Source organism: Carassius auratus, unplaced genomic scaffold, assembly GCF_003368295.1.
Source record: "Carassius auratus strain Wakin unplaced genomic scaffold, ASM336829v1 scaf_tig00216880, whole genome shotgun sequence".
NCBI classification, from domain to species: domain Eukaryota; kingdom Metazoa; phylum Chordata; class Actinopteri; order Cypriniformes; family Cyprinidae; genus Carassius; species Carassius auratus.
In genome coordinates this window covers 266,497-410,675 of record NW_020528783.1, presented here as the reverse complement: position 1 = coordinate 410,675, position 144,179 = coordinate 266,497, and the positions used below count along the sequence as shown (strand labels likewise).

The window sequence follows — 144,179 nt, the reverse complement described above, 5'->3', positions numbered from 1 at the left end:
CGGGAACTGCATCGGGCTCCGCCTCGGGAACTGCATCGGGCTCCGCCTCGGGAACTGCATAGGGCACCGCCTCGGGAACAGCATCGGGCTCCGCCTCGGGAACAGCATCGGGCTCCGCCTCGGGAACTGCATCGGGCACCGCCTCGGGAACTGCATCGGGCTCCGCCTCGGGAACTGCATCGGGCTCCGCCTCGGGAACTGCATCGGGCACCGCCTCGGGAACTGCATCGGGCACCGCCTCGGGAACAGCATCGGGCACCGCCTCGGGAACTGCATCGGGCACCGCCTCGGGAACTGCATCGGGCACCGCCTCGGGAACTGCATCGGGCACCGCCTCGGGAACTGCATCGGGCACCGCCTCGGGAACTGCATCGGGCACCGCCTCGGGAACTGCATCGGGGCACCGCCTCGGGAACTGCATCGGGCACCGCCTCGGGAACTGCATCGGGCACCGCCTCGGAACAGCATCGGGCACCGCCTCGGGAACTGCATCGGGCACCGCCTCGGGAACTGCATCGGGCACCGCCTCGGGAACTGCATCGGGCACCGCCTCGGGAACTGCATCGGGCACCGCCTCGGAACTGCATCGGGCACCGCCTCGGAAACAGCATCGGGAACTGCATCGGGCTTCGCCTCGGGAACTGCATCGGGCTTCGCCTCGGGAACAGCATCGGGCACCGCCTCGGGAACTGCATCGGGCACCGCCTCGGGAACTGCATCGGGCACCGCCTCGGGAACTGCATCGGGCACCGCCTCGGGAACAGCATCGGGCACCGCCTCGGGAACTGCATCGGGCACCGCCTCGGGAACTGCATCGGGCACCGCCTCGGGAACTGCATCGGGCACCGCCTCGGGAACTGCATCGGGCACCGCCTCGGGAACTGCATCGGGCACCGCCTCGGGAACTGCATCGGGCACCGCCTCGGAACAGCATCGGGAACTGCATCGGGCTTCGCCTCGGGAACTGCATCGGGCTTCGCCTCGGGAACAGCATCGGGCTCCGCCTCGGGAACTGCATCGGGCACCGCCTCGGAAACAGCATCGGGCACCGCCTCGGGCACTGCATCGGGCACCGCCTCGGGAACTGCATAGGGCACCGCCTCGGAACTGCATAGGGCACCGCCTCGGAAACAGCATCGGGCACCGCCTCGGGAACTGCATCGGGCACCGCCTCGGGAACTGCATCGGGCTCCGCCTCGGGAACTGCATCGGGCTCCGCCTCGGGAACTGCATCGGGCTCCGCCTCGGGAACTGCATCGGGCACCGCCTCGGGAACTGCATCGGGCTCCGCCTCGGGAACTGCATCGGGCTCCGCCTCGGGAACTGCATCGGGCTCCGCCTCGGGAACTGCATCGGGCACCGCCTCGGGAACAGCATCGGGCACCGCCTCGGGAACGACCTCGGCCTCGGGAACAGCATCGGGCACCGCCTCGGGAACTGCATCGGCCTCGGGAACAGCATCGGGCACCGCCTCGGGAACTGCATCGGGCTCCGCCTCGGGAACAGCATCGGGCTCCGCCTCGGGAACAAGCATCGGGCTCCGCCTCGGGAACAGCATCGGGCTCCGCCTCGGGAACTGCATCGGGCTCCGCCTCGGGAACTGCATAGGGCACCGCCTCGGAAACAGCATCGGGCACCGCCTCGGGCACCGCCTCGGGAACTGCATCGGGCACCGCCTCGGAAACAGCATCGGGCACCGCCTCGGGCACTGCATCGGGCACCGCCTCGGGCACTGCATAGGGCACCGCCTCGGGCACTGCATAGGGCACCGCCTCGGGAACTGCATAGGGCACCGCCTCGGGAACCGCATCGGGAACTGCATCGGGCACCGCCTCGGGAACTGCATCGGGCACCGCCTCGGGAACTGCATCGGGCTCCGCCTCGGGAACTGCATCGGGCACCGCCTCGGAAACAGCATCGGGCACCGCCTCGGGAACTGCATCGGGCTCCGCCTCGGGAACTGCATCGGGCTCCGCCTCGGGAACTGCATCGGGCACCGCCTCGGGAACAGCATCGGGCACCGCCTCGGGAACAGCATCGGGCACCGCCTCGGGAACTGCATCGGGCTTCGCCTCGGGAACGACCTCGGCCTCGGGAACAGCATCGGGCACCGCCTCGGGAACTGCATCGGGCACCGCCTCGGGAACTGCATCGGGCACCGCCTCGGAAACTGCATCGGGCACCGCCTCGGGAACTGCATCGAGCACCGCCTCGGGAAACTGCATCGGGCACCGCCTCGGGAACTGCATCGGGCACCGCCTCGGGAACTGCATCGGGCACCGCCTCGGGAACTGCATCGGGCACCGCCTCGGGAACTGCAATCGGGCTTCGCCTCGGGAACTGCATAGGGCACCGCCTCGGAAACAGCATCGGGCACCGCCTCGGGCACCGCCTCGGGAACTGCATCGGGCACCGCCTCGGAAACAGCATCGGGCACCGCCTCGGAAACAGCATCGGGCACCGCCTCGGGCACTGCATCGGGCTCCGCCTCGGGAACAGCAGCTGCCTGTCTCCTCCTCCGCCCTCTACGATGGGGAGTCGGTGGCGTTGAGTCGGCCATCTTGTGCTGTGGTGCTGGGCTGGCGGCCATCTTGGGCTGTGACGCTAGGTTGGCGGCCATCTTGGGCTGTGGGGCTGGGCTGGTGGCCATCTTGGGCTGTGGGGCTGGGTTGGCGGCCATCCTGTGCTGTGGGGTTGGGCTGGCGCCCATCTTGTGCTGTGGGGCTGAGCTGGCAGCCTTGTCTGGACACTCTGGTGTGGTTGTTGCATCCCACTGGGCACGATGGTGCAGGTAATTGGTAAACCCCCAAAAGTCCAGTATCTCTAACCCCTTCATCTCCCATGAAGGTAAAGGATCATCCAGGCAATTATTAAATAAATCCTTTAGTGCTGCATCATTGTAACCTAGCCCGACTGCCATAGTCCAAAACAATTGCGCCAGGCCACCCACCTCACTTCCCTCTTGATGAAGGGTGATTAAGTTCTGGTATCTCCCCCTCCGTTCCTCCATGGTGGCTGGGGAACCGATTCGAAATCCCACACCGCTGGATCTAGGCATGACGGAGTCCTTCTGTCACGAAAGGTATTGGGGAAAAACACAAAGAGAGGGTAGATCCAAATGCAGGTAAGGGTTTTATTTAAACAGAGGGGTAAATACAAAATAAACAGTCATGAGAGACAAATCAAACAAAAAGGGAACCGGATGAAACGGGGAACTCGGAAGAACGGAAAGGTAGAGGAAGTCTGGTGGAACGAGAGAATGAGACACATAGGGTAAGACAAAGCAAGACTGATGGACCTGAAACACAATGACATCAGACAAGGACTCCGTGACATAGACTAAGACAGACTGGGTATTTATACACAGAAGGATAATTGGGAAACAGGAGACAGGTGGGGTGAACAATCAATCAGGTAACAAGGAGGAAGGTGACCATATAAGGGAACAGGAAGTGATCTGGGACAGGCACCGTGAGAAGGAGGACATCTAGTGGAACCCCGGGGAACAACAACCCAGACACTGTGACATTTTTGGCATAAAAGAAAAATTGATAATTCTTCTCCATACAATGTATTTTTGGCTATTGCTTCAAATATACCCCAGCGACTTAAGGCTGGTTTTGTGCTCAAGGTTTACAAATATGTGGTCTTTTAATGTTATTGTTAAGGGAAACGCTTTAAAGAAATAGTTCAACCATAAATTTGCTGAACATATACTTACCCTCAGGTTATCCAGATGTATATGAGTTTGTTTCTTCATCAGATCAGATTTGGAGAAATTTAGCATTATATCACAATGGATGCTCTGCAGTGAATGGGTGCCGTGAGAATGAGAGTGCAAACAGCTGACAAAAACACCACCATAATCCACATAACTCCAGTCCATCAATAAAACTGCAGGCTTGTAAATAAATTCAACACTAAGATGTTTTTAACGGTTGCTTATATGGCTAAAATAAAACTTTTCATTCATAGTAGTGCTTAATCCAATAATAAAAAAAAGTAATAACATCTGAATCAGGAGAGAAATTTGCACCGATCAAACACTGTTTACAAGTGAAAACAGTCCAAGTTTACAGTCTAGTTCTAAACAAACATGTCCGTGGATTTTGATGTGAGACATCAACGGGATACATTTTTACACTGGAGGAAGATTTATTATCGATCATGTATTTTTTGCCAGCAACAAAGTTAAAAAAGTTTTGATGTATTTGTTTATTTTGATGTTTTTATCAGCCATTTGGGCTCTCATTCTGACGGCACCCATTCACAAATTATATAATGCTACAATTCTCCAAATCTCTTCCAATGAAGAAACAAACTCATGTATAAGTTGGAAGGCCTGAGGGTGAGTACATTTTAAGCACATGTTTATTTTGGGGTCAACTCAACTATAATTACTCAATAATAATAATAATGTTATTTGAATAACACTGCTATTGGATTTTTCTGCTATTGCTGCTATTGTTTTATCATCCATTAAGTGAGAATCTATAAGTCCAGTCACTTGAAAAAATTGTAGCACAAACAAGTATCAGTAAGTATCATCCATATCTGTAGAACAAACAGTGCGGCACGAGTTACAGATGATATACAATACTTTGGGTTAGAGGTTTGTTCTAGCAGTAATCGTGAAGTCTGCATCAGTGAGAACTATTAATGAAGGAATGATTAAACAAATACTTACTGTAATTAAACGGTTCGTCCCATTTCTTGTCTGTTGAGGAAATTGCAAAATTTAGAGAGATGTTGACATCATAAACAAGACCTAAAAACAGTCCACATGCCTATAAAATGTAATAGACTCTATCATTTTCATAATATTCTAAATAAGCCAGCAGAATATGTGTGGGTGTGTGTGATCATGGTGATGGATTCATGAGCCTGCTGCATCTAATGAGAAGAAACAATCTTTCACTTATCCACATCACATGATCTCCAACACTAATTTTCTACGATTCAATCAGAGTTGTGTTAATAAAATGCAGTTTATGCAAATGACTTTAAGATTTGATGGGTTAAATTGAAAGAAAATCAGTGAAATGTAATGAAATATATATATACACACACACACACACACACACACACACACACATATACATGATGTATGGTTTATTAGGATCAGACAATATTTGGCTGATATACAACTATTTGAACATCTGGAATATGAGGGAGCAAATAAAATAAAATAAAATAAAACTGTAAATTATATTTACAGTAGGAAATTTACAAAATATCTTTACTTCATATCTTAATGATTTTTGCCATAAAAGAAAATCGATAATTTTGACCCATACAATGTTTTTTGGCTATTGCAAAAAATATACCCCAGTGACTTAAGAAATGTTTTGTGATCTAGGGTCACATTTATGTAAAAAAAAAAAAAAAAAGAAAAGAAAAAAAGAGGAAGATGAGAGAGTTTTACCCCACTTTACAGGTCTGGCGGCCTCAATTCTGGAGGTGGTGGTGTTAAGGGTCGCTTCAATGAGAAAATGAGAGGGAAGTGAGGTCAAGGAAAAAGACAGAGAGAAACCTAATCTACACTGTAAAAAATAAGTGTAATTTTAACTGTAAAATTTTGTAAAAACGCTACGGAAAAAAACTGATAATAGGTTAACAGTAAGTTCCCGTACTATATACAGGGAAAAACTGTAAAAGATCTAACAAAGCATTTAATGTAAATTTACAGTAAAATTCTGTTAATTATACAGCTTTTAGAAGTAAAAAAAGAACAAATCAATGTATAATTTACAGTCTAAAACTGTAAACTGATATTCCCAGAATTCCCTGCGTGACACTCCACGTTTGAAAGTATTTTGTTTAAATAATCATGTTTTTAAATAGTTCTTGTTATCAGTTATGTACATTTGAGCTTTATGTTACATCTTCTGTTGCTTAATGAAAGTTTTTTGCATTATTTAAGTATCACGTGTGTTACCATGATGGTGTTTTGTATTTCCATAAATGTGCACCTTCTATATGTTAATATATACTTCTGCTTGTGGTGAAGCTACTTGTGATGAGCTTTGATACTTCATGTGGCTTTCTCTTATCCAGTACCATCTTTATTATTATGGTGGTTGTCAGTATTTTCAAGGTACAAAACAGATTTAATTTTGTGTGTTGTTGAATTTACTGGTTTATATTCACATTTTCTTGTTTGTAAATTACAGCTTTATATTGTAAAATTAACAGTTTTTGACGTAAATGTGTTTACAGTTTTCTGTATTTTTACAAAATTATTCTGGCAACCACAGCTGCCAAAAAGTTTTTGTAAAAACAACAAGAATTTTTTTACAGTGTAGCATGTACATTCTTTTTCTCAAATTCACAGAGTTATGAATAGGAGTGATCTTTTGAATCCCGTTTTTGTCCATAATGTAGGTTGACAGCAAAGACTTTCCGAGTGAAAAGCAGATGCTGCTTCTTATCGCAATCCTATGGATTTGTCCGTAATAGCTTCTAATTAAATTCCAGCAGCACTCATTCTCTGTCCGGCCCTGTCTTTCAAATTCAATTTTTGCATATTTCAATGGCACTGCTCTCCCAGGATATATGGTTGGTTGATTCTTCATAAAGCATATCAGCTCGCCGCGACAGTGCTCCTCAATCCCACTGAAATGCTGCATTATCTTTAAGCCTCTCAGCATGGAAAGAGCCTTGAACATTTTCTAATTACCTGCTAATTATGTGTGCGCTTGATATAAATTGCATGAGTAAAGAGGAAGCCTCTCAGCTATTCATGCAATCCTGAGCTCTGTTACCCTCCCCCAATCCCACAATCCCACACTGGAAGTCCTTTCACCAAAACCAAAGTTGCATTTCGGTCAGAATCAGGGCTTACGGTGTGCGGCAGACGTCTTTTTGGAGGTCACCGAGGATGGCAAAGGGGATTCTGTAGAGTCTTCAGTGTTTGCTGCAGTTAGGGTGAGGTTAGAATCCTCTTCTTCTGGGCTCATTGTCACCTCTGTTGTTTTCAGGTTATCTGAAGGAACGAGGCAAACACTTTCGTGATTGAATTGTACTACAGATATAAACCAAAACAAATATTGCCAGTTTATTATGCCACAAAAATCAATTCCTTCTGTATTGGACCTGTAACTCAGCTGTATTGGAAACACTTCGATTCAAAACCGCAAACAAATTGGAAGTATAGAGTAAACATATACTGACTATAATATAAAACTTAACAGGCAATCCTGGGATGGTTATGTGGTTATGCTGGGAAATAAAAATGTAAAAAAGGAAATCAAATTCCTACCCTTACCCTCGTCTGTGTGTTCAGTGTTATTAAACGGAGGTGTGGGGCTCGTCATTGGTGCTGGGGTCTCTGTTTCTGTCACGTTCTCAGCTGCAAAACCTGTATAAGACAGAAACACAGAAACATTTCGGCTGTGGTTAGAAAACTTCTTCACGAAGATGGAGAGTTTGGGTGGAGAAATCTTCTGCTCTTCAGGTCTCTTTAGGTATTATGTGGGATCTTTTGGATGCTGATCACATCTCATATATTTTGGAGTTGCTGAAAAAGTATATTTTCTGGGATACAGTTCAAGATCTTGGGATATTGATTTCCCAGGGGTATTTTCAACAATGTGCCTAGGCTATTTTTCAAAAATCTTTGAAAGCTGATGGCTATCTTGTAAAATTATTTATAGCATATAAAAAAACCATTACCAGAAAACGGTATGAGCAAACACCTGCTTAAAATGGGCAATTGATAGAAATATTTTACGCAATTTAAGGCCCAAAAATTGATTGATTTCAAAGTTACAGCAAGAAATGCAGTTTGTATTAATATTAATATAGACACCACATCCACACACACACACAAACACACACATATAAACACTATATAGCGGAAGGAAAACAGCAGCAGCAACATGGCTTTAAGAAAAGTTTGGACACAAGAAATGGAGATATATTTTCCAGAACAGATCATCATGCAAACAGCTTGCAGCACAAGTTTTTTTTGAAAAACAACTTTTTAGCAGAGTTGTTGTCAGCTCGTGCAGTGTGTGACAACTAGTGTGAGGGGGCAGATGCAAAAACGGTAATAAAAACTTGCCTTTTGTTTTTGTTTCTTTTTTTTTGCATTTTCTGAGCTTCTAATCTAGACTAATGAATATATTTGTTTTGTAATTTGTTAATTTGTGTGTAAATGCCAACACATAAATTAGGCTATAAATGTTTTATTTATCATCTATATTTGAAGCGTGTTGGTGCCACATAATAATAATACAATTACTGGAAGTGGTAGGCCTGTTTTGAGAATAAAGTCAAAATACAAGAATAAAGTCATAGCAAGACAAGATTAATTGATGTAATATTTTGAAAATAAAGTAGTGAATTGCATGAATAAAGTTAAAAAGCAGATAGGAAATAATATTTAATGTTTTATTAATGCTTTTTGTGTTCAAAATGTGCACATTTTATCATGAATTGCAATCAATATATGTGCTTTTCCCTTTTTAATACAGTTGTATCATGAAATAAACATGAATGCACAGCAGAATGCATGAAAGATAAAGTACAATGTAATTAATGTTTAATCATGTAATAGGTCTAATTGATTCACATGCTTCTTGAGCTGAGTCAAATACAGCGATCTCTCACAACACATTAAAGAGCCTAAAAAACACATTTATTGTTTTTATTTCATGATAAAATGTACAGAAAGCTGAACATTTGCATTATATTAAAAGTAACAAAGCGCAAAGAGCTGTTTTTATGTTAAATACGTCTGAAGAATGAAAGGTTGGACGCTACAGAAGGGTTTTTTTTTTTTTTTTTTCTGTGTGTGTGTGGGGGGGTACATGAATTAGGCTAACTTGTGCAATTAAATTATTCATGCAATAATAACTGATAGTAATATTAGTAATTTTGCCTAACCAGGAATTGCTGCAAAAAAAAAAGCCATTGTCCCGAACATTTACAGAAATGTCATCATAAACTGTGTGTTATGGCTGAAACTGTGTGTTATGTCCCCTTTAAAGGCATTTAGACTATCTAATACCATTTTGTATTCATCCACAAATCACAAAGTGTCAAATAAAACTACAGAAGGAGAGAGAGAGAATATTAAATTGATACTTCCATTAAGGCTGCAGAGACACATATTTGAGATTGTTACTAGAGCATCTGAATTTTTTTTTTTTTTTATAGAGCATTACCAACAATCTCCTTCTGACACCATTATGACTTATGAGTGTTTGAAGAACACATTCAGTGATCCGGGCCGGCTTCAGAGTTCGAGTTTCCACACACACAAGCAGCAGATGAATGCAAATGTATTCTGAGGCAGACATAATAACAGTGTGGTGATGTAGAGTGCAGCGGTTTGTAATGAAGGCAGGCCTCTCATAGACCCTGCCACAGAACAAGGACTAATTGTGGTCTTACAGAGATGGGTCGCGGCATATTTGTGTGCATTTTCCGGCTATGTGCAGTTTGTCCAATGAATCCCTTCACAAGATGAATGGCCACATGAGACTGAGCAATTCTACTGGCAAACACTGTGATTATTGCAGAACGACTATAAATCAATCTTTTATTGGAAGTATTCATCTGAAAAAGATTAGACCCACTGGTCATTTGTGGTTTTGGGTAATGTAGGATTTTATAAAAAAAATGCATTATCAGATTATGCTGACAAATGGTTGTGATGTATACGTGTAATGTCATAAAAGATGGTGTGTGTGCATGTGTGAAAGAGAGAGGAGAAGAATCATGATAACTCACTTCTGAAGACGAGTAACAGAAAAAAGGCGGCCCCCCGTAATAAGATCTGAAAAAGAGAAAACACCCATAAACACAAGTACACAACCAGGTTAAAAACACTTCTCCTTGACTGTGGAAAAAGGTGACTGTAGAAAATTGCTTTGAGATTTTCCCACAAAGCATTGCTGTTATTTAAGTATTCTATGCTATTGCAACTTTAAAGTAATGTGAACCCATTGTACTTCCATAATGTGACGTTTGTAAAATTGGAGGATTTTTTCTTTATTTTTTCTATTCGGAAATGACTAATATATAGTGAAAAGTAAATAAAAATCAACACATTTTTCCCCCCCAATTTTGATAATAATGATAATAATAATAAATGTTTCTTGAGCAGCAAATAAGTATATTAGAATGATTTCTGAAGGCTTATGTGAACTGAAGACTGGAATAATGATGCTGAAAATTCAGATTTGCATCACAGGAATAAATTACATTTTACAATATATTAACATAGAAAACAGTTATTTCAAATTGAAATAATATTTCACAATTTTACTGTTTTTATTGTATTTTTGATCAAATAAATGTAGCATGGGTGAGCATAACAACCCTAAACTTCTGAATGGTAGAATATTGTAAGTAGTTTCATTTCAGAGTTCATGTTAAATATTTAGCAAGCATGCATGTGTCATGGTGCTTTACGGTTCTCTCTTGCTACTGTAAACAATCTGCCTGTGTAATGAAAGCATTTTGAGATGAAATGTTTTGACATTTCCCAACATTATCATTAGCCAATCAGTTGCGGTTGTTTTGGAAATGTACGCCAATAAAAGGCCAACAACAGAAGGCTGCCAGTGTTTCTGCGGGGAGGGGTTGACATGAGCAAGTACATAACACAAACACTGGATTATGACACATCAGATGACAGGCTGGCATTACAGGCACCAAGCTCTCCATTAGTATAATCAAACAACTGCAGGACCAAAAATAAAGCGGTTTTGAATGTGTGAAAGAATTGACTGCCGCAGACTTGGCCAAAGCTCATGGCTTTAAATATGAACCAATGAAAGCAGAGTCTTAGGGTGTCAGGGAGTGTGGGTATGATGCGTCACTGGGTAAACTGTGTCAACCCCTTGGCAAGCCACGGATTATAAAATAAAAGCATTTTATTTTATTTTACCTTTCCAAAAGTTTGGGGTCTGTAAGATTTGGAAGTCTTTTATGCTCACCAAAGCTCTCATTATTTGATCAGTTATACAATAAAAATCAGCAAAATTTTGAAATATTATTACAATTTAAAACAACTGTCTTGTATTTGAACATATTTTAAAATGTAATTTATTCCTATGATGCAATGCTGAATTTCTAACAGCCATTGCTTGAGTCTTCGGTGTCACGCAAAAATGCAAAAGTCTTTAATGTCACTTGTGATCAATTTTAGTGTTCTTGCTCAATAAAAGTTTTTTTTTTTTTTTCTTTAAAAATGTGGGCTAAACTATGTCCCGTGTGGGGTAAGTTGTGCCAATTTCAGAACTAATAGTGAAATGTTATATTTGTCTTGTTGATAAGTAGGGAGAAGTTTTTCTAATAATCAAAGACAGAAATGGTATCAATAACAATCAACACATTTTTTTTAAGTGATCTCTACATAAATGCTGTATGAATAGCTTCATGTGAGTTACAATTCATGTGAGTCTTGCTTCACATCACTTCCTGTAATTGTGAACTGCTGCCACGTGTTACTACTACACATTCAATTTGTTGAAAAATTTGATCAAGCCCCTCATTCCTGTCTTGTTTAACACATTTTAATGCAGAGACAACTGAGTCATAAAGCGGGGTATGAACATAATTTAATGTCTCAACGGATCTATGCAATTATATATTCATACTGGCTACAGCTTTTAAAGTAACATTTCAAACTTTATAGAACATGGCATTAACTATTAAAATAATAGTTTGAATGCAACCTTATAAGCTTTCATAAAATATATATATATAAATTGTGCCTGTGTTTTTCATGTCAAATCTAAAAAAAAATTAAATGCACTAATACATTTGCCTCATTGCAAAATAAATAATAATAATAAAAATAGGTTTAATACACCCAGCTGACCATTTGACGTGAATAAATAAAAATGTATTATTATTATTTACATTTATTTCTTCCTTTCTATTTTATTTTGTGGCCTCTATAAGAACTTTTTCATTAGAAGTAGCCACTTTGATTCATGCGAGGGCAAGCATGTATTGAACTGTGGCTGTGTACTTCATCTTCTTCTGCAGGTGAGTGACTGTGTTTACTTGTTTGTAAAGACAGATGGTCCTCTGGGTCTTCCATGATCGATGGATCAGATGAACGAATAGGCTGGTCCACAGTGATCTCACATGCTTGAAGCACGTGTGCCTCTTGCTAAGCATATCATGTTCCTCTCTATCTCTACATCTGCTTACCTTGTAGCATCTGTGTATCACTCAAGCTCAGAAACTCCAAAACTAAGCACATATATTCATTATTTGATTTCACTTACCTTGCTGTTCATTTTGATCTTGCGTACCACATCCAATCGGAGTCAAACAGAGCACAGCATCTGCCGGTCTGATATAACTGTTGGTTAGTGCACCACGCCCTAACGTTGAACTTCCTCTCACGCTCAGTCCTTCTCACTGGTGCTGAGGCCCCTCACTCGTGTCCACATCTGCCAGTCCTCTTTTATGCCCGTCACATCAGCTATTGTCTACAATTCAAACTATGTTAATGCCAGGCTCTCTCACATTCTGTGTATCAGCACTGTAACTCATTGTCTGAGCAGCTCTTTGTGTCGGGTCTGTATTTGTGTATGTGCAACACATAACCGAGAGAAGTGTTATTTGATTGCATTTTAATATCTTTTTATGTATTATGTATTAATTATTTTATATTTTATTATTTGTATAATACAATATATATATATATATATATATATATATATATATATATATATATATATATATATATATATTAATGTCAAAAATAAATAGTGCTAGGTCAAGTTGATTTTATTAGTCGGTTAAAAAAAAAAATACCACAGGCCTGTATGCAGGAGGGAAATGAGTCATATTTAGTCTTAGAGACTAACTAACACTTGAACCACCCAGAACACCTTAGCAACCAGATCAGATGCAAACTTGCCTCACAATTAACTAGGGAAATGTAAAAACGGACTTTTACCCCCCAGGTGTTTCTCATTTAATTCCTAATAATTATTACAATGCATTATCTTCTTGTTGATCCACCAGTTCACATTTATAACTCTGTGTGATGCTGCGTAAAAAAATATGGGTGGATTTTCTCATTGATCTGAACAAAAACAGAAGACGGGATGATTGAAAATGGAAATCCATTCTTTGACAGTAGGAGACGCTTTCAGAAGGGCAGAAATATATTAGTTTCCCTATGAGTACTAGCATTTTTTGTTTGTTTTTTAAGGGACTTTTGATGACAAACGTTCCTATCTTCATCATTTGAACGCTGTTTTGAAGAAGCAGACTTAAAGTCATTTGCCCATCATCCAATCACTTCGCTGCATTGGTGAGATATTTAAGACATCTTATCTTGTGAATTTTCTCTCATGCCGTGCATAGTTCTCCTTCAAATGGTTTAGATAAGTGACACACTGTAAACACTACTATGTAGACTTCTCTGAAAACAGAAGGAAGGAAACCATGTAACCCACAAATGTGGTAACGAAGCAGAACACCATGTTCCAGAGGTTGTCATGAAAGCAAGGCCTCCTAGTCCTAAAATTAGGTTAGACTACAATCACAAAAGTACTGAACCATTGTTTAGCCTTCTAAAAAGATCTGTAATGAACATCACAGGATCTCTGAAAACCCTCCTCCTCTTACATACTCCAACATTCCTTGAGAAATAAATTCAATTTCACAATTCTCGAATGATCAACATCCTTATCTGTCCCTCTGATTCAATAGTAGTTGTAAAGCACGGTCAACTTAACCTGTGGTATCAATAGACCACTGCTTTGTCCCCCACATTACCGTCTGTTCTGCAACAATGAACAACAGAAGATTGCCAGAATTCAACAAAGAGGAGGCAGACCGCCCCGTCCCCATGTCACGTTCTCAAAGCTGACCCCGCAAACCCAAGATTCCTTCCTCTCCTCTTTTTACAAAATGCTACAATTTGTCACAATATTTTCAGTTTCTTTAAAGATAATATAGCTATCTTTAAACATTATTGGTGTTAAAGAATGCTAGGCTACATACAGTATTGTTCAAAATAATAGCAGTACAATGTGACTAACCAGAATAATCAAGGTTTTTCGTATATTTTTTTATTGCTACGTGGCAAACAAGTTACCAGTAGGTTCAGTAGATTCTCAGAAAACAAATGAGACCCAGCATTCATGATATGCACGCTCTTAAGGCTGTGCAATTGGGCAATTAGTTGAATTAGTTGAAAGGGGTGTGTTCAAAAAAATAGCAGTGTGGCATTCAATCACTTAGGTCATCAATTTTGTGAAGAAACAGGTGTGAATCAGGTGGCCCCTATTTAAGGATGAAGCCAACACTTGTTGAACATGCATTTGAAAGCTGAGGAAAATGGGTCGTTCAAGACATTGTTCAGAAGAACAGCGTACTTTGATTAAAAAGTTGATTAGAGAGGGGAAAACCTATAAAGAGGTGCAAAAAATGATAGGCTGTTCAGCTAAAATGATCTCCAATGCCTTAAAATGGAGAGCAAAACCAGAGAGACGTGGAAGAAAACGGAAGACAACCATCAAAATGGATAGAAGAATAACCAGAATGGCAAAGGCTCAGCCAATGATCACCTCCAGGATGATCAAAGACAGTCTGGAGTTACCTGTAAGTACTGTGACAGTTAGAAGACGTCTGTGTGAAGCTAATCTATTTTCAAGAATCCCCCGCAAAGTCCCTCTGTTAAAAAAAAGGCATGTGCAGAAGAGGTTACAATTTGCCAAAGAACACATCAACTGGCCTAAAGAGAAATGGAGGAACATTTTGTGGACTGATGAGAGTAAAATTGTTCTTTTTGGGTCCAAGGGCCACAGGCAGTTTGTGAGACGACCCCCAAACTCTGAATTCAAGCCACAGTACACAGTGAAGACAGTGAAGCATGGAGGTGCAAGCATCATGATATGGGCATGTTTCTTCTACTATGGTGTTGGGCCTATTTATCGCATACCAGGGATCATGGATCAGTTTGCATATGTTAAAATACTTGAAGAGGTCATGTTGCCCTATGCTGAAGAGGACATGCCCTTGAAATGGTTGTTTCAACAAGACAATGACCCAAAACACACTAGTAAACGGGCAAAGTCTTGGTTCCAAACCAACAAAATTAATGTTATGGAGTGGCCAGCCCAATCTCCAGACCTTAATCCAATTGAGAACTTGTGGGGTGATATCAAAAATGCTGTTTCTGAAGCAAAACCAAGAAATGTGAATGAATTGTGGAATGTTGTTAAAGAATCATGGAGTGGAATAACAGCTGAGAGGTGCCACAAGTTGGTTGACTCCATGCCACACAGATGTCAAGCAGTTTTAAAAAACTGTGGTCATACAACTAAATATTAGTTTAGTGATTCACAGGATTGCTAAATCCCAGAAAAAAAAAAATGTTTGTACAAAATAGTTTTGAGTTTGTACAGTCAAAAGTAGACACTGCTATTTTTTTGAACACACCCCTTTCAACTAATTGCCCAATTGCACAGCCTTAAGAGCGTGCATATCATGAATGTTGGGTCTTGTTTGTTTTCTGACAATCTACTGAACCTACTGGTAACTTGTTTGCCACGTAGCAATAAAAAATATACTAAAAACCTTGATTATTCTGGTTAGTCACATTGTACTGCTATTATTTTGAACAATACTGTACAGTACATTCTTCAGAATATGTTTTTTTTGTGTGTGTGTGTGTTAAACAGCTGTAAGAAATGTATACAGGTTGGGAAAAACTTGATGCAAATTATGCAAATGATGCATTATGCCTTTATGGGCCTTTACTTTTTTAGCGTTAAGTCTATAGCATTTTTTCAACAGTTTTATCCTTCACCATGCAAAAATTTCTGAACAGCGTAGGATTAATTGATATTTTAATACTTTGAGATTTGGGAAACATTTGCAAGTTATTTAGTTCTTACATTAGTCTCCTTATGTCAGTCCACTAAAAGTAGTTCAGGAAGCCAGGAAACGTGATATTTTACCAAGATCCAGTTTTTTTTTTTTTTTTTACTTTAGCACTACCTAGCATAATTAAGAGTTTTAACAAGGCCATTATGGAGCACCACTTAGCCTCGAGCAGGGCTGTGTACAGATATTTTGAGGGGCAATGGCCCAAAACAAACAAAGGGGCACAAGGAGTGTGGGTTCTTGTTAATACGATAGAAATATACAGTTAAAAGAGAAGACAGCACACTCTGTAATAACTGACTTTATTGTAGATGTTTTGATTAGAGTAGGCTGCTTCTGTCGCATCTTCAATGGAAGTAGGGGAGAGTGGGGTAAGTTGAGCCAGTGCGTAAGTTTACCCACCCCTGCATCTTGGCAACTGTACACTTTTACTGTCATGTGACCATGTATTTTGGAACCACCCATCATTTCTGCCAGACTGTGATAAGGAGAAACGCATTGGGGGAATGGAAGGCACCATGGCCGTAGCCAGTGTTTGGAAATGAGTGTGTTCTGGGTGGGAATTGTGTTACAATAACCCCACTCATTACACTAAACAGAGACAGATATGTAGATGTTTGTGAAATATGTTTTCTCTGTTTTGGAGGAATGAGCATTGCGCCATTACTTTAGGTTAGGGGTATATAATTGTATCAGTTAAATATTATCTATTTTTTTTCCAGTACATAGGCCTATTGGTGTTATGTATATAGCATTAATTAATAATCATTGCTATATATATGATAACTTTGTCTAGTGTCCTTATGGATGTTGTTAGCATGACTTTTTGAACTACAATATGAAATAACATAGACATAACATACTTTTTACTAGTGTTATATGCAACTGTTTTGATAGTATTGATAAAATTTCTGACAGATAATATTGTGATGTGTGTGTTTTTTTTTTGGTGTTTGCCTTGCCATATGTGGTATCCTGTCAGAGATACCATCTCTGTGGGCTCTTTAGATTGCTATCAGTTTAAGTTCTGGCAGTGTTGCCAGATATTGCTATGAAAATAAATAATAAATAAATAAAAATATCTTTCCATCGGTAGTCATTAACAGCTAGCAAACTCTCTGTTTAGTCTGTTTTCAGGAAGGCTATAACTTTGGTGTTCAACATATTGTTTCAGAGATGCAAACAATTAAATGTTGAAATTTAAACTTCATTTGGTTGGTTTTGTTGTTAAAGTTTACTTTAACAAAAGACACTATGACTTTCTGTAAAAGGAAATTATTAAATAACTTTTTTAATTATTATTTATTTCACATAGGTTTGAATCAGATTCATCAGATGGTCATTTTACACCCAGATGGTGCATCTTACCCACTGACACAACTCGGGTCAACTTACTCTTAACCTGGTGCGAACATTTTTTTTTTTTTTTACAATAAAGCATATTTTTTAGTACCATTTGTCATAGAACACTGAGATCTTCTGATCTCGGTCTACTCACCGTGTCTAGATGTAGACCTAAAAAACGAGGCGATCATATTTTTGCGACTGCAGGTCAGAAACTCTGGAATAGTCAACCTCTTCATATCAGAGTAGCCCCCTCTATTTCTGCTTTTAAGTCTGTTCTAAAGACATATTTTTTCTCTCTAGCTTTCAATACCCTTTGATCGTTGGTTCAACTGTTGTTATAAGTCTTGTTTTCAAAATTTGATAGTCTTGTTTTATCCATCTGATTTGAGATTTTTATTCTATTCGCTGCAGCACTTTGGTCGACTTTGGTTGTTTTTAAATGTACTCTACAAATAAATATTGTATTGTATGTTGAACTGCCTTTAGCAGCCTCCTATCGCTCTTTCTCTCGCTGTCTTCTTTTTTTTGTGAAGGCTTTTTTTTTTTTTGTCTACAAAGTGTGCCAACAACTTTTGTTCAAGCTGTAAGCACTTTTAAAAGGCTGAGACATTACTGAAAAAAACAAAAACTAAAAACAAGGCTACAGACTATTTACTAATTCAGCGGATCAAGGAACGTAATGACTTGTGGAACGTAATGCATCAACCTGGTAATGCAACGAAACTTCGGGGACTGTGGTCTCCACCTTCCAAGGAACAGACCGCTTTGAGCTGGGGTGATAGGGGGCACCTCAGCCGATGAGGGCAAAGGGGTCATTGGCCTCTAGCCTCAGGGGCCAACCCCATGCGCATGGCCCTGCTCTTTCATTGCATGTCCTTGCAGTTGACAGAAAAAGTAGCAGTTAAAGACCAATGTAGCTATTTGTAGCTGGTCATCACAGTATCGGACAAACCCATCATTATGAAATTCTTAATTTTTTTAACTAGCCATAAAACAACAGAAAACACAAACAAAATTATTTGTGAAGCATGCGTCTTCACAAAATGATTTGTGAAGAGTGTGTCTGTCCAGTAAATATTCAAATGCATTAACATTTAAACTGATTCAGTTGCAGACTTTGTGAACTCATATTAAACTAAATTTGAGTGGAATGTCTTCTCTTTAAAGCAATAGTTCGCCAGAAATGAACATTCTGTAATTAAATGCTCAGGCATTTTTTCTCTTCTTTTTTTTGTAAAAGAATCATTAAGGTCAGGTTTGTGCACTGGATCAATTCATTTATTCAAAAGACTAACCTCAAAAGAATGTCTTAAATAAATAATGACTTAAATTTGTCTGGCTCTCCAGCCTTTTTTACACCACGGATCGGTTATGTTTTTGGAAATATTCTCACGAACCGGCTGGAGGGGCATGGGTTTATATATATATAAAAGGAGATGTGAAAGAGGAATCAACTTGATATTCGTGCGCCTGGTATTAATATGTGCATGCACGCTTTGGAAATCAGCATGAGTAACTAATCCAGTTCTCTTTTGCTGCTGCTTCTTGTGGTTTAAAATCGCCTGAATGTGTACGTACACTGACAAATATATCTGTGAATCACATGCATGCTAAATGTATCACGGATCAGCTGTGATCTGTTAATCTGTTTAAATATATATAAAATACATTTACTAATTAAACATTTAATTTATGAAATCGTCAAATTTTTACTCCAGCAATCGCATACATAAAAAAAAGAAAGTCATTAGATGATTAGATGATCATTAGAACAATCATTAATGTGCAATAAATAACAGAGTGCCAGATCTTTTCCTACAACATTTGTGCAGATTTTTCCCACAACAAATAATGTAAGCTGTATTATATGGATGCTTGTTTCTGCCACAGAAAAAAAAAAAAAAACGTAATAATAATAATTTTTATCTCACAATTCATACTGTTTCAAGGAATTCTGGGAATATGTTTAAATTGCGACATAAAAACTCATATATAAACTTTTTATATTTCCTACAATTTATATTTATGGATGAACTATTCTTTTGCAGCTGCTTTAAAGCTCTGACAGAATATCTGTGAAGCAATATAATCCATAACTGTTTTTTTTATATTAATATAATAAAAACATTGCAAATGGATACAATGCACGAATCACACTGCTTCTGATGAGAGAAACGCGAAAGAAAACTCCTCTCCAGATGAGTCTTTGATTACGCCGGTTTGGCTGAAACACATGCCTGAGTTATTATCGCATGTTTTAGAGGTAATTACCTGATTGAAATCTTCTGAGGTGTTCAGTGAGCAGAAACGTCTCTCTGGTTGTCAAGTGTCCTGAATTATTTTATTTTTTTCAAAAAAAAGATGGATTAGACATGGGAAATACAGCTGTTAGTCTGCCATAGTCTGTCAGTTTCAATCCCTTTTTTAATTGTACTTTTTATTGTAAACTAATTAGTGGTTCTTGCATTTTTTAAGCCATAAAAAACAAATGATACATTACATTGTCCTGCTTATTGAGGAGAGGTATACTATTACTATTCAAAGTGATTGGAAATATGATTTCAGCCTGGTACAACACCACAATATGTCACTCAAAGTTCCTTCAGAAAGCACTCAGATTGTGGTACAATGTCATGAACATAAAGGCTGAACATAAGAAAACACAAGGAAATAAAGATGAAATGGTGTGTTTGGAAATGTTACAGCTATTCAGATATTCTGCACTGTATTTTTTGCAAACCTGCACCTGGATAATGTCAGAGAATAACCATATTTGCATCTACATCACCAACTTTTTCATTGGTGATAATGGAATACATTGTTTTTTTTTTTCACCGTAATGGCCAACTCTACAATAATCGGATTGCTAATGCACTGCATTTTGAGTCTTTCTCAAGAGTAAATAAGAGTAATTTGAGACAGACAAATTCAATCTAAATTCTTGTTACCCTAGTTTGTGTTGCTTTATTTTTCATGCAGTCTGCCATGTAAAAAGGCAATTTTGATAGAAAAGTTAAGCATGCAAATTCCATTTTAAAATGTTGCTAGTTTGCATTGAAGTGTTTATGAGCTGACGGCATACAGTAAAGGGCTGTTTGCCAGCAACCTGCCACCAAACTGAGAGAGTTACGTGATGGATGAGTTACGACCAGCAAAACCGAGCTGGACTTGTAACTAAAATCCTACATTTGACACTCAAAACCAATCTTTAAGTATAATTAATAATAAAGCAACATACATTTTAGCCTAGACAGAACAGTTTATATCATCCAAAAATCACCAAAGAAACACCATAAATTTGCCAGATTTCCCTTTAAGATGAACGTCCAACTACAATACTGCAGAAATAAAACATTTATTTTTGTTCCTAACTTTTTTGAGAACATTATTAAACACCAGATAACTCCAAACGAAGAAGAAATAACTTTGCCAGAACAGTTTGAGAACATTCCCCGTTTGTGTTTGACCAATCAGAATCAATCATTCCAAAGGGATGCATACTAATTTTATAAAACTTATACATCTGATCACATGATTCATGGTTTATGTCCACAGCAGAAAATGGACAAACTATACACTGAGGTTTAGCACATCTAAGCTTGTTAAACATTACATTTCCCAATGTTAAGGCAACATATGTTAGGCTAGTACGAACTGTGGCTGCACTCTAAATCTAAAATTCATTAGACAGATAAACAATAGAGATCTGAGAGGATCTGCCCAACGGCAAAACCACATTTCACTGTACTGGCCAAATGATGATCCAAAAGAAAGGAAGAGGCGGTTCCACTGGCGTGAGAACACACACATTCATTGAGTCTGTTTGTGTTTGTGAGCATGTGTGTGTGGGTGAGTTTGAGTACAAGGAGTTGTTATCTTGTGACAGATTACAACATACAAACTCAAGAAGGGACGTTGGAGTGATGGCTCTGTTTAGTGCTTTTGTCTGTGTGTGTGTAGCATCTCATGTATTCAGCTCAAAAAGGGAATGTGAACATATTAGGGGAAGTACGATTGGTTCCTCTTTTATTTTTTGTACAGACTGATATCATCTCATCTACTGCAGCACCCGTCTCCGTTGCTGTGCTGTTGTTTACTTATAAAGAACCATATTCTACAAAGGGGCTTCAGTGGCAACCAACTGCTCCCCAGGCGCCACAGCATAAATGCCTGTCCACTACTCTCTGTGTGTGTTCACGGTGTGTGTGTGTTCACTGCTGTGTGTGTGCAGTTTGGATGGGATAAATGCAGTGCACACATTCTCAGTATGGGTCACGTCATCTCATAAATAAGAAATACTTTACAGAATTTGTACCTGATGAGCTAAGAGAAAAAACTAAATGTAATTGCTCACAGATTACGTTACAAGAATAACAGTGTATAATTTAAGCAACACAAGCCACAGATGCATATACATATAAACACACACACACACACACACAATGCATATAAAATGTTTAAAAATAAATATTATAGTATTTTGAAAGATATATTTATACATCATATTTTTGAACAAGCCTTTTTTCCTCTGCCATATAGGAAACAATCCAACAGAAGTCCACGCACATAGCGTTTCACAATTTGTGACACAATGTGAATAACAACTGTAGAGGGTTAGTTGATGTCAGTTTAACTATAAAATCACTTAATAAATTTAATCAAAATCCAAACTGAATATAGGACTATATGACCCTGTCCTGCACCAAAAAGCATGTTGGACCCCTGATATACTGGCTTCCACTGTACAGAACAGTTTTATTCATGGCACACAGTGTGATGAATACTAAGCAGAAAATTAGACAATAAAAATATTCAATGTAATAACATATCTTTTAAAACCCTGCAGTAATACCTGATGTAATTAACACCTCATCACTCATTTGCATAAGTTTGCTGAAGCAGTTGCATGTTTATCTGACTGAGTTTGATGCCTCTAAGAAATACTACACAAGAAATAGAAGAGAATGTGAAAAAATCAAAGGTGAGATTACGTCTTCCAAAAGCTAAACATAATCACTGATGGTTTCATTCCAATCAAAGACATAACCTTTCAGAAAAACAAGATGCCCAGATGTTCTTACATATCATGGAAATACTAAAAATGCAGGTATTAAGGAGGCAGACATCTTCAAATGTGTCCAAAAGGGTGTTGTATCTATGGCAACCGGAATAACCTATCATCTCCAGACGTCATGGCTGCTTTAGGAGTTTACTATGACTGCTGAACCGGTCAATAGGTCAAGTGGATTGTGGGTACACAGAAGAGAGGAGAGGAGATTGGCCTACTTCTAGCCAGGTGTCTGAACAGTTGTTTTCACATTGGACATCTGCTCCCTGTCACGGTGAGGTCACGGCCAGGGCTCCACGGACATGAAGGTGAAGCTCAGCATTAAGAAGCAGTGGAGGAAAAGAGAGGGAGATTGCAGTGTTAGTTTGCATGCCAAACGACAGCAATAAAATATCAGACATTTTTGCCGCAGAAGACAGTGGGTTATAGACTACCTTTGATTTACAATTAAACAAGTAGAATCACTGGCATCCGTCCCAACCTGTAACTTGCCATCCACTTCCAGCTTCATAGAAAGCATCCAGAAAAGGAGTCAGAAGAAGAATTTTAAAAGAACAGTTCAGCCAGTTGATAAAACCTTGATACCATTCTGAACTCATATAGCTTACTTTTTCAGTGGAACACAAAGGAGATGTTTCTTTTGAATAATCTAAAAACTGCTCTTTTCCATAAAACTAATGTCGATAGTGACCATGGGCTGTCGAGAATCAGAAACGATAAAAAAAAAAAAAAGCACAAAATAAAGATATTTTTAAGTATGATGTACTAAATTTTTCTGGTTTACTCTTGGTCTCCAAAATGACAACCCCCCCCCCCCCCCCACAGTTCCTTATACAGTCTGTTATCAAAGCATGCTGGCAAAATCTAATTTCCCTCTCTTTGAGCGTGATTGTTAATCATGTCCAACATAATCAATTTCTTAAGTTGCTGTTAAAAACAGAAAATATTGATATGAAATGAGTAATAATTGAAGATCTTGAAACTGATCAGTATAATTTCTCCATTTGCGAGCATTTGAATTGAAATTTAACTAGAACATTATCTAAAAAAAAGTATATCTTAAAGGGGGGGGGGGGTGAAATGCTATTTCATGCATACTGAGTTTTTTACACTGTTAAAGAGTTGGATTCCCATGCTAAACATGGACAAAGTTTCAAAAATTAAGTTGTACGTTTGAAGGAGTATTTTTGTTCCCAAAATACTCCTTCCGGTTTGTCACAAGTTTCGGAAAGTTTTTTTCGAGTATGGCTCTGTGTGACGTTAGATGGAGCGGAATTTCCTTATATGGGTCCTGAGGGCACTTCTGCCGGAAGAGCGCGCGCTCCCCTACAGCGAGGCTGAGCAGCACAGACATTTCACTGATCAGAGCGATTCACTGGTCAGAGCGAGAGCGTCGCGAAAAGTCACAAAAGAAGTGTGTTTTTGGTTGCCAGGGCAAGACAACCCTGCACAGATTACCAAAAAAAACAGCATTAAGGGACCAGTGGATGGAGTTTATTTTTACAGAGCATAAACGGAGTTGTGCAAGTGTTTTTGTTTGTTCCCTGCATTTCGAAGATGCTTGTTCACAAGGCCCAGTTTGACGACGGATTTGCGTATCGTTTATTTCTTAAGGATGATGCAATCCCAACGAAAAAGGGTTACGATCGTGTGTTGGAACCGCATGCGGTGAGTAAAACTGCTTCAAATATCTCTGCCTCCTTGTTAGTGCGTCCCCTCCCATGCCAGAGACCCGGGTTCGAGCCCCGCTCGGAGCGAGTCGTTGCTGCTGCTGCTTTCATTCAGTTTCAGCCTCTGGATCATAAATAAACGGCTGAATCTGACTGTAAGCCATGGTTTGTTTTGGATGATGGGTTTTCCCTCACGGTAATGTCACAGCTTCCAACGCAAAAGCCTATTCGCGCTCGTGATTCTTTAGCTCCGCCCCCACACGTCACGCCTCCAGCCGGTCGTGTTTTTCCGGGAAAAATCGGTACTGACTATCTTTCTCTTATGAATATAATAAAACTAAAGACTTTTTGGAGTTATGAAGGATGCAGTACTACTCTATATGTACTCAAGATTAACAGGATATTGAGTGAAAACGAGCATTTCACCCCCCATTTAAAAATAGAATTGGTTAGTTAAATAATAGGTGTTTTTTTGTTTTTGTTTTTTTGGTGAAAAAACTAAATAATAATAGAGAAACTAACTATTTTAGATAAAATTAACTACTGTTGGTACTTTTAGACATTTACTTTGATATTCAACTCAAATATTAAAGTATGATTAGTTATTTATTATTGTGATATTTACAAAGTAACTGAATTATATTTAGGGTGTATGCTATATTTTAAGTCTTTAGACCTCAACAGTCACTCTTTTCTGGGAAAAAGAAAGCATGGACATTCTCTAAAAGATACTAGATTATTGCAGAAAATAATAATAATAATAATAATAATAAAATAATAATATTATGCCTTTGGAATGACATGGAGGGTGAATTTTTTTTTTTGAGGGGTGAATATTTTTAAGCCATCCTTTATTTTTCCCAAGCCAGCAATTTTGTCTCAGGCCAAAACAAAATGTAGCCTTTGCCTAGAGTCCCTGTTTAACTCCTTCTGATTGTGAGATCATATACATGACAACAATACAAATGTGTGTCATTGAAGGCTGTTATTGTTGTTGGCTTCCGCAGACTGTAGGATTCAAGACTTTTATCCCCGTTCACACATTCAAAGACTTCCTCTTGGGACAAAGCTCCACGCTTTCCAAGAATCCCAAGAGGAATGAATGCCATCAGGAAAAACCATTAATCTCAGGATAAATAATAGCATGTTTGGTAGTATCTCATCGCTTAAAAGAAGCATTACATAACACTTGTGTTCTTGTTAAATTCTATAGGCCTCTGAAATGTGCACTCTTTACATGGTAACTAATTACATAATCAAGTCCTCAGTGATACAAATTAATGACCTAATATGCAATTACTAGCCTAGCTTGTAATTGCCCACTTATTGCTATTGTAATTGATATTAACATGCAAAAATGGACCCTGGTCACATTTTAAAGGTCATGTGTGCCAATGTAAAAAATCTTTTATTTATGTGGAAATAAACACTACAGGGCTCAGCTTGTATATATGTATATATATATGTGTGTGTGTGTGTGCGCGCATATTTACAAAATGTATCTATTTCAAATAAGTTACTTATTTATTTATTTTATTTTTAACTTTCTAGCCATCAAAAAAAAAAAAATCTAATTAAATCTAATTAAATGAATTAAAATGTCAGTTTCCATCAAAATAAAATAAAATGAAATAAAAATGAAATATTTGCAACATTACCAATCATCGGAAGTGCTTTCTGAACTTCTGAAGGATCACATGTCACTGAAGACTGAAGTAATGATGCTGAAAATTCATCTTTGCATCACAGGAATAAATTACATTTTTAAATATATTCAAATAGAAAAGAGTTATTTTAAATGACAAAAATATTTCACAATATTACTATTTTTATTGTATTTTTAATCGAATAAACGCAGCCTCTGGGAGCATAAAAGATATGATCCACTAAAATGGGAGCATAACTAGGGAGCATGGCAGCAGCCGATCTCAAAAAAGCTTCTGATATAGACCAAATTTAAAACAAATGTAATATTTATTTAACAACTTAACATTTATGGTGACATTAAAATGCAAAAAAAAGAACAGTCAACATATTTTAGACAAATAATAGGAAAAGTAAAAGTGGGAAATGTTTTATAAACCCAAACTGGTCTGGGGATAGAGCTGGTCTAGACCAGAGCCTCACTATCATTAAACCAGCTCTCCTCTGAGCTCAAACGGCAAGTCTGTGTCTCTTCTGCGTCTGTACACCATAGAATCATAAACTCCTCCTGTTACGTCCACATCAGCTTTACCGTATACCCTTCCCTGTGGAGACAAATGGAATAAACGACAACTATAAACAGAAGCGAAACGGCAAACTGACAGTCTGTCATATATAAACTATTGCACCACTGTTCTGCAATACCATAATTCTGCAATCATAATGGAGCTTTTCTATATGTATCCCTTGCATAGGTGTATCTTTCGAAATATAACCAACTGGTTGTTGGTTTCTCACCCACCTCATAGTAGGTGGATACTGGTGCTCGTGGATGAAATCGGGCAGCAGGGGGCAACAGTGAGAAACCCTGCAGGTCCTCGTATGTCCCCCAGCCTCTCACCTCCTCATAGTCATGAGTGAGAGGATTTGTTCCGCGTCTGCCATCTGGAGGGAAGGAAACACAGCACATGCATACTTCAATGTGTACCTTCAAACTAATCCATAAACAACTGTCACTGGAGGGGTTTGCTCAAATTTTGAATACTCACTTTGCCTAAAAACAAAAGAGCTTTTAAAAACAGAAATGTGATGTGATAAAAAATGCCTCCCCTCACACAATCAGTAAAGAACTAAGAAAATTATGTGTACTAAGACAAGGATCACTATTAGGTCCAATCCCAATCCCAGTTCTACCCCTTAGCCCTTCCCCTTTCCGTGTCTTGATTCTCTTTTGGTTGGAGGCGTAAGGGTAAGTGGAAGGGCCACATAGCCATTCAAACGAAGATTTTTCGGGACCACACTTCAAGCGAAGGGGTATGAATTATCTTGGCAACATGGCTGCTACAGCGAACAAAAAGACACATAAATGTAAGCTTTTTTGGCATGAGTAAAGATTTTAACGAAAATAAATAATTTGCTTTATGTTACATTCAATTGTGAGTTCATATTAACGATCATGTTACTCAAAAAAATGTTTGCAAAAAATCGCTAATATTTCCTAACTGCATATCATTACAGACTGCATGATAGTGCCACAGCATATGTCTGATCAGGACGATGACTGCCGTAGTCGTAGACATTGATGGGGGCTAATCCCCCCAATAATTAGAAATCGCTAAACCATTTTCTCAAATATTGCCTATTCGAGAGAGAAAGAGAGAGAGAGAGAGAGAAATGGAAGTTGCGTGTATTCGTGTCTGTGCATTTAACTTTTTAGAGTGAGTTTAATCAAAAACAGCGATTGTATCCTCTCATCGCTGGAAAATATAATGTAGCGTTTCAGGATTTAAACTGTATTTAATAAAAGTCGTGGGGCAGCGTTGACAAGTTTATTTTCTCCTGGATGTGAGCTGCGCGATTTCTGATATGTGTGTGTGTCAGTAAGCAGCTCATTAATAGAGAACGATTATTAAAGGCTTTAATGCACACCAGCACACCAGCACACATGTGTGTATTGTAAGAGCTAGACGACGAATGATGAAGTGTGACGTCATGGTAGTGGTGTCCCAATCCTTAGGGGAATATTTTCTCCCCTACCCCTTGACACTCTTTTTCAAGGGATAAGGGGAAGGGGTATGAAATAGAATTGGGATTGGGCCTTACTCTCATTCATCCTCAGGTTTGTTCATATTTGAAAGTTTCCAATGAAAGACGGACCTGAACCTTACACTCTTACACTCAAAAAACCCTAGAAACACTTTAGCAATGGGCCATAAACACTAACTTTTTTTTTGCTAGATGGGCAGAAAATTATTTAGGAAGGGGATCAGAACTTGAAAGAGGCAAGATTTAAACCTATAAAAATTAAGTGTATAAAAACATTAGATGTAGTCTCACCATGATCCTCAGGCCCTTCAGGGTGAGTAAACAGAGCGGGGCTGTAGGCCTCGGTTGGGTAGTAATAATGAGAACCCTCCTGCTATTGAGGAAAAAGGACATCTTCAGTACTGATAAAACATTTTTGTGAACTCAGGTCTGATCTTTTTCAGTACAAGACAGGAAAAATGTATTTGTATCTGTTTTTGTTTTTCTAAATCACGGGGAAGCTTGAACAGACTGCGTGAGTGTCCAGTGATATACCCGTCCGTAGCTCTCATAGACGCTGCTGTCAGGCTCGGAGCTGCTGTCAATGAGGAGCGTTCGCTGGGCCGTGGCGTTGATTAGCTCTCTGCTCGCATAGCGGGTTGAGCCGCTCACCGTGGACCTGCAGAAACACAGAAGCATCATATTCACAACACACCGCACCTGAAAGTTAGAAAACATGACAAGAGAGAAGAACTTCTGCAAGCAGGGAGTAGTCAATAATTACAGATGCTCTGAAAATCTATCGAAATCTGTCCAAAATATATACATATATAATAACACTAATGCATCACCCACTGTGCATGTTATATAATATTATATATACTGTATTTACATAAGTGAATTATTTATATATACTCAACTAAATTATTTATTAATATTCCTTTCATATTTGCTTTTGATTAACTATTATTAATGACATTTTTAAATAACTTAAAATATATTATTGTATATTATATAATGTAGTGTATGACTCACTTTTGCATATTAGATTTTATGCCTTAACACATCACTGTTTTATGTCTTAATGTTTACATGTCAGTGAATTAATAATACACACATTTAATAATAAATATTTATTTTTCTCTTCGATTTATTGTTGAATATTCTGGGTCTTTTTACAGAAGTGAAATGCTCTGCCTATGCCATTTTAAGTTAAATTATTATTAATAATAATAATAATAATAATAATAATAATAATAATAATAATAATAATAATTGCATGGACACTTTAGACTTCTCATTTTAAATATCCTATTAAAACTCCAAGACTTTTGTCTATTCTGCTTTTTTTTGGGTTCATGACTCACCTGTAGGCTGGTGAAATGAACACTTCTCTGGAGGCTATTTATGGAGATGCAAGCTAAGCAGCATTTCTATATGCCATCTTAAGGGCTTCCTATGGCTACTGGAAGCTGAAGGCTTCATCCAGACAGGCAGAAGTTGTTCAGGATGCCTTTCAACCGTCACAGCATGCTGGTCTTGCTTGTTAGCGCGGCTCGCTAAGGCTCACATCACCATTACTACAAATCTCTATAACCAAGTATTAAACTTTACGGCAGTAAATAACCACCTAGCAAACCTAGCATCATTGCAACAAGTTTAGCACTCACATTTTTATCAGCAAACTTACTAAGTGGGTATACCTGCAACAGAGCTTTGATTCAGAGAGCTAACGTGACTCACCTCTCCTCCTCGCTTTTAGTCTCCTGTGAAATGCTCCTGGTGTCCTCTGAGTGCAAAAAAACAAATGAGAGTGGCGTGTTACAGGGCAGAGGTCACACGACAGAAATAAAATGAAAGCCAGGATGCCAGACAGACAGAACACAAGATTGTTTGCGTATGAAACATTCATCATACGCCATTTCAATTGTTGGTTTCTCCTTACAAATTGTGTTGTGACAGTAGCTTTAATAAACTGATAACAAGGGCCGTTCAAATCGAAAGCGAGAGGAGAGGACGACAGGTTCGTGAATAGAGAGGAAAAGAAAGAAAAAAGGGAGCGAGAGATGAGAGGGGAGAGACAAGACACCTGACAGTTTGAAGGAAGGGGCGAGGCGAAAAAAAGACAGATGGGGTGAGTGAGAGAGAAAATGACAGAGGACGAAAGGGAAAGGGGTTAGATAAGGGGAGAGACGAAGGGAGGAAGTGACAGCTGCCGGGGAAAGAAGAGATGGCGGGATGATGCAGATGGCTGAGGAGGTAGCGTGGATTTAAAAGTGAGAAATCATATTAGGATTCAGACAGTTCATCCCTTTTGCACTGCGTGCTGTCGCTGCGAGTCGACCAGTTTAGGACACGCTGTCTACAGCACGAAGTAGAAATGGCGACAAGCTGAGGAGTTACGCTGTCAATTACCTTTCAGGCTCCTCCCTCTTTTCCATTTGGCGAATAGAAAGCAGCTCAGAGGGTTTAGGAACAACAGAAGACCGCCCACAACCAAGATCACCACCACATAGACAGGAAGACCACGACCTGTTGAGAAACAAGAGTTTTGGAATAAAAACCATGTAATGTGTCTGGACCACAAAATGTATTTCAACGCTAATTGACTTCAAGCTGTAAAAGACAGAAATTTAGGAAAACGTTTTGGGTTTGGTGTTTTTCCTCATGTAACATCTATAGAAGAAATCATCTCCAGTTTTATTTATTTATTTTTTTTTTTCATGGCTAACTGACTGGGAGTGTAGCATTTATTTTTATATAATAAAATTTAATATTTAAATTATAATAAAAAATTGAATTTAAAACAACAATAAAAATCCTACTACTATTACTTGTATCAATTAATATTATTATTATCATTATATCATTATCATTATTATTATTATTATTAATAATAATAAAATATAATTATTTTATTTAAATACACAAACATTAGCTAATAATAATAATAATAATAATAATAATAATCCACAAAGCTTTTCCTTATTTATTTTGTTTAGTGTTGAATGAGGTAATGAAAGCCATCTTTAAAAAATAATAATACTTATAAATATTATATTTTATTTATTATATTATATTTAATCAATTATTATTATTAGAAACCTTTTTTCACAGTACTTCTCATGTGTCTAACATTGAATAGGGTAAATAAAGCCAATGATATTAATTCAAATTTTTATATAAAAAATAATAATAATAATAAATATATATATATATATATATATATATATATATATATATATATATATATATATATATATATAATAAAACATATTATTGATTAAATTCTTATTATTAAGCTTTGTATCATTTTATATAATTTATTATTATTACATTATAACATCCATTTCAAACATTCATATAAAATCAGCCTGACACCAGTTGCTTAAAGCTATTTGCAAAAACAGCTCAAAATCATGTTAGTTTGAGTTAGTTGGCCACAAGATATTTTAATGGCAGTTGTGCTGAAATTCACACACATTTATGTGTGTTCACGATGTCTTGGGTTGAATTTGCACAACTATGCATCACCGTCTTGTTGGATTTGCTATACTATATGTCACAGTTTTGTAGTTGAGAGCGTGTGATTGGTACAGATTTGACACGCTCGAGTCATGCTTCACCGCGTGAAAATACCTCCAACACCACAATAACTAGTTTATTCACTCAGACGAAAGACGCTGATGAATCTCTCCCAGAAAACAAACTGCCTCACACAGTCTATCATTCCCAAATCAAACTGATGACATAGGAACTATCCACGGAAATTTAAAACCCTAATGAATCTTTTCTACACAAACCCAATCAAAATGCAAAATAGTATCGGACCTTCCTCGAATTTGCTGCAAGCTAATGTCAGTTTATTTTGTATCCCGACTCAAGGGTCAATAACTGCCACGCTGTCCCATTAAACAGCACCAAAGAGTTGAGGATTATAGCCTGAGCAAACCTGCAGCGAGGAAAACATTGAGCTCCAAGGCTTTATGAATGCACAGGAAACGGCATGGTAAAGGCCACGGAAACTGAAGTATGAGCTAAGAAATTGATCTGAATTCTGGGGTGTCAGGCCTTTTCTACATTTGATAAATAGCAGCTGCAGTAAGCTGGAGGAAGAAATGCAGCACCTGCAAGAGCCGAGTCCTGGTCTGCTGGGGAGACCCCTTCATCCGCTTCCTCCGCATCTGAGAGAGAGAGAGAGAGAGAGAGAGAGAGAAGGTAAATCACTTAATGCAAGAGAAGAGGTTACATAGTGCAGTCACCTTATTCTGCTCTGAACTAAGAGTCTAAGATCAGAAATTGCAAACTGAAATTGCATTTGATTTATGCATTTTTCTATGCATTTAAAACTAATTTAAGAATAAAAAAAAAAAACAACAACTGAAAAACACTTTGCATCAACACTAGTACTATGTATATCTGAGTCCATTAGAGTGGACAGCAAATACAGAGTAGAAAGGAAAATAATGAATTCCACTGAAAGCACAGAGGTACCAGTGTGTAAAATAAAACATTATGGACCCATTGTGATGTGTAAAGACTTTAGTCGGAGTAAATGGCATATTTAATTTGACACAAACGAAAACGAGGCACTTGAATGGACTGTACTTACATGTCCCTGTTTTCATTTGCATTAAATTACATATGGCTTCTGCTCGACTGAAGTGAGTTAAAATAAGGTGACTGTGGAATACAGAGTATGCACCTACACTACACAATCACCTGACGCTTTTTTTTGGTCTAGTTATTGTTGAATGCTGCTCAAGCTAAAACATATATGCCGTATGTGTTCAAACAGAGGATTTATGGTTTTATTGGAGTTTTAGAGAGGACTGTACAAACTGAACTGTGCTGCTAGTTGTTATTCATCCTTAAAGCGAAAGTTCAGGTAGAAATGCTTTTGAAATGTCCATGCAAATACAAAAGTATTTTTTTATATACACTGTAATAATACAAAACTGTTAACAAGTTTTTTTTTTTTCAAAGAAAATATTTTTATTACATAAGGATCCATTAATTTGATCAAAAGTGACAGTGAAGGCATAATTTTACAAAACATTTCTATTTCAAATAAATGCTTTTGTTTTTTGAATGTTCCATTCATCAAAGCATCCTGAAAAATAAATAAATAAATAAATAAATAAATAGCACCGCAAATGTTTTCAAAATGTATAATAATAATAAGAAGAAGTGTTTTCAAATCAGCAATGAATTCTGAAGGATCATGTGACACTGATGTGACTGGAGTAATGATGCAGAAAATTCCTCTTTGTGCCACAGGAATAAATTAAATTTTAATATATATGCAAATAGAAAATAGTTATTTTAAATTTTAATACTATTACATTATTTTACTGTACTTTTAATCATATAAATGAAGAGACTTCTTTCAAAATCATTAAAAAGTCTTTCCGACACCATACTTTTGAATGGTAGCGTAAATGATGGCAAACATGGTTCTCTTGTACCATGACAAATACATTCAGTCATGTTTGACTGCCTAAATGCAAATAAGATATTTTAAGTTAACAAAAAAACTATAGATGATTTGTGATGTTGTATGACTTCTATGTTCCTGTTTTGGACCTTGACAGCCACCGGTCACTGTATGGGTTTGTTGTATGGAAAAGAGAAGCTTGAACATTTTTTTAAATATCTCCTTTTGTGCTTCTTCTTAGACAGTGAGCAATATATGGCAGACTTTTGCTTAAAATTGTTGATAATTGTTAAATAAGTAAGGTTTGTTAGTTCTGCTATCAATGAACTCTGAGCTAAATTGTGTTTTCCGTATTTTTCCGTCAGCTGCCTGTGCTCATGACTAATTTATTTTGCAAATCAAATGCTATGACATTACAATTGCTGAATTCATTATGTTTGCAGAGGGAATGTAGCTTATCATCATTTATCATACATCACATGGTTTTGTTTTCTGTCTCTATCCCTCTATCGCTCGATTTTTCTCCCTCTCACTCACAAACCCGGCAAGATACAGACTGAAATATGCATTCAGAAAACACACTGTGGCACTGATTGGGGTAGACATGAGGCTCAGCCGTGATCTTTGCATTACAAATGAGATGTGATTGGTCGCATTGATGAATGGCTCATCAAATCAGTGGAAAGTAAAGCCGGTGTCTGAACCTACCAGAAAACCATCATGGCTGGAACCCAAATGACAAATGATTGAGTTTATGTGTCGGTAAGCTTTATTAGACAGGCTGAGCTAAATGTACCGGCAGTGGTGACGCTCAGGATTTTGTTGTTGTCTGCATAGCTGCTCTCTCCCATTGTATTGATAGCGTTGACTGAAAGGTTGTATGTAGTGGAAGGGTTAAGGCCTGTGACTGTGTACACAGTAGCTGTTGGAGGAAACACGTCCACATACATGAAACTGGCTGATCCCGCCCACCGGTACCTGTCAATCAAAAAGATGCTAATGTTTATATACTGTTTTTATACATTTCTAAATTAAACTTATTTTTTCCTTTAATTCTTTGTTCATGTTACGTTCTTGCTACCACTTGGCTTTCATACAGTTCAGTCTGAAAGTCTGAGATTTAATAGAAATGCTTCTGTTTTTTAAGTTTTTGTATTACCAAATGTATTATCACATAAAAACTAAACGAAAAGTTGAATTAAAAATGTAAAGAAATTTAAAATGTAATATACTTGAAGCTTCTTTAATTTCAATTGATGTCTTTTTTTATATATATCATTTTTTTAATACATTTTTTATATCACACTTTTATTCACAATGGGGTCCAAACACTAATGAAACAGTTTTTATTTTATTTTTTTTAATTTTTTCAGCTCATACTTTTGTACAGAATATACTATTATTAAATATTTTTTCACGAAGTAATTTGCATAAAAATTTTAATTTAATATAAACAGGAATTTAATAATATATTATATTTGGTTTGTCAGGCTTTTGCTTTAATGACAGTAAAACTAGAGCTGCATGAACTCCACAAGTCTATATAAAACTAAATGACTATGTGATCAGCATGATTTAAGAATGATAAAAAAATAAATAAATAAATAAAATCTTAAAATTAATAAGAAATATTTAGAATTTTGCATTCAAGGTGTTCACCTTGAGTACAGAATTTCAAATATATCTTGTTATTTTTACATAATAAATTATTTTACATTTTTCCAAATTCTAAATAATAATAATAATAATAATAATAATAATAATAATAATAATAATAATAAAATGGTATTTTTAAAGATTTGTTAATTTTTTTAAAATTATTATTATTATTTAAATTGTATTTTATTTAAGTCAGATTTAGATTTTCTCACTTTCATTATGGTCTCAAACCTCTGGACCAGACTGAATTACTGTGAGCTGTGACATAAACCTCCCTTTCCTATCAGGAAAGCATATATGGTGCTATGGACTTAGATAAAAACATTTAAACATCAGCTGACTGAAATGTGTGCAGTGTTGTGACACTAGATACTGAGAGATAAAGCACACCCACAACACGCACCACATGTTCTAGACACCTCACAGCGCATTTATGACAACTTCACCTGACACGGAAGTTCTGTGTCAAACCACCGTCAAATCCAGGCATCCATTCCAGAGTTACAGAGTTATGGTCGACACGGAGCAGCTTCAGGTCTGATGGGGGATCGGGGTGGTCTGAGACACACGCAGAGAAACAGAGAGAACACAAGCTCATTAAAAATACAACTACTGCCTGTATCTTATTGTGTTGTTCTGAGAATGTTTATTTAAGTGGAAAAGAGAGACAGAGAGAAAAAAAATGAACAGGCTACTTTTCTGTCAGAAAGAAATATGCGTGTCAATAATACACTTAATACACAGTTAATACACAGTTTTGGAAGAGGGTGAAGGGGTCAATCCAAAATCACAAAGCAGGGAGCAAAAATCAGCATCCTTCCATTTCCCAGTCGATTGATGATAAGAAGCACATACAATGTATCACCGCTGCATATTCATCGCAGTAAAAAGGGATGTGGACAAAAAAAGAAGCTGATATTGGATTGTATTTCATGGTTTTTATGATAAACACACCACAGACCTTAGAGAAACAGAGAGAGCAACAGAAAAACAGCACACACACACTCACACACACACACACACACACACACACATATTTGTGTATATGTGTATATATTAGATATTAGAAATTACAGACTCATTATAGATTTAGAATATAAATCAAAATTATTTACAATTAAAACTTTTTATTTATTTACTTTATTTATTTTTTGTACGCCTGTGTCTGTTTGTTCTCATTTATAACATTTTTATTTATTCATACATGTATGCTAATCACGTCCGCCTTTCAATAAGGATCAAGAGAAGGTGACCTGGCCGGTCTCCAGCGTGGCACTGAAATGCTCACTTCCTGTTTGTACGTACTGGTGCTGAGGAGCTGGATGTCTAGAGAGTCCGCTCCCATGCTGTTGTGGGCGGTGCAGGTGAAGATGGCGTAGTCCAGCGCTGCGCTCACGTTTATGACTGTCAGAATGCTGGTGTGTACGGTCCCTGCAACCTCCGTCTTCTCCTCGTACCTGTCAAATAAAGTCACAAAAACACTAATATGAGATATTCAGTACTGAAACACAGTCGAAAAAGATTTGCATTTGCCATTTCCTTAAGGGACTGAAAATCTGCAAAGCCACAAATCTGTAACTATATAGTTATTAAGAAAAGAAAAGTATGGGCACACTTCAGTATGCAAACTAAAAAGAAGCTCTATCCATCCATCTATCTATCTTTCTATCTAAATAATTTTGTGTAATCTGTTATATATTGATATACACAGATACAGATTTATACAAATATATTTTATTAATATATTTAATATTAATAATTTACATTTTGTGACAGATGGCTAGCATATCTAAGGCTGAAATTAAACATTAAGTAAAAGCATCACAATAGTCTTTGTTCATTGGTTAAAACTGAAACAATAATAAAAAATAACAAAATAAAATATTTAAAAAAGTAAAAAACAAAAAAAAAAACCTTGTTGAGAAGGAAACAAACAATGTTTGATGAGTTTCAATAATACAATGCAGCCTTGCAAGCTCTAACAAACACCATCATTACAAGTCCTAAAACACATGAAACAAACACATGCACACATACTTAAACTTTAAACACTGTCATTACACATTCCACACACACACAGGTATGTGATCATGGCTGCTGCACATGAAAAAAAAAACTCTCTTTCTCTCTTGAAAAACACACAAAGTGCTTACAGAGCTATCGAATTGGAACTGCTCATTGATTTATACTCTTTTTAAATTAAGCAAATCATAATCATATATACTCAAATTATAATTCTGGGTTATCTTTTTGAGAGGTGTATAAAGACATTGATTTCCGAATGAACATAGCTTCAACAAACCCATTCACATGCAGTAGAGCATGCTATCCCATGAAGCTACTATTAACAAGAGTGGATCACCTGGGGTTGCCGAGGTCTAAAGGGAATCCATTTTTTGCCCAGGTGAACTGGACCCGAGGAACGCCTAGTGCCTGACAAACCACATTTGCATCGCTGCTGCCGTCCCCTCGGCTGGCCACCTTCCTCCACTGCGGCCCCTTCTGAAGCTCTGGAGCAACTGCAGAAACATAGAACAAGTGTTTAAAAGACCGGAGCTCATTTACAGGCTGAGACCAAATCCCTTATCATCAGTGCATTATTTTATTGAATAGAGTACAGTACTGTTTCTGTGTATGAAATAAGTCTCTTATGATCACCAAGGCTGCATTTATTTGAATAACAACTACAATGACAACTGCAACACTGTGAAATATTACTACAATTTAAAATAACTGTTTTCAATATCAATTTATTAAAATATAATTTATTCCTATGATGCAAAGCTGATTTTTTTTTTTTTTTTGCATCATTACTCCAGTCTTCAGTGTCATATGTTTCTCAGAAATCATTCTGATATGATGATTTGCTGCTCAACAAACATTTCTCATTATTATCAATGTGAAAAAGTAGTGCTGCTTTATATATATATATATATATATATATATATATATATATATATATATATATATATATATATATATATATATATATATATATATATATTTATTTTATTTTTTATTTTTTTTATTTTTTTGCAAACATGACATTTCTTCAGAAGTTCAATCTAACAGCATTTATTTGAAGTAGATTTATGTGTCACATTGTCATACATGTCTTTACTACCACCTCAGATAAACTAAATGTGTCTTTGCTGATTAAAAGTAGTACTTTTTAATGGTAGTGTTTATTTTGTTATCATCTTGTAAGAGATTATGGTTTGAGTTACTACTGAATACAACTGCAGTCTGTTTAATCTTTTAATCAAAAATATCCTTAAAGTTGTTAGTATTTAATCATCTCATATTCATTATTTTGAATCAATTTTCACTCAAACTAAAAGGGCCTATATTCTAAATTATCTAATTTCTCAAAAGAAAAGTCCAGACTTACTGGTTAATATATCTTTTAACCCATGTATAGTGTATAGTGTGACTAGCAGTACTCACAGCGTACGATGAGTTGTCCTTCCACACTGCCAGGAGGCGCTACGCCGTTGTCCGCTGTACACTTGTAAAAACCTGCCCGGTCACGGGTCACCTCATAAATAGTTAACAAACCAGTTCCTTCATCTTCACTCTCCTCTCCCAGATCATCGACTTCCCCTTCACCCTAAATGCAAAACACACACACAATCCTGTGGAACTCATAGAAAAGCCACAAACTCACAAACAAAAAGTTAGAAAAATCCCATATACCGACTAAGATCGTGGGACACTATAGATGCCGAAATGGTCGGAAACGGCCCCTAACGCTGAGAAATGTGGCCTTTGGAAAGGAAGCTTTAATGAAAGCTATTTTTCTCCATTTAGGCCAGGAGTATGAAACATAAAGGTGAGACATTGTTGTAGTTAGAAGGGTGAAATATAGCACCTTTGTTACAGGGTAGCTGTGACGCATGCTTAGAGAAGAGAAGTCGGAGAGAAAGAGGGAGTTAGAGACAAAGAGGAGAGATGTGGGAGATAAATAGAGGTGATAAAAGGAGAGAAAACTAAGTACAATATTGTGGGGAAAGGATGAGAAGAAGCAAAAGAGAAAGTGGGGAGAAAGCAAAAGAGAAATGAGAAAGACATCGCTCACCATCCACTTCCAGGAAAACATACTGTAGGTGATGGGGTTGGCATCAGCGATGCACAGTAAGTCTGCAGTGTCTCCCAAGTTCACATACACAGGATCAGACTTCATACGCACAGTCGGGGCATCTGGAGGTCAAACAAAAACACTATTACACATATTTTTTATAACATAAAAAGGTAGAAATAATTCTATAATGCATAAATAATAATGTTTAATAGTGATTCAATCGTTTATTATATAGGATTATGATTTAGAATTTTCTTTATTTCACATTTTCAGCTATCATTTTAGTTTTAGTCATTTTATGTGCTTTTGTCATTATTATGATTATTATATGTCAATTTAGCTTTAGTTTTCTAAATTTTGGAAAACTTATTTTATTTGGCATGTAATTTTTTTTTTTTTTTCAATCTATAATTTTCTTTATTTCATATTTTCAGCATTCATTTTAGTAATCTTATGTGCTTTTGTTATTATTTTTATTATTATATTTCAATTTAGCTTTAGTTTTTCTACATTTTGGCAAACTTCTTTTATTTGGTATGGGAATTATTTTTTTATTTCAATTTATGTTTTTCATCTTATATGTATAGCTACGTTTAGCTTTATTTCAATTTACGAAAATATTTTTTCTATTTTTTCAGTTTTATTTAATAACATTGTGCTATGTTTATGAATAAATACAAACTCAATATAGTATATAATATAAAAAACAAAACAAAAAGAATAACAACATTTTAATCAATCTGCACTTGCTAAATAACAAACATTCTATTTATAAAATATCAAAATAAAATCTAAAATGATTTAACTACATTATAACTATAAAACAAACATAAAATGGAATAAAAAATGGCATTCAAAATGATAGCGTCATTTGCGTATACTTGTTCTTCATTTAATGTGTGCTATACATGTAAGAATGAACGTCTTGCCAGACTTGCCTCTGTTTAAGTCTCGATACTGTGCGCCTCTGCACTTCCTGTTTGAATTATTCACAGACAGTGGAAAAAACCTTAACAGTCAAGGTCTATTGTAATGTCGTCCCTATTACTGTTATTTCAAACCCTCATGTATTCCTCCATGGCTGGCTGCAAACAGTCTTCAAGTCACTGTGGCTACAGCACAGGCCGCACATGTTAGAACAGAAGTAATGCTTACTGAGACAAAATAACAACACTCTCGAACGGCTACAGAATTCACACCACCTCAAGAAGTATCTGCCACACTCTGTTACAGCTGACATTTCTAGATGCTTGCACTGACCAGCTAAGGTCTACACAGGTCATCCGTGCTGATACAATAACAGAATTGCTATTAATAAATTACATTTATAGCCATGGCCATTCATTACTATTTAGCTATAAAAGTTCTTTCTCCCAGAGCTCTAATAAACCTATATTTCAAAGACAGAAACAGAAACACCAAATGTTACTGTACTTGTCTTTAGAGATTTCTGTTAATTCAATTCTTTATTTCATGCACTCCTACACTTCATTTATTCATCACCTCTCACAATTACAGAAAAAAAGAAAAGAAAATAAACATTAAAACAAAACATTAATAATCTCAATGTGAATGCCTCAACAAATTAAGTGCAAATAAAATATTATATAAAATAAATATTATAAACCAATTATACCTATCTATCTTATATACAAAAATGATATAAAAAACAAATAAAATCAAACATCCTTTGACTATGAATAAATTCATTCATATTTCTAAAACATATACATAAAATAAAATATTTTAAAATAAAATATTGCATTTGCTATAAATAAACATAAAAAATGATAAAATATCAAAATAAAAAATGTAACAAAAGTAAAAATAAATAAATAAATGAAATATCACTGCTATGATATAAATATAAAAATAGCAAATGTAGTATTATATAAATATATAACTATATATAACTATATATATATATATATATTAGCTAGCAAAATCTTTTGACTAAGAATATTTATAAAATATCAAAATTAAACAAAAGCATTTTTAAAAATCAAACTGCTGCATTTGTTATTAAAATAAATATAAAAAATGTAATTATGATATAAAATGCTTTGACTATGACTATAAATACAATAACTATAATTATAAAAGAAACTACATTATAACTATAATTTTTTTTAAATGATAAAAAAATGAAATATCACTGCTTTGACTGTCCTCACATACAGGGAAGTAAGTTATATTAAAAATTCCTAGAAAAGTGGACCTAAAATGATTGCCTCAGGCACGTATAGCAAACTACTCTGCCCTATCTCCATCCCAGCCCCCAGGAGGATCATATCCTCAACCATGTGGGCCATTACCACCAGCCTAATCTCTGGCATGTTGGCGTGTACAATCCTCCTCTGCATTGTTCCTAACAGGCAGAAAGAGGGGGGCCTACATGGAAAACAGCACCATTGGTAAAAGCTATTCAAATGGCCCATACATAATGAATATCTAGCACTGTCAGATGCTATTGTATGAGGATGTGGAGATCCATTAGTGCAGAAGGATTTGGAGGAACATGCAGGCCTAGATTTGAAGCAGTGCTATTATTTAATCATTAAGGAAGTGGGAGTGCTCTTTCTTTCTTTTTCTCTCTTGGTGTCCCTCTCTTTTTCTTGTGTGTCTCCATCTGCGTGTGGGTTTGAATAGGCAAATAAATATGTGGTACAAATATTGAAAACAGCATAAATGGATTTTGCGCCACAACTTTTGTGGTTATTTGTACTGAGGAAAAAATATTTCATACTATCCCGACTGAAAGCATTTTAACCTTAAAAGATGCTTCTAACAGTACTGTGAAAATGCATCCTTATTAGATTAATTAGCATTTATACATATTCAATAGTCAACATCTTCAATTCATGTGGCATGAGTTGTTAGTAAAGATGTTGACTCTGTGTAATCATTCATGCTAATATGAGTTTGTCCAACCCGATCTCATGGCAATTCGTAAATTTTTCACAAAGGTGGCTTATTAACCTCACTCGTACGATTTTATACGATTTGTCTAAACCCCAGTGACGGTTAGGTTTAGGGGTGGGGTTAGGTGTAGGTCATTCGTACAAATTCATACGAATTGTGCAACACGTAAAATACGTACGATTTGGCAACAATCGTACGAAATTGTAAGAGTGTGGTCGTACAAATTTGTACGACCACACTCGTACAATTTCGTACGATTGTTGCCAAATCGTACGTATTTTACGAGTATAAAATCGCACGAGTGAGGTTGTACAAATTCGTACGAATAAGCCCCCTTGTAAAATACGTACGAATTGGCCGTGAGATAGCGTTGGTTTGTCTCCCAACCATCCATGACTGTAAACAGTCTCAAGACATTTTGGGTGCCTATTTATTGGTTAGTCATGCCCACAGTGAAAACTCATTGGTTTCAAGTCCTGCTTTACTAAATCCTGCTTTCTATAATAAACAATGGTGTCCAAAGGTCTGAGACCACTATTAAACTTAAACTTAAACTAACAGATTTCTTTTGTCATTACACATAGAAAAATATTAGAGCTACATCAAAAGTTAAATATATATATATTAGGGGTGTAACGGTTCACAAAATTCACGGTTCGGTTCGATACGATACACTGATGTCACGGTTCGGTTCGGTTCGGTACGTTTTAGATACAGCAAAATGTAAAAACATCTCAACTTTTCAGAATGCTGCAAGCGCACCGCGGGTCATGTGACAAGAACTAACCAATCAGCTTCATCCTTTCCCGTAACAAGGTTGAGAGCTCAGCCAAGATGAAGGAACAGCTGTTCACAGTTGTATATGGATTGCAATTTTGAAATAAATTTAGTAGCAGAGCTACTGCAAGCGATTTTTAGAGCTGCAAATCCATTTATCATTCGCTGAAATTTCCGCGTCTCATGGAGAGAGCACGTCATTGTTGCTTAGCAAAGACAGACGCCTCATGAGCGCTTCTGCCCGAGCGCTTTGGAAAGGAGGAGAAAGACGCGCTTAGCGTTTTCCACGCGTTTTTAGGCGCTATATGTGAACGGCCCCTAAGGCGCTCGCTCACTCAGCACGCGCTGAAGGCTCGTTGCAAAATGTCTAATGCATTTAACAGACCAGAAATATAAGATCCTAAAATAACCAACAGGTCTGGTGTGGGTGCACTTTGGATTCCCTGTAAGCTATAATACCGGTGTCTAAATGGTTGGTTACTGGAGGATCTTCTTTTTTCTGGTATGTTAAACACATTGGCCATTTTGCAACGAGCCTTCAGCGCGTACTGAGTGAGCGAGCGCCTGACTGAGTAGTACCCTAACATAAACATATAAGTTGGTGTTTTTTTCTTCTTCGGGAGTGTCAGGGGCGTTGCCTGTTACGTCGTTTGGGTTATTGGGCTACCTTGTTGAACGCATATCATTATATTTCTCTTTTTTTTTTTTTTTTTTTTTTTTTTTTTATATAATGAATTAGTCCAACGAACCGTTCGGTATACATAATGCGTACCGCGTACCGAACCGAAAGCATCGTACCGAACGGTTCAATACGAATACGCGTATCGTTACACCCCTAATATATATATATATTATTCTTTATATATATATATATATATATATATATATATATAAAGAATAATATATATATATATATATATATATATATATTAGGGGTGTAACGATACGCGTATTCGTATTGAACCGTTCGGTACGACGCTTTCGGTTCGGTACGCGGTACGCATTATGTATACCGAACGGTTCGTTGGAGTAATTAATTATATTTGAAAAAAAAAAAAAAAGAGAGAGAGAGAAATATAATGATATGCGTTCAACAAGGTAGCCCAATAACCCAAACAACGTAACAGGCAACGCCCCTGACACTCCCGAAGAAGAAAAAAACACCATCTTATATGTTTATGTTAGGCTACTCAGCAGGCGCTCGCTCACTCAGTACGCGCTGAAGGCTCGTTGCAAAATAGCCAATGCGTTTAACAGACTAGAAATGAGAAGATCCTCCAATAACCAACAGGTCTGGTGTTTGGGTGAACTTTGGATTCCCTTTAAGCTATAATGGTGATGGCAAGAGAGTGGTGGATAAAAAAACAACGGTATGTCGCATCTGCAACATGACAGGGTACACCAGCGGGAATAAAAAAAAAAAAAAAAAAAAAACACCAGCGGGAATATCTGGGATATATGCGTCAGTACTATCTGGGAAAAGACGAAAAAAAGGAGAAACATGCACGCAGCAAACTATCCCTGCAGCATTTAGAAACTATAGCTTACAGGGAATCCAACCCAAACACCAGACCTGTTGGTTATTTTAGGATCTTATATTTCTGGTCTGTTAAAGGCATTCGACATTTTGCAACGAGCCTTCAGCGCGTGCTGAGTGAGCGAGCGCCTTAGGGGCCGTTCACATATCGTGCCTAAAAACGCATGGAAAACGCTAAGCGCGTCTTTCTCCTCCTTTCCAAAGCGCTTGGGCAGAAGCGCTCATGAGGCGTCTGTCTTTGCTAAGCAACAATGACGTGCTCTCTCCATGAGACGCGGAAATTTCAGCGAAGGATAAATGGATTTGCAGCTCTAAAAATCGCTTGCAGTAGCTCTGCTACTAAATTTATTTCAAAATTGCAATCCATATACAACTATGATCAGCTGATCCTTCATCTTGGCTGAGCTCTCAACGTTGTTACGGGAAAGGATGAAGCTGATTGGTTAGTTCTTGTCACATGACCCGCGGTGCGCTTGCGGCATTCTGAAAAGTTGAGATGTTTTTACATTTTGCTGTATCTAAAACGTATCGAACCGAACCGAACCGAACCGTGACATCAGTGTATCGTATCGAACCGAACCGTGAATTTTGTGAACCGTTACACCCCTAATATATATATACATATAGTGATAATTATCACTGATACACTACTATAGTTTTTGTCAATATTTTGAATAAGATTTTTTAAGGTTTATTAATTTTGTTGTTTTAGTTATTTTAATACTTCAACTTAAACTAAACAAAAATTAGAAATGCCATGGCAACTAGCTGATTTTTTAAAAATTATTATTTAGTAATTAATATCTAAAAATAAATATATTATTATATTATTTATATTATATTTTTATATTAATACAAGTTTAAAAATTGTATAGTATTTTTTCAACTAATATTTAATAATAATAATAATAATAATAATAATAATAATAATTATTATTATTATTATTATTATTATTATTATTATATTTTAATTATATTTTTTTATTTGAGTTTTTTTATATTTTAAGTACAATTTGTTTATGGCTATAGTTGAGGCTAATAACCCTGAATTATTCAATAATATTAAAGTAATTAATATGTTTTATATAAATATGCAAAATATAATGTCACTTTATTAAATAATTTATGTGTGTGTGTGTGTTTTCAAACTAATTATTTTAAACCTCCCCTGCATGTTATGATCTTTACTTGTTTCTTACTACAACATTTAGCTTTCAGGCAGGAGAAATTTGCTATTCAAAGCTTGTTACATTTCGCCTGGTTAGGATGAGTTAGATTTAGAGTTAGAGTTCCTCACACTGTACATCCAGCTTAAGCTTTGTGCGGTTCTTCCCCTCAGCGTTGGAACACTCTATGATGTATTCGCCCCCGTCCTGCCGAGAAACGTTCACGATTTCCAGGGTCCAGTCATCGAAGTGATAACGAGGATCTCTTTCTGTCACAAACATACAGACGTGACACAACCCACACAGAACAGGTGAATCACAGAGCTGTGACAATAAAAATCCACAAACAGGAACTTTTCAAATCCTGTACATATATACACACTGAAACAGCTGGCTTATCCGCTAAAGCCCTTCTCCCAGAGAAACCTCTTTAAAGGAATACCACAAGGACCTCGACACAAGAGTGCTGAGAAGCTTTCAACACAGAGATGAAAACCGGAAGCGCTGTGTTGCATTCAGAGCGACAGCGACGCTCATTTAGGCTGCATATATTAGCACGAGATCACATCTGCCAAGGTGCAGTGCCAGAAACCCTCAATGTTTTATTCAGAAAGCATACGGCAATGTGTGTTCACGTCTGTTTGTGTGTAGAGCGCCTATGAGGGCGACGTGGTTCGTAATGTCATGTACGTAGTGCTGTCTGCTACCTTTCACAAGCTTCTCGCCCTGAAAAATCCACTCGCAGGTGATTTCATCTGGATTGCCGGAGACTTTGACAGGAAGCTTGGCGGTTTCATCCTCAGTGACCTGGACCTGATCCGGCTGCTCATCCGAAAACTCCGGCGGAACTGAATTACACACAGTGACACACACAGATACATAACATTCATTTGGAAGGTGCTAGTATGCAAGCAAACCTATTCCTAAACTTGACAATAAACTCAACAGTTAAACAAAGAATAGTGCTTGTCACACTGTACTCTACATAAACAACATATCTAACAAATAAGGAAATACAGTAGCAACTCTAATTAAGTGGTAGAGCATTGCGTTGGCAGCGCAAGGTTGTGGGGTCGATTCCCAGGGAACACATGTTAGGTAAAAACTGTTAGCCTGAATGCACTGTAAGTCGCTTTGGATAAAAGCGTCAGCTAAATGCATAAATGTAAATGTAATTAAAGACTAACACTTACTCTGCACTGCCATTAACACCCCATTAATTAGAGATATAAACTCATGACGTTTCATTTTGAAATTCATATAATATTTCTAATTGATTAAAACCACAAACCAAATATTTTTACACACTCCAGGTGTGTTCACGATGTGTGTTTTTGTGTTCACTGCTGTGAGTGTTTGCACTTTGGATGGTTAAACGCAAAGCACATATTTTGAGTATGGGTCACCATACTTCGCTGTATGTTGCTTCACTTCACTTCACTTCACTTATGTAAAAATCTAATTACAATTTTTACATGCATACACACAAACAACCAAACACACACACACACACACACACACACACACACACACATACACACACACATACACATACACATACACATACACATACACATACACACATTTCACAATTCACGTCTAGTAAAATTTTCTCAGTTCTCGTATGGCAAAAAGTTCATTTTGCATCACGCTCATAACTGATTTTTAGCAAGCAACAGATTTTGAGTTGTTTTCTTCTCTAAAGTCTGGAACTGCACTGGTCTGTTGTGAATAAGGCGCATGATTTATTGAGCTGTGGATCTCTCTGGGGGGCTTCTATGTCTTTGTCTCATTAATGTACATTGTGCCATTTCAGAGAGAATGAGGATTCAAATGCAGATTGTAACACAAACGATTTGTTTACATCTACAAACACACACACATACACAAACACACAAACACACACACGCACAAAAGCTCAAATATATTCACAAACACTAAAAAAGTGAAAGATGAAATATTATCTTAATATAAGACAATAAAGCAGGCAAAGTGATAATTAATAGTCTGTTCTTAAACAGAAAGATATTTCACAGACTGTGGAGGTTCTGAAACAGACAAAGAACGTGCACACACACACACACACACACACACACACACACTCACACACACACATTCCGTCACGCTCACAAAGCGTGTTAGGCTTTGAAGAGTTTGCTGGCTGGATCAGACAAAACAAGATCAAAGTCAAACAATAATCATTTTGCAGACAAAGACACACATGCACACATCACACCACACACTCACCATACACATTAAACACAGGTATAGACTCATTCATATATATGGAGCCAGAAGAATCTCAATAAAGATAAATGCACACACTACATTCACATATGCACACACAGGATCCATACATGCACACACATAATTCATAAATACACACACAGGATACACAAATGCACACAAAATTCACAAATGCACACACAAAATTTAAAAAGCACAGAAGATTCACAAATGCATACAAAATTCAGAAATGCACACAAAATTCAGAAATACACACACAATTCAGAAATGCAAACAACATTTACAAATGCACTCAAGATTCACAAATGCACAGGACAAGATTCAGAAATGTATTTCTGATGCACACACACATATATCTTGATTTACAAACTGCTTGCGGTCTGTGAACTTCACTGCATTTGTGTGTGAATTTTGAGACTCCCTTGACTTGGCTCGACACACAAATGCCTTTTTTTAAACAGGGAATGATCTGCAACCAATCAGATATCCCCTTGTTTAGCCAATCACAAGAATGCACCCCACGTGGGGAATTGTTTACTTATAAGCCAATCAGCGAACAACTCACTTTCCTCACGCAGCGAACGACTCACTTTCCTCAGCGAACGACTCACTTACGTTACCTCACACAGCCGGCGACTCACTTTGCGCAGCCAGCGACCCACTTTGCGCAGCGAACGACTCACTTTCCTCACGAGTCACGCAGCGAACGACTCACTTTCCTCACCCAGCGAGCGACTCACTTTCCTCACGAGTCATGCAGCGAACGACTCACTTTCCTCACCCAGCGAGCGACTCACTTTCCTCACGAGTCACGCAGCGAACGACTCACTTTCCTCACCCAGCGAGCGACTCACTTTCCTCACGAGTCATGCAGCGAACGACTCACTTTCCTCACCCAGCGAGCGACTCACTTTCCTCAGCGAACGATTCACTTTCCTCAGGAGTCACGCAGCGAACGACTCACTTTCCTCACCCAGCGAGCGACTCACTTTCCTCAGCGAATGATTCCTCAAGCAACGAAGTTGAGCGAACGATTCACTTTCCTCACGCAGCGATCAACTCACTTTCCTAAGCGAACGACAGCCGCAGACCCACTTTTCGCAGCCAGAGAGCCACTTTCCTCTCGCAGCGGACCACTGACTCTCTCTTCATGTAGGGACTGAATATTATAATTAAAGTGACTTCTATATTGCATCCAAAAGAATATTTAGATATATTTAAATATTCAAAAAGGTTTAAACATTTTTTTTTTTTTTTACTTTCATTAAAATATTTCAATAAAATGAAATAATTGCCTATTGCAAATTTATGAATCCATGGTTAACTTTTTTTTCTGCAGTCACTGGGCTATGTGTATTGAGACATTTTTTAATTTATATTTTGTAAAAAATAATAAAAAATAAACCTGAATTGTAATCTAAACATCTGTATTTTCATACAATTTAATACAATTGCTGTGTGAACACGTTCATGTGATTGGCTTATAAGTAAACAATCCCCCCACATGGGGTGCATTCTTGTGATTGGCTAAAAGAAGGCAGATATCTGATTGGTTGCTGATCATTCCCTGTTTAAAAAAAAAAGCATTTGTGTGTCGAGCCAAGTCAGGGAGTCTCAAAATTCACACACAAATGCAGTGAAGTTCACAGACCGCAAGCAGTTTGTAAATCAAGATATATGTGTGTGTGCATCAGAAATACATTTCTGAATCTTGTCCTGTGCATTTGTGAATCTTGTTCTGTGCATTTGTGAATCTTGAGTGCATTTGTAAAGGTTGTTTGCATTTCTGAATTGTGTGTGTATTTCTGATTTTTGTGTGCATTTCTGAATTTTGTATGCATTTGTGAATCTTCTGTGCTTTTTAAATTTTTGTGTGCATCTGTGAATTTTGTGTGCATTTGTGTATCCTGTGTGTGTATTTATGAATCATGTGTGTGCATCTATGAATCCTGTGTGTGCATATGTGACTGTAGTGTGTGCATTTATCTTTATTGAGACTCTTCTGGCTCCATACATTCAAACATAGATCAGAATGCTTAGCAGAGCAAAATAACAGAAAGCTATACAAACCAAACCCATGTTAAAACTAAGGCTATCAATTACAATTTATCCCATAATTTGTATTTTATTTTATTTTATTATATTCATCAATAAAGAAATGATTTAATTAATCATCCCATTATTAATAAATAAATAAACTAATTATTTATTTATTTATTTATTTATTTGGCAATTAAATAAATAAATTATTGATTGATTGATTGAATAAATACAGTTTATTAAACAGGATTATACAGGATTATAATGACTAAATAAATAGATGAATAATCCCATAGTTTATAAATAAACAAAAAAATAAATGTATTTATTTATTGTGTAGAGGGTGACAAAACCATTTGTAAAATGACAAATGCATTTTAGTAGTATTTTTTGTAGACTATATTATGACATTGTGTTTTAACAGGACTGTCAGCTGACTACAGTCATCATTCATCACATGAATCACATTCAAACGTGTTCAGAAAACTCACAGAGCACATTCAGAGTGTAGAAGTTGTTGACACCCTCGGACAGCACATTACTGAAGGCCTGACAGGTGATCCTTTTCTTCCAGTGATGGGACTCAAGAGTGAGGGACAGCTTACTAGTTCGGGACATTCCACCAAATTCAGCCTTTTTAGGAGCCTGGTCAACTCCCTTCAGCCTGAGAGAGAGAGAGAGAGAGAGAGAGAGAGAGACAGAGAGAGAGAGAGACAGAGAGAGAGAGAAATCAAGCATCATAAAAGACATGACAATGTACATTGTTATTTCACACAGACATTTTATATAAAGTGGAAGAATTTTTAAAACTTCACAGTAACAGTAACAGCGTTCACCTGCTGTGAAATCTTTTTGTTTGCCCGACATGCGTTAGGGCCCCACAGGGACCTTCCGACAAAACTGAAAACCTATAAAACCCGAAACAGACCAGTCCTCCACTCACAAACACTTCAGATTTATAGCTGAATTTCTTTCGAAATAAAAGCTGAGCCACATCATTTGGCTTAGCTAGTTAAAAAAAACTACAACTGATCTGCTCACAATCGCAGTAAAAGTCTTTTTCTTTCAACTAGCCACATACTGACAGCACCAGAGACTGACTCTAACAAGGCAATGACTTAGTGATCACCAGACGCCAGTCGAAACCTAATACAGACATTAAAAAAGGTCTCGGGTGGATTGCCAAACTGCCCATCAGCCTATGCAAACTTTTGACACTTTCCTGCTTCTACAAAGAGCTTTTATTGAGTCCTCCTGCACAACTTCTGCTCTTTTTGTACAGATCCACATCAGAAGACATCAGTTATTGCACACTTCTCAATTCTGGAGTAAAATTCACAAAATATACATGCATTTCCAAGGTACAATACTCTGCAGTCTATTGATGTGAATAAATCAGATGGACATCAAAATCCCCTTAGGAGTTTTGGACTAAGTAAAAGTGTGTTTAGCTGTGGGTGTGGGTGTATTTGTGCGTGTGTGGGATGATGTGTGTGAGTGAGTGTTTCAGTACATGACGGGGCCCAAACTCCAGCTGATATTTGCAGTGGGATTGCTGCTTCCGGCCAGGCAGTCCAGGTCCAGCGTCTGACCCCTGCGCAGCTCCTGCTGCTTGGCCACGACCTTCACGCTCACTGCCGGAACTGAGCGAGAGACAATACCAAGAGCAACTCATTAGAAAGAATCTGATTTTAAGGCATATATATATATATAAAAAAAGGGAAAATAGTAATTTATCAAATAGTTTATTTTGATCCAAACTCCCAAACTAAACAGTTCTAACCCTATCTATTAACAACCCATACATGATTTAGGAGAATATTTACATACTTATTTATTTGTTCAATTTAAATATGGAAAAAAAAAAAAAAAGAGAGAGAGGTCCATTTAAAGTAGCATTCAAATGTTTGGGGCCAGTAAGGGGCCTTGGTAATTCACCAATGCTGCATTTTGTTTTGTTTTTTTGATCAAAACTCCTTCAAAAACAGTAATATCTGAAATATTATTACAATTTAAAATAGCTTTTTTTTTTCTATTTTAATATATTTAAAAAGTACTTTAATTCCAGGAGCCATTTCTCCATTCTTCAGTGTTACATGGCCCATCAGAAATCATTCTAATATGCTGATTTACTGCTCAAGAAACATTTCTAATTATCAAAGTTAAAAATGGTTGAGCTGCTTAATATTTTTGTAAAAAAACATGATTTTTCAGGATTCAAAAGAATTTTGGACACTTAATAAAATATAATAGAAATATTTTGTAAATTATAAATGTCTTTACTGCTTGATGAATTAAATACATCCTAATAAATGCATTAATTTGATTATTTTTTAATTTTAATAATAACTAAAACGTCTGGTTGGCAATTTTAAAGTTGTATTTGTTGTTCAATTTAAAATTCAAATGAACAAAAATATGCTCAGTTTATTTATTGAGAAGTTTTATTATGCTATTATCATGTTTGACAGGCAGAAAAAAAAATTGAAATACAGAAAGTATGAATTGTACAAAAAAAAAACAGTAATAATTTGTTGAATGATGTCTATAATAAGTAACTGACTACTAGCCAGTTAAATAGACCAAAAAAAAAAAAAAAAAGTAGATTAGCATCACTGTATGTGTGTTTTTTTTCGAAACATACACAGAACTCTGAGTTTGGTCTGGGCGGACAGAACTTTCTTGGCTTTGTTGGAGGAGTCGCAGCGGTAGGTGGCCAGATTGTCACTGGGCTGGAGGGTGAGAAGCAGCTCTCGTGACACACCACGCTCTGAGGACACCTGCCTCGATGCGGTCTGAATCACTTTATTGTTCTGTAGTTCACACACACAGACATGGAGGATTGTTTTAACGGCAGACCTAAAAAAAAAACAAATCATCTGTAACTGTCATGAAAACTGTTCATACCACTACACACCTTCAACCAGACCAGCTGACCGGTGGGATTGCCACCACTGGAGAAGCAGACCAAACGAAGAGCTGTCCCAGAGTGTAAGAAGACGTTCGGTGGAGGTGCATCTAACCACACCTTCTGAGGAGGATCTGAGAAAAAGAGGAACAGACATCAACTGAACTAATATTCCAATATGCACATTGCTGAGATATTGGCAAAAAAAAGCACATTATAAAATTGTACATTTATTTTAGATATAGTTATAAATACACTTCTGTTCAAAGGTTTGGGATCTATTATGCTTTTTAAATATATTTTTTTTAAAGAAGTCTCTTACACTCACCAAGGCCGAATTTTTTTAAATAAAATACAGTAAAAAAAAGTAATACTGTGAAATATTAATTCAATGTAAAATAACTTATTAAAAATGTATTACAAAATGAAATGATGTACTCCTGTGAAAAAAGCAGAATTTTCGCCATCATTACTCCAGTCTTCAGTTTCACATGTTCCTTCAGAAAATATAATATGCTGATTTGCTGCTCAAGAAACATATCAATGCTGAAAACTGGAAACTGCTATGTATTTTTTTTTCAGGATTCTATGATGATTAGAAAGTTCAAAATGACAGAATTTATTTGAAATTTAATTTTCAGGTATTATCAATATTCTATCAAAACTAAATGTTAGATAAAATGTTGGCATTCACTCACAGTAAACGATGAGCTCTCCAGACCGAACGCTAGAGAAACGGGTGCCTTTGTTAAACGCCTCACAAGTCAGAGAAAGACCGTTGTCCTCACGTGACACTTTATGCGTCAGGTTAGACATCGTCATCATCCCACCATTATCCCCCTGCGACACAAATATTTCAGGAGACCTTTCATTTTTATTGAGCATATTATATGGTCTGTGTAAAGGGCTATTATAAGGAAAAGTGTTTGCACACAAGAGTGGAAACATTAAATCATGCTACCATGATTTATTGTCTCTTTAATGGTAGACATTCTTGAAACTGGCCTTGTGCATCAATTGTTTAATCAGAGATACTGTAGTTCATGTGATTTGAGGATTAAATGCAAAGAAAACCATTTTGACAAAAGTGTTGGCGTCCATTGTGGCTTTTATAATCTCACTAAAACATTAACTTTTTTAAGTGTGGCAAACTTAGCAAAGCCACGGTTTTGAAATGTGTTTAAGAGTTGAATAAGTAGATTGGACATTAGTGACACAAACTGACTATAAAACGTTATGTCTACATGTCCTTCTGGGGAGAGTGTTAAAAAGGAGCCTTGATAATATTCATTAATTTAATTGGCAAGGTTTTTAATTCTGCTCATTTGCTAAGCTCTGATTGACACCTGCTTAGAGGGTTGACCCTGACTTCATGACCCTGGTTTTCTTTGCATTTAATCCTCATATATATATATATATATATATATATATATATATATATATATATATATATATATATATATATATATATATATATATATATATATATATATATATATATATATATATATATATATATATATATATATATAATAAAAAGTAGATCTGATAACTAAAAAAAAAAAAAAAAAAATTATAAATTAACACCAACATCTAAATGAAAGATCAGATGTAAAACACCTCCAAATGAACAAGGATGGTCCTGTGATGCACCGAGCAGCCTCGGGTTGGCTTTTATTCACTTATGTTTCATTCAAATCAACCTCTGGAGAGGAAGAGCAGGAGATTAAAAAAGAGAGAGACTCTAAAAGCCCCTGATCTCACAGAATATTATGTAGTAACTAATAGAATCTAAAGTAAAAGCAGAGTCTTGATGGAGACTTTGAATCGCTCTCAGGTCAAGGCTGGCTGGCTTTATTTCACACAATAATTGAGAATTATTCCTTTAATCAGGGGCTAGTCTACACGAAGCTTTTCGTTGTCGGCAGAATGGCTTGTGAAAGTGTTTAGACGGACCTATCGAAAGGAAGACAAAGAAACAGTGTCCAAAAAAAGGGATGAACAAGTATGATGGGCAACGTTTCTTATCATCATTGTACACTGGCATCTACAAATATGTAGTTGGATTTTGTAGTAATAGTAAGAGACAGTAAAGATCTTCTGTCGTCCAGCAAACAATTCAGAATGAACCTAAACTGTACAAACAAATAATGAAAGCCACTTCCATTAAGGCACTTCACACAAAAAAATGTATATTTTAAAAAGTTCATCAATCATATAAAATATTTTAACATTTATTTAATATTTATTTTTTATTATTTATATAAAAAAAATATATACTATGCTTTTTATAGATGTTTTTGAATAAAGCATATTATGCTCACCAAGGCTGCATTTATTTGATTAAAAATACAAAAAAACTTACATTTTGTGAAATATTATTACAATTACTGTTTTCAATTTTAATATACTTTGAAAAGTAATTTCTTCCTGTGACGTAAGAGCTAATTTTTCAGCATCATTACTCCAGTCTTCAGTGTCACATGATCCGTCAGAAATCATTCTAATATGCTGATTTGCTGCTCAAGAAACATTTCTTATTATTATTTAAATGGGAGACTTGCTCCAGGCACTAGTCAAATGAGCCCAGAAAACATCAGAACAACAGTGAACTGTGGTCAGATGAGATGTTGTCAGGCCGTAAGTCAATAAAAAATGTAAAATCTTATCCTTTCAGCTGTTATACTGTGCTCTCAGCACACGCTCTACAATTGCATGCACAAATGTGTCAGCGCATGCTGTATCAATTCAGAATAAAGTGCAAAATAAATGAAAAGCATGCAGCGTCATAATCAGTTATGTCATGGAAGTTAAAATTGTGCATTCAACTAGTCATCTCATTAGCAAAGACTTTAAGAGCTGAAGTGGGTCAGAAAATGTAAGGTCTATGTCAATAATGTACAAAATAATGGTCAAAAACTATGGCAATTTCTGTAAGATAAGAGTTTCACATCCTGGATTTTGACTGATAGGTTAAATACCTCAGAGATGGTAACAGCTGTACTGTTGAGCTCCCTGAACCCGAGCCACCAGCGGATGTTGACCGGAGGATTACTAGAGGAAGTGTGACAGAGCAGATTGATCTCCTCTCCCTCTATGGCTTCAAAGGTGCCCAGTAACGTTACCTCGGTTGGCTCAACTGTGAGGAAAAGAGAACACCACAACAGAAAAAGAAGCAAGATAAATGGACAATCAGCAGATCTTTCCAGCAAATTGTTTTAAAAAGCTAGTCGTGCCACAAAGGATTTAAGGCCAATAAAGATATGTTCTCATGATCCTCTTACAATCTAGAAATAATGATCTAGCTGACCAATGAAATGGCGTGTGAAATGTCTAGAGTGATCTTCTAATAACACCCAACTGACATCAGTATATGTGTTCACTAAGGAATATTCTCAATAAGAGGTATGTGACAATGAAAGTAGATTTGAGATAAGAAAGGGTTGTTTGACATTGTAACAAGACCATCACGAATGATCTTCTGTTAATGAAAGAATACAGAAACTGGAAGTAGCAGCAAGTATTGACCTGATTTACTTGTCAGCCATGATTCAGCTATGTGTAACTGGCTTATGGTAAGTGACAGCATGTCATGAAAGATCAAGCTTTTATTTTAAGGCTTTTTTTTTTTAAACTACTAGCAACAAGAGGCTTGTGGCCTTTAGACGTTTGATGGGATTTTGAGGAGAACTTTTTCAAGATTAAGAGTTATAATGTGTTCTGGAGTACTCACAAAGGACGGTCAGAGTGCGAGTGATGGACATTGGTGAATGAGACACTTGGTTGGTGCTCTCGCACCGCAGCACAGCATGATTGTCTTCTGGCTTCACCTCCATTTTCAACACACTACTGGACCGACGTGACACAATGTCCACCTCCCAGCTAGTGGACAGGACTTCTCCGTTCTGAAATAGAGAAAGTGATGACACAGATAGATAGATAGATGGATAGGTGAATGAATGGATGGATAGACAGACAGATAAACATATAGATAGACACAGACAGACAGATCAGACAGATGAACAGATATGGACAGAAGGATGGGCGGGCGGGCTGGCGGGATAGATAGATAGATAGATAGATAGATAGATAGATAGATAGATAGATAGATAGATAGATAGATAGATAGATAGATAGATAGATAGATAGATAGATAGATAGATAGATAGATAGATAGATAGATAGATAGATAGATAGATAGACAGACTAACAGACAGAACTTCTAGAAACTTTACTTCTAGAAAAAGACATCTGTGTATGAGATCAGACATCCAGCCAACAGTGTTGCAGATGCTAACATTTGCATTAGCTGAAAATTATTAGAAATATCAGGACTGACACATTTTATCAAAGTATACTCAGCGTCTCCACTGTGAGTCGGTCTGTGGGACACTACGTGAATTGAAAAGTAGATTTGGCGACCTAGACTTCCGTTGCATATGATTTAAAGCTTGAAATCTTCTCTCTGTCTCTAAACACAGAAGTTTAAAAAGGTTTCTGGTTGCAGCTCTCAGCTGTCCCCTAGGCTTGCTGAGTTTAGTCATTCACTCACGCACAAAATCTCGCGCACACACACAAACTACTAAATAAATGGGTGAATGAAAAAAAAAACAAAAAACATTTATCATAGTTTCTTAATGTCCTATTAAAGAGAAAATTTTACACAAGGGCAGTCCACTTAACCCGTACCCGAGAGCCACTCTCAAAATGTCTTTAAGGAATGTTGAATGGCCTTTATAAAAACTCTGCTTGTGTTCAATCTCAGCATATTCTCTTTGTGAACATATGCATGCTGTTATCTTGAGTTAGTCCTCCAACACAGTCTCAGCAAAATTTTCAGTGGCACTGAAGCTTTGCATCACATTTATTAAGCTGTTTGAGAAGCCAATGCTTCATGATTCCTGAGGATGAGAACATTTTGAGAATATGACAACTGGTGCACATGCCAGATTCTACCTAGCTTCAAATTACTTTAGCAATCTATGTTCCACTGTGACTTACTTTGGCATTACATTCATGACAATTGGCCGGCAAAGCATTTTGGTAAACAGCTATAGCATGGTTGAATGAAGCATCCCATAATTTTTCATCTAACGGCTACTTGCTTAATGTCATATTTGGAGCAATTTATATATTTGGCCCTTTTCATGAATGCAGTACACTTTGATGTCTCGTGACTTTTTAGAAGCACAAATCCCATGTACTTTGGTTTGTAAACCATCCCATAATAAAATTAACCTAATATCCTCCACCCAAAAAGTAAGGATTTTGGCTTCTCCCACCTCAGAGGTCTTGACCTTCACAATTGTACCATATCATAACAATTACAGCAACATAAAATAATAAATAATAATTAAATGACATAATCTGTTTAATTTTCAGTGTATCATAAAAAAAAAAACTTTTACATTACAAAAAAAAAAAAACCTTGTATTGCTAATTGTTAATGCTAGTTATTGCATTAAGTAATGGGATCACTTTTTTGTAAAGTGTAACTAATATCTTTCTTTAATTTGTGGGAAATAAAATTTCAATTGATAACTATAAAACAAACTCAAGGTCTTCTTTCGTATCCTGTTCAAGCAAAGGAAAGGCCAAGTAATTATTCCGGAAAAAGAAAAGGGGCAACCAAGGATGATTTTCTTATATTTATCTCACCTTAATCCAATGCAGAGTGGCCAGTGGGTTGCCCCCGTATGACATGCACACCACCCTGAGAAAGGATCCTGCTTTGACTTCTTCATTTTCCAATCCCATGATGACCGGAGCCTGCGGGGGAACTGAAGGAAGTGAATGAAGGGTTATGACATCAATAGACAGAATTTCAATCATTCATATGTATTCACATGCATCGCATCATGGCTCACAAGAATCTCAAGAAGAAATTAAAAGAGGAATTGTTTGTGAGCGAGAAGGAGGGAAAATATTAAAACAGAAGATCACCCTCACTCACTAACCCTTTGTTCTGTGAAGACAGGCTTCTTTTCATGTTAGTGCCAGTTAAGAGATATGAAATGGAGGAAGAAGAAGAAAGAGAAAGGTAGAAAAACGACCACAAGTTTCAGGAAGCGCATGACTCTATTTTAGTCAAATACAACATTGTTTAATCGAGGATATTTAATGCCAGTGCAGCGTGAAGACATCGCTTGTCCCTTTGATGAAACCATTAAGTATAAAGAGCGACCCACACACTGGCGCCAGTCCATAAACCAAAATAACAGATGTTTAAACTGTAATAAGGCAATGTGGAACATGAATAAATTACTGTGGGGCTCCTGAATAATGCATTTGCCATAAAATAAATGATGTGGTTGGGTCTCTTTGTTATTGCCCCAATCAAGCGGCGTGATGGACGAATGAGAGTCTGCCATGAAAAAGTGCCGTCTTGCTCACAATCTGCTGCAGATGAAAATGGACAGTGGAAAGTTGGATTTGATGGGCCAGGCGTGCTGAGTAAGACAGCGTTGCTGGCCATCGGTTCTGCTACATTAGCACTTATTGCACTGGCTGGGCAGTAATGGAACCATGAGCTGGAGTGGGATGGGGGCAGAGGGTGTTTTAAAGCATAAATTTAGTGAGCAGAAAAAATGTGATTGGCGTTTCGGTAGAAGCTTATGCCTGTGAAATGCATCATATCACATGGAATTTAAAATTTGCATTAGGTTGCACCTAATAACATAACAGATACACTTACAAAAGACTTAAAATTGAAAAAAATTATGTGATGAAATATGTTGCACTAAACTGATTTGAAAAGTGTTTCTTTTTGAAGTCAACATGAAAAAAATATCAACTTTACTTCACACCAACCTGCGACAGATACCTCAAAGGGATAGTTTGCACACAAAAAATTAGCACAAAAGATATTGTGTAAAATGTTTCTTTGTTTATTGTCGATGACATAAAAGTCAATGGGGTTCAATGTAGTTTTAAATCCCCTTTACAGTCCTGTTAATTGTATGGACAAAATATATATTTTTTAAACAGTATCTTTTATGTTTTGCAGAAGAAAGCAAGGTTTGAAATGATACAGGGCCCCTAGTGTGACAAAGTGATGGAAAAAAAACATGAGCTGACTATTTTAAAGCTTTTGTATTCGCTCGAAACACTTTCACATTTTCTCGCAAAAGTATTGCGTTTTGCTGAGAATCTTTGTGTTGACTCATAAACCATTTATGGTCTCTCGCAAAAGTATTTAAGTTCTTCCAAGAAAGTTTGCCTTCTCTAACAAAACAGATTTTTGAGAAAAGAAGTGAAGTGTTGGGTTGGCTCGCAAAACATTTGCGTTCTCTTGCAAAAATTTAACGTTTCCCTGACAAACTTAGCATTTTCTTAGTGTTCACTCTCAAAAATATTGAATCTGACCTAGAAACTTGGGCACTATCATACCCCTGGCGCAATGTGGCAGTAATAATTTTCATGTCCTGCGCCATGTTGTTTAAATAGCAAATACGTTTGTGCCCGTTTGTATGCCCATGGGGATACAAATAGCGCATTAGTGACACGTAGCAGCGCACAAACATGGCAATTATTAAATTACAATGTAAAAGATTATTATTGTGCCCCATAGATGTTATAAATTTAGTGCACGAGCAGATCCGTATCCTCTCTTTGCTGTTGCAAATTCCGCCATGTAAATAGTCAATACTCCATGGCGCGAGTGCACCTGGCCTTAAAATTGTGATGAATTGTGATTTTAAGGAGTTATTTCCATCTACACCGATTAACTCTTAACTCTTAAACAATTTTGTTGTTAGAATAACATTTTAATAGCATTTAGATTTTTAATAACATTTTGAATTGAATAAGTTACTTAAAAAACACATTTTACAATAGCCAATTAATAAAAAACAAATAATTCTCATCGAATAGCCTGTTTCTCATGAAAATAAGTTACATTGTGGACGCGAAATGGTAGACAGTGCTTCATGTTGACTTTGGTTCAGGCTGTACTCTTGGTACTTGTGTTATCATCTCAGAGTGAAAGGCAAATGCATATTTTCATAGTGAAAAGACCATGAGTATTACTTGACAGGAAAAAGGACCAACTGACTATGAGTCACACAGCTGTGGCCATGAACTCAGAACTGCACGAGAAAATCTATGAATTCAAACTCATAGTGATTTTCATTATTTACAGTGTGTGCTCCATTTAATTAAACTCTGCTTGACCTGAGATTTCAAATACCAAATCCACTGGCTCTTCATAGCACGCATAAAAACAAATAAATATATATAAAACCATTAATGATTCAATATTAGGAGTGATTAGTCGTAAACACATTCAGTGTGAATTTACACAATGGCAGGGTTCTTACAGTATACCCTCATGGTGATGCTTGTCTCAAGAACTCGAGGAGCAGCTGGATTCTTCGCTCGACATGTCAGCTGCCGTGTATTGTCTGAACTTCGTGCCCTGATGCTGTAAAGAGAAAGCGGGGTTGAATGGCGTTAATGCGTTTCACACTGTGGAACTCTCTCATCCCCAATATTGCCACAATTATCCACAATCCCACTGAGCTCAAAACTTGACTCCATTTGCCAGCCTAGAGCGTTGCCAGCGTTCACTTAACTGTACCTGGCCTTCAAGATTTGTCTTGTCAGCAATACCTTATTCAAAAGTGCAGGAAAATTAGAATGCAGAAGATTGTAATTATGTTGCATGTAAAAAGCTTTTAATAACGGAAACATGTAGGTTTACAGTGTAACACTGGACGTTTCTCAAGAGGTCAATCTCTTCCAACCTTTGCATATTTGCCTTTATATACAGTATATAAAACATGACCTTAGTTAATTTATAATTTTAAAATGACAAACCGTGAAGGACATACAATAAAAGGCAAAGTGGTGACAAGAATTCAACTGCAAAGAGCCTTCTACAAATTCACTGTTCGCACACAGACTTACACGACTTCAGCATGAGTGTTCAGAAGTTTATCCTGTGAGCCTGACATTGTGAAAGAATCGGTTTCCGTCAGCTCCTCTCCATCTGAGAAAAAAGCAAAAAGAAGACACACACACACACACACACAAAACAGAAGTTATAGAGTCAAAAGGCTGCCTCGGGGTACTTCTTGCCATGGGATGGCGTGACACAAACTTAGTAAATGAATCATGAAGTCTTTTGGTTTGAGTTTACAGCCACTGCTTTGAAAGCTCCCAGCGAGAGTTTTCATCTTTTATTGGTGTTGTGTATCTACAGTGTAGTTCTCTCATAAGAGCCCCACTTAATGGATGTAATAAAGAGTCGGGCTCTTAAGCGACAGCGTACCTCTGAACATGGTGATTTCTGCAGGAGGCTTTGCATCAGGAGTGATGCAGGTCACCGTGTATTCATCTCCCTCCACCCACGGCTCATCAGACTCCAGCTGGATGTACGGCTGTGAGGGCGGGACTTAGACAAGAGAGAGAAGGTGAGGAGAGATTAACCGCCAGGGGATTGTCACAATATATTATTTTATTGCAAGCTGTGAACTCATTTGGTGTCTGGTTGAAGAGATATTTCAGAGCTTTAACACACACACATGAGCAGACACGAGCACACACATACACTTGTGTTACTGAGCTTCGGACCAGAATCCTGAGAAAATGTTTTCTTTCTGCTTTTTCAGCACAACATCTGCATATTTGAAAGATTTCTGAAGATCAATGAATAATTTACATTTTAAAATATATTAAAAAGGAAACTATTTTCAATTGTAATATTTCACAATGTCACTGTATTTTTTATTTAAAAAAAATAAAAAAATATGGTAAACGCACTGCCAAATTTCCAAATACTGCAAAACAAATTACACTCAAATTCCCTTTAGGGGAAAATAGAACTAGAGGCTCAGTAAAGTTGACTCTGCACATTAAACCGGGATAGGAGAAATTTAATCAGTGAAAACATTACATATTTCATCTGTAAGGGTAGAGTCAGCATTTGGTTTACACAGTGTCCTGACTAAAGCAATAAATGCTATTTCATTAATGTTAAACGCATTCACACTGACAGCGCTCTGCAGCAACAAAGCCACCAGAAGTCATTCATTTTCCATGAGGGCTGGCGATCTGAGGCAGCATTAGAGAGGGAGATGAAGTTAAGCAAAGTTGAACATAATGAAAATGCACAATGACACAACCCAAGCCAATGGGAGCACAGATACGTTCTGAGAGGTTTTTAGCATGTTGCTATGTGGCTGCGAAGGCATTTTGGCCAAGTCAAGACTCCACTTTCAAGTCTTTATTCTCTGATGCTCTCTAGAAATGGCTCTGCTCCATCCTTCAGTGTAAATCTAACAGATTTAGACCGGTTTTATCATCTACAGGGAAGAAAAGATGTAAGTCTTCGAAGTCTTCAAAAAGTAATAGCTTCCCACTTTTCAGTGTTCAATTTTTTGAGTTATCATTCATATTAGTGTGTCCAGCTTATAGTCAACTCTCTCTCTCTCTCTCTCTCTCTCTCTCTCTCTCTCTCTCTCTCTCTCTCTCTCTCTCTCTCTCTCTCTCTATATATATATATATATATATATATATATACAGTGTTGGGAAAGTTCACTTTCTACATGAACTAGTTCAAAGTTCAATTCACAAATTTTAAAATGAACTAGTTCAGTTCATAGTTCAAACTACAAAATTTTGAACTAAGTTCACTAAGTTCCAAAAATGAACTAGTTCATAGTTCTTTTTTTTCCATATGTTGCTGCGAGCTATTATTTTTCAAAATTATTGCCACAGCCCATATAGAATCACAGACAGCAATTATTTTATCAAATTTAACAATGAAGCTATGCGTCAGATTTAATCTTCATATCCAATTTTGAATCCTTATCCAACCAGGGTTTACATTAGCATTGAGGGGACAGCATTTCCCCATTGTTGCTATAATGCTTTGTCTCCCATTCTCACCGATATTGTCATAAACATCATAAAATTATTTTAAATGATGATACGCCTTCTTGCTACATGCTGCTGTCGCCTGCATGCTTTGTTTTTTTTTTTTTGTTGTTTTTTTTGATGACGCGTCACGCATGCGGCGGACGGCGGTGTGACACTGGTGGCTGGTGTTGCCAGATTGGGTGTTTTTCCGCTACATATTAAGACCCGTTTACGGTGTGTTTTAGCCGGGTTTTCGCCTGGAAGGCTCTATAGAAATCTGGCACCCTATTGAACGAAGTTAACATGAGAGAGCGTGCCGTTCACAGACACCAGAATGAACGAGTTGACAGTAACGTTCATCAGGCATTAATACACCACGTTCAGTTCACGTTCGCCCAAAATATGATATATAAATAACGATATATATCGTTCAATGAACGCATTCAGGCACAACACTGTATATACATATATATATATATATATATATATATATATATATATATATATATATATATATATATATATATATATATACACACACCTGTCTGTGTATGTAGATTTTCATTAACAAAATATTAAGCAGTGCAAAGCAGCAAATCAGCATATTAAAATTATTTCTGAAGGATCATGTGACACTGAAGACTGGAATAATTGTGTTGAAAATTCAGCTTTACATCACAGGAATAAATTACATTTTAAAATATATTTAAAAAGAAAACAGTAATTTTAAAGTGCAATATTTAACAATAATACAGCCTTTGCTGTGTATTTTACAAAATAAATGCAGCCCTGGTGAGCATGAGAAATCGCTTAATAAAAAATAAACCAATAAAGCAAATAACTCCAATTTTGTGGCTTGATCTATCAATTATTCATTGAATACAATTCATACATTAATAAATTACACAGGTTATGTAAAATATGTATTCACTATGTTCATCCACTGGTGCAACTTTAAAAAAAAGCCTTTTGTATCTTACATGGTTAATTTTGCTTTGTTTTAGCTATCTATTTTATCTAAAACTCACATTACTACTTCATAACTGCAGTCAGATCTGTATGGTTCCCATGCGCGCTTAAAAAAAGACAAAAACAAACATTACTTAGCAAATGGATGCACTTTATCCTAATTGTTTAATGCTTTGGAACAAATATTAAACAATATGTTTTGGTTGACTGAGATGGTCATGCAGTGTATTGTCTGCAGTGGTTCTGTGGCTCTTTAAATGCTATATGACAACTTTTACTTAAGTGGGACAATTTTCCAATAAGATCTTACTTAGAGCCTCACAAACCTCTACACACTGATCTTCACAAAGAGCCTCACAGTGTTTCTTGGTTGTTTTCTATCAGAGCACTTTTGCTTTCCCCCTGCCTCGCACCCTCTCATTATCAATTGAAACGCCTGTGTGAATCACCGACGGATGATGAAGCACGGCCCCTGTGCTGTCGACACGCCTGTGGAAATGCACTAAATGCTAATCTAGCATAGCGCTCTGTTTATAGGGATAGAAAAAAAAAAAAAGAACAGTGCAGCAGTAACAGTGCTGCAAATCACCTCCAGCAGAAGAGACGTGCACGCCGCCGATCAAAACGCTCCCTCTCAACTCTCCGCTGCACAACTTTCCCCTGCATCGCTCGGGGCTACAGAGCTCTTCTCGGCACTTTTGACGAGAGAGAGTGAAAATCTGATTTTGTGCTCTGTTCAAACGAATCAAATTCAAATGTGGCACTGTCCAGGTTTACCCTGGTAGCAAAGTTTACCCACTGTGAGCTTGATATTGGATGGAAAAGTGTGAAACAGGATCATTTTTGGTTGTACAATGTGTAAGGAGAAATCATAAAATCCTGCTTATGGACTTAAGGCTGTTCACTCAGGAAGCGTTTTAGGATTAAAAAACCTAGACGGTGCAAAACCAAAAAAGCTGAACGATTAAAAGGGAAAAATGTAAACAGTTAAAAGACTGAATAGAAAGAACACATTCTCAGCAAATGGTGCATTAAACGCTTAACTTAGACAATAAAGTATGACTGCTTTCTGTGTAAGAATCTGAACAGCAACAGCTAAGAAGAAAATAGCATTATGATAAAATAACTTAAAAATAAATTAGCTATAAAAACTTTATATATATGTTTATGCCATATCCATTGTTTATATGCACTTTACAGAACTTATTGTTTCTACCTCTCTATAAAATACAATTAAATATAAACATAAAAAAACATGAATATGTATAAATCTTAAAAATATATTCAACACACACACACACACACACATATATATATTTGAAAATATAAATATGCACTACGATAAATAGCATATTATAAAAATATAAAATTAAAATAAAATAAAAATCTATATAGTATTGTAATATATATATATATATATATATATTTTACATATTTTTCTAATAAATTAATAAATGAATAATAACTAAAACACAACTTTGGCTTGGTGAGATACAGCAAAACATAAAAAGCATAAAATAAATAAATAAAACCCAAGCAAAAAGTGCTTCCTACAACACCATTAGCAAAAAAACAACTGCAATGCCAAGTTAGCCTGTAAAAACAAAGGTGTTTCATCACAGTGATGCCATATTCAAAATCTAACAGAAAAAGTATTGAGCTAACCTACTGGTATGGATCTATTCACTCTACTCAGGCACATCATTTCATGCAGTCAAAGGTAAATAAGATCATTTGTGATAATTACTACTATTTATGGCTCCCTTCTGGGCAAAAGGTGTTCTGCGGAAAGTTCTCAAATTATGCTGGATGACATGATCATCAGTTTTAAAAGGGGCAATGTTACATAACCAATGCACTCAAAATTAAAAACTTAATTTCACTATGAGAAAACCCCCTAACAAATAAACTGAAGGAATATCTTGTGAGGATTGGCACATGGTAATGAGCCTCAGCAGTGGTGTTCAGGTAGACAGTTGCTCCCTGGAGTCTGTAAGCACTAGGGGGCGATATTGCTGTGTGCAGCTCGGCGGTGAGGAGTGATGGACTTCATGCCGAGACAGATGGGGCAAGGCTTGGGCTTCACACTGATTTAAAGCAAGCAACTGGAGCTGTGTGGACACTGATGGCTGAGGAGAGCACTGCAGAGGAGCCCGCTTAGATAATGAGATGCATTTGTTTTCTCTTCTCCTCTGTTCTCCTTTCACTGACGCCATCGCCCCCTTTGGTCTCTCTCTCTCTCTATCTCTCTCTAGTTTTCTGCAGATGAAGCCAGGCTCATCACTTGTTGTGCTAGAGAAAACATTGTTCAGGCACATAGATTTCCCAGTAAAGACTGATGGAGAGCTCACAGAGGAGGCAAGCAGGTAAAGCAATTCTCTCTCTCTCCTCTTTATGTGTGTCTTACACTTCATCTCTCATTCTCACTCACTCAACTTTTGGCTCAGTGTACACTATAGAGCAAAGCTAAAAAAGTCAAAATGTGCTTCCCACAACAACAACAACAACAAAACCAATAGCAATGCAAAGGCAGCCTGTAAAAACCAAGGTGTTTCACCACAGTGATGTCATACTTGTCACATATCTAGACATATTTTTAGAAAATGCCAACACAAACTATATATATTGCCGGTAAAACTAAGATATCATTCTAATTTGACTATAAATTAGACCATTCTGCTGTTGGAGAGTGTTATTTAAACTTTGATTATTATGTTTTGAATATGGATATTTTTCTTACAAAAACGCATCGGTTCACTACAAGAGGATTTTGTTCACCCCCCGGAGCCATGTTTGACCCTTTTTTTAAATGGATTCTTTAAGGATGTGCGTATCTGTGTGTGTGTGTGTTACTGGCAGCATTGAGATCCGAAACATGACAACCAATGGTTATTCAGGCAAACTTATGACCTCATAGAAGCCCACCTGAGTCGTCTTGCATACTTCCTGCCTACCTCTCCTCCACTGACAAATGCACACTCATGTGCACAAAGCAATTAAAAACACAGACACGCACAAGTACATATCCACATACACAAGAACAGAGATATGAACACACACGAGCACTCAGGCGGGAAATATTGTGCTGCAAAATTTGATTCATTAGACAAATGCAGACGGATGAACAGATAAGGAAGATAAGAGGCTCATTAGCGCAAACAGATGAACAAACCCCTCGGTTTCTCTCTCACACACTCAATGAGCATATAAACATGCAAATGTTTTCCTCCAAACCGATTCACACATGCAAAAAGCCAAGTGAATGAAAAGATAGTCAAAAGGCAATCATTTTATCACAGATGCTCTTTATCAAGGTCTCTGGTGCACAAATAGACACATTTTCTGGAGAAATAAACAAAAACTGTTCCCTCCTACATGGACTTCTATATCAGTCGCACATCACATGTGTAAATGAATGTTGATGCAGTTTGGTTATCGAGATGAAGCCGCAACAACAGTGATGTCTACTTAAAAGGTGCACTCTGTAATTGTACCCTCATTAAACAGTTTCACACATAATGAATAGAATACTTCAGAAAATATGGTCAAATTATGTACAGGGACATGAGATGAGGACCCTATACACACATACAAGTGGTTTGATTTTGCATGAATGGGTTTACTCAAAGGGACAGACGTTTTCGGATCACATGATCAGCCAAACCCTTGAATTTGGATTGAATTAGGGAAGCAAAAAGTATGCAAAACTGCAGAATTTAAATGGAGTGAAATGGTAAATTTAACCCTAGCCGTTTTCCCTTGGAATGACACACATCGATCGAGCACAATAAGTAAAGTAAACAGGGTCAGCTGGTGTCAGGTTCACTTTGAGCCAGAGAAACAACATATTTGAATAGAGTTGAACTCTTAAACGGTAAGTTAGCTGAGGCAGAAGGAAGGTCATTCATCTGAACCCAACACTGCCTCAAAATGAAGACCATCTTTTCATATGGTCACAACTTCTGTGGTGTCCACACACACACACACACACACACACACACACATGAGCAAACATAGTCTGTTAACAAGCTTTGACCAAACATGCCTCAAAAGGCTTGAATACACTCATCCACAAGCACACACATAACACACAGTTACATGGGCTCAGGTGTGAGTTTTGAAGCTAAGAGCCATTGAAGCAGACCCATTTCTCCTCCTCTGCTCTCTCTCTCTCTCTCTCTCTCTCTCTTTCATACCCTCTCTCATTTCATCTCATCTTCACGTCTTCATACTTCTGATCTTTCCACCTTTTCCTTCGCTCCGCACTTCTCCTCTCATCTATTCCCATCTCGTTCCTGTCTGAAGAGTGCAGCAGGTGCAGCTGAGGCCAGAGAGATAACAGCAATTTCACCTTTTCTCTCTCTTTCCCTTTCTTATATTTTTCATTTTTAGCCCACCGCATATGACAATAAACACTTTGAACACTCAGTGAACAAGAGGTGATTTACGTAAATCAGACTGACAACTGATAAACAAAATAGTGTCTGATCCAATTCCCACCATAACCTAGAGACACAAGTCCACTTCCCTACACGACACACGGTTCAAACAGACACTATTGTGCTCCCAGCCTCTTGATACAGCCTGTCCCAGAGCAAAATAACACAATTCCTGCTGGACACGTTCGGTGCTGGGTGAACATAACATAACAAATGATATTTGTATCTAAAGATACACCGGTTTTTATGTTATATTACAAGGTCTATTACCAACAAACTGTAAATAACTTTAGCTTTTTAAGCCATGTTTGTTAGTCTATTTATTTATTTAAATATAATAATAATAATAATAATAATAATAATAATAATAATAATAATAATAATAATTATTATTATTATTATTATTATTATTATTATTATTATTATTATTATTATTATTATTATTATATTACATCTATTCACCACTAAAATATTAAATGGCTAACTATTATGACTAACTTTTAAGTAATGTTCTTTTTCATATTATATTATATTATATTATATTATATTATATTATATTATATTATATTATATTAACAACTTTACTAAATGACTAACTTTAACTATTTATTTATGTGAATATAATAATAATTATTATAATTATACTGTTTTATATTATTACATTAACAACTAAAATACTAAAATGCTAACTATTACCGGCAAATTTTTAGGTAATGTTCATTTTTTAATCCATATTATATTATATTATATTATATTATATTATATTATATTATATTATATTATATTATATTATATTATATTATATTATATTATATTATATTATATTATATTATAAGCTGAAATACTAGCTTTTTAAAATGTTTCCTGAGTTGCTATATAATACTGTTAGCATTCCCATTCATTGCAATTGCAGTTTTGCATGCTACCATCTTTCCTCGTAGGCAGTAAAATGAAATAAAACAATTTTTTTTGAGCCAGTCATCTTATTTGTTAATGTCACATGACTAATTACTCTGACTAACTCTCCTATAGAAGCCGTTATCGGCCGAATGCTGACTCTTTAAAGCTTCACCATTTTTGGAGAAAGCCATGTTGGATATGTGTTTGAATTTTTATTTAGTCTGAGGCTATAAAGAACTGCACACACCTCCAGGCAGGAGAGCTAGGATGTGCAGTTGACTTAATGTGAGTGACAATCACGTATATGTGGCACAATTCATGACTCAGACACTGAATGTGGGCGGCAAAGAGATGCCTGAACAAAACCCAAATCATGGCAAGTGACTCTCATCAGGGAAAGAGAGTCCAGCTGGCAGAGAGAGCCGTCTGTCATGATACTGCTGGATATATACACAGACATATTTCAATTGAATATATCCAGCTATCCATACATCTATGCATCTATTTATCATCCATCCAAACAGTATCAAATTGGTTTGTTTACCTAATGAAGCTTGGATCTTTTCTGTCATTACTTAAACTCATGAAAAACATGTTTATTCAGAAGCTTTTCTCATTAGACGGCAATAATTATAGCACTGATAATATTGTTTTGTATCATTACTACTGCTGCATGATTTTCAATAATTCTAAGAATAATAAAGCAAATTGTGAACATATGGAGAGTTTCTGATTTAAGAACCCTATTGGCTGCTTAAAGCATATTAGTTAACAAATTTCCCTTTTGACAAATATAGAAATCAAATCATTTCTAATGTATTCTAACACATTAATCTTTTCTCCCACATACCAAATCACTCAGAAAAACACAGATGTTCATAACAAGTGTATATTCTTCTACATAAAAAAACCCCTAACAAAACAAGATCCTCAAATGGAATGCAGAAACATTTTCAAGAGAGCATGAAATTTGGCAAAAAAAAAGTTCTACAATGAAAAAAATGTGTTTTTAAAAACTTAACACCACTTTATAGAATAAACATGGCACAAAACTGTCCAAAGTTAATTAAAATATTTTATATGTACAGAATGACTCAGAAATGTGGTTATATTTGCTCCAAACTTTAGTAAATAATATTCATAATGTTAAAAACAATCTCACAAAACAAGTGCACCAACACATGCCTCACATTTATTCAAAGGCTTAACTATGGAAACCATAACTTTTTGCACCTCAGATTAAAAATAAAATAAAATAAAACAGTTCTTAAATGAGAAAGTGACATACTGTGATATGTAAAGATCTAATTACAAGAAATTAAAATGCAACAGTGAGATAAAAACACAAAATTACGAAATATAAAGTGGTGTTTTTAACTCGGAGACGGAAACAGGTTTCCATAATTAACTATTTGAAAAAATGTAAAGTTACTAAGGTGGAAAAAAAAATAAATTAGCCTTTGAACCAGATCGGAACCTGTGTGCATTGGTGAAATCTTAACAATGGTTTGCTAAATTGGCTAGTAGGGGTCAGAGGAGAAAAAGGACATGGCCGCATTATTGTTCAGGATTAGAAGGTGCCACTTGAAGTGACATCCGTGGTTATCTTCTCTCTGTGTGCAACAAAGAGGAAAAACACACACAGAAGTGTTGAGAAAGCTTCAGGGCAGTGCCTGTGGAGATAGCTATTGATGCTGTGGCCACGCGCTTAGCTTTTAGCAAGCCAAGGGTGATTCATCTTGAATTAGGCCATTATAAAACATATCACATGGACAGAGAGAATCCAATTAAGACCCTGCCTCATCTTTTAGTCTCTCGCTCTGTCTTTCTCTCTTTTTTCCCCCGCCTCACCACTCCCCTCTGTAAAGACATTATGCCATTTGGATTGGATTTACTGAGGTAGATTAGAAGCAGACACAGCAAAAATCCAGCTCCGAATGGGTGCAATGGTGAGGTAATGGATGGGAAAATACTGCTGGCTTCAACACTCGCATTTGCGAACGTCCATTTCAAAACATCATCTAAACAAAAATGATCCTTTAATATATCACTTTCATATGGCAACACTAAACAATTAGAAAAAACGAGAGCAATGCCCTGCATTTTTCAGGGCTCATTTAAACACTGTAATCAAATTAATTCAATGACATGCCTATTAACATATACGTAGATCAAACCTTGCTAAGAAAAGCCTCTAAATGGAGATCATTCAAAGACATTAGTATTTGTATAGTCAATATTTTGTTTGTTTTATCTACTGTAGAACTCGGATTGACTCAGAAGATAAGAAAAATGCATATTATATATATATATATATATATTGGCAATACCACACTTGATGGTAAATGGCAAATAAAAAAAAAATGAGTATGGGAGGCAGGATTAACAATTATATTTAACAATAAATATAAAAATAATTATTTAAAAAAGTGTGATTTATTTAGAAATATATTTTACAAATATTATACATGTATATTAAATAATGTAATAAATTATTTCAATATAATTTGTAATAATTAAATATTTAATTGTTATTTTAATTTTAATTTATTGTACAATTATTAAGTAATGGTTATAAATTATATAAAATACTTTTTTTTTCTTATTGCTGTTATTTTATAAATAATTAAATTGCACTAAATCAATGTGTGAATTGACAGCCCTATAAAACACCCAAACACAATATAAACCCATCTGTTGATTTTGATAAATGAGTGACTGAGGCCTGCTACTGCTGATGCAGAAGTGTGTTTTGTGTGTGTGTGTGTGTGTGTGTGTGTGTGTGTGAAAGTGAGATTCTATTACACCCATAACCATCTTCACTGTCTTGCCCTTTCTCTTTCCATAGCTGTCAATAAAACCTGCTGCCTTCCCAGGCAAAAGAAAGGCAGTCACCACAGCAACCGCCCTCCATTACTACACTCACATACTCACACACACACACACACGCACACTCTGGGACAGAAGAGGAAGTGAATGCTTGATGACTGGTGAAGAAAAGGGGCTTTCATGACCCCCTACCTTAGACATATGGGCTAGCTCCCACCACAGGAGGCAGAAGAGGTGGAAGGAAAGCAAAAGACAGAGACTCCTAAGGGACTGAGCAATGGATGGATAGATTGGACAGAAAGTTAGAGAAAGTGTGAAACAAGGAAGATTACATACGTATTAGAGAGTGTATCTGTGGGAGAAGCCTAGAAAGGGAAGGAATGATACATTGGTGTGACGTGGGCCTATCTCTCTCTCTCTCTCTCTCTCTCTCTCTCTCTCTCTCTCTCTATGTGTATACATATATGTGTGCGTGTGTGTGTGGTTAGTCATTTTTTTAATCAATTAAAAACCACTGAAGAATTCATTTGTCCAAATGATTCTAGATTCATCAGTTCGCTCACAATGATCCAATCTAAGCTGTTCTCAAGTGAGCAGCTCACTGATTCTGTCTCCCACTTACGTTTGAATCAAAACGAGTCAAGAACGGTTGAGTTATAGCATCCTTGGAGCTTGAGTGCTTAAGGAATTGACATGTTGAAACGGCTCCATCGATCCTCAATTTCTACTCTGATTGGAAAGAACACCAGCACAGAATTGAACCAATAACTACCAGCATCTTTCACTGAAATCAATTTGACACAAAGTCAAACTCGTTCTCTCTCTATGAATTTCCTTCAGGAATTCTCCAGGGCGATTCGGCCTCACAGGTTCACGCAATACAAAGAGAATCACAGCCAAGTCACAAACCGATATATTGCACTGACCTGGAAACTCAAAAATATGGTGAGAAATCCAGCACTTGGTCAAAAAGTGAAACTTTCCAAAATGGTCATTTCCCTCTCTGAAACCATAGCAGCACTCGACTTTATAAAGGTTTCTACAACCAAGGACAAAGTGAAACCCATGTGGACATGTTATATTTCACCGCAGATTTAAAGAAGAACCTAAATTGAGGGAAAAAGTTATCACCCATGAACAGGAGGATCTCTCAACAGCCAGTTGTTCATGCAGGAAAGTCTCAGATATTGCCCACTATAAGTGCCCTATCCACTGTGGCCAAGCACGCTAACTAATTGGCCACACCACTAATGCGTGCTATCACCGCTGTCATACACCTGTGTGACCAATGGGACTTTATCTGAAGTGTAGCGCAAGGGATTCTCCACCACACTGCAGAGAAACTCCACGGCTCATTAGTACCCTGAATGTGGCTATGGTGACAGGTTTAGGTTTGCCACCGCGTGTCACCTTTTCAGTGCGTGCGCAGCCATTAGCGGTCTTGGTTGAGCAATCTGTCATGCCTAAAGCGTGCTGCTTCTCCCCATTTGCACCCCCCTCTCCTTGATTGGTGGTAAAAGATGGGATTGCTTACTCTGCACATTAAGCCAGGCTGTGCGGGATACGATGGCACGGCTGCTCACGGACCGGCCCACTTGGCACTCGTAGGGGCCGTCGTCTTCCAAACTCATGTTGACAATTTGAAGATGGTACTGGCCTTTAGGAGAAAGCAAACAGAGCAGAAATTATGGGAGGGAAAGAAAGGAATACAAGAGAAATGCGATCTTATTGTTCACACAAACAATGGAGCGGAAAAGACTTGACAGCATTGAATGAATATTATTCAGGGTTAGGACAACTTAAACTCCGCTGACAGCATTTGTAATGCTGCTGAGCAGTACAGAAAATCAATTCAACATGTCATTGGGTTGGGAGAAATGATGAGTTTAGTGTAATGTGCTCGTAAAAATAGAATTTAAATTGACCCCATTTAGTTTTCGAACACAAATTTGCAGGATTCATTGCCACTCGTTACTCCTAAAGAAAAGTGTTTATATATGCTTGAGTGATTATTGACAGGATTAGATGAACAAGCTTTAGCAAGTTTATAACTTAGTTTTGTGAGCCTAGAAAAGTAGTTAAACCGTAATATTATGATGTAGACAAACAACTACCACTCAAAAGTTTGGGTCAGTAAGCATGTTTGTGAAAGAAGTCTAATAGTCACCAAGGCACTTATTTGATCAAAAATACACTACAAATATGCAAATTGTATTATAATTTTTTTAATATATATATATATATATATATATATATATATATATATATATATATATATATATATATATATACTGTTTTAAACAACTGTTTAACATTTAGTCAATTTAATGCATCATTGCTGAACAAAATGATTAATTTATTTCCAAAAAAAAAAAGAAACAGTAGTGTACATTTTTATTTGCAGAATGTTGACTCCATAGACTTACAATGAAAGTAATTCAATATAAAAGCATATAACTCACAGTTTATTTAACCCAGTATATTCTTTGAATGTATGTGTTTTTTGGGTTCCTAAAAGCATATTTGAAGAGTTCCACCATTAACACAAATTTGGAGATTTGGCATCAGTTCAGATGCTTCTTGAAATCCACTTTTAAATAGCCAATCAAAAATCGATAAAAAAAAATAAATAAAAAAAAAATCAAATGGTAGCGCAAAATTTATACGCAACCTCAAATTAATGGCCCCCAATTAGCGATGAGCGCTATGGAGAGAAAAACATGATTCATTATTTGATGAAGCCCTTCAACATCATTCCTTTGTGTGCAGGATTCTTGTTATTTACTTGCAGAATATCATGCCACCAAGGGGTTGTTTGTTCAACTACCATTCTTCCAGGATTAATGACTGCTCGGGCGAAGTTTATGCAAGCTGTTCAAGCTTTGAGCATTTTTCTTTTCCACTTTTTTCCCCTTTTCTCCTGCCCTCTGAAAAAAACTAACATGCAGAAAATACTATCCTGATATGACAACTTCCACGGCTGAAAAAAGAAGGTGTCAGGCAGGATGGCAGGATAATTAACACCAAGCAGCAGCAATTTTCAGATCTATGTGATCATAGAAGGAAAGGAAACCACTTTCAACTCATTAATGATTTTCCACTCTCTTGAAATTGCACTGGGTTCATGCTGCCACGGTGTTGCGGTTCGGGGTGTTTGTGAGCATATGTTTGAAAAAGTCCAATAATTACACCTCTGACAACCAGTAAGAAACACCATTGGGACTCTGGCCTGTTCTCTTACTCATTTCCTTTTACAAGCTATCAGAGTGTGTGCGCGCATCTATGGCTTGTCACGCAGAACTCATGTGGATGCATGTCTGCGTATCAGTAGATTAAGTTTGGCAGGGTTAACATTAAAGTTGCTTTCAGCATGTCTTTTTATGATATCATTTGTCCCTTACATGGCACTATTTATCCGTCATGCTATCAATGCCCGGCGGCACAAGCGGTAGCATTCAATAGCGTAAGCATTTTTTTAAGCATTTGCACTTGTATTTGGCACAAACTGCCTCTCTCTCTCTTTATATCAGACAGCAACTTTTGTCCTCCACAAAGAGGAGCAGATGCTCAGGACTTGTTTAGCATTGTCTTTTAATTGCCTTTTTTATATACACAATGTAGACTGCCCAAGCATCATAGGTTTTTCTCTTTCTCAGCCCACTACACAATAATCTCAATTTACTCTCAATGGACTTTAAAAATAGGAGTAATTCAGGGCTGATTTTACTTTAGTTATTTATTTATATGGGAAGGGAATTGGGGCTTGGTACTTCTCACATTTAAAAAAAGAAAGAAGAAGAAGAAAAAAAAAAGCTAATTTCATAAATCGGTCTCCGGTGCTCAAATTAGAAGGCCTTTGATAGTATCTCGCTAAGCTGTTTTTAAGAGAGCTGAGCGCATTATGATGAGGAAGGCTGCATCTAAACTAGAAATTGAAAACTGAGTCATCTACAGCCATTTGCAGATTATGAGCAAAACATTTTGTAATGATTCATCCTAATAATTGTTCACGCCGAAGAAAAATAAAAGATGATTTCCCCCCCCCTTGATGTATCATTTCACAAACACTCCAGTGCATTTACCCAAGACAACAAACTATTAATGGTATTCTCACAAAACATGCCAAGAAGACTCTGGGTCACATTTCATCACATTTCAAAATCAAAAGGAATAAAGAAATAAATACAGTAACAAAAATAATATAATACAAAAATATATAAATAAAATATAATTTATAAAATATATAATATACAATATTTAATTATATGTCAGTGTGTGTGTGTATATATATATATATATATATATATATATATATATATATATATATATATATATATATATATATGGTAATTAACATTTAAATGTGTTGTCTTATATATATATATATATATAAGACAACACATTTAAATGTTAATTACCATATGAACATTTTAAAAATGGTAAATATATATATATATATATATATATATATATATATATATATATATATATATATATATATATATATATATATTATAATTATTCATAAATCATCTAAATATGTGTCAGTAAAGTAAAATTTACTACCTAAATCAATAAATACATGAATGAATGAATGAATAAAGGAAAGAACGAACAAACATACAATTCATTTTTTACTTTCTTAAATTCAGTCAAGTTTATGAATTTTCCACTCAATCTGTTTGGATGTCAGTTTCATGTGCTCTTGCTCTTTGGGGACAGTTACCCGCTCACGCACATCTAACAACATGTCAGAAAACATTTCAGCTACTCGTAGACGTTTGTTTTTAATCACCGCATGTCATTCTTTCCTTCCCTCCGAGTTCTCACCTTTCTGCTGGTCTCCTGTCATGCTGTAGCGTGGGTAGCCAGGCAGCGATCTCTGAGGTCCCAGGAGCAGCCCATCTTTAACCCACTGCACGGCCCCTGAGGCCCTCAGCACTTCACACTTCAGCAGAGCTGTGGCCCCCGCCCTGACCGTCACATTACGTGGCTCTGTCTTGAACGCCTGCTGCCCACACACACCTACAAAAAGGAGAAAGACAACAGAAGAGCCGATGCGAGTCAAGGTTAGGACGGAGAAATCTTTCATTGACAACACAAGCTTCTATTGCTGAAGGCTGCAAACATATTTGATGGAACTAACTAACTAAAAGTAGAAGTGCTACCGACTCTACAGCATCCTTTTCATTACTCGGGCAGTGGTTCAGGGTTATTTTTTTTAATGCTAACAGAACGAGTTGTTTTTTAAGTGTCACGTTAACAAAATAGATGCCTTTTTTTTCAGTGAACTGGTCCTTTCTCTCATATGTACGCTGGGAAGTCTGATTCATCTAATGAATTGGTTTGATACATGTAGAGTGAAAGTGAAGTGACATACAGCCAAGTATGGTGAGCCATACTCAGAATTGCTCTTCATTTAACCCATCCAAAGTACACACACACAGCAGTGAATCAATGAATGACACACACACACCATGAAAACACATCCAGAGCAGTGGGAAGTCATTTATTTTGGAGCAGTTGGGGGTTCAGTGCCTTGCTCAAGGCCACCTCAGTCATGGTATTGAGGGAGAGAATGCTGTACATTTACCCCCTCCACCTACAATTCATGACCCCCGAGTCTCTGATAAGTCCGAATCTTTAACCATTAGACTACGACATGTAGCGACAAAAGCACGAAAGGATTCTTTTCAGTGTATCAGCTCATCTAGTTGGTTCTTTCTCTCATACTGTATATCACAGGTATAACACATCAGGCTATGTAGTGGAAGCCACAACAACTGAAGCTCGAACCAAAAAGCAAAAAGGGAAACGATAAGCACCCGTAATAAAACACGAATCAGCTAAGTTTGCATAGTATTACATTTGTCGCGCATTGACAAGAAAAATCGGTAGCACTTTATTTTACAGTCCTGTTCCTCATGTACATACTATGTACTTATTGTAGTAATTACAATAACTATGTAACAACTAGGTACTAACCCTGAACCTACCCCTAAACCTAACCCTACCCCATGTAGTTACCTTGTGTCATCAGAACTTTCTTAGATAAATACACTGTAAGTACACTATAAGTACATGTTAAGTACACGTACTGTAAAATAAAGTGCAACCGAAAAATCGATTTCAACAAGCCATCTTTATTTATAAAGCACTTTATACAAAACAGATTTTCAAAGCAGCTTTACATGGATAAACCGGAAAATAATAATTCAGTGATGTAAACTGAGATCAATTCAGCTGTAAAGCAGCAGTAAAACAACAACAACAACACAAATAAGCTACTTACCTGCACATTTTTTTCAGATATCTTTTCTTTTTTTCATTATGAGGAGAGTTCTAGTGCTGTTAGTGACATTCGCACTGATCCATGAATCCGACTCATGAACAAAGCGATTCGTTTAGTGCAGAATAACGGAGCCGAAGTACAACTCACGTTATGACCAAAACAATGTTCCTCCACGAGCTACTTGCAGTTTTGTGCTTCAGCATCAAGAGGGCCAAAAGTTACATAGTATATCTTAAATTACTAACTATTCACTTAATAACAAAAATCTATTTTCACTATGTTTACCTGTATGATGATGTCAACATATCCATGTCTCCACAATTAAAATAATAAAAAAATATGAATGCAAAACTTGGTTGTATTACCGGAGGAATTTAAATCTCAAGATTTCAGGGCCAGAGATAACTCAGATTGAGTTAATAGCTCTCATTATCTGAATAGACCTCAGACATTTCTCTTCTTTAATGATTCTCTGCCATTGTGCCGAAGGTCAACAACTTATTGTCGTAAGAGAGTTTTTTTTATTTTTTATTTTTTATTATTATTATTTTTTTCCTGAATGTTTGAAATGGCAAAGATAATTAAATGTCCTTCAAGCTTTCTTCTTTTAAAAAATTTGTGTGCCTGGTGGTTATCACATGATAACAGATCTTGAGCTGTGGTGCTAATGCAGGCAATGCGAGTTCAAACCCAGTGGTTACAATGTGATTTAACGCTTATACTGAAAAAATCAGATTTCTGTCTAATGAATCAGGTGATTTATGTCAGTTTCTGAAAAACATGAATCAAGTCCATGCATTTTATTTATTAGAGAAATATTTAGTTACATAATTAAAGCTACACTATTTTAGTAATTTTTTAACTGTTTTCACTCTTTTTGTTTAGTTTTTTTTATGCTGTTAAATACTAAATACTTTTATAATGTGACACGTTTAACCTCTTTTTCCTTTTACAATAGTGTCCAAAATTCATATTAAAGAGTCAATCGTGGGTAAAACAAAAAAAAAAATAATACATCTAGCAAAGAAATACTATGGATTGCAGGTGACTAGAGAATAAAACCCAGGTTTTTGGTGGTGCAACTGTTTAGTAATTTGTCTCAATAGTTCTGCATTAGATTATGAGTTAATCCAGGATAAATTTGGTTAACATGAATTATATTATGGTTTAAATAAGATTATCACACATGGGGCTGAATTTCAAGGACTGCCCTGACACTCTCCCCATTGAAGGAAAATGTGCCTCCCACTATGATGATGTACTTAAGCATTGCTGTGCTGTTCCTCATCACTGTGTATGTTTTATTGACGACAGATTGAAGCCTATTCAGCTCTGCAAATGAGTCAATAAAGTAATTACAGAGAATTAAATCTCTCCTCAGTGAGAAGGAGAGCAGGGAAAATGAAGGTTTGAAGAGATCTCAAATCCCCTCGCTGTTTACTCAGCTGTCAATACACCTACGGCTAATATCCACCCAGAAGAATGATGACTGGGCTACAAACAGACGCCTATTTCCTCACCGCTTGGGCTGTGGCATTATGATTTGTGTGACATCCATCTGCTGATCATTCTTTCGAATGGAGTCAGCTTGTACCTGTCATAAACATGATTTAACGGGATATAACACTGACGATGACTCTGCGACTCCACTGTGTAACACTAGGAATGCAACTGAGGAAAGTCTATGTTGGAGATCCTACCTAATTAAAAGAATGTGACATTCAGTAGTGGTTTGAGATTTAAAGGAACAGTGCAAAACAAAAGTGTGATTTGTCTTTTTTTTTTTTTTTTTTTACCGCTACTAGTGAACAATTTATAGGGATAGTTCACCTAGAAATTGAAATTCTGTCATCATACTCGCCTCATTAAAAAATCTGTGTGACTTTCTTTTGCCATTATTAATATATTGAAAGCAAATGGAGTCCAAATAACATTGGACCTCAAGGGAAAGCTATCATATGGTTTATTAAGACTCAGAATATACTCTTAAAAATAAAGGTTCTAAAATCTATTTTTGATTTTGTCAGCTATTTTTTTATTAGTCCTGTGTCAAATGTAACTTTAAGTTTTTATCATATTTAGTCAACTTGTCCTGTTTTAGTTTTAGTCAAGTTTTAGTCGACTAAATGTCTGAGCTTTTTAGGAAAATAGAGTAGTATGCATGGATTATTTTACCTCATCTCATGTAAAGATTTATAACAGGATATAAATCAGAGAGTAAATAAACAATACAAAAAATCTTTAGATATACAGTTGCCCTGTCTACATTATGCAAACTGGTGTAACAAAAACTACTCTCAAATATTATAACAGAGAAATTTCAAATAGTAATTCCAATGATTCCAAATTGCATTAATGTTTTGCTTTAAAAAAAAAAAAAAAAAAAAAACATATTGCCAAACAGAGGTTGCATATCTAACGTTACAATCTGCAACCACTATCGCAAACAATACAGTCGCGATCCATGACAGAACACAGACTGGCTGAAGGACACTTTCTTTTAAACAGAATACCTCAAATGGAGAACGCTGAACTCCAGTTTACTGTACAGTACTGTATGTCAGTGTTTTCAGATCACAGCACCTCCACAGAGCGTGTGTGTGTGTGTATGCTTGCCAGATTGTATTAAGCAAAAAGCTGGGCAAAGTACATAACTGTTTAACAGAAAAGCTCTGATTAAGGGATTTGAGGTCTTGATATAAACGTTAGCACAGGGATGTCAAACTCAGTTCCTGGAGGGCCACAGCCCTGCATAGTTTAGTTTCCACCATGCTCCAATACACATGCCATGTAGTTTTCAAATAAGCCTTAATGATTTAATTATCTGGATCAGGTGTGTTTAATTAGGGCTTCATCTAAACTGTGCGGGGCTGTGGCCCTCCAGGAACTGAGTTTGACACCCCAGAGTTAGTATAATAGTATAAATAAATGCATGTTTATTTAGTCTCAGTTATCATTTAATTTAATTTAATCAGGGGAAGAAACTATGTTTACTTACGTTTTTTTTTTTTTCAATAAAAAAACAAAAAAACAAAAACTGAAGAATCTTTTTCCAACATGAACCTTGTGAAATGGAACGTTTCCATACATATTCGTCATGGAACCACAAAATACTTTTTTTTTTTTTTTTTTTTTTTTGAGTGTTTGACACCTATTTTGCATTAAAGTTTCTTTGTAGAGGAAAAATTTTATTTATATTATTAAAATGTTTTTCAAATAATAATAATAATAATAACAATAATAATACTAAAAGGGGTCTTTGGGGAACCCAAATTTGTTATTTCGGAAACCTTTATTTTTTTTTAAAGGTGAATAGTGCTTTTTTTGGCATTTTTCTTGGCCTTTATCCTCCATGGAACATTCCCATTGCATAAAAGGTTCTTTATGGTGGAAAAAGTTGTTCAAACATGTTCTCCAAACACACAAAGGTTCTTTTAAAGACTGTTTACTGAAGGTTCTTTGGGGAACCTAAAATGGTTCTCTATGGCATTACTGCTTTCTTCACTTTTGAGTGCTTTTTTGGTGTTTTTGTTGCCCTTTTTGGAACTTGACAACAGCTGTATGGCAAGAGTGGCCTTTATTTTTGGGTGAGCTATTCCTTTAATTACTCCTTGTGTGTGTGTGTGCGTGTGTGTGTGTGTGTGAGCCCTAGACGTACCTGGTATGAAGTCAGCATCAGACTTTTATCAGGCTCCTCTGATCCAATCGTGGCCTCAACCAGCCTTCAAAGTCTTCTAACAGACTATGATTACTTGGGCACTCTTTAGTGTGAAAAAGCAAATGTAGCGCACACAAAAGGGTCAGCTATTTTAGGACACATTTTCTTGAAAGGCCTCTCCAGAGAGCACGGGCAAGACTTTTCAACCCCCAGCACCTCCTCTGAGCCAATGACAAGTATCCAGTGCATCTGGGCACACTCGGCTGCTCTCAGAAGCCCGAACAACATCAAGACTGCACCAGTCACCTCACGTCAAACTTGAAGGGCACAATTGGACACAAGCGACAAGCCGGAAAACACATTAGCATAATGTTTACATAAATGAATACGTAAACACAGCAGCAAGATAATCAGCATGGCACATTTAAATGCTGCAGCCAGCCGTACTCACGCACTTCCCTTCAGCTGCCTGAGAAGCAGTGATAGCAGAGGAAAGACATGTCAAACACGCACCCCGGTCTGATTCCGACTCCTGATGCGATGCGTTGACGTCTTATTTGAACAAGATAATGACATGGATTAAGCTACAGCATAGAATCTGACTTTTAGTTTATAGCGGGTGACGCTAAACTTCAGCTCTGGAACAGAAAGTATCAACGCTAATGCGATGTACAACAATGCATTATTCTGCTCCATTTGTAGTCCAAATAAACACGACTCTGAGATTTTAATCACAACCCATGTGCATTCCATTCAAGGACTCAAAGGAGATGGAATTTCAAAGTCTGGATCAAAGAACAAAACACATTTTTGCTTTGATTCAACAGGGAACAGTCACTTTAGATTGGTGGTTGAGTCATAGCTAAAAGTTCTGCATCAACGAAAAAGCATGAGGTGCTTCAACACAACCGTTTGAATGATTTTGGCCTTGATTGGTCAGATCAGTGATTCACAAAAGTGCACTCTGGAGACTTCTTTTGCTAGAGGTTATATTCAGACATAATTAAGGTACAAGCAGAGTCTCATATTTCACATACTGTAATCTCATGCAATCTCCTTCCCTTTAAAGCTTGTTGCACATTGCATAATGTATAAAAAGATTGCAATTACGAGCGAATAACTGGATTTCTAATTATATTTATACAATAATTATACAAAGGAAACATTTACACCTTTTATAAACAGTGTGCCTGTGGTTCTCAATTCGCAGAGGTGCTTTCAGCGGGTTTCAGTTGTGAAAACAAACACCACAAAAAGTGTTTAGTGACACTTTTAGTGATTTTTTTTGTTGTCTACACTATTACATGTGTAACTGCTGCGAGACATGACAATCAAAGTAAAGTGGTGAGGAGGAATTTTGGACCAGTTTGATTTCAAGTGGGCAGGGCCATTTACTTATAATTTGTGTTTGTATAACACAATTATATACAAACAATACATAGTGATGATCATACATCACAAATTTTATACAATTTTAAATTATGTACAAATTAATTATTTTAAAATAAGTGAGAAACTATTATTGTTTTTTTCAGTTTTCATTTTCATTTTAGTTGAAGTTTTAATAATTTTGTGTCTTTTTGTCACTTTTATTAGCCTTTTGTTTAAATTAATGACATTTTTTATTTTCAATTTAGTTTTAGTATTTTAGTAAAACTAAGGTGAGAAATTCTGCCTTGACAACTAGCTGAAATAAAATAAGTTTAAGGTTTTTATATTTATATTTAATTTTAATTAAAGATTTTGTAAAGTAATAAAGTTTTATTATTATTTTTTTTTTTATAATAACACTGGTTAAAACCATTTAATATATTATATATATATATATATGTATATATATATATATATATATATATATATATATATATATATATATATATATATATATATAAAATATTTTGATGAGGCTTTCACTATTTGCATCTGTTTTCATGTTATCTTTTTTATATAATATGATATTTTCATTTTCATTTTATTATTATTATTATTATTATTATTATTATTGTATTTTACTGTATTATTCGATTTTACCTTTAGTTGATTTCTTTTTATTCAAAATTTACTGAAATTATACAATTTGGTCAACTCTGTCGTTTTTTCTATATACATTTTTTATTTATTTAAATAAAATGATTTAATAGAAATAAATACTTTCATTATATAATAAAATCTAAAATGTAATATCAAATGTAATAGTTAAACAATCATGTAGCATTTTTTTTTCTATCACATTAAGCCTATTCTTTATAAAACTAAAAAATTCTTACATTTTTCCTGTCTTTTAATACACAAGATCCAGCTAAAAACACATGAACTGTTCTACATTAATGCAGACATAAAGACTCCCACATTGGTTCCCATACGGGTAATGAGAATGTTCCACAAAGCAGATTATTTCCTTCTGTGCCATGCAACACCATATGCTACCATCCAGTCCAAATTGAGCCTTGGCATACAGTAACCAATTTCATCTCTACTAAACTTGATTGTTGGAGCCTGCTAATATACAGGCAGCACAGCTATTATGAGATAAAAGCTCACAGCAAAATGGTAAAGAGACGAGGGAGGAATGCCTGGGATTCTGTGTCAAAAGCTTCTCCGACAAAGGAGGATGAAGGCAGGTCGGTGCTCCATGCGGCGTCACGTGGCGTTAAGCCTCGCAAATTGTATATATGGAGGCAGAATGGGAAAATGCAACAAGCAATCATTACAGTAAATTGCCTCGGCCATTCTTTCTATTCAGATGCAATTTTGTCAAGCAGTGCAGAACCGGTGAGGGAGCATTTACTCCATGCAGCTGTGAGAGTAGAAGATTTGAACATTTGCTTGTGGGCCAAATTGGCAAGATGTACATTTTTTTGTGACACACAGGAACTATTCGAGGACATTTTATGTAAGCCACCTCTTGTATAACAAAAAGGTACTTGTGATTTACCATGACCTGCTCACACAATGTGGAAGGGGAACGTCGTGTTACAAAATAAACCTTGATTACATGGCTACTCACAAAATATATAATTCCTTTGAACATTAAATATCATATAAATAACTGAATATTAATATTAATCTGAGGTGACATTTCATAATATTACCTGTATATTATTAAAGGGGGGGGTGGAATGCTCGTTTTCACTCAATATCCTGTTAATCTTGAGTACCTATAGAGTAGTACTGCATCCTTCATAACTCCAAAAAGTCTTTAGTTTTATTATATTTATAAGAGAAAGATAGTCTGTACCGATTTTTCCCAGAAAAACACGACCGGCTGGAGGCGTGACGTGTGGGCGGAGCTAAAGAATCACGAGCGCCAGTAGGCTTTTGTGTTGAGAGCGTTTGGAAGCTGTGACATTACCGTCACCGTGAGGAAAAACAAACCAAAACAAACCATGGCTAACAGTCAGATTCAGCGTATATTTATGATGCAGAATCAGATCCAGAGGCTGAAATTTAATAAGAGCAGCATCAGCAATGACATCTCTATGTGGTATGTACTGAAACTGTATATATTTGCTTAGCGGTTTTGGAAAATGGCTAAGTTCCACTTTTTTTTTAAGCTGTACATGTGGAAAGTGCAGTTTGATGACAACATCGCATGTTGTTTACTTGATGTGCTTACGCGCCGATTGCTAAGTTAACAACACAGAGATATTTGAAGCATATTTGAAGCAGTTTTACTCACCGTATGCGGTTCCAACACACGATCGTGACCCTTTTTCGTTGGGACTGCATTATCCTTAAGAAATAAATGATGTGCAAATCTGTCGTCAAACTGGGCCTTGTTTGTAAAACAAGCATCTTCGAAATGCAGGGGAACAATCAAAAACACTTGCACAACTCCGTTGATGTTCTGTAAAAATAAACTCCATCCACTGGTCCCTTAATGCTGTTTCTCTTTTGGTAATCTGTGCAGGGTTGTCTTGCCCTGGCAACCAAAAACACACTTCTTTTGTGACATCTCGCGACGCTCTCGCTCTGATCAGTGAAGTCTGTTGTGTTCTCAGTGCTGTGCTATACGGGAGCGCGCGCTCTTCCGGCAGAAGTGCCTTAGGACCCATATAAGGAAATTCCGCTCCATCTAACGTCACACAGAGCCATACTCGAAAAAAAACTTTCCGAAACTTGTGACAAACCGGAAGGAGTATTTTTGGAACAGAAATACTCCTTCAAACGTACAACTTAATTTTTGAAACTTTGTCCATGTTTAGCATGGGAATCCAACTCTTTAACAGTGTAAAAAACTCAGTATGCATGAAATAGCATTTCACCCCCCCCCCCCCCCCCCCCCTTTAAAGAATCCAATAAGAAAAAAAAATATTAAAACATTAAACATTAAAAAAAAAATGTTGCTTGGATTAAAATAAACGTTTACTGTAAAATTCTTACAATTTCTTAAAATTAAATTTTTGCATATAATGTGTCAGTATGTGGACACAACCAACCTACCACGATAAAAATCTATTCACTCCTTTTTGATTTTCTGAGCAATATGACGTCTTTCTGCCCAGGCCCCGCCCATGACCACTGACACAGTGGATTAGTTTTGTTTTTAATGGTAATGCGCCACCTAATACACCTAAATTTGTTTATGTCTGCACAAATCATTTGACTCCAGATTGTTTTCTGAATGAGGGACAATTCAAGCAGGTTCTGCGAAAAGGTTAAAACTCAAGGATGGATCAGTACCCACTGTTCACGATCCAGCTGCTCCTCCACGAGTAATTCTCTCACTTTATATTTTTATTGAATATCTGCAAATCTTTTCCAGAAGAAAGGGGAGGGGTAAGCAGAGCTCATTAGCATTTAAAGAGGCATGTACCAAAATGGCTCGCTGTGATCAGAGCTGTTTTTGACAATTTAAAAAGGTGTTGTTTTACACAACCACTGAAGAATTTTAGAAAGTATTTAATAGACATTTCATGAAGACCCTAAATAATCTTACAGACTTGCGGAAAATGGTCATCCGTTTAAGTATGCTTTTCTTGATTTTGCTGAACCTTTTTTTATGTGCACCTTTGTACAAAGATGCTCAAGCTTTGATGAAGGATTATATGTATTATTTTAATATCACACCTTTGGCAGATAATCGTACCGGTGTGTGAAAACTGTTGCAAATGGCAAAGCTCTGGACACAGTAATTGGTATAATGACTTGGGTTTCATTACACAGTTTAGACACCTTAGTGTAATTATAGTGTAAATGCATCCATATAATGGAATACAAAATAGTTGTATTTGGCCTTTGAGTTTCAAACTGTACCTTGGAGCTCCATCTGTAGAAAAGCCCAGGCACCGGAGAGGACGAATGAAAACCAGAAACCCATCTCCTCCAAATCACACACCAACAAAACAAATCTGTACAAAAAAGACAGAAAAGGTACATATGTAAAGACACACACACAACACACACACACACACACACACACATGCACTTAAGAAGGTCTAGGATGTTACATTGGCTCTTGTTTTTGTTTTTTTACCATTACAGTCCATTGAAACACTTCCTTAAAATAAGTTCATGTTTTCAGAGAGAACCTTATGAACACTATCAAGTGAAGCCCAGGGAGTGTTCCTGAACTGCATGGAAAGAGCCCTCTCAAGATAACGGCCATTATGCCATACTTTAGCCTTCTCCAATCCTCCCTATCTCTCTCCCAAAGCCAATAGCGCTTGCATTTCAAGTCAGGTTGCAATCTCTTCCAATTACCAATCACACTGGAACAAATAATAGTGATTTACTTAATTAAAAACTAAACATTTTCCCATCTAAATAAACAAAAGAAATTGAAAGTGCTGGCTCCTTGAGGCATCTCCCTCGGTCCATTAGTTGCAGTCCAATGGGCTTTGATAGGAATTAACTCACACTCAATTATACTCTGTGCTTGCAAACAGTCCCAGACGCCAAACCGTGAATGCGCCGACTGCAATCTCCGTGAATGGATGGAGGGTTTTTTTGTCGGTGTGTATTGCTGTATTTAGACATTCAACACATCCATTCATTTTTTCTGTTCTTTTTCATCATTTGAGCCCTGAGAGGTTTTTAGCCTTTCATCAGTAAGCTCCCAGCATTCCTTTAAAAACGCTGTTATTTTGCATGGGGGCACTTTTATGTTATAAAAAATTATAATATTTTGGTACTTTGGGAAAAGTATTTTTTACATATTCTTGACAATTATTAGTAGTTTTTTTTTTTTTTTAAGCTGGTAAGGTAAGTACATTTTTTGTAATATTGCATTACATCATCTCCAGCTAAATTACCTTCAGAAAGGTAACTTAGTTTTGCAGTTTAATTAACATTTCAATGCTCAAGGTCATAATAATTACTGCCAAAAGAGGATTCATGATTATCCTCCTTTCAAGAAGTGAAATGTTATCATGCCAGATTTATGGACTATTTAATCACTTTAACTCTTATTTTTTTAAAAAACAAACTTAGTTTAATAAAACACTGTTACCTAAAGTTGAAATATATACACAGCTGTTGTTGAATAATAATAATAATAATAATAATAATAATAATAATAATAATGTGATTATTCAGCAAGGATTCATTAAATTGATGAAAAGTTCCAGTAATAACATTTAGAAAATTGCAAAATATTTCCATCTCAAATCAATTATGCTCTTCTGAACTTTCTATAAAATCAAAAATCCAAAAAAAAAAAAAAAAAAATCATGGTTTTCGTAAAAATATTAAACTGTTTATTCTGTTCCATGGGCACAAATGTATCACAAAAGCATATTAACAAAGAACAGTTGTTTGCAATGTTATTTTTGTTCAAATAAATGCAGCCTGAGTGAGCGTAAGATACTTTTAAAAAACCTAATATTAATCCCAAAAATATTAATCAGTTGTATCATGTTTTATTTCACTATTCTTGACCAAAAACAACAACAACAACAACAACAACAACAACAAAAACAACAACTAAAGTCTTGGTAAGCAAGAGAAACTTCCTTCAAAACCATTAAAAAATCCTACTGATTCCAAACGTTTGAATGGTATAGTGATATACAGAGAGAGAATGAAGTCAAAACATGTAGCATACCTGCTAGCGTAACAATATTATTTTTACATGGACAAGGGACAGCTGTTTTGTAAAATGACCCAAATGTTAGTATAGGCTTCCAGTTAACATAATTGCATCCAAGGCTACATAAAATCCAGACTAAATTGAGCCAGCTCTGACCCAACCTAAATTCAATTTTTCTACCTTTGCATTATTCCATTGTTTATACGGTATATCCAAATACTCATTCTCTCATTAACCAGCTACTTGTCAGACTCTCCACTACCTCTGCGAGTTGCATACTGTATACACCACATGATCTCAGAACAAAAAACTTCAGTTTCACAATAAGAGTTTGATTATGACTACTTAACTTGGGCTCATTCCCCTATAAAAAAGACACTAGCGATGTTTTTCTCTACCATTTTCTTCTTCTCATTCTAATGTTACCTGAGTGTGCTGTGGACTAATCAAAAGAGAGACTCAGACTTCACTGCTGTGCTAGTCACTGCTTGTTGTGAAAATTAGTTCATCTCTTCTCTTCTTTTTGACACGAACCTTATTTTGGTGCGTCGGAGCTCTGTCAGGGAGAAAGTTCGAAGTTATGTCTGGAGCTCTTGAATGACTCAGTGGTTCCTGTCCAGCTCTTTTAATGAGATGTTCTTCAGGCCTGTCTAACCTCCCTTCTCCACTGTCCCCAAAGACAAACAAGTACCTTAATTATTGCAGAGAAAACATCAACATGGCACAGGAAGGGGAAATTAATGAATTCATTTTCTCAATTTGTTTTATTCATGTTTTCATGTTTTGCAAAGTTATGCTACTTCAACAGTAGCATTCATTTACGTGAACAGACAAGCAAAGATAACACAAAATGTGGGTTATATATATATATATATATATATATATATATATATATATATATATATATATATATATATATATATATATATAGGCTGTATCGGCATGTCAATATGATTCCTGCATGCTGTCACAGATGCCATTCCACTCAGTGACAACTGATGCTTGTGCTGCAGTTTGTTTACATCTCATACATGTCATTGTCACTCTTCTTGTGACTTCAGAAAAGTGAAAGTTGAAAGATATGAAATTCGATTCCCTGTAGATAAAAATTTGGTATGGTTTCTGGACCGGAGAGGCATCGCATGCATTGACCTGTCAGGCACATTTCATTTCATTTATTTATTTTTCATTACATTATCAACAACCCCACACTCGAGCCTGGACCTACTGGATGCACAAACAGCATGACATTTCCCAAATGTGCAGAAAATGAGATCAGCGCTCTGCTCTCTGACTGGGACATGCAGATGTTTTTGCAAATCCAAGTACCTGGTTCTCCTGGGTTGGCAGAGTTCAGTTATAAATACAGAACTTTGTGGAAGTACATTCTATAAATTTCACATACATTATATATGCATTATACACTACCATTCAAAAGTTTGAGATCGGCAAGGTTTTTAAAAGCGTTTGAAAAAAGACACTCGCCAAGGCCACATTTAGCTGATCAAAAATCCAATACATGAATACATTTTTTATTTTGATTTCAAACTTTAGATTAAGATAAATTAATATACATTTTAATTTATATATATATATATATGTATATATATATATATATATATATATATATATATATATATATATATATATATATATATATATATAATAAAGAGTAATTTAAAAATGTCACCAATTCACCCACCATGTCATAGCTACTTTTTAATAATGTAAAAAAAAAATAAAAAAAATACAATGAAATAAAATAATAAAAAACATGTTTTTGTGGAATCTCTAAAATGTCATTTGGGTATATCTTTCACTTAATGCAGTGATCACCTGTTTAATACCCACGTGTTGAATTAAAAAGACATCTCCAAATCATGATGATAAATTTGAACACTGTTTAACGAACACAAAAATACTAAGACAGGAAGTCATCAACATATTGCTGTATTATGCTGAAAAAAGCAGAGAATTTTAAGGCCACTAATGGATTTCACCCACTTTTAGCTTCCCGAGGCAGCAGCACTGTTAAAATGCTCTTTGTTTTGACTCTGTCGTATCATTTCAACTTGGTATCTCAGCTTCCACAAAGAAATACTGCTCTGTCTCTCCCTCATCCTTCCCCTTGACACAGAAGTCAACTTAAAACTGACAAAGCAGAGAGAGAGAGTGCAAGACAACAGCTTTCTTTCAAGCCTCTATCTCCTCACTCTTACTTGTCCTCATAAATCCAAAAAAAAAAGAGGAAAAGTATATAAAGCCAAGCAGAAATAAAAAGCCAAGGTATCTTCGAGCGTGATAAAACACTTGCATGTGAGAGAACGCAGCTTACCTGTTGAATTCGACTGCTCGGCTTTGTCTCGCCTCATCTGGAGGTTCTTCTCTGAAGCTCTGCTGAGGAAATGCCAGTGGGGCTCCCCTACACATGTCTCGTCCTGATGCTTTCTTAACAACCTGACAGCAATGGAGGAGTGAAACGAGGGAGGATGAGTGAATAGAAATGAGATGAGGAGACTCGCAAACTGCTGACTGTAATAATGCAGAGGAACCTTTGTAACAAGGCACTCCAGCTAACGCTCGGCCTCTGCCCCTTCATCTCATCATATTCGGCCATTAGTGAGCATTTAATGAGCTTTGACGGCGCTAAAGAAGTGTGCAACACATAGTCCACGGCCTTTCTAATGGACTACATCTAGAACAACACACTGCCTTTCGCCGTTCTAATTCACTTCCTGTTCTTTTTCGCTCTGTTTGTATGTCGAGGGACTTCGGTACCCTTGTCGACACAGAGTGAACGCAGCCACGCAGTCTCAACAGCCACCAGTTTTGTAACATTTATGCTCATGCATAATAAATACGGCAGAGACTATTCACTTTGTTTAATATACTGAACACTCCTTAGGGGCCGCCTTGGCTCTCTCACTGCGCACAGCAACAGATTTTCCACAGAATTCATTTTCCACAATTGAATATTTGATAGTGTGCTGAAAACCTCTCTTTTTTTTTTCTTCGGAGTTTTTTGTTTATTTATTTATTTAATTTTTTAGCATGTACCACATAATAGAAAAACAGAACCTCAAGACGTGGATTGAAGCAGTTGGAATTTTGATTGATTCTGCAAAATGGATAAAGGTTGTTCTTCTTTAGGAACATTTAATCCTAACATAAAATTAATAATAATTATTAAAATCAAGAAAATAAAATGACACTGAAAATCCAACGAAAGTCCATTTACAAGTGAAGGTTGTCAGTATTCTGCATAATTTGGTCAAATGTATCTTATACAACAGCACAGATAAATATCTTTAATTCTCAAGATATACTCCCTCAATTAATAAGAAAAACAAAACACTATCTTTCATAAAAGATGTACATTTAATGCTACAAGGTCTCACATGAAAGTGTTTTCACTACATCTAGGAGATGGAGAGGTACATTGAATCTGAATGAGTAAACGGCAAGAAGTGAAGAGGAGACGGATCATTTCAGCTGAACTGGGTGGAGTGCTCTTAAAGCTGTATATGCCTCTGTTCAACACACACACACACACACACAGACACACACAAACACTGGAATTTGTGGTTTGCGTGGACTCTCCATAGGTGTAATGGTTTGTTTTCTATTTTTTCTATCGCCTACACCAACCCTACACAAAACTACTCTCAATTTTTGAATTTCATAAAAAACGATTTGTATGTTTAAGCCTTTTGTTTTACCGGGACACAGGAAGTGTCCTCGTATACTATATATACCAGTACACACACACACACACACACACACATCTACATCCACACGTACAACAGACGCACACAGTGAGGTGTGCTTCATAAGTGGAAGGAGGCATGGGGTAGGTGCTCCATAGAGAGCTGGAGAGACAGATGTGAACAGCTGGGGCCTGTTGCTCAGTCATTATGTAGAGTGGCCCCCAGGCACAGGTTAATGTGAACCCACACACTCACATATACACACACACATACATATGCAAATGCAAGCACATGCATAGCACAACAGCAGAAACAGCCATAATAATTAAAGAAACGTACACATAGTCACAAAGGACTATAATGAAAAAATGAAAAAAGTTGTCTGCATATTTACCCCAAAATCCAAAGAAATACTTGGGTGTATGTGTGTGTGTGTGTTCTTTAAAGCTGATACATTTTATTAATTGTAATTTTATGAACTGCTCACTTTCTCTCACTTTTACCTCACAATGCCTTGCAATTATTGTATGCTTGTATGTATGAATACACACACACATATACACACATACATACACACATATTGCTAGGGACTGAGTGAATTGCAACGAAAAAAGGTAAATAAAAAGGAAAATGGGTGGAGGTGAAAGGTGAAGGATGGGATGAGAGATGGATGGGGAAAGGCTAACTAAAGGAAGGAGAATAAGATAAAAAAAAATGGAGAAAAGTACCTAGAGACACAGATGCTGCAAAAGTTAGTTCACAGAAAGTGAGGATCACGCACATTCGTGCACACGCAAGCACACAAATACACACAACCACACCCTGTCAGGAGAGATACAGTGAAGGTAAAATGGTCAAGGAAAGCAACATCCTCAGCAATATAAGTATAAGTGGAAGAGGAGATCTGTAAGTAAAAACTGTATGTGAGAGATTGTGGAATATGGTATAAAACAAAAACATGCTCATGTAAAACAAATGAGCTCATTGAAAATTTAAATTAATAGTGACCTACTGGGTAACCTTTCTAAGTCTTCTGAGAAACAAAACACTGAATTCAGTTGCCAGCCTTACTCGCTGCAATGACTACAGCGGAAAAAAAATTCTAAATATAAATAATAATAATAATACTAATACTACTACTAATAATAAAGGTTTAATAAAATGTGTGTGTGTGTGTGTGTGTGTGTGTGTGTGTATATATATATATATATATATATATATATATATATATATATATATATATATATATATATATATATATATATATATATAATTTTTAAAACTAATATATACACAAAGAGAAGCACATAATATTAAATTGTGAACTGTTCAATAAAATTATACATTATATATAAACTGATATAATTTAATTATTTTTGATGACACTTTTCTTTACTGCCAATGTGCAGCAAAGATGCAGCTTATATTTGGATTTGTTTGTGGACTATTTTTATTAAATAACTAGTAATTTTTACATGAATCCATCTTCGTGTACACATTAATGTGTTTAAGTGTTCCCTTTACACATACTGTATATACACTCCAAAACACATCAGCACACACATCGTCTATTCCCTTTTTTAAGCACAGTGAGTGGGAGACAGGACGTTTAATTACAGAATGCAAACAGTATAGCTACACGTTACACAGATAAAAGGTAAGGGGAAAAGGGTTTTATAGACACTAATAACCAAATTCATCAGAGGGAATTTAACTCTCCCAGCAGCTCACTTTAAACAGAGCCATATTTAATGAAAAAGGACCCCACTGACCCATACATGCATCCGAAGGCCCACGCTCAAGATCGGATCCCATTTGTGCAGTCTGAGCCTAGGAATTACAACCTAACCCTGTAGCCTTCATTGTATCCTGCAGACCCGCTGTCAGCTTGAGGCTGTTAACGATAGAGTGCCGTGATAATACCATACAACAGCAGTGTGATTAGTGCCAGATTCAACTGGCATGACTTCTATAATGCATTACCTCTGGATACCACTGTGCCAAGGTAGCATAATGCTGTTTTTTTCTTTTGGATTTAACAAAACTTGACAAAAGTTTAACTACAACTCTGTTTAGCTGTATCACCACACATGAAGCAATTTCTAAGACTTGATATGCTTACATCTCACACAAATTGACAAATTGCAATTACAACTGACTCAAGTGTGACATTAGCTGGCATTAGTGTGACGTTAGCTGAGGCTAACAGCTCATACGTTCCAGTCAAACACAATTTATGCGTCACATATATACACTACAGCTCAAAAGATTGGGGCCACAAACTATTTGTATTTCAAATAAATACTGTTCCTTTTAAATTTCTATTAATCAAAGAATCCTGAAAAAAAAGCAGCAACACTGTTTTCAACATCAAAAACATATATGTTTAATCATGTGATGTGTCCATGCTTAATAAAATAATAATTACTTTCAAAACACAAATCTTACTCCAAACTGTTGCACAGTGGTATTTCACACTATAGTAAAAGTAAATGGATGTTGCTTCAAATTTAAAAAAATATAATGTATATAACTGCAAAACTAAATATCATGACATATTTTAATTGACTTTTTTATTAACTAGTAATAGCTACTAATAAATAGTTAATAACAAATCATTTAACATAATTTCATTGACATTTACAGTGCATCTTCAATGCTTCGTATTTTGTTCTTGTACCCATGAATTATCAAGTACAAACACAGTTCAAGTTTTAGTACGACTGTATTGCACTTGATCAGAGTTTTGAAGTGTAGCACACTGTGATAAGTACAGCCTTGACCTGAAGAGGACTTGCGCTCTGGTCTGTATGTGGCTAAGTGCTTGGCTAATGCTCGAGAGCAAGAACCTGGCGATCCTCGCAAGCTCTCCAACATAACCAAACCAAGCAAAGGGGCTCTGCGACTCAGACTTCACAAGGGAGTGTCACAGAGGGACAGCATAAAAGAGGAAATGACTCAGTTGTTGTGCCTTATTAAAAGAACCAAGTATGCCACTAATGCTGACACATCCTGCACTTACTAGGCCAAATCTGCTTTAATAGAGCAGCCGCACACACATAAACACAGGCACAACATCAAAACACAGCAATCTGCCTATCTCTGATTACAGAAGTCTACCCAAATCTCACAAGTCTCAAACAGAGATCTCAGGGACCTTCATGCTAGGAAACGTCATATAGACGTCAAAGGTCATACTGGGGGACGTAATTCCTTATTGTTGGTGACCCCCAACGGTTTGGTATGAGCAGGTGGAAAAAAATGATTAATTTTGGTTAAGAGGGATTTGGACCACAGATCTGGTTGGTTTTTGCTACTGTACACTCTCACACAAACACACAGTGCCAATGATACGGGAGGTCGGACACAGTGCTGAGTGGAAACCAGCTGGGGTAGCCAGATTGAAGAGACACTAATCCTCAAATCGCCTCGGTTTTAACCCAAAACCGCAAACAAGCTTCTGAATATGAGCTATTTAATACAGTGATATTCTGACAGCTAATGAGGGGTCAGTTAAGAGACATCACATGTATGTTTATACCTTTTTTAAAGTATCTGATTATAATACTGACAGGCTCTCTAGACTTTCTAAGTAATAGAAAGAAAAAACAATAATTCCCTTCAATAATTGGAATTAGAAAATAAAAATGCATTTCTCACCACCCATTGATTTAGACTGTTGGACTTCCAAAATTACAGTGTCATGCACAGCTGCTGGTGTTTTTTCATGCCACTGGTAGCCTACACATGAACTGCGTATGCCTATGTCACGGGAAACAAGAGTTTTTTTTATTAAATTTGTCAGGAAATCAATCAAATAAAATTGTCAAATAATCAGGTATAACGACATAAAAACAAATATGCTTTCATGTATTTGTGGCTTCCAAAAATAATCAGATTATATAACACGCTTACTTTGTAATGTGTTACCCACAACACTGACATATATATATACACACACACAAATTATATAAATAATATATATAATATATTATAATATTATATAATATATAAATATAAAAGCTTATATATAGAAATATGCATAAAATTATATGGCCTTTGAATGGAATTATTGACAAATCAAATAATAACATTTACAAACTTTTAAATTCTAAAGTTAATTTATATTTGTCATTTACATTTATTAAACATAAGTACATGTACAGGTGCTTCTTAATAAATTAGAATGTCATGGAAAGGTTTATTTATTTCAGTAATTCAACTCAAATTGTGGAACCTGTGTATTAAATAAATTTAATGCACACAGACTGAAGTAGTTTAAGTCTTTGGTTCTTTTAATTGTGATTATTTTGGCTCACATTTAACAAAAAACAACCGATTCACTATCTCAACAAATTAGAATACTTCATAAGACCAAAACAAAATAAATAAAAAAAACAATTGTGAATCGTTGGCCTTCTGGGAAGTCTGTTAATTTACTGTACATGTACTCAATACTTGGTAGGGGCTCATTTTGCTTTAATTACTGCCTCATTTCAGTGTGGCATGGAGGTGATCAGTTTGTGGCACTGCTGAGGTGGTCTGGAAGCCCAGGTTTCTTTGACAGTGGCCTTGAGATCATCTGGATTGTTTGGTCTGTTGTTTCTCATTTTCCTCTTGACAATACCTCATAGATTCTCTCTGGGGTTCAGGTCTGATGAGTTTGCTGACCAGTCAAGTACACCAACGCCATGGTCAATTAACCAACTTTTGGTGCTTTTGGCAGTGTGGACAGGAGCCAAATCCTGCTGGAAAATGAAATCAGTATCATCAAATAGCTGGTTAGTAGAAGCATGAAGTGCTTCAAAATGTCTTGGTAAATGGGTGCAGTGATTTTGGTTTAAAAAAAAACACACAATGGACCAACACCAGCAGAAGACATTGCACCCCAAATCACCACAGACTGTGGAAATTTAACACTGGACTTCAAGCAACTTGGGCTATGAGCTTCTCCACTCTTGCACCAGACTCCAGAACCTTGGTTTCCAGATGAAATACAAAACTTGCTCTCATCTGAAAAGGGGACTTGGACCACTGGGCAACAGTCCAGTTCTTCTTCTCCTTAGCCCAGGTAAGACACCTCTGACATTGTCTGTGGTTCAGGAAATTCCTTTACATGTCTGTGTGTGGTGCTTCTTGGGGTGGTTTATTCCTTTCGTAATCCGAGCGATAAGACAAGTAAACACTTGTTCAAATTGAAAAACGAAACTGGAAAGTACTGCGCATACGCAGTGATGTAGAAATAGCATAATGACACGCAGAAAAAGCTGTTCTTCTGGGTGAATAAAGTGTCATATATAAGTATCCCACCATTATAAAACTTCCCTTTCACTCAGCATCTGTGAAGTGAAGCAGGACAACATTCCACCAGAGTCCTCTCATCAACAAACAACTAGGTTTGGCTGTGGCAGAGGGCACTTTTATTTATTGATTGATTTTTTTAAAGTAAGCAGTACTGCACAACATATGCTGTTCATCGCCTAATTAGAACCCTAATTAGATAAATATCTAGTGTGCTTTTTAAAACAGTATGCAACAACAGCGTGAAACTCTGTATATTCATGCAGTGTGCGCATGTCAAAAGAGTAAATCTGATCAGAAGCTTGTGACATAAACGTGCAGATCAACCAATCACTTTATTTACAGTAGCATTCTTGTAAATGCTACGTTCGGATTTGTCAATCAGAATTAATTATTACACAAAAAGTGTCCATGTAAATACACCTATTGATCGTCTTCTGGACAACTGTCAGATCAGCAATCTTCCCCATGATTGTGAACCAAACTGAAAGACCATTTTTAATCATTACATTTAAAAGAACCAAAGACTTGAACTACTTCAGTCTGCGTGCATTTAATTTATTTAATACACGAGTTTCACAATTTGAGTTGAATTAATGAAATAAATTAACTTTTCCACAACATTCGAATTTATTGAGAAGCAACTGTATACAACATCTAGACATAGGACATGGTTATACAGCAAATGACATTTGGTTTGGATATGTAAATAATAATAATAATAATAATAATAATAATAATAACCATTGATTGTTATTTCTATGATTACACTGCAGAGATTAAATATAAAAGAACAAAAAGCAAACCGACATACAGTAGTGTGTGTGTATTTAATGACTCACAATAATCAGTAATGATTATGCAGTTTATGCAACTATTTGATGGAGATAATAAATAACATGAAAGTTAATTTCTACCTAGAGGTAAACAAATACAAATTGACATGTGGTCTGCAAAGGTAATTATTCAGAATAATAATCAGCAATTATTTAGAATAATGATGCATCTGCCTTGAGTACAGGTGCATGAGCGGAAGAACGGCAGAGCTTGAAAATTTGTGTGTGTGTGTGTGTGTGTGTGTGTGTGTGTGTGTGTGTGTGTGTGACAATGCGCTAGAGAGAGGAAGTTGTCAGAAAGACAGAGGGAGGGAGACAGCGAGAAAGTGTGAGTAGTAAAATATTATCAGGTCAGTGTGAAGAGGGAGAAGGGTCAGATAATAAGACTCAATCGCGCTGAGTGAAACATACTGGGAGAGAAAATGCTGACGTGTTTCCTCCGCTCCATCCAATTTTGGAAGCACAAGCGCTCTCGTTCTCTCCCTTTCTCTCTTTTTTATGCAGTGGTGTGCGTTCCATGGCCCACAAACTTTAGCACTTTACTGTCCATCCACGTGCCCATCTATTACAATGAAGGGCTGATGAAGAGACAGGAGGGTGAATGAGTGGAGGAGAGCGAGGAAGGGGAGGAATAAAACGAGGGATGGGGCCCATATTGAAATGGGAGGTCATAGAAGATGAGCATCGTGGCCAACCTTGTGTGTCCCATTCTCTTATTTACTGTTCCACCACCATAAGCCTATTACAGATGCTATCTCTCTCTCTCTCTCTCTCTCTCTCTCTCTCTCTCACACACACACACACACACACACACACACACACAACATGAAGACAAACTCAAACAAACACCACACACATGTGACCTTTTGGGAACACAGCTGGAAAATACTAATTTGTATAATATGAATCTCCACCAAACAGTGCAGCTAAACACACTACATTAGACTAATTCATCTGCATGTGCATGAGACCTTTAAGGCTACATTAGTTGAAGATTGTTTCATATGATGCTAATAATCTCAGAAATCTGTTGACATTATAAGGAAGACTTCACTCAAATGGAAATTCAGACATCATTCACTCACCTTCATGTCGCTCCAAACCTGTATCGCTTTCTTTCTTCCAATAAATGTTGCAAATCAACACAAATGGCTGCAAGGGCCATCAAACCAATATTTCAAATAAACGCTGTTCTTTTAAACCATCCATCCAAAGGGATTCAAAGAGTCCTGAAAAACGTATCCCACTTTCAAAAATATTAAACAGCATAACTGTTTTCAATGGTGATATTAATAACTAGTGTTTCTTGAGCAGCTATTCAGTTCATTACTGGAGTAATAACTCCAGTAATTACTCACAGTAATAAATTACGTTTTAAAATATATTAAAACAGAAAACAGCTATTTCGAAATGGAAATAAAATGTTAAAACATTACCGTTTTAACTGTATTTTTGATCAAATAAATGCAGCCTGGGTGAGCATACAGTATGGGACTTAATTAAACAACATTCAAAAAAAAAAAAAAAAAACTTTTGAAAGGTAGTGTTTTATTTATATACGCTTATTTTCTAGGCCTGCATAATGTATTTAATACAAAATGCAATGTTATATACATTCTGGGCCTCATTAACGCAGCAAAATTGCACACTGGCTGCACAGCACAAAAGATAACACACACAAGCTCTCTTTCCTTCTCAAACTCTCTCATTCAGCACAAACACAACTGCTTTAACACAGATCTACAGGCTAAAGGTCTCCAAGGACCCACAAACTCAAGTTGTGCCAAGCACACAATCATATCTGACAGTGATGGACATAGCAATGAAGTAGAGGCGTCTCATTGAAGGAGAACACACACATGCATTAGTGGGTGCAGTATACGAGGAGCGCTGCAAACAGGTCTGAGTATCGCTAACAAAACGAGTCAGATTAGAGGGGTAAACTCGGTTAAAGCATCCGAAAGAGGAAAACAGCAGCGGCAGAAATAACCCAGAACAGATCGGCATGGAGTCTCTAACAAAAAAAAAAAAAAAAACGATTAAGCAGTAAAACAGTCCTTTAATAGCTTAAGCCATGTGCTCCATTATCTCCCTTCCTCCACCCACATGCACTGTCTCATAGCTGCTCCTGCCCACGCATAAACACACTCGTACTGTCATAGCCCAACAGATGGGGTTTAGGGTGTGTTTTAGGTGAAGGCCACCATCTTCTGTTTTGTGAAAGGCATTATAATCAACAGTTGAGGTCAAAAACCAGACTTATGCAACGACAAAGCATTTCAATATAAATTTTAAGTTTTAATTCATCACATCTTTCCCGTATCTGACCATTGAATTACACCGTGAACAAACTCTCTCTCCTCTTCAGGCCTTCAGGATTCTCTGATTCAAGTGTGAAATTCTCAATATTTGTCGAGTGTTGATCTCGGCTAGTCGGTTCTCATTTTAACCAAAGCAAAATATCTGAGGCTGCTCTGATTTGAGACGACCGCACGATGAAATCTTACTCCGCTATGCTTTTCAGCTACCATTTCATCTCCATTTTTTTTTTTTTTACTCAAACTTCCAACTTCTAAACTCGCGGTGCAGGAAAATGTGATTATATAAAACTTACCATAAATAGCTGAAGGCATAATGGTGCATGAGATAAATAGTAATAGTTGAAGACTAATTGCTGAGCGCCCACATCTGCATGCAATTTCTATCATGACCGTGATAATGTTTTGACAAGTGTACAAGACCTTGATTGTGGGTCGTGATTGACCTTTTGATGTGTAAGGTGAGACATCAGTCAGAGCTTTGTTTGCTGTTATTAATAAAGCCTACTAGATTATGTTCCAAATTTGCTTTCATCGATAAAAAAAATGTCAAAACAATGTCAAATGCAACATTTGTTTTCAACAGTTTCAAATCGTTTTAAAAGTGAAAGTAAACCTATATATATATATATATATATATATATATATATATATATATATATATATATATATATATATATATATAAATCACCCTCATGTCATTACAAACCTGTAATACAGTACTTTAGTTTATCTGCGAAGGACAAAAAAGATGGAATACCTTTTTTTGTGATTCATGAGCACATGGATCATGGATCTCTGACTGTGGGGACAATTCAGTAGATGGATAAAGTATTGGTTTATTAATTCGGTGAGGCAAATACCAGATTATGTCAATATTTCTAATAAATATTTGACAAATTTTTTGTATCCGACCGTGTTGATCCATATTAAGTGACAGGTGAAGGAAAAACACACCTTCTGTGAGAGAACAGAAGACGTAGAGAAGGTTCACTCAAACGTTACTTCCTTCTCAATTTCTGCAGCTCGTTTTGTAAGAATCAGTGCTTGCTTTACAATACAATCCTCCTAAAGACTCTCTCTCTCTGACTGCACAGTTCCTGTCGACTGCAGGTGTTCTCTCCTCAGTCTAGGTAGGTCATTAGTTTAGCTTCGAAATTTCAACTCTCCCACTTTGAAAGTACTTAAAAAGCAGCTGAGCAGCCTCTCGGCGCACATGCAGCTGCCTCAACTGCCTCACGAAAGGCTCCAGAGTGCCGTTAAGGGGCTTTCTCAACTCTCTTTTCTCTGGCTTCCTTTAAGTCACCATCATGTCGTTCTCTCGCTCCCTCCCTCGCCGTGAATGTGTCCGTGGAGACCACGGCTGGATGACTGGCCCACCCTCCACCTGCGGCGGCTCCAGTCACAGAGTCGTGGGCTCATGGCCCCCCCGAGGAGAGCCTTGGGAAAGAAAGTTTCACTAACAGATGGAATCTATTGTATAGAGGGAGACTGGAATAAAAGGAGAGACTGGTGGAACTCAGGGGTGCAAGTGTGGAAAGAGGCGGTGGTGTTAAGTCTTACTTCAGGGTGGTGTGGGTGGGCTTCAGTTAACTTGGACTGTTGCCTTGCTTGGTTTTTAATGAACCTTTGAGCCAAATGAACTTAATGAAGCGTTGTCTGTTAGCCAAAGCCCATCCACACACACAAACACACGCTCAAACCTGACATCAACGAAACACTCGCTTCTCTGCTAGAGAGGAACAATGGAGGCCAGAGTCGGACCATGTCGCAATGCTGTTCGCCTTTATTATCATTCACTGAGAAGCTATAATATGAATGGGATTTTCAGTGCAATTTTAGCAAAAGTTGTAATTATTTATTAATTTGTTATGTTTATAGTATGAAACCGTTTTTCATGGTTTTAGTTTTAGTTATTTTAGTAAGTTTAACAACCCATTCAGAAACAAAAACACACGCTAATGTTAATGCTGCAATTGCCGTTATTCTGTTAATGAATGAAGCATTGAGATACTATAGTATCACTGAGATACTATTAGTTTATTATAGTTAAATATTTAAACCTAGATTTCACTTTTGCATTTTCTGTTTTCATTTTAATTGTAGTCATTTTGTTTTTGTAATTTTATTACATAGCTACTATACATTTTTATAAGTTTTATTTCAGTTTTAATTATAATTATTTTTATTTCAGTTGCAATTTTAGTAAAACCAATAAAAATAATTACTAACAATTATAAAATATTAAAAATATTAAACTATTCATAATAATTTGAGTTAATATAAATATTATTATGAGTCATTTTAATTAGTTTTTACTTTTCAATATTATTATTTTTTTTTCATTTCAGTTTTAGCTATTTTTATTTCAGTTTAAATTCTGAAATATCTGAATTAGTTTTATTTAGGCATTTTTGGTTTTCATGATAATTTTAATAAAAGTTTTAGTAATTTTGTTGTGTTTTGCCATTTTTAGTTTTTTTAGTTTTTTTAGATTTTTATTATTATTTATTGGTTTTTAATGCAGGTTAAGATTTTTATTTTTGTATTTTTTTTTACTAAAGTAACAAAGTTAACAATAACTATAACGCAGCTACACACATGCTCAAACCTGACATCAGCACCATATTCTCTACTCTGCAGAGAGGAATTATTGGAGGTCAGGATCAGGCCGTGTAACTATTCTGTTGTGCAATTTCACTGTCCCTTGTGCAAGCGAGGACCTCATTATATACCAACACAAACCAGGACAGACAAATAAGAAGAAGTGCGTGTGAGAATGTGTACATGTTATGTTTGGCACTCTTTTAAACTGACAAAGCTGCTAATTAACCAGACCTTTTGTGTAGCGTCTATAGAAGCTGTATAAACCAGCCCGCCTCAGTATGGAGAGGAATGTGAAAGTGGAATGCATGAACCTGAATGTGCCACTACAAGAATGTTCCTCTTCAAAGAAACTCCTCTTCAACAGCCCAATTTTTGAGTATGTGCATCATAACAATACTCAGAAAACTAGGAGCAAATTAAGTGGCAATGCAACTATGTAAACACACAGATGCAGACTGAAGAGCTCATTGCTTAGATTTCTGAACAGAAACAAATAATCCACAATCTGCACTTGTGAGTGTAATGCGGAAAATAAGAATGTTAGCTAGTATTTAGACTTTGGATCCTTTAATAAATAATACAGAAATGGTGTTCTATAATTATATATTTGTTATTTATTTTTTTTACACAATTTAATGTTATTATTTTGAAATTATAAATGTTATAAATATGCATCTATTCATCTATTTGTATTATTAAATGTATTGTTTAGTTTTAGTACACCAGTTTAAATTGTTTAAAAAGATGTTTAAATTGTAATCAATTTGTTGTGGGTGTTTTTGCATTTTAATTAGATGCCATTATATATATATATATATATATATATATATATATATATATATATATATATATATATATATATATATATATATATATATAGATAGATAGATATATATATAGATATATAGATATATATAGATATATATTCATTTTTAGTTTTAGGACATCAGTTAACGCAACATCACTAAATGTGAAACATTGCACAGGCAGACAGACAGACAGACAGGCAGGTAGATAGTTCAATGTCAAAGTTGCACCAAAATACTGTGAAGCTTAACAGCTGTGTTTCCTTTCATCATAAATGCATGATTACATGGTTACTAGCATTTAATGATTTGAATTTAGAACAGACATCTGATCTATTTTTAGGTCACGACCCACAAGTTCAGAACCACTGCATTTCGCCCAAAAAAATACAAGTTCTGTCATAATTTACTTCCCCTCATTTTGTGCCAAAACTGTATAATTATAATTTTCTTTCTTCTGTGGAACATAAAAGAAAATATTAGATGAAGGTTTCAACTGTTTTGTCTGCAGAAAGAAAGTTGAAGTGGTTCTAAAGCTTTATGCTCCAAAAATGACAAAAAGGTTGTGTAAAAGTAATTCACAAAGCTGAAGTCTATAGATAGATAGATAGATATGTGGGTGATTGGCCTTTTTTAATTAGAAAGGAGGAAGGAAAAACATGGAGTCATGATCCCATTAGAAAGAGAAAAAAAAGAGGAGGATGGGAGGTTGTTTGCATTTTTACAAATGTAAAGAGTTTGAACTCTCCTGTCTGAGTGAGCCTTTCATTATGACTCTCATTACAGTAAACACACAGTTTATTATAAAATAACAAGCTCAAGCTTGGCACACCAAGATGAGCATGTCTATGCAATGACAAAATGTTGACAAATTGTTTTTGGGTGAGCCGTCCCTTTAAGGCATTAACTTTTCTCTAAGAATTCTCTACATGCTGATAAACCTCCACAAGGCAATTCGGTCAGGATTTGCTGTTCCCCCGGGGACACTTTTTGGAATTTTGTCCCCACAAGGATTGCAAAACCTGCCCATATAAGCACATATGTACTTAACACTGGTAAGACACAAACCACAAATCTCGTTTAATGATTTCTGGTTAGCCTGTCTCTCTCTCGCTCTCTCTTTTTTTCTGTCTGCATTCTCAGCAAAGCTCTGCTTGCTTCCATATGCTCTCATTTAAATGCCCTTGATTGCTTTATTTTATTTGTAATAGTTGAGGCTGTGTGTGTGTGTGTGAGAAGAGATAGATGGATTTCTGCGAGATCAGAGTTGCCTGGTCGACATTCCTCCACAACCCTAAGACTAACTGACTGGGGTGCCAGAGTGTATGTGTGTGTTTGTGTGTGTGTGGATGCATGTGTGAGCGAGAGTTCACGGATGTGAGGTTGAATGTTTTCTAGAAGATGGAGGGATTGCAGTTCGATTGGTATTAATGGGCATGACCCTAGTGGTTTTGTGCTTGAGCTTGTGTGCACAAAACACAGGGATTTTAAAACCTTAAACTCACTGAAAAACAGGACTTTGTGACACAGGCTATTACACAACGTAACAAGTGTACGAGTGCTTTTAACTAGATTGGCTACTCAAACTGTTCCTCCTCTCTAATCTTGCTACAAAAAACAACTGAATTTGCAATGGTTGCCTTTTGAGATGGTTTCATAGCCGAGGATTTCTTGAAGAAAGCAGCTCACCGAAACATTGGCTGTATCCATGGAAATCGTGAGGCAATGATGTTCGTTTTGTTCCCACCTATGGCTAACAAAAGAAGTTAACTACACCATATGTGCAGCTCCAAGTCTCAAGGGTTAAATCGGGAAGTCATTTAAAACCACTCTCTAGCCATCAATGAAAAGAAGATATGGATGCTTTGTGTAATTATTTTAATTGTCCACAATTAGCCTTAACAATACTCCTCAGATGTTACCTCTCCCTACAGGGTAGTTTTAATTGTTTATGAAAAAAGAAGAAGAAGAAGAAGAAAATCTGGATTTTCTAAATGCAGCATCTGATTGATGTCTCCATGTTCTCAAAATAACATTTTCTTTTCCTTTTTTTTATTATTATTATTTTTTTTGCGTTAATATATCCAAGATTGTTTTATGAGCATTTTTCAATTCAGACATGTCATGTTGGTAATAAATAGTTGACCCAATATTTGACTAAATATAATTTCTTCAGTGTGATGTTTATGGTTTAGTCCCGCGGCAGACAAACAATAGCAATCCATGCTATTCCTTTAAGACCAGATCGCTGTTAAAGTGCATTTTACCTGTCTCTCTACATGCCAGTATCATTAAGTGTTATTAGAGGTTAGCCATCTGTGGTGCCACCATAAGCCTTGAACACTTGCAGGACTCAGTGTGTATGTTTGGGGTGGGCACATACTCAAAAGCATGAGCCTTCCCTTCAGCCTTAATGGAACAGACCGGATAATATTTAACCAATGATTCTCTCACCTTTTCTCCTGGTTCCTTTCACCCACCCCTCCCTTTCTGTTCTGCTCCCACTAACCATAGCCATTTCTAAAGTTAATGACACAGAAAAAGAAGACAGAAACAGCAGCTGAAAGGGAGGAAAAAAGCTGAATGAGCAAAGAAAAAAAATGATAATGATTGAGGGAGTAAGAAGAAAAATCAGGTATATGAGAATCAGGTATATTAGGAGAAACCTGTTGGATAATTAAGCATCAATTATATATTTAATTCAGAGATTTGGCAATTTTAAGCTTATTTGGAAGCATTAGTTTGTCCCCTTGTATTAGTTCCTAAATGGATAAATAAATCATATTTTCAAATTTTTGGTGATTGAGAAAATATTACTGAAAATAATTATGTAAAATTATTGAAGTTTTGTTTAAATCTAATCTGTTTGAGACAAAATGCACATGCACCTTTCATTTGGGTTCAGGTGCAGGATGCAATGAAGAAAATGTAAATAACATTAAACAAAATAAAAAATAAAAATTGACTACAAGAACGTTTTCAGGTAAAATCACATTATCATCTGAATATTAGTTATATAGAACAAAGGTACAAAAAGACTTCATCAAAAATACTTATAAGTCAAATTATATACATTTTCAAAACTATATTTGTACTGTAAACAGTACATGAATATTTTAATTTCACATTAATGTAAGTGACTTTTTATTATAATAATAATTTTGTTTTATGTACATGATCATGTGACTTCTTATGGTCCAGTTATTAGACAATGGTACAAACTAGGATCTGTTGCTTTTCAGATCATGTGCTCTTTCACAGACTTCCACATTAGCAGAAAGCTTAAGTGTTGTTGAAATGGCCACGGTGATGATTTCAAAATAGCTGCAGTAATGCTAACATAGCAGTAGATATAGACTTCTCCTTTACACAGCTCTTAACAGAAGCGAAGGGACGGAGGATAGAGACGAGAGTAAGAAGGGACTGACACTGACACAACAGTTCAAATATGTATCTTGGTCATGCCAGTAAAGCTAATTGAATCTGAAATTAAATTTAGCTAGAGGGATAGACGAAAAAAAGGGGGCGAGACTGGCAGAGAGAGAGGGATTCACAAATGGGGGAGTCGAGTACTGGTAGTTGTGCCCCTGCCACGGATTAAAGTCACAAGCGCTCTGAGGCAAATGTAGTATTAGTCACTTTAATAATTAATCATCCTCTGAGCATGTTTTTTTGAGTCATGCAGTGACCCATTTTTAATTCCCTTCCACTAGCAAAAAAAAAAAAAAAAAAAAACTAAAATTAGCGAGAGAGGAGTGTTTGCCGTTTAGGGTCTGCTGGGTCAAACAAACTCATCTATTATCTAAATTCCCAGGGTATATAATAGGGAATCTTGGTCTTTCCACAGCTATTTGGCTTTCAGAGTAGCCACACTGCAAAAAACAAACAAAAAAATAGACTAAAAGGGGATACGATGAGCTCCCAAAAGGTCTGCAGGATGTCGTCCTGGAGAAATATGAGGCCCATATGAATTGTGTCCCCGGTGAAAGGAGATCTCCCACCGTGCTCCTCCTGGCTTTGATGCCCACCACCACAAAAGCAGATGGTTCTGGCCCTCAACTCTCTTTTCCCGTCCCCCACCCCTCCCGCACTGTGAATACAATCCCATCCACTGCTATTAGCCCCCTGGTTGCTCTGGCTCTCTATTCGGCTCCAGCTTCAGGCTCCTTTCAGACCACTGCCCAGAACCCAGGGGGCTGCCGGGGCAGAGTTACCTAGTCAAGCATTCACCATCGCTGGCTGGCTTTGAATGGAAGTCAACTGAGTGAAAAAAGACATGTTTTTAGAGGATGGAGTGGAAAAGGGAAGAAAAAAAAAGCTTTTGAGGAAAGATCGATGAAGGTTTTTCCTCTCCAATACCTCATTCACTGCTCGCAGGTTACAAAGCAGCGGTGACTGCAGGTGGTGTGGAATTTTCCGGATGCTTGTCTAGATCGTCAAAGACTTCATTCGAAATGTGATAAAAACCGGAGATGCCCCAGTAAAGCTCTTTGCACTCTGTTTTCCCATTTCCGACACGCTAAATTGAACATCCCAGTCACTCTTAAGCACTTCTGCAATCAATGCAATAAAAAAAAAACCCTGCAAATGACCTCTGAAACCTCATCTTTGTTAATAACCCAGCTTGATCTCTCGGGTTCTCATTGGCACAAGCCAATTAACTGCTGCTCTCGGAGGTCGGGATCAAGTTCTTAATTGATTACATGGCGATAGCTTATTCAATTATCAATTAAAGGAAGAAGAGCTGAAATGAGGGTAAACTCAATTTTCCAAATGAGATCCTCTGTGGTTTTGCCTGAGATATGTTCAAATTGTTGTTTGGGAAGAGTATAACAACAAATACACGGAATGCAACTGAAAGGGCTGACAGGACTGCTTAGCTACACTGCTCCAGACTTCACCCCTCCAGTTCAAAACCTGCATTACGGGCAGAGCGAACTTAGTCAGGTGAATAACCATCAACAGGAGACTTTCCTTCACGGCCAAGTCAGATCTTTACATCCTCCACATAGAAGTGTGCTTTCAGAACACAAGGGGATTTGTTAGCTTCACTTCTTCTGCTATCTGCCTCTGGCATAGCAGTGAACGGCTACCTTAGGCTCTATCGTCCAACTATCTCTTCCCTCATCCGGATTGTTTACAGAGTCACTAAGGGATAGCCTTCTCCAACTTTAGCAGTCAGCTTAAAAATAAATAAACCATTGTGTCTGGTTTGCTACCAGGCTAATATCCCTGGATGGCAGGCTAGCTTAGCCTCATCCTGTTTTTGCATCTTGAACAAAGTAATGAGAACATGTTTTGGGGGTGCACCAATTTCAGGAATGTCTGTGACAAGCTGTCAACTCCATCGCGTGGTGTTTTTCAGATTAATATAAATAATAGTAACTAATACTCCACAGTTAGCCTGACTGAGATAGCCAAACAAAAGCAACACACAGATCATTAGCTTGACAGTCTTCTTGGCAGCATCATGTATTTTAGAGGGCAGCATTGCCTGGAGACAATTAAAACAGATGTCACCCCATACGTTGGACATCTGGATGCTACTGTCCAGTGTATAGCTAATATGGTCATGTTATCAAAAAACACAAATGTCCTAATTATTCTTCATTTGGTCATTGACTTCATTGGCACTGAAACAATCAGTTGTGAGTTTGAAACCAGTGAAATATGGTTTACTGGATGGTTAGGTGGTTTAATATGGTCTATATTAACCATGGTTTTACCAAAAAAAAGGATAATATAGCCAAACTATGGTAACCAGAAATTAACCATGGTTTTGCTACACCAACCATAGTTTAACCACTGGTTAACAATTGCAATTAGTACACGAAAAAACAAAAAAACTATACACAATAAATCCATGGTTCGTTTTCATAAGGGCTCCAAGTCTGACCATGATGCTATTGTTTAGCTGGTGTAGGCAATTTAATTTAATTAGAATAAGATGCTTAAGATATTTTAGAAGCAGAAAAACACAAATTACTAATTTGGTCTTGGCAAATAGAGAATTAGGAGCTTTAAAACAGTCTAAGATGGTTTGCTGGATGGTTAGTTGGTTTGAGATGGTTTTCAAACCTGCTCAAGCTGATTTTAAGCTGGTTTAGAACAGCCTACGTTTCAAAAGATGGTTTTTTAAGCAAATAACACAAATAATAATAATAAATAATAAAGACATTTTTAATTAAGGAATACATATTACTTTTCATTTAGATTTTGCACTGAAACACTCAGAAGTGAGTTTTTAAACAAGTCTATGATGGTTTGCTGTAAAGACGGTTTAAGATTGTCTCATAGCCTGGTCAAGCTGTTTTTTAGCATGTTAAGCTGAGCCAAACCATCTGAAGTAATTAAAAACTCTCTAACAACAGACTTGTCTGGCCAGACAAAGAAAAAGTCCGACAGTTTCAACCACACTGTTCAACACTCAACCTGGATTTAACACCCAAAGGATGCTGATAAACATTGAGGGATTAATGTTAACCATTGTACTTGTTAAGTATTTTGTACAATCCCGGATGAGTGATGTCCATCCGGTCCTCTCTCCTGCTGAAAGGAACAATCCATGCAGTGGGAGGGCTTTTGTGGGGAAGACGACTGTGAACACTCGGCTGGATAGTGAGAGCTTCACCGAAGGAGAGAGAGGATAGACAAAAGTGTGTTGTGAAAGAGCTCCATCTTTTTGACAGGCCCAGCATGCCGTACAGGCCTCGCTCCAGATGGTGATGTCCCGGCTGCTGGCTGGGGGCTCTGGACTCTTTCTATATGGCTGTCAGCTGGGCTTTTCCTCCCCCTGCCTGGGCCCAGTGATTCCATCCTACAACGTTTCAGTAATAAGATAATTCACACGGTGGTCCACATGCTGCTCTCACATCAACATCACCATCCAACACAAACGTGAAGCCAAACTGTGTTCCCATTGGAAGCATGTGAGACTCTCATAACGTTGACCAATCCGGGCTTGGACTTTTTGAGCTCAAATCGAGGAAAGGTCATGGTGACGTCTGAACCTCTTCAGTCTGTCAAAGCATACCACCACAAAAGAGGTCAAACAGGGTCCAAAATCTCCATGTTTCCGTGTAGTTGTTTCTGGTGGTAAATCCACAGAGACCTCCCAAAATAGCACAAGAAAACAGGGAATTATTCAACTTGTGTGATTTAGTTAAATGAAAACGACAACTGAATAAAGTAATTTAAGCACATTGATACAGTATAAAACATCTCTCAAAAAATGTGTAAAATGTGCAACACATACTGAATATACATTTATCTACACAAAAACGTAAGATTTTTTAAATGTTTTTGAAAGAAGCATACCAATAAACTAATTATGCCCCAATTCAAAATATGATATTTTGGCCTTTTATATTATGTCTATACACTGACCCTGCTCACACCTGGTGTTTTGTGACTCCTGGTTCAAAGTTACAGTGGTGTGTGGGTGGGTTTTTTTCATGTCCTGACCTACTTTACTAGGACATTGGTGGAAGGGCACATGAAAGACAAGGATCTCCCCAAAGACCAAAGGTTATGTGGAAGCTGAACTGGAACAGGCCGTTATACAGGCTGGTCAAGGCACTGAAGCAGAAAGATACACACACATGCCATTAAAAGAACAGGTCAAACAAAAATGAAAATTCTTTCATCATATACTCACCATCATGCCGTTCCATACCTAAATGACTTACTTTCTTCTGTGGAAGAAAAAAAAGAGAACTTGACATTTTCAAGGTGTTCTTCCCCCATGCAATTAAAATGGCCCAAGCCCATATGACTTGTGCACTGTATTCAAAATCTTCTGAAGAAATCTGTTTGAGCTTTGTTGGAGGAACTGACCAAAATCGAAGACGTGAAGAGTGAGTGAAATCAATTGTGAAATCTAATATGCGCAATGCCTCTCTTGACGCGCTAATAAAAACACAGGACATTAAACAAGAAAAATAAAAAATAATATAGATGAATGTATTTCTGCCCACAGCACAAATCCAGGTCTGAGCTTTACATCTGATAACAAACACATACACAGGCACACATATGCACAAATGAACTGAAATTGAAGCTTTATTGATTTCAAGTGTGGCCAAACACGCACACAATGGACAGCTCAGAAATCCTCAGGATATGAAAGATATTGTTTTTGTGACCTCTGGGTTGTGTCGTTGAAGAGACACCAAATAAAAACCATACAAGTCTCACCAAGATCGAGGGGGAAAAGTATTAACTCTCATTTCCTGTATAACATGCCTGTAAAACACTGTACAATATCAGAGCAGTGAATACAGAGAGAGGTTTTAATATATAGAGTGAAAGAGACATGTGGCGGGAAGGCTGTATATCATACTGAAAGGGAGAGAGAGTAGAACTATTGTTAAGAGTGACTTAAAGGAAATTACTATGTTGAGGACAGACAGAAAGAGAGATTGAGAGAGAAAAGTTGAAACTGAGGAATAAAGAGCAGAGGCAGCTGGAATGAATGACACAGATAAAGAGAATGAAATAAGATATACTGTCTAGCTGTCAGAGGAAACATTAAACACATGTGCGAGAAGACTGAACACACCACAAGTAAGAAGAGACTGGAATATTGTGTTTGAAGGAAAATTACACCAGTTGTGTGAAAAGAATAAAGACAGAGGGAGGTAAGGATAGCAGAGCCCTTGACAGTGTTAACTATAGACTTTCACTTAGAACCACATGGTTTTTTAAGACCCGAGCCACAGCCGCACTGAGCAAAGCGCTTCATATCTTACTGACACTCTTAGGTCTGATATACAGTGAAGACCGGGGCAATTTTAACACACTCAATTTCTTCAATCACAAAATTTCTTCAAGTCAGTGTGATGACACTCACTCGGCACATGATCAGTAGAGTTATCTCTCTGCCTGAGGAAAAAGTGTAAACGCTTGACTTTCTGAAGTGTAATATGAAAAGAAAAAAGAAAAGTTTGAGGCATAAATTTTTTTTTTTTTTTTTTTTTTTTTGGACATGATAGCCTATATCTATTTTAGCTCCAGGTTGCTGGTTAAAAATAAACATGAATGACAGATGCAACACATAAAAACACATCTAATCTAATTGCACAGGCAATTGTAAGACAGACATGGTAGCCCTTGAGGTTTGTTACTGCCATGAGTCAAATTTGAGCTGGTCAGCGTTATCAATTAACACTTATAGATAGCAAAACTGCACGAACGTAGCATCAAACAAACATCTTTCTCCATTGATAACCATTCAACCACAGTAACCATAGTGGAATTCAGAAAGTAAAAAATAAAATAAAAATCTAACATAAAATTGTAATTTGTGTAAATAACTCACCTGCATGTGTTATTGTGTTGCCATCAGCCAATTTAGTGTTTAAAACAAAAGATAAATAAAAATGTATATATATGTATATATTTATATATATATATATATATATATATATATATATATATATTTTTTTTTTTTTTTTTTTTTTTTTTTACGACAATGCAATGTTTGTGTTATTGGGCTGCCATCAGCCAAGCACTGTAAAATTGAATTAAATTAATTAAAAAAAAAAATACAATAACTGTACTGTATGCATTATATTGGTGTCATCAGTAAATTGGTGCAAAAAAAGATCAAATAAGGTTAAATAAATACATAAAATAAAATAAATGTATTCCAAGTTTCCAAAGACACTAGTTGTGCACTGGGGCTGAATGCACCAACAAGCAGCTGCCCTTGAGATGAATGGGAACACTAACAGAGAGCTTTATCTACGTACAACTACTTGGTTTCCATACCAACACAACAAAAGCAAGATTGTGTGTTAAGTATGTTCAATGGGACTCTCAATATACTATTAAAGATATTCCTGCCTTTATTAACTCACTCATTCATTTATACTATCCTCTCTCTTTCTTTCTGGCTCTTACAGTCATTTCTTCTCTCCCTGATGAGTTCTGCTCCACGCTGTCACCACAGCGAGCTGATGAAACCTCGCCATAAAGCCAGACTACACTCCCACCTCCTTCTCACACTCTCACTCCCTCTCTCTCTCATGAAAAACACCGCACAAACAACAGTTTTCAAGAGGTAGGAGCTCAGCTGCAGGGACACAGTAAGAGATGGCACACTGGGAGAGAAAGACTGCGTGAAAGAGAAAGACAGGGCACTTTTGAGGAAGAAATGCAGTCCCAGCAGCCATTATAGAGAGAGAGCACCTGCAGTCTCAAAGTACCATCCAACAAAATGGCCCCATGTGGACTGATTACACATAAGACTTACTCTGCACAGAAAATATGGAGCTCACACAGTAGGGAGAAAAAAAAAAGAAGTAAATATATATATAAAAGACATCACTCATTTCCATAGTGCATCACAGGAAGACCTTAACTTTGTACAAAGGAATTGAGTATTGAAGTACAAATGTGTTAAACTACTTTTTACTTTCCCAATTTAATGTGCAGAGAACTTGAAAAAATAAGAGTGGTCTGTTTGTTGGTGTGGCCTGACACAGCAAAAGAGGCGGAGACAGGACTTTCTGTTTAGCCAGCCAATGGCAGATTGTTGCAGAGTTTAGCAAAATATTTTAAATCATAATTATTTTTGCAATTCTTTATGGTACCACTAGAGGTTCAGAAACTAGATGCTTTACTTTCAAAGAGTGAAAAAAAAAAAAAACGTCTCAGCCTTTTTTTTACGTTAAATTACATGCATTGGGCTCGAAAAAGCATGGTCTGTTTGTAGGCGTGACTTGACAGGAACAGTGCTTCAACCAATCGCATGAGCTTGGGGCGGTGCTATCTGCTTAGCAAGCCAATGGCAGATTGGTGGAGAGTGTTTTTTTTTTTTGTTTTTTTTTATTATTATTCATTTTTTTTATTATTATTATTGTCTTTTTGGTCCTATTAGAGGCTTCGAAACTACATATATCACTAACGAGTTCCAAATAGACATTGTTCAGAACTTAAATGAATTGAATAAGAAACGTCACTGCATACTGAATCTTTCAGGTTTTTCAGCAAGTAAATGTTTTTCACCTTTCTACAAGTCAAGTCTTAGACTATCACAATGTTCTCACGCTCCATGACCGCGTATCCTTGGTTACTTGATACAGCTGTAGTTTTCTGACAATGAAAATGCCCCCACAGTAGCATTTTAACCAACCTGAAATCTCAGAAATCTGCTTTAAAAAAGTCTTGCATTACACATGCAGTGCACCTTAACAAACAAAGTCACACAAGCACAAAAGTGAAAAAGCAGCCCTGTTGGCCATTCAATTGGTTAAAGACTATATAAGTCTCCATTATCCTCCTTGGCAAAGATTTCTTTTTTCCTTTTTTCACCACTCTCCTTTCTATCCAGTCCTTTCAGAAAGCCTGGGAGCTCACCCACATGTTTCAGGTCTCAGAGGGGTCTCTCGGGGAGGGTTGATGGGCATGTCTGAGTGTGTGTGTGCACGGAAGGGAGCGGGTCAACAGCATAAAAGCCCTTTTCTTCTTCTCCTTCTTGCCTTTTTCTTTCGGATGAGCGACAAGGGGTTGCCAAGGGGATGGGGTTGGTGGTTCTCCCACTGCATGGTCTGGGAAGAGCAGCAGCTTGTTCTGACATTTACTGAGGGCGTTCACACCAGACAGCCTTCACAGAGAGAGAAAAAGAGAGCGAGAAGAAAAGGAGGGGGTCTGCACCTGTAACATCAGGAGAGCGCTGCTTCCTTCTGTTGGGAGACAGCTGTGAGCTTTCCCTTCATTTCAGATGTCTGTGCGATCCTTTTCCCTGCCCATCGGTTTGTCTGCGAAGCGCTTTCATTCAGACTCATTCTGTCGGTTAGCAGAAAGTCAGCCAAGTCAAAACACTGCCTTGTTCTCGCTTTAGCTCTTTCACAGGTTTCTCATCTTCGCTCTCTTTCAGGCCCCCTCGCGTTCTGTCAGTCTCGCAGACGTCAGTAGATCTTCACATTATCTAAACCCCCGGGGAGCAGATCCGGTGCGGTGTCAACAGCTCACTGGCCGTCATTCAGACAATTGACTATAAAGGCGTTCACTCACTTTGCGCTACATGAATAGAACCGTTTTTATAGACTGCTGTTTGTAATCTGAAGGCACCCAGTAAGGGAGGTCATATCATGATTGAGAATAACTGTCTACTTTTATCTCTCTCATACTGGTAGTGGAAAAAAAGATTTTCTTATTTTTCTTTTCCCCTGTTTCTACACAGACGCTATCATAGTTGAACTAGCTTGCTCAGTCTCATGAAAACATATAATATTTCACATAAAAATCAAAATTATAATCTGCATTAAAAAGTGAAACCTTTTTTTTTTTTTGGATGATTTAATATGAAGCATGTAGTTTCTACAGAGGTAATATTTCACAGTCTCTCACCCATATTTGATCATTATAATGCGAGGCGAGCAGTGCTGCGTCCCAATGAGCAGTAGCTGCAGATTAACAAACTGAATTAAACAAAAACTAATACATATAACAAAAGCACATAACAAAGTGTCTAAATGTTTAACTAAAATTTCAATTAAAACATTATATAAATAAGACTAAAATAACACAGTATAAATGTGTCCACTTTGATAATAACAAACGTTTCTTGAGCACCAAATCAGCATATTAGTATGATGTGTGCATATGCAAATAACGGGAAGGGAGAACAGAGCTCTTTCACCTCTTCTTGTGCTTGAATGGTTAAAAACTCTTTAATGTTAAATTGGCAAGACTTAGAAACATGTGCAAAGGATCAACTACTATCCGTTTCAACCCTACAAGCAAGTGAACAAAGTGAATCAAGGAAGGGATTTTATTTCACCATACAAGATTGCATTAATACATTTTGGTAAGCCGAATGTGGAAAACACAATCTGCGAGCTCTGCACATAATCTGGATGTGTTCTTGACAGGAAAGATAGGGGAAATCAGATTTTGTCCTGACATGAAAGATTCAGATTGCCGTGTATAAAACATTAACATTTTTATGGAAATCCTGCAGTACATGATGAATAGCAATCCTACTTGTGAAACAAACATGTTAGATGTGAACGACAGGTTGAAGGCTGCTCGAAATTCTTTTGAAATACAGTAACTTTGAATTTTACTGTAATGGGCTGCAATTAGTGCGATCCTGTTCATTACATCATCATTCAACCAAAGACTTTCAGGAGATTCTGGAACAGTTTGACTATGAGACCTTTTGCAGTGCTACACACTATACGTGTGGCATAGAAATGCATTATTCTATGGTGTGTTTCTCTCTTTTTTTTCAAGTGTTGAGACAGAAAGAGGCTACACAAGCCTCTCTAAGCAGCATCACAAAAGTGCCATCAAAAAGAGGCCTGTGACAAGGGAAGCCAACGGAAGTCACAACGCGACACGACGGCGCTATCACACTGTATTCAAACAGAATCTGTGTTTGCAGTAAAAAAGAGCCAGGAGCATCTCTCAGGCCCCTGCCGCACAATCCATTCTGCACAATCTATCCGGAAGCACCAAAAAACATCAGTATTATTTATTTCATTCGTCATCTCAAATAATAAACTGCTTTGTGGGTTTTGTGGATGCAATGTCTAGAGAGCACTCAATACAAAGTGTCACACAAATACTTTTGAGCTGCTATCAGAGATATGGAGTGTCATTCATTAAATGGGCAGTATTCTGCACCCCAAGTCCATATGTGTTTCTTTATGAATTTAAGATGAAGGATATGCAAATAGGTGGATTTTTTAAGGAGCGAGTGAGAGGGAAAGCGATTGAGAGAGTGATTAAGGAAGAGGATGAGGGGAGTTTTAAGTACATAACATCACCAGCATTTGCAAATGAGCCTTGTGTGTGTGTTTTTTCTTTTTTTTTTACTTCTCCCTCTCGCCACAACCATCAACGGTGCTCCAGTCTCCGTTAGCAGTCTGTGAGGGAGTGGAATGAAGATGAGGACGTTTAAAGGAATGCAAATTCTCTCTGTGACGGCCTCCTACCATTTGAGCCATTAAGCAAAATTCAACTGTACAACCACATCCGTATTCCTGTAGAAAATCCGTGCTGAAAAAAACACAGTTTAAAAACAGCCTTAGATGTTTAAGATGGTCTCCTGACCTGGTTAATCTGGTCTTCATGGTGGAAAAGTGTCCATAATCCTCTAAAACCAGCCAACAGACAGTACTGACCAGGCCAGGAGAACAACTATGACCAGCTTTAAGGGACAGTACAACCAAAAAAATTTGAAGAAGAAAGACCGAGAGCTTTCTGATCCTGCATGGACAGCAACACAACTGAAACAGTTTATAGCCCAGAAAGATAAGGACATCATTAAAATAGTCCATCAGTGACATCAGTGGTTCAACTATAATGTTATGAAGCTGCAAGAATTTAGTGCGAAAAGGAAACAAAAATAGAAACAACAGTGTCAGTCTCTGCTGCCACTCATGAGAGTACCATGACGCATGCGTGTTGTGATGCTGACACAGGAGACGGACATCTGACGTAGAACATCCATCTCTATTCTGATTCAAATAATTAAAGCTGGGTAAAAAATGCCAAGTCATCCTCGCTGTCAAAATCTTAAGAGATCAGCTTTTTAAACAGATTTGGATGGTCAGAAATTCTTTAGATGGTCACTAGCTAGGCTCTCTGCCTGACAAGTGTCCCGAAAAAAAAAAAAAAAAAAAAAAAAAACAAATTAGAGCAGACTAGGACTCCAGTTTACACCAACAAACCAGTTTAGGATGGTTCAGTTTTGTTTTTTTCTTCAAAGCAGGGTGGGATTACTGGCTAAATGGAAATGATGTGAAAGCGAAACGCAAAATTATTACAAAAATCAAGCAATTTAGAAACATTTTAGCAGCTTAATGTTGTCACTCTGTCAAGTTGTGTTTGCTTCCCTAACGCATTTACATTGTACCCTTGAGGGGCACCGTAGAAACAGCCACTATGACACATTTGCCAACTCGATTACAGCATGTTTGAATGGTAGTTAACAAAATATATTCCACCGCAAACTTTTTCTTGCTCCTTCCAAAGAGTAGACAAAGAAACACACTAATCCATACCTTGCATGTTATTGGTAAGCCCACCTTAGAGGCAACCACATGGCTTAAGTTCTGCAATCTTTCTCTTTCTAGGAGGGTCAGGGTTTAAACTGAGTGACAGACCAAAAAGAAACAAGCCCTAGAGGAGACCTCACTCACTTAGACTGGTGATTACTTCCAGAGCTTTAAGTTATGTTAATGTATTCATCTCCAAAAGCATAGTGATTATTTAGAGTTCCTCAGCAACTGTTTTAGATTTCTTTAACTTGCCATTAAAGGGCTATTTTCTTCCCATTTCTTTCTTTCTTTTTTTACTTTATGCCCCCTTTTCTGAAGCAATCAAAGTGCAGTGGTAGTAGATAAGAGGTTCAGAGGGGAAAATCATAAAGAGAGTAGAAATTTCAAATCTTTTAATATTTCCCCAGTCATGGTAATGTTCCTTGATGTGCGAATTAATGCAAATTAAAATTTATAGAAGAAAAGAAAACTGAACAAAAATACAATGGAAATCTGATGTTGCAATTTCACTAAATTACAGGAGAGTGAAATCACATGAAGCATGCATAAATTCCCTCATACTTTCTTCCCCCCATCTAGACCATCAAATTATAATTTTCCTAGCAGAACAGTGACTGAATAAATCCTTTTTTATATATATATATATATTTATATTTCAAATAAATGCACTTCTTTTGAACTTTCTATTTATCAATGAATACTAAACATGTATATAAATGTATATAAAGTAGACTCAAAAGCATTAGGCTAAAGAAATTGTAACTATTTAAACTTTTGACCAAGGTATACAGGTCAGGATACATATATAAATATACATACACATGTATATCTCTAACTGGTGGATGACCAATGTAACAGATTTTCTGGTTTAGCCAGACATAGGCTACACAGCCTGTCAGATCTCTGACCTCAACCCATGAGAGGCTGGAGATGCTGGGCACATGCGGCCAGAAAACATGGGTATGTGAGTTCCAGCACACACACAATGACTGCTAGGTTGAGGTTTGGCTGTGACAGCAGCGACTTTTACAAGAAACGGTAAGGAAATTCAGCCTGGGACCAGATGGAACAGGCTGGAGCACGTACACAGTAATCCCAAACACGGTGTAATCGGAGGAGACTGCTGCTGCTCTTAACGGCTTTGACAGCCTGGCGCCCAGAGACGGTCACCGGGGAGAAAGGAGGGGGCAAGAGTCACGGACGGACACACAGACAGCCGGTTAGATGAATGGAGTGAAGACGATGAGATGAGGATGGAGAGAAAAGAAAAGTGGACATGGAGGAGAAAAAAAACAGATTGATAGAGCAAACGATTGAATTGGAAAAGTACTCAGTGCAAAGACAAATGGCCGTCAAAGACAAACAGAGACGATGGACGGGGAGAACAGAAGGAAATTAAATACAAAAAAATGAAAAGGGGAAAGAAAAGAAGAGGAAAATGTGGAGGGAGATTTAGACGGATTTATAGCGCTGCAGGGATTTGCTGAGAATTTGGTGAACGATTACGGGAACTTCTCATGCATGGTTATGACAGCGAACTTTAATTTTAATTACAGTAAAAAGAACACGAAGGCACACTGACTCTTTATTGCCTTTAATAAACACTGAACCAATACCTCCAGTATTACCACCTACTTCATCTTTTTAGTGGTCAGGAGCACATAGGAAGGTTCTGGGAACCAGTTACCACGTAATTGAACATGAAGGAAGATAATAAAAGCAAACACATCCCGACAAAGTCATTATTATCACATGTCCAGCTAAATAAATGATACTGATGAGAGAGAGAGAGACCAATTATAGCACACTAAATCTGTGAAGCTAGTCATGTGTTCATGATCAAATCAACTTGCTCTTTGTCACTTATGAAGTCGCTGATCTCATACCGCTGAAAATGATTTATTTCAAAACAGTTTTATGTTCAACTTGTACAGTTTCCTCTGATATCATTCAGATGACGCAACTCGACCCTCTATTGGCCTACTTCAAAAGACTGAACTGAGATCCATTGAAACTAATTAAGGGTTGAGGATTGGCTTGATATGTTGACATTCAATGGTTCTGGACCAAAATATACAGTATGCATCTTGCTCTTGACGACAATTTCAAATCAAACTATTTTTATTTAAACAAATATATATATACAAAATTACTCAAAGTCATAAACATTACTAATCATTCTACATTAAGAATTTCCATTTCCAGTGATAAATATGGTTTGTGCAGCTAAATATTGGCTGCCAAGAGCATGAAAACATTTAGAAAGTTAAGTTGCCAGTTTTCCTATTCAGCCTGTCTTGTTAAAAATTCAGTTCAATTTAATTGTATAGTACTTTTCACAATGCATATAGTGATTAACAAAACCCTCAGGGAGCAAGCCAACAGTATACTGGCATGGAAAACTCTCTGTTGTTAAAGAAACCTTTGGAGGAACCAAGACTCAGCTGAAGAAGGCGTACTCCTCAGAATGCTATACGTTTAATTAGATAAATGAAGTACAAAAGTTTGGGTACATATGTTTATTCACCAAGGATGCATTAAATTAATCAAATGTGACAGTAAAAACAATTAAAATGCTACAAAAAAAGTATATTTCAAATAAATTCTGTCCTTTTTAATTTTATGTTCTTATGATGGTCATAATAAAAATAACCCCTGAAAGCTGAGAGCTTTTGAATCATCCTGAAATGGTTTGTTCTTGCTATATGTCCACCATACCACTGAAACCCATCCTGACAACAAAGCGACATCCAAACTAAGTCATGGTGGTCGATAGTAATGGTATTTTGCAGTTTTTACAATGTTTCACCAAACGCCTGACCTCCCGGTGGGAGCTCCCGCTTTAATTCTCCCACTGATGTTGGGATCCAAAAAAGCTTTAGTGAATAAATAAGATTAGGCTCATGGACATTCCACTAAATCTTATCATTTTGGAGCAGAGTGGCAGAGAACGAGGGAGCAAGGGAGAGAAGAAAGGGTTAGTGTGGGTATCCTTCATCTGAAACAATCCCATACCCTCCCCAACTGAAAAAAAAAAATAATCTCTTCTGTCCTCCCTCTCGCTGCTCTTTCTCTCGTCCGTTCTTTCTTCCACGCTGGGGAGACAGTAGAGACAGCTTGTCCTCCTCACCACCCAGTGAGACTGAGGAATAAGCAATTCATGGAGCTTGGCAACAACATCGTCAACTTTGCTGTTTTTAATATGCTTGTCCTCAGAGTGAAGTGGATTTGTAGGGCTGATGAGGAAGATGGTGGGCTCTTTTTGTCTGCAGTATGGGGTAGTGTGGCACACAACACTGGATTACTGAGCTATAATGGCTGTTCACTGCAGGGCAGATGATTATGGCGCATTACAATATATCTTAGAAATGCAATGACACTTCGCTGGCCAGACTCTGACAGCTTATTTCAGGTGACGCCGTTTAGTGAGTGAAAGGGTAAAAATGATGTCTGCCCAACTAAATCAATTTGGAATATATGAATAAACCAGTGAGGCGGAATAATCACACAAGGTTATTAACTGTGCGTATTGCTATGGTTTCATGTGTGGGAATCATCATAATAGAGTTGAGAACAACAGTATTGTACCTCTAAAAGCATGTCACTTTACTGGGCAGCCATATTGGTGATGCTCATGTAACGCTATGCAGGAGATAGGTATACAAGTGAAGCTGCTATCTATTATCTACTGCTATCTGCTATCATAGAAAAAAACATTGTTAAATGCAGCCATTTACCACCATATTTTCTAGTTCTTTTTTCCCCTTCTTCTTCATTGTAATATATTTAAATTTATCAGATAAATACTGCTTATATAAAATAATTAAATAACATCTGATACAGTTACACTGATACTAAATTATGTAAATATTTTCATAAAATTAATTAAAGTCACTGTAAAGCCAATTCTGAGAATTGTTTCTTAACACATTATAAATGTTACACCAGAGGCACTGAGCATGGCCCCTCCTCTAAAACTATAGCCTAACTGGAGCATGTTCTCATCAGTTCACACCACTCAAGTTACTGTCAGTACCGGTACTACAGCTTGTATTATGCTAGCTAGCTATGCCTTTGTCACAGAAACGGATTCTGGCTCTGGAGGCTCAAACATGTATGGCTTTGTAAATCCAATTAAGCTGCTATGAGCATCCATTCAGGCAGCTTTGTAGTATAGAGTGGGTGTGGTTTCAGCACAGATAGCAGACACACCCCCAGTGTTTGAGAGCAGAGGATACCGCCCATTTTTCAACAAAAAAAAGATTTTGATAATTTATTCTATGTACATTGGCTAAGTAGTTAATCATTTATTTTATTTATTTTTGTGGTGTGACAAACTCAGAACACATATTTAATATTGACTTTACAAGGACTTAAATATTATATTATATTATATTATATTATATTATATTATATTATATTATATTATATTATATTATATTATATTATATTATATTATATTTTTAATGCAATATATAAGAAAAAAAACAACAACTATGTATTATTGTACTTGCAACCACCACTGTGTTAGAAGGACTTCAGGGTGACAATTATGCTACACATTTGTCATTGTAACTACACATTTAATGAGGAAAGTTAGGTTGAGGGTGAAAATTCTGCCGAGCATTGCACTTAAGAGCGAATTCCATGCTAATGCACTATGGAGTGTAAAAGGATATGTGCGTTTGTTGTGTGGTTGAACGTTGAAAGCCAATAACCAGATTTTGGGATTCACATATGGGATGGATATGATGCTGTTAGGTGGGGAAGTCACCTAGCATTAGCAGACTTCAGACCAGTTGTTTGAATGCAAGCTTGTACAGAAAGATCAGTGGAAATATCACAATCAGGCTTGTGTTTGAAGGAAAAGAGATGTGAACAAAATAAACAAAAAAATTTGTCCATTAAAAGAAAGAGGAAGTGTAATTACTTCAAAGGAATTTTTGATGAGTGCCAGACCCAGACAGGAATGGGTTAAAGCTCAGTATCAACCAGCAGTTATGGGGTAAGTCCCTGATTGTGAGACCAAGTGATTAAGTAGCACCACAAGTTAGTGGTTTGGAAATTATCATGGTATTATCAGAAAATATTATATAAACCATTACCATCTAAATGGTTTTAATTAGGGAGGAAAAATGGGCCAAAATGTTTTCTTAACCAACAATATGATCGACATCAAAATATTAAAAACTGCACAATCTATATGGAGAATCTAGCGTAATGACTCAAAAACTTGCAGCATTTGGAAAGATGACATCTAAACGGACAATTAAAAAGAACAAGAATAACAATAAGGGATCTCTTCTATGATATAAACAGCCAAAAAAAAAAAAACTAAGCGATGGAAATGCTGAGCTATTTTTTCCTGTTTCTCTCTGTGTGACAGACGCTGATCTTCACAAATCCCAGTGTATATCACGATAAATCCGCGTAATGTGGATTAAAAGCTGTTGAGATATATATAGTTATATCAGAGGAACAGATTGGACCAGGCCTTGCCACCAAACAAATCCCCAGCATCATGCCCAGAAAGACAGGGAAATTACTCCAAATTAAGGTCGAGACTAACTGCCACCCACATACCATCCATACTCTCTCTTCCTCTCTGTTTTTCTATGTGTCTCACTCACTCAGACACGTACATATATACTCTAGCTTGTAATCCTGGCTTGCTCTGGCCTCCATCAGCTCCTGTCCATTAGGATGTTTTTTCTTTTTTTTTTTTTTCAGCATGCCCCCAAATCCCCTCCACTTTTCCTTCATCAGTGCATAAAGAGCCACAGCTGCTCATCTCTGTACACCATTAACACACATTTGGAATCACAACGCAAGACAGTTATAAAATCTGATGGCGCACAACATCAAATTCTGAAGGATTCCTTCAGTTTTTTTAGTGGCCCTCTACAACTGTTGGGCAAAATCAGTGCTACAAAAAGAGCAAAGTTATTAGTTTAAATTATTTCTGCAGAAGTGAGCTAGCATGGTTATTTCCAACATTTTGATTTCAATATCAAATTTATTTTACTGCATAAGTATAATTTTCCCTGACCAATATTTAAACAATCAAAGCGTATGTCTTGTATTTTCCTTTGGATTTTTAGAAGTGATTTTCAGTAGTGATCTCTTATGTCAATTATTTTAATCAGGTCTTTTTAAATAAATTGGTCAAGTAAACTAACATTATCACAGAATTATTTTTTGTACGACATTTACACAACACCATTTTCAGCTACAAATGGAAGACTTTTTTAAGCATATTGGGGTTTGAAAACTTTTGAAAACATGTTACAAAGTGCAAGTTTAAAAAAAAAAACTAAAAAAAAAAAAACTATAGCATTCTCATCTCCAATGTAAACTAGAAAAACGTGAATTTATGAAAAAGGTAACATCATGCACACACAGTCCATGCACAAGTACTTGAAAACAGAATACTTTAAAATGGTGATGAATGAAGTGGATATTTACCTATAATCAATTGAAACCAAATCTACAAATGCATCTTGTTTGCTAGTGCTGAAATCTAAACTCTCCTAAGGTCTGCGCAAACAGCAATATCATTTTTCCATTTTACTTGTTAATAAGATGCTCTCTGTTTTCTAGTAGATCAAATTACCACCGACTATATGTAATATTACTTCATATAAAAAAACTGTTTAAATAAAACTCACAACAAGATCACTGCACAAGATTGCATGTTTAGAAATGTCAAGGGAAGTACGCAGTACACACTGAGAGAACTTCAGCAGTCTTGGTTCAACTAGACACAAGGTGCACCAGCCCAGAAAAAAAAAAAAAAAAAACCTGTTGCATTATACCACATGATATACCAGAAATGTTTAACACGTTACACTGCATAAAAGGTAATCAATGACAACCTGAGAAGAGTTAGTGATATATAGTCATGCTTTAACCCCCAGCATCTACTTTCACAGAAGCAGATGAAATGATGATGGCACGTCAGCTCATTCGGAGAGATGGATGGCTGCGCATCAGCCCAGCGACCCTCATTTATCTCAGTCTGAGTGTGAAACTTATATATAAGAAAACTACTTCACTGATTTATCTTACATTTATTGGACAGGCCCCCAGAGCACAAGTTATTAAATCCTGCTATCAAAGACTATTACAATACAGCAAACTATCTAGGTTGCTTAACCTTCAACCTCAGAACTTTTAGTCCAACTTTCACTTTATCTCAATCTACAAAACAATAAATGTTTCTCTAATGGCTCCTTAGTTCGGCATTGCACTAGCTATTTCTAGAGATTTATCATTGTCATTCAGTGCTGTAAAAATGATTTGGTCCCTACAAAAATCCTACTTTATTTACTTGTTGCTATATTTTATTTAGCCTCAAGCTGACAAAATGGAAGATGAGTGAGTATTTAAAGGTGAAACTGTGTTTAACAATATGGTAAACAAAAATAATATGGTTAACAAAAAACATTCACAATATGGTAAACACAAATCCTACCTAAAGGACATAAATTTTAATGCATTTAACAGCAATGCCATTTATAAATCCCACGGAGGGTTTGAGGTGCGAGCCATTATTGCCCCATTGTTCGGTGGATCAAGTCTCTTATCAGCGAATGAAATCATGTTCACAGTATCCTGGATCATGACATCGGGAACTAGAGAACAGAATATGTCATTATGAAGCAGACGTTAATTGTCAATAAAATACAATAAATATGAAGCAATCTTCATAAAGTGGTACACTTAAAGATGTGTGATTTTCATTGCAAACAATGTTTTTTCATACAAAAACGTTTTCTCATAAGCAGCAAAAACTACTAGCTACAAAAGTTAAACATCCACATTTTTTTTTATTTTGTACAGTATATCCACTTTTAACAACACCATAAAGCATAGGGGTCACTGCAATTTGAAGTAATATGCCAACTCTCTTTGCAAACTAGGTTTTTGAATTTTAACTTATTTAATTTTTATTTATTGTAGAAACGGTGCTTTGAAAGAAACCTGTCTGTTTTACTCACTCCCCCTCACACAAAAAGCAAATAAATAAATAAATAAAAGCATCCTACAAACATCCTGAATAAAATTTCTCCAATCTAACATTTTTTTTTTTTTTTTATCCAAAGGGCCCATATGTTCATCTACCACCCAAAACAGGTTTAGCAAAATAACAGATTAACACTCATTCCCAAGAGCTGTGGGCCACTTGTTTTCACTTTATTTAAACGCCATAGCAGCTGCGGAAAAGAGACCATCAGCGGTGTTTGAAAAATCCCAGCTAACGCTGAATGCACAAGATCAAGAGACCAAACCACACCTGGGGATACAGGCCTACTTGTGTATTCTAGTTTATTTATTTTTTAAACACAAGGCCTACATTAAGTTTTTCAGAGCACACTCACGCGGTCTCCAGGGGTCTTAATTGGAGGTGGCCAAAACCAGGGAAATCTAGTTCGTTCCCAAGGTTGGAACCATCTGCATGCAAACTCACCTCCGCAAAGTAGAAATAAATATATTAAAAGCTCAGAAGCCACGTGTGATGAACACCTGCTCAGTCTGGGGAATATCTGTGTACCAATCTGCAGTGATTTCGATCTCCATCTAAATAAACAGTAGGTTGGAAGGGGTGATTTTTTTTTTTCTCCGTCTGTCTGAACATCAGCCCAGTGCCGTCAAACCCCGGCAGCTGGTGGGAGTCTGGTAACATAAGGGCCGGGCACTAGACGAATAATGAACGTAACAGATTTGCGAGCTCCAAAAACCCATTAGGATAAGACTATTAACGATATTGGAGAGGGAGTCTGTGACGCACGCGCCACCATTTCCCTCTGCAAACCTGTATCTGACACCTTTTGAACCTTAAATGATGATTGAGAGATGTACTTGTTGGAAGATGCTTCTGCAATGCTACCTTTCCAGTTTATATTTTATGAATGAATTGGTGAGATCGTAATGCTTGAGGCTTGTGGAATAGAGAACGACTGGCTTTTGGATTCTGGATGTAATGCACACAAGGATATGTGAGAGTAAAATAAACATGAGACCAGCTACCTTAGAGCATCCACTAAAACCTCCACTCACCTTCACCTCGTGTTCAAAAATTAATCCTTCATCCCTCTGCATTCAGAATTCGAACAGTGCGGAAGAGCAGAAAATTACGTACTTGGAGTTCGTTTTATTGCGACGGTTTCTTGTTATTTAAATTCCTCGGACTAATTTAATTCAGCACGCTCGAGCATTCGCACGGATGTAAATTACAGCGAGACTATAATGGACCCGTTATCAGGGTGGGAAGCTCAATATCATGGTTTACGTTTGGAAAACTCTCAAGACCACAGAAATGTCTTGTTGATGGAGTTTTGGTCTGTGTGGCCCCGAGGCTGGGGGAGCTCTGGCGTAGATCCTCAGTGAAAAACCCTGTAGTGGAAAAACACAGCATTTTCAGATAGAGTCATTACAATTTTACAGCAGCGCACATTAGACCTCTAAAAGTAGACCTTTTATGAATTAGTTCTACTATTGATTTCCTATTCAACTTCGAAATGATGTAATCTAGCAGCACTGCAGCATATTATAAAAGACAACACTTACCCAAAACCAAACAGTAGATAAGAATAATTCAGGTCAGAACTTTAGACAACATCAGTTAGAGGCTTGATAACAGGTTCAGCGTGTAACCACAAAATACTGAACCTGATATAATGCACTTTTGCTCCGTATCTAACCTTTCCGCTAAGCGTGGGTTGCGAATAAGCACAATGCGCTTGATGTAGTGGTGAAATTGAATGAGGCTCTTTGTCTGCGCTTGAGAGGGCTGTGTTTATAAAAGCATCTTCTTGACGCCGAGATGTATAGCTGAAATATGAGGACTCTTATTGAGTACATGGCTGAAGACTCTGAGGTGATATAGCAGTGCTAGACTGATGAAAAATTAATGCTGATAAGTTGGGCAGGTGAAAGCATCGCTCTTCAGGTTTTCATTTTCTCTGTTTGATTTCCTTATTGGCTGTCTGGCTTCGCACTCCATTTTATTCCGCTCCTGAAAGTAAAGGGCTCCTCTTATTTGTCTGTATGCCTGTAATGAATGTTTGTACGTGCGAGTTTGTGTGTGGGCATGCAACACCCGCTTTGTATATGGTACATTTTGGCATTCTGTGACTTTTAAAAGCACAAAAATCATGTTGTTTTGAGACCTGTTGGAAAATACTTTATCAAACATACCGTATTTTTCGGACTGTAAGTCGCACCTGGGTATAAGTCGCATCAATCCAAAAATACGTCATGATGAGGAAAAAAACATATATAAGTCGCACTGGACTATAAGTCGCATTTATTTAGAACCAAGAGAAAACATTATCGTCTACAGCCACGAGAGGGCGCTCTATGCTGTTCAGATCTAGACTACAGGAGCACTGAGCAGCACAGAGCGCCTTCTCGTGGCTGTAGATGGTAATGTTTTCGCTTGGTTCATTTCTCTCGGTTCATGTCAAATTTATTTTGATAAATAAGTCGCACCTGACTATAAGTTGCAGGACCAGCCAAACTATGAAAAAAAGTGTGACTTATAGTCCGGAAAATACGGTAACTAGCTTTAAATTAATCTATCACGAAAAGTACCTTGAAAACACTAAATACTCTAAATACTAAAACGTCATTAAGCTCAACCTAACCACCCTGTAACCCTAATAACTAATAAGGGAAACTTTTTGTTTTCATTGCAAACAAGCCCCTACCTAATGACAATTTTTTGCAAACTTAGAATTTTGGTGCTTTCAAAATATTAATATTTAAATAGATTGGTAATATAAATGTTTTTTTTTTTTTGTTTGTTTGTTTTTAATCATGGAAATCAATGGGGACCAGCAAGTGAAGGTAAAACTATCCCTTTAAAAATTCCAAAATTCTGAAAACAAGGTAGTCAATATTGCAAACCCTATGGTAAATGAACATAACACACCTAAACATTGTTAGACCTCTTGAGTTTTCTGAAGCATAAGTGCCTTTTTTCACCAACCATTTATTACAATTACTCAGTTTAAGTAATGATTTCTGTTTTGTATCCTATTCTTGAAAAGTATCACGCATGCTTGAGTGAAGACAATAGTTCCCTTTCAATACTTCACTCGTACTGCGTCGAAGACGCATATGGGAAAAACCCCCTTTTTCTCCTGAACTGAAGCCTTATTCAATCACGCAGTGAAACTGCACAGCCATTGGATCGTGCAGTGCTATTAAAACAAACCAATGGCTTGGCAGCGGTGCTGCACGAACCTATGGCAGCGAAGCCCGCCAAAGCCCGCCAATATGGGCGGGGAATCTGGCTATATATTGGCCGCTTCGCCACAGGAATTCAGATTATTTCTCCTTCAGCGACGACGTCACATCGCTTCGCTGATCTCCGCTGAACTGCTCGCCGTTGACACGCCTCGCACTGGAACGCGACTGCCGGTCCCCACCGCAGATTCATCGCTTCCCTGCGGCCATCCGGTGAGATATATTGAAAGAGCAAATTTCTCTAAAAGAGCCTTTTTCTACGGCGTTGTTGCAAATGCCGTCTCGTCATTGCAGCTCGTGCAGAGCCCCTCTGCACGCTGATGACGGGCACAGCGAGTGTGTCGCGTGCTTGGGGAAACCCCACGCTGACACAGCACTCGCGGGGAATTCATGTTCTCATTGCGAGAACATGAATATCGCCTCTCTGCGCTCGCGAATCGCTTTCTTTTCAGAGAGCGATCTCGCTCCTCGCGCCCTCCCCTTTTTCTTCCTCCCGCGAGCCGGCGAGGAAGAAAAGGCGGGGCAGAGGATTAAAGCAGCAGGATGAAAGCGAGCTCACGCCGGCTCAGCCCCCGCGTGCCTCGTTTTCTCCGCCCAGAGGGGATTCCCCAGTCCTCTTTGTACAGCCAGACCAGTGTCCCTCTGCTGCCGCGAGTGATCTGGTTTTGTTTGGAGGGACTGAGGAGGAACTGCTAGAGGACAGCATGTCTCTAGCCGCTTCAGATTCTGAGGAGCTGTCGGGCTCGCCGGACCCCGCCCCCTCGATGTCATCTGAACCAAACCGCTCGAAACTCGGGATGGACGCCGAGCTTATCCGCGTTCTCTCCAGGGCAGTGGATGAGCTGGGTCTGGATTGGTCTCCTCCAGAGGAACCAGCCCGTAGCCGTCTGGATGAATGGTTTCTGCCGGGGCGCCAGCAAGCCCCTCGTCAGCGAACTGCTCCGTTCTTCCCGGAGGTCCACGACGAGCTCACTAAATCTGCGTACTTCATCTTCATCCGCCCTCACCTCAATTGACGGCGCTGATGAAAGAGGATACGAACGGCTGCCGCCGCTGGACGAGTCTGTGGCCGTGCATCTCTGCCCGCCAGCAGCTATTGGATGGAAAGCCAAGGCCAACCATCCGTCCAAACCCTGCCGTACGACGTCGGCGCTCGCCGGGCGTGCCTACTCATCGGCAGGGCAAGCAGCCGCGGCGCTCCACTCTATGGCGGTGCTTCAAGTCTTCCAGGCCAAACTTCTCGCCGCCACCGACGAGTCTGGCCCAGATGTCGCCACACTCAGGGAGCTGAGAAGTGCAACAGACTTGGCGCTGCGTGCTACCAAGAGCACCGCCCAGGCCATTGGGCGCTCGATGGCTAACCTGGTCGTCTTGGAGCGCCACTTATGGCTCAACCTTACGGAGATCAAGGATGCTGACAGAGGCGCGCTGCGGCTCTACAGCGACTTGCGGCCTCTTTCAAAATAGGTGCTTCTCGACCCCTAAAGACATTCCAGAAGCTGCTGGGTCTTATGGCGGCGGCATCGCCGGTGCTGGAGCTCGGGCTGCTTCGTATGCGCCCCCTCCAATATTGGCTGAAACCATGTGTTCCACCTCATGCATGGCGTCACGGACGCTTGAATATCAAGGTGAGTCAGGACTGTATTTCGGCCCTGACCCCTTGGAGGGACATGCAATGGATGGAACGGGGTGCTCCACTTGGTATGGTTTGCAGAAGGAAAGTGATCTCCACAGACGCGTCCAACAAGGGTTGGGGCGCGCTGTGCGAAGGGAAACCCGCTTTCGGCCAATGGTCGAAAGAGGAGAGCAGGCTTCACATCAACTGCCTCGAGATGATTGCAGTTCAACGAGCCTGCCAGAGCTTCCTGTCAGACCTAAAGAGCCACCACGTGCTGGTCAGATCGGACAGCATGACGGTGGTCTCTTATATAAATCACCAAGGTGGGCTGTCGTCGACGCGTCTCTTCAGACTGACGTCGCGACTGCTGGAATGGACCCAAAGCAATTTGGGGTCCCTGAGAGCAGTGCATCTTCCGGGCAAGCTGAACAAGGGCGCGGATATGCTGTCAAGAAGCGGAGTCTCCTCAGAAGAGTGGAGACTCCACCCGCAGACGGTTCAGAAGATATGGGAGGTCTTTGGCAGAGCGGAAATAGACCTCTTTGCCTCAAAAGACAACTCTCATTGCCCAATATATTTTTCCAAGATCAAGGACGCGTTGTCCCAGGACTGGCCCAACCGTCTTCTTTATGCTTTTCCTCCGGTCCCTCTGATTCCCCAAGTAATCAGGCGGGTCAGGGACCAGAGATGCAGGGTTCTGCTTGTAGCCCCATTCTGGGAAAATCAGCACTGGATAGCCGACCTGTCGCAGATGCTGACTGCAGCCCCATGGCCCGTTCCCCTGAGACGGGACCTCCTTTCTCAGGCGGACGGGACGATTTGGCATCCACACCCAGAGAAGTGGTCTCTGCACATTTGGTCGCTCGACGGGAGCCCGCGGGACTCCCTGAGCGTGTGCTAGACACAATTTCACAGGCTAGAGCTCCGTCTACACGACGCCTCTATGCCTCCAAATGGTCTGTGTTCTCCACATGGTGTTCAGACCATGGTGAGAGCCCGACCTCTTGTGACGTATCAGTGATACTGTCATTTTTGCAAGAGCTCTTGGAGAAGGGACGATCCCCCTCCACGCTCAAGGTCTATGTAGCAACTATAGCGGCATCACACGCCCTTATAGCAGGCCAGTCGGTGGGCAGAAACGACTTAGTCGTCCGATTTATGAGAGGTGCCAGACGGCTTCATCCGCCTTGCCCTCCCACCGTCCCTTCTTGGGACCTGCCCACGGTGCTGAGAGCCCTGAAGGGGGCCCCCTTTGAACCGCTACAGTCCATAGGCCTTAAAGCCCTGTCGCTAAAGACCGCTCTGCTATTGGCACTAGCGTCTGTTAAGCATGTGGGTGATTTGCAAGCACTTTCGATGAGCCCTAATTGCCTAGAATTCGGGCCTAAAGACTCAAGGGTCGTCCTGAAACCGAGGCATGGCTATGTGCCAAAGGTGCTCTCCACACCTTTTAGAGCACAAGTGGTCACCCTCTCTGCGTTACAAAACACAGAGGAGGATCCAGGGCTGAATCTACTTTGCCCAGTGAGGGCTCTAAAAGTCTACATAGAGCGTTCTGCACCAATAAGACGATCAGAACAGCTCTTCATATGCTTTGGAAACCGCACCAGAGGGTTACCGGTCTCTAAGCAAAGACTTTCAAGGTGGATTGTGGATGCAATCCAGCTAGCCTACTCTTCTTTGGGCCTGCAAAGCCCAATTGGAGTAAGAGCCCATTCGACGAGAGCAGTGTCTTCGTCTTGGGCATGGTCTAATGGTGTGACTATCGCAGAAATTTGTGAGGCGGCTGGCTGGAGCTCGCCGTCCACATTTGCTAGATTTTACAATCTAGACGTCCCAGCGCTTCATGCTAGGGTACTTTCTGTGTGAAGGTCACCTTCTTGTTCCTCATTTGCATGCTCTTGGCCATTCTTGCCCAATGCTCAAACTCTACTCGTATGCACTCGGTCCCTTGGCTACTGAGGCGATACGAACACGGGATGATCAGGCTAGGCCAGACGTAACCTCATTGAGCTTATTCTGCCCCTAGTTGCTATTATCATATCTTGGTTTAACAAATCAAGTTTGATTGCGTTGGTCGTCCTCCCTTCTTAGCATGGCGTGATTGAACTGGGTTCCCATATGCGTCTTCGACGCAGTACGAGTGAAGTATTGAAAGGGAACGTACTCGGTTACTAACGTAACCTCGGTTCCCTGAAATACGGGAACGAGTACTGCGTTCCTTGCCATGCTAAAAAGGCTGCACAACTCAGTCGTCGCTTCAGTCGAAGTAACCTGAATTCCTGTGGCGAAGCGGCCAATATATAGCCAGATTCCCCGCCCATATTGGCGGGCTTTGGCGGGCTTCGCTGCCATAGGTTCGTGCAGCACCGCTGCCAAGCCATTGGTTTGTTTTAATAGCACTGCACGATCCAATGGCTGTGCAGTTTCACTGCGTGATTGAATAAGGCTTCAGTTCAGGAGAAAAAGGGGGTTTTTCCCATATGCGTCTTCGACGCAGTACTCGTTCCCGTATTTCAGGGAACCGAGGTTACGTTAGTAACCGAGTACGTTCTCACATTATGTTTTTAGTCTGACGGTGCTTAGCTATGCATGTGTACTAGTTCTCATCTACCCACACGTCTGTGCAAATAAGCGTTGAACCCTGTCAAGGCAAAAGCGAAAGGCAAGGATGTGTTTGTACATGTGTGTGTTTGTGCAAGTGTGTCCCCGTAAAGCGGGGGAATCGGAAGCCTGCAGAATCCCGAGGAGCTGGGCTGTCAGTCAGACAAGTGTTGGAGACCGTGTTGGGCTCTGATAAGTGCATTTATGGAAAAAGCCTGCCTGCCTTTATCTCCTCATTGCAGGTTAGATCACCAATAAAAAAGGGGCTAGGTGAGGAGAGAGGGAGGAGGGTTTCAGATAAATGCGCTCCATTGCTCTACCTGCCTGTGGTGAAGCGAACATCTGAACCTTTCGGTATTGAGATGAATTGGAAATGACCAAAAGGCCTACTCATCAACAGCTGCCAGCCATGTGGGTCTCTCTTGACTCTGTGTCTGGCTTTATTTTCCGAGCGCCATATCATCCTTGGACTGCATTTTTCCTGTAAACAAAGGTCTTGTAGGTAGGTTAGGTTACCTCCTCACCCACAGGCCATCTCTCTTTGTCTCGCCACTCCATTTAAAAACCCTCGTCCTTGTTTATTTCACTTTTAATGACCCTTACGACCTCTCCTTTGTTTAAATACACTTCCTCCCTCCCTTCCCAATGCTTTTTTTTTTCTCCCGCATCTGCAAAGACCTGGAACTTGGAGCTTAGGGATGATGGAGTATGTTTAGCTCGCCTTGGGCTCCATTCCTTTCAAAGCCGCATGCAGAATGGCACTATCGGTCGCTAGCAAACGCCTCGCCGTGCAGGACAGGGTACCGTGAGGAATCACTGTTTGCCTAACCAAAGCCAAGCCCCGATAGGTTCGCCCGATTCTCACTTTTAAAGTATGAGATTGTGAAGAGGGAAAAAAAAGAAAAGCCGCCATGAGCTAAAAGCATGCTTGCACACATTCTCTCATAGCACCACATTTATTTGTGTTTCATGTTTTCCATCTGCAGAATTTAATTTATGGGCATGACAGCGAGTGTGTGCGCGAAAGGCCACACTCTTACCACCGAACACACACTTTTGAGTACAACAAGCTTGTTATATACTCAAGTACTGGCTCGAGTCCACAAGAAATGTGACGGAAATCAAAACTTGTGCAAGTATACACAAACACGCATACAAGCATCACAAATTTGCTGTTAATTTTACCAGGCATGCATCGCAAGCGACTAACCATCAGGTAATTTTCCAGTTCTTTCTCTCTCTCCCGATTTATTTTCTCAACTCCCTCTTTCAGAGTCTCTGTGTTTTACACTGGAATCCATTTAAAAATCCAATTTATTGATTTCTACACTCACTGTTTTTTTCCAGTGACTTGACCCCCACAGTTAAATATTCATAAGGCATTAAAAATAAAAGATGCACATTTTGTACATCTGACCTATTGTAATATACGGCGGCAGCAGCTGTAATTTGCTCCATCCGGCACAGTGAGGTGAACCTGGCAACATCAGAGACAAACAAAACCATCAACGTCCCACATGCATTGATTAGTACGCCACGAAAAAGACAATGCAATTTTCCCTTTTGGCAGCACAGGGGCCTCCATGACTACCTTCATAACACTATCTTGTTGATGATGTTCTAATAAATGGCTTTTTTCTCCCTCACTCAAAGCCAAACTGGGAAAATAGGCTTCCATTATGACTTTTAAATAAAATAAGCGTAAAGCAATAAGAACTGAAACTTGGGAAAGCCATAAAACTGCTAATTAAGATGCGCCGCAGCTCAGCTAGCGAGAGAGATACAGTAGAACGGAGAGTATATTTTTTGAAAATCCCCACAGAGAGAGGAAAAAAGATTGTGGCGGAGGGGGAAGGGGGCTGGCGGAAAGAAAATAGAGAGACAAGTTTTATTCCCTGGGTGAGGCTTAGTCAATCTGTCCTGTCTGGATCCAATATAAAGCATTAAAACTGAATTATACTGCACCGCTCGGTGCATTCACTTTAGTGATGGAGGAAACCAGGGACAAGCGGGTGTGAGTTACTCTTTTTTTTCTCTCTCTCCCTACCCGTGACTGTTCCTATTTTTTCTTTCCTCTCTCTCGATTGCTTTCATCATTATTTCTCAGAATGGTTTACAAGGCCTGTGATATGTGAAAAGGATCCCGGCATCTTCCAAGAGGGAGAAAGGGAAGATCCAAAGCTCGCTTGTGCAACCATATGGACGAGAAGGATGTGTGGAGGGGTCCCTGACAGAAAGTCACACAAACGTCTCGAGGCTGACTATACAAGAGGGGCTTTAGGAACCATAGGGGTCCCTCGACATAAGTTATATGCTAAACGTTTTAACTACAACAAGACACTCCATGGGAGTCTAGGAGTATAGGAAGATGAGGATGAAGGCATTCAGGAGAAGCACATGCAGGTTATCATAACATTCATTCACCTTTTATTAAAGCGATAGTTCACCCAAAAGTGAAAATTACCCCGTGATTTACTCACCCTCAAGCCATCCTAGGTCTACAGTATCAGAGTTCAATTAAATAATGTCCAGGCTAATCCATGCTTTATAATGGGAGTGGATTGTAGCCCAAAATTTGAAGTCCCAAAAATTGCACCCATTCATTATAAAAGAAGTCCACACAGCTCTGAGAGGTTAATAAAGGCTTTCTGAAGCAAAGCAATGCATTTGTGTAAGAAAAATATCCAACTTTATGAATTTTAATCTCTAGCTTTAATTTTCAATCAATTTTAAATTGTAATTGTTTGAAAAAAATCAGACAAAAAACATAAACGAAAACAAAGTCTTAATACATTATGTAGTGTTGCATCTCGAATCAGTTTATACCATGGCAAGGATTTTTTTTATTTATTTTTTTATTTTATTTTTGTCTAAAAGCAAGTAACAATGACACAAACATGGCTAATAAGAAGTCATTTTGGGCATAGTAAAAGCAGCATGTGACTCTCACAAGAGTTTTGCTGAAGAAGGATTACACCATATACATAAACACTATGGAAATCCAAACCAGTAAGGTTTTTAAAACGAATTGAAATGCATCTACTTCTCATTGCTCAAATGCAGTGTTTCCTTTACTGCTGAGATTAATGAATGCACACATTAGAGCAGTATTACTTGTGTTTTAAGAGCTTCGTGGCACTTTGATCCAACAGGATAAGGGATAAATCCCAAACCCATGAAGAACCAGCAGTTCTTTATCAAATAGATTAAGGGATGAACTTTACTCTATAGACATTATGGGAGATTTGGTCCCAAAGTGTCACAGTTCTAATGCGTTGCATTTATATTCCATTTACTCTGCCAAGTGACTGTGAAGAGTTGGGTAAATGATAAATCCGCTCATGCTGGAATGGAAGATAAAGTCATATGTAATTCCGTAACTTATTGTGGTAGCCATCGCTTCAACTCCTGTAACTTACAAACAGTATAATGTCTAAAACTTACATAGATACAATTGTTTATCCTGTCATGTGACAAAAGACAGTAACCAGAAATGACTGGGGAGAGAGAGGGAATGTGATCTGGACTCAATCCTGCATGACCAGCATGTCAGGACCACATGTGGTAACCGCTGGATACGCATAAGCTTTTATGGTTAAGATCTAGCATTATCAACTCCCACCTTTGTTGTTTTTGTTCATGTCCTCCTGCTAGCTTCTGAATGTCAGAGGTCTCATCTAATGGAAAACCAGGCTGTATGTTATTGACTGACACAAGACAGCTGGATCAGTAGCAGATAACTGAAGGTCAGATTGAGAAGTCAATCCCAAATAGATCTTCTTTAAGGCCAGGAGGAGGAGGATAATGTCTTATTAGGGATTTACTCTAAGATACACAAGTAATTACACTACTGACAACAACAGAAACAGATAATATGAACAACAAAAACTGATATGTCACTTTCTGTTTGTTGTTACCGTTTGTTTTGAGTTTGGGCTCCATCAAGTTAATTCTTTATCATATTTTTTTTTAATCAGTTTTATACACCATCATTTTCATCACTATAACGTGTGAATATATCCCCTATAGTATTCTAAAACAAAAACAATCAGAGTGCCTTATCACTAGTTGCATTGCTGATACTCTATTCACACTCATTTCCATTGCTTTACTCACAGTTGCTTGCTTTATTGGTGGATGTGTGTCTACCTTTGAGTGTAGGTGAGGACCTTGTCGATATGTGGGAAGCAGTCCTGACACAGTGATCGTCATCGCGGGCGATGTGCTGCGCACCGTCTCGATCAGGCTCCTGAAATCGCTCTTCAGTGTTTCCGTCTGCCGCAGCTTGGTGTCGTTAGCCCCCATGTCCAGCACGACCCCTCGTATGCTCTCGTCGCCCTTCATTATTGTGGGTATCTGCCCAGAAACATCGAAAACATGAGCTTCAGGGAAACAGTGAGTGCGCACTTCATATTCCGTCTCGCTGGAGGCCGTGGAGAAGCAGATCTGTGACCTGGTGGAGAAGTAGGCCCAGCTGAGAGACTGGAGAGTCACACTGGAAACAAATCCGGGCTGACTCTCACAAGACATGGGAAAGTATACAGCGCACTGCTAACACTCCCACCACCTCCACTCCGTGTGTTTCTCTGCACAGTCCTCATGAACCCAGGAAGCAATCTTCCCAGTTCTCCTTCACTCCGGTGCCTGGACACCACAAACCCTGGGTGCACCTGCATCAGAGGACATGAGCCAGGCCCCAGACAAGGACCTCTCCCCTTCCACCATCTCTGGTCTTCGAGATCTCCACGCGGAACTGCTTCACTTCGCTCCACGAGACAGAATCCGACGCTGTGAACATCTGAGACTCCATTGTCTGGCTGTCTGTGCTACTTTAGCTGAAGGTAAAGTGCATACTCATTGTTTCCCTGGTGCTCATGTTCTCAATGTTTCTGAGCAGATACCTGCAATCCTGAAGGGCAAAGAGTGCATCGGAGCAGTCGTGCTGCACGCAAGGGTTAACAACACCGAGCTGTGACAGCAGAAACACTGAAGAGGGACTTCAGGAGCTTCATCAAGACGGTGCGCAGCACATCACACATGACGACTATCATCGGATTGCTTTCCACATATCGACGTGGACACAAAAAGTTAAGTCGACTTTTTGTTTTAAACGAATGGTTATGTTGTAAAAAACAGAAACAGCTCTTTGTTAATAATTCAAATCTTTTCTGGGTGCAACCCAGGCTTTTATGCACTGATGGCCTGCACCCCACTAATCTCCTGTCAGACAACATCTCCAGGATGTAATGCTCCATATGACTAATAAGCCAATTTTTAAATAACTGCTATAATGGCTTTTGTTCTACCCACTTAAATACTAATAATTAATTGCATTTATATAGCACTTTTCTTGGCACTCAAAGTGCTTTTACATAGAAGGAGGGAATCTTGTCAACCACCACCAGTGTGGAGCATCCACTTGGATGATGCAATATTGTGCCAGAATGCACAGCAGATTATTGATGGAGAGGAGAAAAAGTGATGAAGTCAATCAGTGTATGGGGATGGTTAGGATGCCATGATGGTCAGAGACCAATTTATCCAGGATGCCGTGGTTACACCCCTTCTGTTTTGAAGGACATCCTGGGATTTTTAATGACAGAGAGTCAGGACTTTGGTTTAACGTCTCATCTGAAGGAAGGTGCTTTTTGTCAGTAAGGTGTCCGTGTGCAGAAACCCTTTTTGGCAAGCACAGAGGTAAGTTGTTTTTGATCCACTCCTCTACAGATACTCTCTAAATCCTCAAGGTTTCTTGGCTGCCATTTGGCAACTCAAAGTTTCATCTCCGTCGACAGATTTTCTATAGGATTGAGGTATGTGGACTGGCTAGGCCACTCCATGACCTTAATGTGCTTCTTCTCGAGCCACTTCTTTGTTGCCTTTGCGGTATGTTTCAGGTCATTGTAATGCTGGAAGACACATCCATGACCCATTTTCAGTGTTCTTGCTGAGGGAAGGAGGTTCTCATACAAGATTTTACAGTACTTGGCCCTGTCCATTTGCCCCTCAATATAGTGAAGTCGCCCTGTACCCTAAAAAAAAAAAAAAAAACAGCCCCAAACCGTAGGGATGGTGTTCTTGGGGTCATAGTCCGCATTTCTCTCCCTCCAAACACGGCGATTCAAGTTGATTCCAAAGAGCAAAATTTTTGTCTCACCTGATCATCTTAAAAAGAAGAGCATTTATTTAAAATACAAATCTTTTCTAACAATATACACTAGAGTTCAAAAGTTTGGGTTCATTAAAAGTTTATTCTACATTATTCTACATATCTACATTGATTCTAATAATAAATCAGCATATTAGAATGATTTCTTAAGGACAATGTAGCTGATGGAAATTCAGCTTTGCATCACATAAATAAATTATATTTGAAAGGATATTAAAATACAAACCATTCTTTTATATTGTAATAACATTTAGCAAGATTACTGTTTTTTTTCTGTATTTTGATCACATAAATGCAGCCTTGATGAGTCTTACTGTTCCCAAACTTTTGAACAGTGTATATAAATAATTAATTTCATTGAACATTTAAAAATATATATATACTATTGCAATGCTCCACCGATAGGTCCAAAACAAAACAAAAAAGGACACATTCTGGTGAAAACACAAATAATAACTCCACTTACAAATGCTATTTCCAACTCTGAATGCATAAGAAAATCCATTATCAGTCAAGTCTTTTTTTAATGCATGCTATTTGAAAAAAAAAAAAATCTAAAACCGATTGTAGTTGGCAGAAACCAACCTATGCTCAATCTAATTAGCTTTTTGGCAGCTTAGTATATTTTCAAAAGTGAAAAAGAACAAAAATGTCAGGGATTTATCATTTTATAATAATAATAATAAAAATAATAGTATTTTTTTCTTTTTTTTATGGGGGGGTTGGTGCTGGCTGACAAACTTTGGGATTTTTAAGCTATCTTACAAGTCTGAAAGACTATAAACACTCATTCTCTCTTGATAAACTGCTATTCTTGATCCAGTTATCTGACGATGCACAGTGTACATCGACTCATTGTGGCTTGCTTTCAGTTCTTATTCCAGACACTTCGCTGGGATGTAAGAGTATGTGATACTCTCAACTACTATGTTTATGTTGTGGAGCATAAAGTTGCCATTGAGGCAATGTGCTCCAGGTCCTCAGCCTCGCCAGCAAATCTTTGCCCTTGATTCCCAGACCCACCCCCTTTTATCAAAATAGGTCACTTCCAAGTGAAGCCAGTTGGCAAAGAAAAGAAAACAGACTTTCTAAGCTACAATAAACAAAAATGTATGGGGGAAAGGGGGTATAGAGAAGATCAGATTCCAAATTATCTCTTTTATTTGTTACTTTGTTTTCTAAACCCTTAAATTCTGAAATACTGAGGATATTGCTGGTGGGGAGCAAGAGCAGCATTGTCTTTAGGCAGGGTTTTAGAAAAGAAAGCCCGACATAGCCTGTATACAGCCAGCCCACAGTGAGAGCATGTAATCCACCCAAGACATAAGCTGGAGGAAGGAATGTAATTGAAGCTGCCTTTGACAGGAGCAAGGAAACACAAGATTGGAGATTTGGAAAGGATGGAGGGGGGACCCCAGCTGTGGATGGGTTTGTATGTGCATGGTATGTAGTCGCAAGACACAGCAGATGGTTCATTTCCTGTGCTGATTTCCGGGGCAAGAGAGACAAAGGTGATGATAACATGATAAGCTGTAACAGAGAAGTACGTGAGGCCTGACGCTAACAATCCAAATACCTCCACATACTCGCACAGACATTTCCACATGTAGGGAGCTGTCCTGTCCTGAAGGAAAAAGAGACGGAAATGACAGAGATTCTGAAGTATCCTGGCTGCACGTCTCCAGGGAAAAATTTGTAAAGTTAGGAAGTACTGGTACATAACATACAAACCCAGTTTGTTGTACTATGTCTTTGTTTACTAGTGAAAATATGTTAACATGCTGAAACAAGATAAATTTACTTCAAAAGCAGATTATAGATTATAGATATTTGTATTAATTTTTTATTGTTTAAGCTTAAACGAATAATAATAATAATAATAATAATAATAATAATAATAATAATAATAATAATAACTAGGCTATATAGAACAAAATAAAGATAGACTTGTTTTCCCTTTAAATGATTTTTTTTTTTTTTTACCCATCTGGCAAATAATTTATTTTGAAAATAATGTAATTTTACTCCAAATAAATTTATGTTATTTTAATAATTTTGCAATAGTTATAATATAAATATAATTATGTATAATTATTATTCATTATTTATTTATTTTTTCGCTGTGAATGTCTTAATTTAAACCTTTTTTTAAGTGCATAAAATCCAGGAAGCAGTTTAAAAGGTGTTAAAGCTGATTTGATATTCAAATGGTCCACAGCATTAAACAGGTGTAAATAATATGCAATCCTGTTTGTGAAAACATGACTTGTCACATTTAGCTTAAAAAGGAAAATAACAAACTAGTTTACAATTTTAGGAAAAAACATATATGCACCTCACAGAACATCTTCAATTTGTCTGACATCAAAATGTTGTGAAAGATATAATGTAAAGCACTTCCAAAGCTCTCCAAGTAAGTTAGAATTCTGTTAAAAATAGCTTTTTCCTTGTTTCCTTTTTTTTTTTAGTTTGCATTTGTCAACACCGAGACACTTTCAAAGTGAGAGATGTATCTGTTCACAAAATCAGGGAATCACTCCTCAATATTCAATCACACATAGTCACAGG

General features: G+C 37.6%; 2 protein-coding genes and 1 long non-coding RNA gene across 5 annotated transcripts in view; all 3 read right to left on the bottom strand.

Annotated features, from left to right (window-relative positions):
* Positions 1-12,407, bottom strand: part of LOC113099203 (FXYD domain-containing ion transport regulator 5-like) — an 18,219-nt gene extending 5,812 nt beyond the window's left edge. The window contains exons 1-7 of one of the 2 annotated variants that reach the window (XM_026264302.1): positions 12,252-12,407; positions 9,739-9,784; positions 7,268-7,360; positions 6,845-6,985; positions 5,426-5,479; positions 4,688-4,717; positions 3,028-3,070 (exon numbers count right to left, since the gene is read on the bottom strand). In XM_026264302.1, the coding sequence (XP_026120087.1) occupies positions 3,051-3,070; positions 4,688-4,717; positions 5,426-5,479; positions 6,845-6,985; positions 7,268-7,360; positions 9,739-9,784; positions 12,252-12,263 (396 nt within the window). In that variant the 5' untranslated portion in view covers positions 12,264-12,407 and the 3' untranslated portion in view covers positions 3,028-3,050. Of the gene's footprint in view, positions 1-3,027; positions 3,071-4,687; positions 4,718-5,425; positions 5,480-6,844; positions 6,986-7,267; positions 7,361-9,738; positions 9,785-12,251 lie in introns of those variants that run through there. The other variant, XM_026264301.1, reaches the window with a different exon arrangement.
* Positions 12,408-25,929: 13,522 nt separating this feature from the next.
* On the bottom strand, positions 25,930-91,975 carry LOC113099206 (nephrin-like). 2 transcript variants are annotated; one of them, XM_026264307.1, is made up of 31 exons: positions 91,714-91,801; positions 89,913-90,045; positions 87,605-87,699; positions 77,229-77,423; positions 73,933-74,055; positions 61,673-61,795; positions 61,309-61,390; positions 60,720-60,823; positions 58,060-58,181; positions 56,135-56,306; positions 55,383-55,540; positions 53,100-53,241; positions 52,411-52,535; positions 52,138-52,306; positions 51,007-51,136; positions 49,985-50,157; positions 45,914-46,054; positions 45,338-45,475; positions 38,802-38,923; positions 38,171-38,333; positions 37,086-37,242; positions 36,029-36,180; positions 35,170-35,281; positions 33,861-34,042; positions 31,755-31,811; positions 30,043-30,159; positions 29,371-29,416; positions 28,183-28,306; positions 27,940-28,021; positions 26,405-26,547; positions 25,931-26,207 (listed from the first exon to the last, which is right to left on the bottom strand). In XM_026264307.1, the coding sequence occupies exons 3-31, from the start codon at positions 87,666-87,668 to the stop codon at positions 26,091-26,093; spliced, it is 3,735 nt and encodes a 1,244-aa protein (XP_026120092.1). In that variant the 5' UTR covers positions 87,669-87,699; positions 89,913-90,045; positions 91,714-91,801; the 3' UTR covers positions 25,931-26,090. The 2 variants fall into 2 exon arrangements, with proteins under 2 accessions (XP_026120090.1, XP_026120092.1); XM_026264305.1 differs by lacking the exon at positions 89,913-90,045 and having other exon boundaries at positions 25,930-26,207; positions 91,714-91,975.
* Positions 91,976-108,143: 16,168 nt separating this feature from the next.
* LOC113099211 (uncharacterized) lies at positions 108,144-109,515 on the bottom strand. Its single transcript, XR_003289320.1, has 2 exons — positions 109,313-109,515; positions 108,144-109,213 (listed from the first exon to the last, which is right to left on the bottom strand). It is a non-coding gene; the product is annotated as an uncharacterized LOC113099211 (long non-coding RNA).
* Positions 109,516-144,179: the final 34,664 nt, after the last annotated feature.

Bases quoted from the DNA above. Each gene is read 5' to 3' on its own strand.
- LOC113099206 (XM_026264305.1), bottom strand. From the start codon at position 91,808: ATGTGTAGGGGAGCCCCACTGGCATTTCCTCAGCAGAGCTTCAGAGAA. The intron at 52,536-53,099 runs GTGAGTGAATGC...TCTTTTTCTCAG, and splicing joins TGGAGAGCTCATCGTTTACT to ATCCTCCTCAGAAGGTGTGG. The intron at 29,417-30,042 runs GTAATTGACAGC...TTTTGCACTCAG, and splicing joins AAGAGGGAGGAGCCTGAAAG to AGGACACCAGGAGCATTTCA.